General features: G+C 41.0%; 7 protein-coding genes and 2 pseudogenes across 8 annotated transcripts in view; 5 read left to right on the top strand and 4 right to left on the bottom strand.

Moving 5' to 3' along the window:
- Positions 1–7,740: 7,740 nt before the first annotated feature.
- On the bottom strand, positions 7,741–14,148 carry LOC121806196 (metal transporter Nramp2-like). Its single transcript, XM_042206155.1, has 4 exons — positions 13,409–14,148; positions 9,545–9,681; positions 8,774–9,426; positions 7,741–8,330 (listed from the first exon to the last, which is right to left on the bottom strand). Exons 1-4 carry the CDS (start codon positions 14,035–14,037, stop codon positions 8,106–8,108), a joined length of 1,644 nt encoding a protein of 547 aa, XP_042062089.1. The 5' UTR covers positions 14,038–14,148; the 3' UTR covers positions 7,741–8,105.
- Positions 14,149–32,987: 18,839 nt separating this feature from the next.
- Positions 32,988–35,273, top strand: LOC121806790 (G2/mitotic-specific cyclin C13-1-like). The gene is made up of 6 exons (XM_042206941.1): positions 32,988–33,570; positions 33,830–34,062; positions 34,144–34,330; positions 34,416–34,565; positions 34,656–34,790; positions 34,901–35,273. Exons 1-6 carry the CDS (start codon positions 33,247–33,249, stop codon positions 34,961–34,963), a joined length of 1,092 nt encoding a protein of 363 aa, XP_042062875.1. The 5' UTR covers positions 32,988–33,246; the 3' UTR covers positions 34,964–35,273.
- Positions 35,274–37,041: 1,768 nt separating this feature from the next.
- Positions 37,042–37,730, top strand: LOC121806891 (MFP1 attachment factor 1-like). The gene has a single exon (XM_042207061.1). The coding sequence runs from the start codon at positions 37,110–37,112 to the stop codon at positions 37,563–37,565; it is 456 nt and encodes a 151-aa protein (XP_042062995.1). The 5' UTR covers positions 37,042–37,109; the 3' UTR covers positions 37,566–37,730.
- A 19,383-nt stretch (positions 37,731–57,113) lies between these two features.
- Positions 57,114–59,390, bottom strand: LOC121807797 (subtilisin-like protease SBT3). The gene has a single exon (XM_042208125.1). It carries the CDS (start codon positions 59,388–59,390, stop codon positions 57,114–57,116), a length of 2,277 nt encoding a protein of 758 aa, XP_042064059.1.
- Positions 59,391–62,372: 2,982 nt separating this feature from the next.
- On the bottom strand, positions 62,373–68,154 carry LOC121807798 (E3 ubiquitin-protein ligase MBR2-like). 2 transcript variants are annotated; one of them, XM_042208127.1, is made up of 7 exons: positions 67,822–68,154; positions 67,690–67,732; positions 64,703–66,441; positions 63,426–63,476; positions 63,185–63,283; positions 62,958–63,098; positions 62,373–62,846 (listed from the first exon to the last, which is right to left on the bottom strand). In XM_042208127.1, the coding sequence occupies exons 3-7, from the start codon at positions 66,356–66,358 to the stop codon at positions 62,715–62,717; spliced, it is 2,079 nt and encodes a 692-aa protein (XP_042064061.1). In that variant the 5' UTR covers positions 66,359–66,441; positions 67,690–67,732; positions 67,822–68,154; the 3' UTR covers positions 62,373–62,714. The 2 variants fall into 2 exon arrangements, with proteins under 2 accessions (XP_042064061.1, XP_042064060.1); XM_042208126.1 differs by having other exon boundaries at positions 63,426–63,479.
- Positions 68,155–78,075: 9,921 nt separating this feature from the next.
- Positions 78,076–94,276, bottom strand: LOC121809149 (subtilisin-like protease SBT3). The gene is made up of 3 exons (XM_042209690.1): positions 93,369–94,276; positions 80,963–82,325; positions 78,076–78,468 (listed from the first exon to the last, which is right to left on the bottom strand). The coding sequence occupies exons 1-3, from the start codon at positions 94,274–94,276 to the stop codon at positions 78,076–78,078; spliced, it is 2,664 nt and encodes an 887-aa protein (XP_042065624.1).
- Positions 94,277–120,564: 26,288 nt separating this feature from the next.
- Positions 120,565–123,451, top strand: LOC121809150 (annotated as a pseudogene).
- Positions 123,452–133,894: 10,443 nt separating this feature from the next.
- Positions 133,895–142,855, top strand: LOC121807133 (annotated as a pseudogene).
- Positions 142,856–143,763: 908 nt separating this feature from the next.
- Positions 143,764–144,179, top strand: part of LOC121807181 (ribosome biogenesis protein BRX1 homolog 1-like) — a 2,999-nt gene continuing 2,583 nt past the window's right edge. Inside the window, exon 1 of the mRNA XM_042207388.1 lies at positions 143,764–144,089. Coding sequence (XP_042063322.1) covers positions 143,893–144,089 — 197 coding nt within the window. The 5' untranslated portion in view covers positions 143,764–143,892. The remainder of the gene's footprint in view (positions 144,090–144,179) is intronic.

Consider the following 144,179-nt stretch of genomic DNA (forward strand, 5'->3'; position numbering starts at 1 on the left):
TCATATGTGATTAAGTGGAGTGAGTGAGAGGTTTTAGTCACATATAACTGCTCAGTGAAGCTCATGATTATTGATAAGAGTGGAAAACTTAGCATGGAATCATACTTTCATCGTGTAATAGTTTTCACCTCTGCAATGAAGTATATATAACGCTGGTATGACAAGATTGTAGCAGTGAATTGTTCTTGCATTTCGTTTGGGCTGTTGAACAAAATGGTTATGATGCATGAGTTGAATGATGCATGTGTCTTTAATCCAATTATTCCTGTATAGATAGATAGCTTTGGTTTAGGTCTTTATTGGAATTTAGTTACATGCAGACTGCAGACGGCGATGCTCTTTAGGGTGTCCACTATAAGGCGGACACCCCAATAGCCTCACCTCAGTTTTTGTCCATAGCCCCAGTTTTTTTGTCTATAGCTCCAAAATTTTGTTTCCGCCACTATGGTGGACACTCCTAATAGCCCCCAAATTTTATAATAAATTTTTATTTTAAAATGTTTTTAGTTTCAATCAAGTATAATTAAAATCACTGCAATGTAAATAATTAGAAAACGAGGTAATTGGGCCGAATATTCGTTGTATTGCAAAATGGTAAAATTATACAACGAATATTTAAAATAGAGAGTAAAAGTGTAGATAGTGAATGGAGGGATTGTGTGAAAATAGTGAAAAAATAGGTGGTGGAGAGTGGTATTTATAGAGGTGATTAAAAAAAAATGAAAAATTCGACCGAGGACCGCCGGCGCGCTGATCTCTGGCCACTATGGCCGGTGCGTCCTCGCCCTCGTTTCGCCTATCCGTCGTCCGCCGCCTACCGCCCCCCATTTCCTCGTCCGCCCCGGGGGCGGACATCTCCTTCACTATAAACCGCCCCGGGACCGCCCCCGCCGGGGCTATAGGCGCGGCGGTCCCATAGTGGATGCTCTTATGCTTTTACATGAAATTGCTGATCTGCAACTCTTGAAACTTGTGCTGCTATCCCAGCCTTAAGATCCGATCCTCCTTGAGGCAGGAGAAATGTTCCTCTGACGACATTGGGATCTGATTTTCTGGCTCATCGGAAGAATATCCCAATGGGAGGCCATACTTAGATCTTATCTTCAACATCCAATCATGGTAAAATCCAGTAGCCTAAGAGAGGAAAGTCTTAAACTGAGTTCAGATCTTTGTAAGTCGATCAGGTACATCACGCAGTGTGCCTTTACCATTTTGGGGTGCAGATGATCCTGCCGAAGCCGCTGTAGCAAAGAGGGCCCTTAGCTCATCAATCCTCCTATAATGCAATTGCCATAGAGCATATTCTATATCATGTTGTTCAGAAAAAAAAAGCATGGTCTTCAAGGAGAATTGCTTCATAATTTTCACGCATATTCTGCCATGTGTTAGGTATTTTTTGTCCTTTCATCGAATGCATGTGGTGTGAATTGTTCGATTGTGTACTTTCATGGGTCTCATCTTATGCTTTGCTCTACGGATGATCGTTTTAATACATATTGATTATTGATTTTGTGCATTGCAAATTGATTTTGTTTCTTATTTTATTGTAGTTTTAGGTGAGGCGGGCAGCTTTAAAAATGACAAATGAGTTATTTTACCTATAAGTTCTGTTGAAGAGGGACAATTGTGAAGAATTGAAGGGTTTAGTTCATAATGATGTGATTGATTTTAATTTTAGAGTTAATGTAGTGTATAAATAAGTTTTTAAAATGTCCATTGTGTTTAATTCTTTACTGTGATAGATTTTTATCTTCCTACTCCATGATTTAATGTTTAAACATTATATTATGTGATTTGTTTCAAATTTATTATGCTTCAATGTTGATTTGTACAGATTTTTTTTCTCATATTACTAAAATTGTTATTCATATTGTTCATTGTTAATATTGATTCTAATTTTATTTAATTAATTTAAAATTAAAAATTAATATTTTAAAAATATATTAATATGTGCAGTAGAACTCAACTGATTTTTTCTTACTTTTCTTAAAAAATATTCCAGCAACATATATTCCATTTCATATTTAAGGAAAAACACTTTAACAAAGTAAAATGTTGTTGTTTTATTTTTAAAATAATAAATAATAATTATTCATTTGCCATTTTAGTCACAATTTATTGGATAGATAGTGGAGAAAAGACTGCAACTAGTTGTATCTGTTAATTGTTGCGCCTATCACGTCCCTCGTTTATATAGTACTAGTACTATTTCATAGCCGCTTACTTGATTTTAAAATATACTCCTATGTGTATGAATATTCGAATATATTCAATTATGAGTTGCTAACTCATCCTATCATCTCAATTAAAAAGATACTGTGGTCTAATTTTACTCTACATGACTTTTTCTTTTTGATCGTTTGAATTTTTTAAGTTGGCTCTCTTCATTTTTTGTCTTAGTGTTATCTCTTTGTTAGTTTTGGATATTCTTTGGTTTCTCATTATTGCTTCTTCTACTGATGAAGTTTTGCTAATTTGGATAGCCTTTATACTTAGACTTACTGCTTCAATCAATAGGTGCAAGCAAGCCCATTTAAGATATATTTGTCGCCCACGGTTCATCATTGATTGTTTGGGCCATTTAAGGCATTCGTTCAAATATTAGTATGCATTTATGCCTTATTAGATTGTGGACTGTTTCCTTTCATGTATAGGAGTATTTCATTATTGAAAATTGATAATAAATAAACAGAGGCTTATTTTTGTTGACAAACCAAAATAATATGTGCCTATTTTTCATGGACAAATTATGTTGATAGTTTTATAACCTTCCAACTTTTTAAATTCATGTTAAAATATTAACGAATTTTAATTAACTCTAGTTTTGCATTTTTATAAGGGATATTGGTCTTTAAAATCATGAACTTTGCCTAAAATTTAGTATTTTCCATAAACTTTGAAATTGATATATGATATCACAAACTTTGTATTTTGTTTTGTATTTCAACTCACTCAAATAAGATATTTTCATTAAAATCTTATTTTACGTAGCCAACCGTGATACGTTTTATGATATTTTAAACCACTTTTTAAGTTCATGACATGTGGGGTAAAAAAGTCATGTTGAAAACCACGTTGATTTAATTGTTTCAAGTATGATAAAAAGCCTCGTAAGTTAGTCAAATATAGTAATAGACATGCCGTAGAAAATACCAAACAAAGAGCAAAGTTTATGATATTATATACTAATTTTAAAGTTCGTGGGAAATACCAAATTTTAGGCAAAGTTTATGATTTTAGGGACCAATTTCCCTTTTTATATTGCTGCAATAACAACTCCACTACTTGATTCGTATCAAAATAGACATACCAATCTAAATTTTCTTCAGTGGCGTTCGGTTTAATGAATAAGATAATAGTAAGATATAATATGGGTTAAGTAAAAATGATATTTGTATAAAATTAAATTAGATATAGAGATAAATGTAAGATGGATAATTGAACTTAATAAGAAATAATAATAGTCATCACCTCTAGTCACAAGTAAACATGACAATTTAATACCCCCAACTCGTGTTTAACTGTTTTGTTCGTGTTATGTTTCTTCGAATGAAAACTTAAGTGAGGATGTATAAAGTAAAACTCTATGTTTTAGTACATTTTTCAATTGTATTGAATTTAATGTGAAATTTAATGCGTACATTAAATTTGATAAACAGTCAGCAATGTTTGAATGTAGTAATAAACTTCCCGAAGGTTTTGAAGATGAAATTACTCCAAATGATGTATTTGTCCAAATCATGGGAAAAGACAAACCTGGTCATGTGACGATAATGGATCAAGGAGTGTGCCCCACAGATGTATGGAATGGAACACCTAGAAGCACATCGAACTTTTTACTAACAGAATATAAAGAAAAATTTTCACGACTAGAAGCAATGTTGCAACACAACAAAGACCTCTTCATGTTTCGCAAGTAGACACAAGGCGAGATGTGACAAGGGTGTTAAATTGTTATGTTTACTCATGACTAGAGGTCATTAATATAACATGGCAATTGAACACCCCTATTACCTTTCCCTTCTTGTTTGATGCCAAATCTCATCTCCTCATTTTCCAATAGTGACACACTCCCCGCAGCTATGGTCCGAATGTGTGACCATGTTAAGATCTTCTTAATGTTACAGTATATTTATGCTATAAATTCTTTTAGTCATTGTAGTTCTAGATGTGAAACATGTAAATCATTATAAAAATTATACTGTTAAAATACATAATACTTTACTATAGTATGCTAAATAAAAAGATTGACTCAATTTTTTATTATAGAGAAACCTTAATAACTAAAATACCTACTATATATGAAGTCTTCGTGTTCAAGAAACATAACATGAATTCCTTTCCTACTATCATCTAGAAGAAGATTTCTACACCAAAACTCATTTTTAAGGCATGGTTGGAGATGCTATTAGAAATCATTTATAACTGCATTAATTGTATATACTAGTAAAGCTTGAGATCATTTCATCAAAGGGCTAAAACAAAATTACTTCAAACCTGATCGCATTGCATATTAAAATTCAATTGAAACCTATATTATGTTAAGTGATTAAAATGATAGGAGCAACAAAAACTAATTATCATAGAAATTTTGATAAAAAAATTAGTAATAAGCTAGGATTTTTGTTGAGATTTAGGATAAAGAGAAGATGATGAGGTGTTGACCTGAGAGAGGAGAGAAAGCAGTATAGTAGAGTGGCAGCACGACAAGATGTGGAGAATGACTGAGCAGTCGGTGAGGTGATGAAGAGAGGCAGAGTGGGTTAAGCCTAGTTTAGCGGCTTCTGTTTGGGAGATTATCACGTAATTAAATGTATGTAACTTTCACAATTTACAATGAAAAAGCCTGCAAATTTAGAATTATATGAATAGACGACTGAATCAAATCATGTAGTAATAAAACTAATGAATTTAAATCTTATCTAAATTTAGGTTTAATATTCAGGAGTGAGAGTGCATATACAAATCTATAGCCAAATTAGGCGTTTAAATCAATTACCAAACCTTTTTTAGTAACATACTACCTCCGTGCACTAAAAATAGACTAAGTTGTAAATGACACGGATTTTAACGCATAATTGTTAAAGTAAGAGAGATGGGGAAAAAAGTGGTGGAAGTAGTGTTAGTTGATTGTGGGGTATACATTATTGGTAGTATTTAATTAATTTAAAATTTTCATATTTAGAAAGTGGTCTAATTTTGGTAGAAGACCAAAATGGTAAAACTAGTCTATTACTTTGTAAGTATTTCATAATCTTTTGTAATCACGCAAAAACTTTAACAATTTAAACATATGAAGTTGGTATTCTAATCTTATTGTAGAAAAACAATTGACTATGAAACCGTACATTTTTGTTGATCTTCCACCATGAAATATGAAAAAAAAAAGTTATGCAACTGTATATTTTTTACCTGAACTATTAATCAAGATTGGGAATAAACCCCACAACAAACCGTTATTCCACCCATTGCTATCGCCTCTGCGCGCGGCTCTGCCTTCGCCCAACACCCTATCTCCGCCGCCGCTCCTCCACCGTCGGTAACGATCGCCTTCCCTGTGTTATCCAAACATCTCCTCTAAGCTTATGGAGAAAGAGGTGAAATTACTCATTCGCGATTGGATTGGTGTGTTGAGATCGTTTTTGTTGTGTTTGTCAGTATATATGTTAAAATGATTGAGAGGAATGGGGTTCAATTCGGAAAATTGAGTCTAATCTCATGTTTCGTTTTGATTTAGTGAGATGATGAATTAGGTTCAATTCGTAAAATCAGGTTCAATCAAGTGCCTTTCCCTGTTTCATTAGGACTGCTGATTTCTCCTCCTCGCATCTCCCGTCAGTTTACGTTGAATCCAAAACAAATAAAAAATGATGATTTGATGTAGGGCATGCTTTTTACATATATATCTATTTTTGGGAATACTTCTATAAATTCGATGTCATGCTTTAATTGTTTGATGTGCAGTTTTTATTTAAGTTCATAACTTGTATACTAATACAGTAATCTGCTTCCTGGATATTTCTCTGGCTCTCATTGTGTTCGGTAGTTGTTAGACTTAATGTTGGCTCTCATTGCAAGTTGCACCGTAGAAATGTTAGGGAAAATATATTCATGTTGCAAAAAATCCTAAGTTGACAATTTTTAAATTTTAGAATTATAGAATCAATCATCTTTCCATTAAGTATTCCGAGTAAAAATTCCATGGTCCATTCATACCAAATTGGCATAGTGAGTCGGTATACCCAGGGCCGGATTTACATGGGACAAAAGAGGGGCAATTGCCCCGCCTCATGTTTTCCATCTCATGTATTTATATACCTATTTTAAATTAATTTCTTTTAATCTTCTACTAAATGTCCCTCTTCAAGATTTTAAAATTCCCTCTTATGTAAATTTGTCCCCTTTCCTACAAATTTCTAGCTCCGCCCCTGGGTATACCTTACCAATAATTCATTGACAAATGGAAATAAAAAATGACCCACAACATCAATTAAATACCAATTCAATAAAAATAATTGCACAAAATAGACTTATATTAAGCATGGAAATTGAGATTATAGTGATACTATTATTTATGGAAATTATCATCACAGAATATTAGAATAGGCGTGCAATATATATGCACCTTTTAGTGTAATACTTGATATTTTACACATAAAAAATTTAATCATACTATATTATATTACTTTTCATGCCAAAAAAAATTATATTAAAACTCCTTGATAGTACTTTTTTGAGGTTTTATGAACAATACCTTTTTTTTCTTGTTTTGTATTTATATATATATATACAAAATTGTACACAAATAAAAATTATGACTATAACTTATAATTTCTTAGCATATTAAGAAATCATTTTATAATTTAAATTATTTTCTTATTATCATGTAAAAAATTCATGAAAATTTTAAAATAAGAAAATAAAAAATCAAATTGAAAAATATAATTATTTTAAATGGAACAGCTTGATGATTATCGAAAAGTTTAGTTACATCAAACTATTACTGCGATCAAAGAGTTATAATATGATTTTTTTTTCTTGGCATGAAAAATAATGTAATATGATTATTTTTTTTATGTGTAAAATATTTAGTACTACATACATTAATAAGTCAATATACATATATATCGTAATTATATTGCACGCCTATTTTATGATGGTATTTTCCAATTTAATAGTAGTATTAATGCCACTTTTCATGATTAAACATGTCTATTTTGTGTAATTAGATTTATTGAATTGATGTTTATTTTATATGGCATGTGGAACCCTTTTTATTTTCATTTGTCAATAAATTATCGGTGAGGTACACCAACTCACTATGTCAACTTAGTATGGATGGACCATGAAATTTTTACTCATTAGTATTACTAGTTAATTCGATGTTCAAATTCCACTTTTAAAAGTCACAGAATTCTATTTCAGCAGTGTTAATTTGGAAATTGATTTGGGTGTTCGTATTTTAAGTTAATTTGGAAATTGATTTCGGTTCTTTTGCATTTTTTTTAATTAAAACTTTTTATGTTCTTTTCTTCTCTTTCTCTTATCATCTTAAATGCCTTTTGGTAATCTTTGATATATATATTTTTTGGGATGGGAGATAAATAACTGATCAATATGAAATAATAATTTTTTTTAAAAATTTCATCACATTCGAATTTTTTCGAAACTTAATTTGACTAGAAGCTTCTTAAATATGATTAGAACTCTTCTAAGGTACTACTATAAAAGTAAACAAACGCACACTAAAACTCTTTTTTATTTTTATTCTTGATTTTTGAATAAAAATGAACTAAGTTACATACACTGCAAGATTATCTAAGAACAAATGAATATTGGTGAAATTATGATTACAACACGATTGATCTACCGTTAGCTGCAGCATATACAAATATGCCCTTTTCCCTATTCTCTCTTAGATGGATCAACAGAAAATCATCACTTTTGTTCTGCTCTAAATTATTCCAATGATCATATACATATACATATACGGATGGTGCAAAACTTCAGCATTTGGGATTTTGACCAAATCCGGACTGAGTTAGAGAGATACCGTTTCATAAAAGAACCCTCTCGCCGTTGGTTCCACTTAAAGAAGTATTGGCTCAGTTACCACAACATGTAGAAGTATTGGGAATGAATCGGCTTAGCCAGTTAGATAGCTCACAGTCGCTACGTGAAATGAGATATACCACGAAAGCAATGTACGCTGCAGTGCCAGTTGAGACGAGGGATCCAATCAACAAACCACTGACTTCGGAGAGGAAAAAGTGGAGCAAAAGGTATCCATTGATCACCATCACTAGCCCAGCCACCGTCCACGCGGCCCTCTACAGTGCAACAACATCAGTGTATTAGTTACTTACCTAACTTTAGAATTAAGGAGACATGCATTTCAACAACCAAGAAACTAGCATTTAAGCAGTTAAGTCAATACAACATTGTACTGTTCAATACTTGCCACATTAAATAAGCCTCCAAGGGTCGCTTTTCACACAATAAGAATGTCATGTTTTGTTAACTGTATGCAATATTTTTCTATAGAAAAGCACGATATCTCATTAAAAGCATATTTTCGAAAGGCATGTCGATGAGTTACACCGAATGCAATAATATTCTACAGAAAAACACGATATCTCATTAAAAGAATTTTTTCAAAAGCAATGTCGAGGAGTTACTTTTAGCTTAGACGATTGGAGAATATACTATCCAAGGCCAACTAAAATCCAATAGTTGCAATTGAATTAGGGTGGTAAAGGATTTTTCGACTTACCCCAAGTAAAGGTCCAATCTTGAATGCTCCCATAAGCTGTTCCTTAGACACCAAGGTGAGAAGAGGGATGAGGGCAAAGGGTATCTGTATAGACTGTAGCACATTGAGCCACTCATTCAGTATATCTAGGGATGATTCTGATTTGTTAAAAACCAATGCCACTATTATAGTTGGTACAATAGCACAACTTCGAGTGATCAAGGCCCTTAGTGACTTCTTTAGACGGAGATTGAGAAAACCTCCCATTATGAATTGTCCAGCATATGTCCCAGTTATTGTACTACTCGTCCCAGCCGCCAATAACCCAATGCCCCATATGTAGAGGATTGGAAAAAGACCACCACCATACTTCTCCTCTAGATACTGTCCTGCATTTACTAGGCCTATATATTCTGCCTGTTTGCTTCCACTGAAACCCTTAGCAAACACGGTTGTCACACATAAGTTGATCAAGAAGGAGACGAAGAGGGCAGCTGAGGACTCGATAGAGTAATAGATGAGCGCCTCTTGGACCTGATCCTTCTTGTCCGGGTCAATTTTCCTTGATTGTACGAGAGCAGAGTGCAAAAACACATTGTGAGGCATTATCACACAGCCCACAACTCCCACAGCCTGCCGGATAGTTCTTGAACTAAGACGTGGAACCAAAAGACCTGTTAAGAGCACAATTATTCAGTTTGACCAAGTCATTCCCTTAAATTGTTTTTATTTTCTATGAGATAAATTTCCCATTTCAAATTTGAGCAATGAGATCATGATAGAGCTTCTAACCTACTATAAGCTCCTTTCTGCTAGGCTTAGCATCAGCAAACATCCAAGCAAATGATAGGCCCATAGTTGAGATAAGAACTGCAAACACAGCTTCCAACTTCCTCACTCCATAGTTTTCAAGAAGTAAAAATATAAAGCTGTAAAGCAATTTCAGACAAAAAAAATATCAGTCACCAACTCATCACCTAGCAGACAAACAGATAGACGTGTACAGCACTAAATCTAACACCCTTTCGAGCCAAATATTGCTTTTCCCAAGAAAAGAACATTTCTAGCCTAGAATAAATGGAAAAGGTTGGATCTTTCTCTTTCTCAGCAACCAATTTATTAGGCATAAAGGTAATATCCTAGGCGTGAAGATAACAATTTCGACTTTAAAAGTACCATTATGCAGAAATGAATACGATTTCCACCCGAATCTAAAGTTAGTGACGTTAGAGCACCCGCAACGCATCTCGCGGGTGTCTCTTATCTCGTCCCTCCGAGACGTGACGGACGCGGGACGCGTTGCAGCGTCCCGTCTCGTCACCATCCCGCCGAGACGACGGTCTCGCCACGCGCCCGCGCGACGTGGCGCGCGCAAGCGCCACGCGTGACGCCCACTCGCCAGCCCGGGAGTGGGCTTCGTCACGCTGACTCAATAAATCATTTTTTTAAAAATCGAATTTAATAAAAAAATAAAAAATCAACCGGTAATATTACCGTTTTCGACCATTTTTTCTTTTTTAATTTTTATTTTTTTACTCTATAAATACTTTTATTTCATCCTCATTACACAAACAAACACATATCTATTCTTCCCAAATCATCTCTATTTCCTCTCCAATTTTAATCTAACCTCTCCAATTTTCATCACAAAATGTCTGGCGGTGGCGGCTCTGGCGGGTTTGACATCAATCAGTTTGGCCAATGGGGGCATGTACGATGTATTGGGTGGTTCGGGTTCCGGTTCGTCGACGCCGGGCACCCAAGGCTCGTCGACGCCGGCAGGCAATGGCGGATCCAGGAATAAAATGCCGTGGGGTCGAAAGAAATAATAAAATATACTAATATATATACTTATAAAGACACATTATAAATGAAATATCTCTATTTTATATGTACTTCTACGATATTATGAAACTGTCAAAATTAGTTGCGAAAATATCTTCTAGTTGCTGTTGTTTTTGTTCGCCATTAGCATTAGAAGAGTTGATGGAAACTCGAGATTTTTAAAAAAATGAATACTCTATCCGTCCCATAATATGAGTCACATTTGATGTAGACATGAGTTTTAAGAAATGTAAAGAATAGTGGGTAGGAAAAGTGAGTGGAACATGAGGCCCGCTTTTTTATATTGATTTTTTATAATAATATGTGAGTGAAGTGAGTTAGTGGAATGTGAGACCTATTTACCATTTATGACAAAAGTGAAATGTGACTCTTATTGTATGACAGACCGAAATGACAAAATATGACTTTTACTGTGGGACGAATGGAGTATCTATTAATCTAAAATAGAAGGTAACTAAAATCAATAACTAAAAGTAAAAGATAGATATTACTCCATCCGTCCCATAAAAATAAATACATTTTCATTTTGGAATGTCACATAAAATTATCTCCTTTTATAGTATTTCATAACTTCCTTTTCTAGTAGATGAGCCACATTCTCCACTAACAATACTATAATTACTTTTTCTTTCCATTTATCTCTTATTTTAACAATTGTACATTAATTTCCATTTCATTCTAAATATTCATATTTTTATCGGACGGAAGGAATATCTATTAAAATTAGGTTAAAATTTATCGGTTACTACGATAATAAAATAAATTAATTAATAAAACATGACTACAAGATGTTCAATAAACTATACTCCTATAATATAATGCACCGAATCTTTTTTTGCACAGCCTATGCTCTACGCCTCAAACCCTTAATTTGAATTAAAATTAATTTAGATTACGAGCAATCTTAGTTGTAATTTGTAAAGAAAGTATTAACCATTATAATAGAGATAAATTATTTATGAAGAAAGTATTCACTGCATGTTTTAATTAAAATAAATGAAAAGGCCCAAACCTAAACCCACGCATAAAAGATTTAGCAGTAGAGGAAATAACAATGAAGGTGCAAAAGCTGCGCGCAACTTGAAGATGAATCATGGGGCAGAGTTCCGAACGCCGTGGGGTCGGGGGCCGTTGGGAGGAGTATTCCGGCAGTTCACCAGGGATGGCGGTGGGGTCGGCCGACCCCACTCGACCCCAACCTCCATCCGCCGCTGCCGGCAGGGTACCAACCACCCCATTTTGATGTGGATGCATACGTTCGTCCCTCCGCCCCGAGGTATTCGCAGGGATTATTCCAAATTAGGGAGGATTATCCGGATGAACCCACTCCGGAAGGAGGACGAGGCGATGGAAGCTCCAGGGCATTCGACGCCGTGGAGGAAGAGGCGGAGGCGGCCGAGGAGGAGGAGGATGTAGGCCGGCATCCGTACAGCCGCAAGGACACGATGGATGTGTACAACACCTGGATCAGCGTCTCGTACGATCCCATCGTCGGGAATCAACAAATCCGGAAATGCTTCTGGGAAAAGGTCACCGAGGCCTACAACGAGATTAAGCCGAAGGGGTCCTGCCGCCGCACATTGAAGATGCTCCGCGCTCACTTTGACCGAAGAGAGGTCAAAAAATTCAGCGGCATCTACAAGACTGAAGCGACTCAATACCAAAGCGGAGCCACGGGAGCCGACATTCTGAGATAGGCTTTGCGAGTCTATTTCGACGACATCGGCAAAGAATTCAAATATGTCGATGTTTGGGAGGTCGTCAAAGACGAGGCAAGGTGGGCCGGCGGTGTCCAGTCCAGCACGGGCTCGACCTCGAAGCGCAAGAAGCACACGGCGGGTGGCCAATACTCGTCTAGTGGGGGCGGTTCAGGTAGCGCCGCACAAGAGGTTGCCTCGCAGGAGGTTAAGAGCACGGCAGACGATGCAGGGGGTCCTCCCGTGGGCGCCGTCGGCCGCAAGGGACTAGGCGGCTAGAGGGAAGAGGGGCCGAGGCGAATCAAGCCAGACGGGCTCCCAAGGGCCGCCCTCCTCCTTAATGTTCATGTACTTTACCGCCACGATGGCGAACACTTCCCGCATGATGCCTGCCCAATTTCAAGCCCATCATGCCGGCATTGTGTATCTGGCGGGACAACTTGGTATTCCGCCTCCACCGCCTCCGGGGATGATTCGCCGACGGAGTAGTTTTTATAATTTCTATAAAATTGTATTTTAAATTATGTCTTTTTTTATTTATTTTGCCACGATATTAATTATGTATTTTTTTTAGGATTTTAAGTTGTAATTTTTATTTTATTTAACGAAGTGTGTTTTTATTAATTGAATTTGTCGGAAATAAAAATAAAAAATGAAATTGAATGAATAGTTAAGGGATGAGATGGTTAAGAGACGAATAAGAGAATGAGTGTTGCAGGTTCTGTCTCTTAGTTAAGAGATGGAGCGAAAAGTGTAGTCGGCCTATGAATAGTTAAGAGAAGAGACGAGACGGTTAAGAGACGGATAAGAGACAGCGTTGCGGATGGCCTTAGAAGCATGAAAAAACATATGGTGGTTTCCACATAAGACAAACTAGCTTAACAGACACTTGGCTGAAAGAGCAAAAAATACCAAAAATCGAAGTAAAAATTATATTCTACAGTTACAAGTTAAAATAGTAAAACCAACATTTCTACCTTCACACAAAATTCGTTTTTTTTACCATATGATTTTTTCCAGCTTCAATCTCCTATGCTCTCTCTAATTCGATTTTTCGGCACACAAGTAAAAACTTTTAAAATATCGATAAAATCACTGCAGAAAGAGAAATTACCAATCAGCAGCAGTAATTAGAACACCAGCCCAGAGAGGAAGAAACCCTCGGCTCAAAATCTGAATAGCGATGGCGCTTCCGATCACCTCCTGAATATCAGCCCCAATCAGAGCCACCTCCGCCATGAACCACAGCACAATCCTCGCCCAATCCGGATACTCATCGCGGCAGAGCTCCGCCAAGTGCTGCCCGGTGGCAACCCCTAATCTCGCCGACAGCAGCTGAATCAGCAGCCCCATCGCCGTCGCCCACATCAGCAGCCACAGCAGGGAGTATCCCGCAATAGCGCCGGCCTGAAGATCCCCCTCGAGATTCCCGGGATCTAGAAATGCGATGCTCATGAGGAACCCCGGACCGGTGAACATCCACAGCTTCTTCCATGAGAACGGCGGCGCCCCCGAGTAATTGGGGGTATCCAATTCGAAATCGGCGATCAGGATCTTCTGCCGCGCATCGTACGCCGCTTCCTCGTCTTCGTCGACCTCGGATTGAATCGGAGCGGCGTCGGATTTCGGCGAGGCGGATAGGGGCAGTAATCGGCGGGATTCATTCTCGTCTGCTTGCAGCAGCTGCGCTTCTGATTGGGAATTCCTAGGTGCATGGTTGTCTGGTGGGGTGGTTGAGTTCATTGGACTCTCCGAATTGCGGCCGAGCTTATCTATTTGGTTGGAGGCAGTGGTGCCTATGGTGGCAGGCGGTGGCGCGTGAGAGAGAAATCTGATTCGGTGAAGGCGAGTGGCGAAGCTACTGAATTTATAGATTAGTATGACAGCATCGGGGACAGTATCGTCATTTCGGGGACAGTATCGTCATTTCGTATATATGCCATTGCCCTTTTCTGGGTTAGGGCACCCACAATGGGGCGCTCGATGGCACGCATAGGACGATGCCTCCATTGTGGGTGCTCGCCATAGGGCGCGCCCTATGCCCACGCCCTAAGCTTCGGGCATGGAAGAAGCGCGGACGATAGCCTATCGTCCGCGGCATCGGGCACCATTGTGGGCTCGGCGGACGATGACACGCGTTTTTGAATTTTTTTTCGAATTTTGTCTATTTAAACCTCGTTTCTCATTCACTTGTTCATACGAACATCTCGCATCTCTCATCTCTCACATACCAAAATGAACCACGACGACGACATTAGTTCTAGTTCCTCGGAGTCAGGTAGTCCGACCTCGGAAGCCTTAGATGTAGGCGTTGAAGAGGCCATGGCGGAATGCTTAGTCGAAATGCAGCGCGAGGAGGCGGCGGCGGAGCAGATCCACAGGCCTATTCGATGTCGGACGGTTGTCCGACGCGACAATGCGGGCGCGGCAGCTCACCAACGTCAGATTGCAGACTATTTTGTCGAGCAACCACGGTGGGGACCGATCGTTTTTCACCGCCGGTTTAGAATGTCGCGTTACCTTTATCTCAGCATTGTCCGGACTTTGTCGTCACGTGATGAATACATGACGTATCGGGAAGATGGCGTCGGCAGACCCGGCCTTACACCGTTGCAAAAGTGCACGGTTGCACTCCGTCAGTTGGCCTACGGCACCACAGCGGACATTTTCGACGAGTACCTCCACTTCGGGGAGACAACAGGCCGTGAGTGCCTGAAGAGATTTTGTAGGGGAGTTGTGGAGACCTACGACGACACATATTTGCGCAGGCCGACTGCCGTTGATTGCCAGGGCCTGATGAAGATGCACGAGACGGCGCACGGCTTTCCTGGGATGCTAGGGAGCATCGACTGTATGCACTGGGAGTGGAAGAATTGTCCGACGGCGTGGAGAGGCCAATTCACTAGTGGATACAAGGGCAGCCACCCGACGATGATCCTCGAAGCCGTCGCTGACCATCGGCTCTGGATCTAGCATGCTTACTTCGGCATGGCCGGGTCGAACAACGACATTAACGTCCTTAACTCATCCACCATCTTCACCGAGCAATGCAATGGCAACGGCTCGACCATCGAGTTCACTGCCAACAGGCGCCAATACCACATGGGGTACTACTTGGCCGATGGCATATACCCACGGTGGCCTGTTTTTGTGAAGACGATCTGCTGTCCAATTGGTGAGAAGAGGGTTTATTTGCGCAAAAGCAAGAGCCGGCACGGAAGGATGTCGAGCGGGCATTTGGTGTGCTCCAAGCACGGTGGGCAATTGTGAAAGGGCCGGCTCATCTCTGGTTCAAGGAAGTCATCACCGATGTCATGTATGCGTGCATAATCATGCACAACATGATAGTCGAGCATGAAGGTGGGACCATCACCGACTGGAACGATGATGAATGTGTATCTAGCTCGTCCAGCACAGCGACCAAGCCCCCGCTAGAGTATTACCGACGGGCTTCAATGAGGTTCTATCTAGACTGGCCTCAATACGCAACCAACAAGACCATGCCCAGCTCATGAACGACATGATTGAAGAAGTGTGGGCCCGTAACCGCCATAGCTGAGTTTGCGCATTTTTTTAATTCGTATTGTAATGTATTAATTTTTATAAATGAAATGAAGTTTTTCCCAATTTTTGTAGTTATTTAAATATTCAAATAAAAGAAAATGCATAGGGTGTGCCTTAGGGCGCTACACTGCAGGTGGGAGGGTATGAGGATAAAAATGATGACGTGGCGGTGCATAGGGCGCGCTTAAGGGCGCCCCATTGCTAATGTTCTTAATGCTAAATCCAGTTGTTGTGATTCACTTTCTTGATTTTGGCATTTTAACCATTCCAAATATTTTTATTTATGCGAATGCAAATTATTGTTTATACTTAAAAAATAGTTTGAATGTCTAATCTATACTAGTTAAAAGTGGCAGTTGGCAGAAGTTATTATAATACCCTTTTGGACGGGAAATGAGAAACTGCTGTGTATTTTTATTTTATTTTATTTTATTATTCTTGCTATTTCTTTGTCACTATTATATTAAAGTAGTTTAGAAAACAAGTTTTCTCCACATGTGAAATTGTGAAAATGAGACAATAAAGAAGAAATCTTTTTTCCCAATGCTCGAATGGAGTGAATTTTCTATAATATAATTCCCAGGTATGCAAGAAAATATAATCACATTTTTATGTATTATGATTCTGTAAGTAAGAAATAATGATGATGAATCCATTTAATTATTTGTATTGGTATCTTTATTTCATAGATCTTATCCCATGCTATTGAAATCCTTATTCAACTAATATCACCATTTTCTGTAAATTAAAATGCAAAGGTAAAGAGAAGATAATCAGATCACAAATTAGAAAATGAAAAATAGGATAGAGAGAAAGAGAAATCCTTATAAACACGTTTATGGGGTGAGAGATGGAGATAGAGAGAGAGAGAGAGAGAGAGAGTGAACGAGATGATGATAGAGATAGAGACACAGATTGTGTGTGAGAGAGAGATTAATAAATACACCAATCTTTCTTGCTAAGCAATTTTCTAAAGTAATAAATCTGTTTCCAATGCAATTTATACATGAAAAAAGTAAATAATCTGTTAGTATTGATGTATATATATTTTTAAGAAATTAGAGTATGTAAATATAGGGAGAAACAGTTCAATAAATAATGGAAATTATACATTAAGGCTGTAGCGTACCATATCTGCAAATAAGATTTGATTGTATTTTTGATATATATACATACCCAGTTTTAGAATAACTAAATAAAAGAAGCTTGCTTGATTTATGGTTTGAAACAGATTGGGATAAATGATATGTATCTCATCAAGTATAGGAATTAATGGCACCATGTTGATAACTAACCCCTACTGTACATTTTTTTGTAGAGAGTAGTGAAATAATTATCATGTAAATTTATGTAATTACTTGAAAAGTTTGTCTGCCCTGAATCTCCTTATAATATTTGTTGATTTATGCTTTATGCATGAATTGTTTCTATTCCTTAAATGAATTCATAACATGTGCATAAAAATGGAGATATTAGTTTTTCAACTATGTATAATAGAAATTCTTTAATTGTACAGTGCACACTTTGGAATATGCAATGAATACAAATTCTATCCTTCTCCTACTATAGTTAGATCTATTGTAGTGTAAATTTTATTGGAAAACACATTAACCAGAGAGAGAATAGGAATACAATAGTGATATTGGAACTAAAATGAGTAATTGGTAATCTGATATGGAAGGGGTATCAAGATACTTATTGGACTGTTTCTAAACTAATATTATTTATGAAGTAGGTTACCTTATAATATGCATTGTTTTGGATTTCTTCTAGTCTTTATAGACTTGAAGAGTTTGTTAAGGAAGAATCTCTTCTCAGAACTTTTGTAGTCTCTCTGTATGTATCAGACTACGTGAAACTTTTTGTCTCTCTCCAAAATCTCTTGGAGAGGGTGGCTGGCGGCTACTTTTTAGGGTTATAAATGAATCCCTTTTTCATTCCTGTAAAATTGGATTAGTTTAAATAGAGAAATATCAATCAGCAAGGTCATTTATTGGGCTTGGCAAATGGGCCATTCATTTAATAACTTTTACTGTTTTATTCGTTTTCCAATGCACTACTGCCACTCTTTTATATTCCTTAATATTAATTCGGCTAATTTAAAACCTAATATTTGTAATGCATTCTTAACACTCTTTTATTGTTTTCATACTTATTTAATACTTACTAAAATATTATTTGAGCTATATTTTAACCGAGATATGTGAAAGGTTCACCTAATCATTCTGTTTTTTTGGGAATATGTTTTGGTGTACATGTGTGCAGTGTAGGCTGGTTTCCCTCCTCTATAAATACGTTTATTCACTCATTTTACAAATCAGTTTAGCTTCACTCTCTTAAGAACTTATATCCAACTCCAATCATAGTGATTAGCTCGATTTTTGGTAGATCTATATTTCTTTCATTCTTATAAAATCAGTAGTCTAAATGTTTAATCTCTGAATGTCTTACCATTATGCTTAAAGATCTTCTTGGACTCCCTTTCTTTTGACTGTTATTTCTCCATTTGTGGCCTTATTTCTGCACATGTAAACATTCTATAGTTATTGGTTGTTGTACAAGATCAGTGGACTAACTGTTTCTGTTAGTATTGTTTTCATTGCTGTAATCTACATTCTTACACTTTTTGTGAAAGATCTTTGGCCTCCCTTTTCTTTCAATGTTGTCTCCTCTGTTGTTGGATCGTTTCTGCACTTATGTAGAGTTTGTAGTAATTTTCTACTGTACAAAATCAGTAGACTAAGTGTTTCTAATAGAGTTGTTTAAATTGCAATAATATACTGTCTTACCATTTGGTAGAAGATCTTCTTGGCGTCACTTTTCTTACACTAGTATATCCTATGTTGCTGCATTTTTTTATACATATATGGAGTTTTTAGTTATTGATTTCTCTATAAACTCAGTAGACTATTAGAATGTGTATTCCATATTTGGTTGCAGTAATGTACATTCTTACCAGGTTTGTAAAAAGTCTTCTTGATCTCCATTCTCTGTCACTAATGTCTCCCCCTTTTCTCAAGAATTGGCTTTGTCTATACCTCTTAGTTACAACTTACCTGCAGAGCAATGTAACATTATAATTATTATTTGCAACTAATTGATGTCTATGTTGTAGTGTAGTTTTAAAAGACACTTATTTGCTCCAAGTTGTAAGCACAGATAATGCTTATAGGATTGACATTACATGTTATTTTATCTTCTTGACCTTCCTTTATGTCACTGCTGTCTCCCCTCTCTGTCACTGAAATGGATTTGTATATACTTCTCTGTAATGTATGAATGCCTGCAAGGCAATAACCAATTCAACTATTAAAGTCAATAACCAATTCAACTATTAAAGTCAGGTGTGTTCATTTGTATCAAGGTTTACCAAAGGAGAAGAATGACAATAGTTTGGAGTGTGTTTTACATGATTCAAAGGTAGATACTATTTGGTAAATCTCCCTGCTATCTTTGTCTATAAATAGTTACTACAATTGATTAGAAGTTTTTATTGTTTGAGTCATCTGTTTTGTTTTTTTGTTTTCAGGGGACTAGAATTTAAGCCACTTTTTCAAATGGTTTGCTCCAGAATCTTGGTTCTAATCTTAAAGAAGGAGGAGTTTTTGGTATAAAAAACTTCTTTGTCAGGCCTAACTCTCTCAGAAATAAAACTACTAATCATCAATTTAGACTTTTGATGAATGTGAAGATAGAGATGGTTGAGGTGAATGATAATAGGTTTTTTGAGAGAAATGTATGATTTCAAGCCCTTCAGTGAAATTTCACAGTTTGAACTAGTGGATGATTCATCCTTCTTTGGTATGCTTTTTGCTGGCCTCTAATTGACTTTTCTTATCTATTATCTTTCCTAATGTTCTGCATATATTGAAAGTGATTTTTTGTCAATCTTAATGTATTACTTTTAGATGTTATTGGTGTGATAACTCTTAATGTATTACTTTTAGATGTTATTGGTGTGATAACTGGCCCTGGAAGAGTGATTGCTCAGTCCAAGTATAGGTTAATTGAGATTGAAATATTTGATGAGAAGTAAGTTCAGTAATATATTTTGAATCATGCTTTATGTTATGTTTAGTTGAACTGATTCTGTATCATTTATTTCATCCATAATAAGTTGTTTTGCATAATATGAGATTCAAATGTGGACTTATATCTGGATCGGCTCAAAAAAAGTGAAGCGATCATTCCAATAGTTATTGTTCAGTTTTGCAAGTGCAATTTTTTAGAGGTTATTTATTTTTAAAGAGTTATATCATTGTCTAGATATTGGGTGGTTACCTTTTATTTTTTGATAAATAACATGTTGTTTATTTATTAGGTGAAATTCGGGTTTCTACTCACTTTCAAGCCTCCAAAGTTGTCATAAATGCTGATGTTGAAGAAGTCAAACAGTTTAGAAAGAGGTAGCTACTTTTGAGGATTGGATTTTTAAATCTACTGTTTTGATATTCTTTATCTTTAAGGACTGGATTTATTACTTATCAAATATGATTTTACTTGGTTTAGGATAAAAGATGATATCAGATTTGTTAACCTTGCTCCTGTTAATCAACAGGGACAGAGGATTGGAGAGGAATTTGATGATTTCCAGTTGAAGTCCCTTGAGGATTTGTCCTGCTTAGAGGTATTGAATGATTATTAGATTTTTAAGCTCAATATTGATTTCTCTTCTTGAATTTTATTTTTATAATTTAAACAGTTTCTTTCTAGATGTGATATACAGGAAGGGTCATTTTGGGTTTTTGGATACATGAGCTACTCATCATGTATGTTGCAACCTATCTCTTTTTAGCTCTTCATCACCTATCCAGAATGCTTCTGTCAGATTACCTAATGGTGCAACAACTTCTATCTCTCACATAGGAACAATGTGTTTGAGCCCCTCTATAACTCTTCACTATGTTCTCTATGTTCCTTCATTCACTTTTAATCTCATATATGATAGTTCCTTGACAAATTCCTTGTCTTGTAATGTCATTTTCACACCTGATTCTCTTGAAATTCAGGAAGCTTCTCAGGCAACTGTGATTGGGAGGGGTAGTCGATTGGGAAACTTGTACACACTCAATCTGGATTCTAAGCCTAACCTTCACAAAGGTGCTTCCACTTGTACTAGTAACCCCATATCTGATTCTCTTAGTATCAATTCAATTGTTAGTATAGATACCTAGCATATGAGGCTTGGCCATTTATCTTTCAACAGGTTGAAATCTATGTCTGATATTCTTTCTTTCAGCAATAAAAATCATTCCTTATGTGAAATCTGTCCTTTATCTAAACAGCAACACCTTTCATTCAATAAATCAGACTCTATTGCCTTTGAGATATTTGATCTCATACATTGTGATGTTTGGGGACCTTTCAATCCCAGCACTAACCAGGGATACAAGTATTTCCTTACTATTGTTGATGATTGTTCACGTTTTGTGTGGACTTTTCTGATGCAAAATAAATCAGATGTGCATTATATCCTAAACCATTTTTTCAACACCATTCTCACTCAATTTTCCAGAAAAATCAAAGCCATAAGAACTGACAATGCACCAGATTTCAACCTCCCTTCTTTATATACTTCCTTTGGAACCATTATACAACATTCTTGTGATGAAACCCCACAACAAAATGCACGGGTTGAAAGAAAACATAAACATCTCCTAAATGTTGCCAGAAGCCTCTTGTTTCAATCTCATTTACATATACAGTATTGGGGAGATTGTACCCTAAATGCCTCAAATCTCATAAACAGAACCCCCTTTTATGTACTACTAGAAAATATCACACCTTTTCAAGCCCTCTTTCAAAAGGTTCCCTCATACACACACCTAAGAGTGATTGGATGCATGTGCTATGCTTCAACTTTGTACAGAGGTAAGACAGAGATAAGTTCTCACCTAGAGCCACTAAATATGTTCTTCTAGGCTATCATTCTGATTACAGAGGATATAAATTACTTGAAGTGGATTCCAAGCAAGAAATCATAACAAGACATGTTGTCTTTCATGAAGATGTCTTTCCCTTATCTCATCTCACAATATCTGATTTTCCAGAAAATTCTCAGATAAATTTCCCATCCTCTGACACTACAAATAACACCAAAACACCAATCTCTCTTCTTCTCCTCCACTGAATTCACCATCATCAAATAATCAGCCTAGCTCAACAATCACAAAAGCAGACAGATCCACAAAACAGCCAGCACACTTAACAGATTTTGTGTGCAATCATGTCTCTCCTTCATCTCTCTATCCAATCTCAGCTCATTTTTACCTCTCAAAACTCACTCCTGAATACCTAAAGTATGTTGTCCTCATGTCTGCCATCTATGAGCCCACTACCTACAAACAAGCCGCACCTATAAAAGAGTGGCAGTTGGCAATGCAAGAAGAGCTTTTTGCTTTTGTGAGGACTGAAGTATAATGTTTATGCTTCAGTGGAGAGATATAAGGCCAGATTAGTAGCCAAAGGCTTCACACAACTTGAGGGAATTGATTTTCTAGATACTTTCTCTCTAGTTGCTAAGCTTACAGCAGTAAAGATGATGCTTGCTTTGGCTGCAATCAAGGGCTGGTCTTTAACTCATTTAGATATCAATAATGCTTTTTTTTATGGAGATTTAGAAGAAGATATCTACATGACTCTACCACCGGGTCTTGAAGTAGATAGGCTGACTGTTGAAGGGGCTACTCCTGAGTCAACATTGGTTTGTAAGTTGAAGAAATCACTCTATGGTATGAAGCAAGCTTCAAGACAGTGGTATCTGAAATTATCAGAAGTTCTCAAAGGCTTTAGATTACACCAGTCAGCATCTGATCATTCATTTTTCTATAAATCTGATGGTGCTGCTGGATTCTTTGGAATAGTGGTCTATGTAGACGATATCTTGGTTGCTACTACAGTTCCAGAGATGACTAATGACTTCAAGAAGTTTCTGACACAACACTTCAAGTTCAAAGACCTTGGTGATCCAAAATATTTTCTTGGACTTGAAGTAGCTAGAAATAAGAAAGGGATCCAGATTTCACAGAGAAAATATACCATGGATTTGCTAAAGGATACATGCTTTATGGGTAGTAAACCATCAGCAATTCCCATGGATCCTCTGAAGAAGTTGTAACTGGATTCAGGAACACTATTGGAAGATGCTTCCAAGTATACAAGATTAATTGGAAGACTTCTCTATCTCTGCATCACCAGACCAGATATTACTTTTGCAGTTCACAAATTTTATGTACATTTCAAAACCATGCATTGAACACTGGCAAGCTGCTGAGAAGGTTCTGAAATACCTGAAAGCAAGCCCATGTCATGGTCTATTTTACTCCAGCAGCAGCAAGCCAAATCTGAGTATATTATCAGATGCAGATTGGGCTGCCTGGCCTGGTACAAGAAAATCTATGACAGGATATTGCCTCTTCATTGGAACTTCATGATCTCTTGGAAAGCTATAAGAAGCATAACACAATCTCTAGATCATCTGCAGAGGCAGAATATAGAGCTATGGCTCAAGCTACTTGTGAAATAGTCTGGGCGGGCTGTGGCCATACTTGGTGATTTTGGAGTAATAGTAGAAAAGGTTGTTCCTTTATATTGTGATAATCAACTAGCCATCTATATATGCTCCAACCCAGTTTTCTATGAGAGAACAAAGCATATAGAAATTGATTGTCACACAGTTAGAAATATTTGAATGGAGTGATTAAGCCTCTGCACATACGGAATAACCTACAATTGGCTGATATCTTCACCAAGCCACTATGAGAAAGTGCTTGCTAGAATATCTTAGACAAGGTGAACTTCAATAGCATATACAGTCCATCTTGACGGGGCATGTTGAAGGAAATGAATCGTGTGCATGCATGAGAGTGAGGAAGCAATGAGGTGGAGTCTAGTCATCTACACGTCAGCTCTTAGTCAGCATAAGCGTGAAAGGGAAATGAGTTAGTTGGAAAGTTAGTTAGGAAGATATTTTTCATCTTAGCTTGAGCCATCTCATATAAATAGCTCTCGTTCCTTAATGATGTTTCATATCTTCGTAATTTTCTATTTTGAGTAAATAAAAGTTCCTCCTTTCAATGGAGTTTCCATTATGAATTTCTACACACATCATCAACTCCTACCATGAGATTATCATCCTCTTCTTCCTTCTTCCTTCCTGTTCTCTTCCTTCTCCAACAATTTCTCACAAACTAACACAGTACAGTACTAGCAAAATTCTTAGCCGATAAATCCATGTGAAATGGACTCTTATATGGAATGTAAATCAAATACTTATAGTTCCGTAGTTGGATACGTACATTCTTTTAATCACCGAATGTAATACTCAATCCGTCTTTAAAAAATTATCAAACTTGTAAATGATACGAATTTTAATGTGTAATTGGCAAAATAAAAAAAAAGATAAAAAAGTACTCTCTCCGTCCCTTTGTAGTAGAGGCATTTTTTTCGGCACGGAATTTAAGAAAAAATTGTGTTAAGTGAATTAAAGTAAATGAATAATAAAGTACAAAAGGGAAAAGGTAAAGAGATGAAGAGAAATAAAGTAAGTGAAAGTAAAGTAAGAGAGAAGAAAAGTTGTTGTTTTTTTTCCAAAAAAGGAAACAATTCAGCTACAATTGAACAACCCAAAAGGTAATACGACTCAGCTACAGAGGGACGGGGGAGTACAAAAGAGATATAAGGAAAAGTTAGTGAAAGTAGTATCACTGGATTGTGAGGTTTACATTATTAGTGAAGTGAATTGATTAAAAAAAATTTATATTTAGAACTAATCTAATTTTTTAGAACGGTACAATATGTTAAAACTATCTACGGTACTATTTCTTGAGGAAGGAGAGTATACAGAAACTAAAGTAGGAGAAATAATACACCCTCTGTCCCACAATAATTGTCACACTTGGTGGTGGCACGAGTTTTAAGAAATGTAAAGAAAAGTTGTTTGAAAAAGTTAGTGGAATGTGCGACCCATTTTTTAATATTGGTTTTATAATAAAATGTGAGTGAAGTGAGTTAGTGGAATGTGAGATATACTTATCATTTATACTATAAATGAAGTGTGATAATTATTGTAGGACCGACCAAAATAGAAAAGAGTGATAATTATTGTGGGACAGAGGTAGTACTTTATAATAAAAAGTTAAAGAGATTAAATATTTATTTTTATAATAATAGATTAACTTAAAATGAAATACTACTATCTATGGTATATTTGTGGTGAAAATATGTTTCTTTTCATCGTGTCAATGACTGAAATTGTGTAAGCAGTAATTTGCAAAGGTCAAAAAGCAATTAGACAGTTAAGCATCCGCAGCGGTGCTCGCGCCGACGGACGGCGTCCGTGCCGCTGGCGCGGCACCGCCCTGCTCGCCGTTGCACTCTTGCCGCTGGCACGGCGCAGCTCGATGCATCTAGCACGTCCATGCCAGCGAGCAGCTGACGTGGCGTTTTTTGATTGGCCAACGGCAATGCCGTTGGCAATTTCATTTTTTCTTTTTTTAAAAAAAATTGAAAATAATATCAAAAATTTTTTAAAAAATATTTTCAGATTCCAAAAAATATGGTCGTTTTATTACTGTATTTTTGAATTTCTTTATTTTTGTTTAATTTTTTTATTCTCAAAATCATCTATAAATACACATTCATCATCCATTTTTCACATCAATTCATCTCTCATTCATATTTTTCATCCAACTCATCTACGTCTTCCTCTCTCACTCAATCCCTCTCTAAAAATGGATCTCATCGATATCATTGCTGAAACGGAGCGCGAAGAACAAGAATACTATTAACAATATCGTGCCGCCTATGAAGCCTATATCCCCGCCACTACCCCCACCCCTCCTCCTCGACCAACTAGATCAATTCGCCGCTACATCCCTGGTGACCGGGGGGGAGCCAACGAAAGGCTCGTTGCCGACTATTTTTCCGACCAGTCGCGGTTTCCGGAGGATTACTCCCGGCGCCATTTTCGCATGTCAAAACGGTTGTTTATGCGTATTATCAACACATTGTCCGCCCGTGTTGAATACTTTCAATCAACTAGGGACACAACCGGTAGGCAAAGTCTTTCGGCGTTGCAGAAGTGTACTTGTGCCATCCAACAACTTGCTACTGGGCAAACGGCTGACCTCTTCGACGAGTATTTGCATGTGGGTGAGTCAACTGGAATCCTATGCCTAAAAATTTTTGCGACGGCGTTCGTTCTGCTTTCGGTAAGGAATTCCTTCGGGCACCCAACATCGATGATTGTTAACGGTTGCTTAATCTTCAAGAAACAGTCCACGATTTTCCCGGTATGCTTGGCAGCATTGACTGCATGCATTGGAAGTGGAAGAATTACCCGACTGCTTGGAGGGGGCAATACTTATGCGGCCACAAAGGCGGCGGCCAAACACTTATCCTTGAAGCGGTCGCTGACTACCGCCTATGAATTTGGCATGCATATTTCGGTGTTTCCGGATCCAACAACGACTTGAACGTGTTCTATTCTTTACCACTCTTCAATGATGTTTTGAATGGTGAAGCACCGGCGATCGACTTCACCGTTTATGGAAATGCATACCACATGGGTTACTATCTCACCAATGGTATCTACCCAAGGTGGTCGACTTTCGTGAAGACGTTCAGCAATCCGCATGACCCGAGACGGGTTCTTTTTGCGCAGCGTCAAGAGTCTGCTTGGAAAGACGTCGAAAGAGCTTTTGGGGTCCTTCAACGCCGATTCAACATTGTGAAGGCCCCGTCTCGGCTGTGGTACGTTAACAATATCACCGACATCATGTACACGTGTATTATCTTACACAACATGATTATAGCTGACGAAGGACCGAGGGCGGCCAACTTTTACGACGAGGATGAAGCTGGAAGCTCAACGCGAGGTCTCCCCCACGCCGAGGTGTGCATACGACGTGGGCAAGAGGATCGAAACAAGACACACAATGCGCGATACCCGAACCCACACTGAGCTACAAGAAGACCTAATCAATCACATTTGGGCGAAATTTGGCCACGAGTAGTGGTTTTTTTAATTTTATGAATTTAATTATGTAATTTTAAATTTTTAGGATTTTAATTATGTAATTTTTAATTTTTAGGATTTGAATTATGTAATTTTTAATTTTTTAGTAATTTGTAATAATATTCCGAGTCTTTTTAATGCATTCTAATATTGTGGAAATGTTTTTATTTAAATTGAATAATAGAATGGTGGGACCCTTGAGCAGGTCCTTGCGGAAGAGCATGTATGTGGGTGTTGTGCTCTTGCCTAAGAGCACGAAGTAAAAAGTAATAAAAGTGAGTTCGGGCCCACATCCGTGCTCTTTGGCAAGAGCACGGATGGGGATGCTCTAATCTACTTTCATCATCAATTCAGAACTCGAATAGTCTCACAAGCGCAAAATAGTACTCTCTCCGTCCTTCAATAATTGTCCACTTTAATTTTGTCACGAGTTTTAAGAAATATAAAGAAAAATTGATTGAATAAGTTAGTTGAATATAAGTCTCACTTTTATATAATAGTTTAATAATAATAAAATGTAAGTGGAATGAGTTAGTGAAATTAACGTGAGACCTATTACTATTATTGTAAAAAATGAAATTGGACAATTAATGGGGGACGGACGAAAATGGTAAAAATGGACAATTAATTTGAGACGTTGGGAGTAATAATTTTTGTTTTTGTTTTTTCTGTAAAACTATTTGTCTAGTGAAGAACAAATAGTAAGAAGGGAGGCCAAATAGAGATAATGGTGAAAAGGGATTTTGACTTTGGACTTTGAATACACGACATATGATGATGTATTTTATTAAATAATGCATGCAAATCATTTCTTTTAAATTAAGTAAGACCATCCACAATAGGAATAGCCCAGCAATAGCCCAGCCATAGTCTAGCCACTACCACATCATCAGCACTAAAAATCCTCCTGCCATATCATCAAAACAAACAAATAGCTCAGCAATAGCCCAGCCATAGCCTAGCCACATAATATCCACATCACTATTAACGAATATATACAAAATGAAATAATTACCAATCACACAATATACGAAATTTAATTTACGAGACATATACGGGAAAAGTTTAATAATAATATTAAAATTTTTAAAAGTACAATAATTTAAAAAATACATTAATTTAAAAAAAATACAATAATAAAAAGGAGTGTCAATTCACTCCTCGTCTCCGTCGTCGCCGCGTATATATAGTGTTTCGGAAAAAAAAATGACGAGCAAAGCGCGTATATATAGTGTTTCGGGGAAAAAAATTTTAATTTCGCGCTAGGCGGTGCGCTGGGCGATCCGGGCACTGCAATAGCGCCGAGCGGACCGCCCAGCGCCACGCGACCGCCCAGCGCTGCGCTCGGCTGGGCGACTGCAATAGACCGCCCAGCGCCGGCGCTCGGCTGGGCGGCATTGTGGATGGTCAATTTTAGGAATTTAATTTATGGAGTAATTTTTTGTATATAACAGTGTAGTTTTCATATTTATATTACTAATTGTAAAAGTTTAAATTATGTACATTTTTAAAATTTTAATCATATAAGTATTGAAGTTTTATTTATCAACTTTTAGTTTATGAATATCATAATATAAATACAAATAATTATAAAATTGGAGATTAATAAAAAATAAAAATAAAAGCGCACTTGAATTCCATCAATTAAATTTTTTTACTTCTTATTTACAAATAAATTAGTAATCCAGTCTCCCACTTTAAATGAAACATTTCTTATTCGACACGAGATTTTATATAGTGTTATTTTGTGAGTTAAATATAGAAAAAATAAAGTAAAAGAAGGAAAGTTAGAGAGAGTGATAATATTTCTATTTTAATAAATGTGTCATTTAGAGTGAAACGTCCAAAAAAAGAAAATGTATAACTTAAAATGAGATGGAGAGGGTAGTATAAATGAAAGTACTTCCTCCGTTCGCGAATAGGGTCCATCCATGAATAGGAGTCCTAGTTCAAAATTATTATAAATAGAAAAGAGATTCACATTCCACTCAATGACGGACCCTATAAAAACCAAACTCGTGGGGTCGAAAAATAATTAATAATAGTATATAATATAATATTAAGTAATTGTTATATATATATTAATACAATTTAAATATTGCATTATTTTATTAAGCACGATAATTAATTTATGCCAGTATCCATATTTTTGAAAATATAAAAAAGCACATCATACAATAATTTAACTGTTTAGGCCGTTATTAAATTTTTTATATTTCATCCTTTTTTATTATTATTATTTTTTTCTAACTATGTTTTGTTAACTTCTAAGTATACTATTTATTTTATTTGTAATTTTACAAATATTATTGTTATTTAACTGCACATAAAAATAAGAGTATAATCAAATCAAACTAAAAATCATAGTGAATGACAATTATTTTTGATATTTTACACGTTTTGAATTTAGTATTACTAGTATTTACGTCTACACTTAAATAAGGGCATCACTAACCCCGTCCCCATTTCCGGCCTCAAGTCCCCTCCACGTCATCATTCCTCTACAGTTGCGGCTCAGGCCCCAACTGTTGTAACCCTGCAGGCCGCAACTCGGGCCGCAACTAATAAATGACACTATTCACAACTCCAACCTATTTAACTCGAAAACGCAATTCGTTGAACAATTGAAACCGGGAAAATGCATTGTTCATTCGAAATTAACATTACATTACTAGACGAAGCAAATTTAAAATACAAGAAACCCGGGCCACGACTACTACTTCTTCATTTGGGCGCGAAGGTAGGCGATCATCTCACGGTGCAACTCGAGCTCCTCGTCCGACATCTTCGATGTATCCCTCGCTGTCAACTCCGTCAGCTGGCTCATCCGCCATGAAATATTCATCTCCGACAAAGTGTCGGACATCTTATCCAGAGACGGATTGGTCGGCGGTGGCACCATAGCGGAGTTGCTCGCAGCTGCCTTCCCCTTTGCTTTCCTCTTGGCCGCCTTTGTTCCTGTCGGGCGGCTCTGAATGCTAGGAGAGGAGTAGAAGACATCGTCGTCCGTCACGTTGAGGTCGATCGCCGGACCTCCTTCGCTCGAAGAGTAGTTTCCGGAGGCGGAAACTTTGGTTCTCTTCGCCGCCCCAGTTGCCGCTGGCTCAGCACCGCTGGTGTACTTCGGGCTCTTCTCGACAAGCTTCCAAACTTCGAAGTACTTGAAGGTCTTCTTCCCGTCAGTGAAGAACGCTTCCTTTGCCTTCTCGACGAGGTCCGCCTCGCTGTGCCCGCTCGGCCACATACGGACTACGTTGGCCCACTTTCCGTTCCACTTGCTCATATCCGCCTGGACCCGGCCCCAATGCTTGCGCAGCTTCACGTAGCTACGCTCGCTCGAACTCGTCGGTGTTGACCGGCGATGTAATGTTGCCGTTGCTACCGACTCCCGGACTAGGCTGTGTCTGCGATGGTTGCGATGACGGTATGTACCAATTGTTCGAGTTAACGAACTCCTCCATCTCACGTTGATCGCTGTTGAACCAATCCATTGACGCCGAAAATACAAAGGGTATAATAGAGTATTGAAATGGAACGCGGGATTGAAATGGATGGAACGCAAGCTCGTATTTATAGACATCGAATTAAAAAAAAAATTGGATTTGCGTCCCGGCCCGAAGACCGTGTAACGCTGGGCCGGGACGCGGGACTTGCGGCCCGTCACCGTGCAACCCCGTCCCGGGCCGGGACGCGGGACGCTCCCCAGGCCGGTCACGCGTCACTGGGATGGGCCTGAGCCGTGCCGCCCTTCCGTGTAATGCATGGGACGGGCCGGGACTCGCGAGATGCGGCCCGGCCCCTTGCGTTACGCATGCTCTAAATAAAATATTGCCATATTAAATAAAATTCCCTAGGTTTACTAAAACAAAATTACAGCTTTGCGCCGCTTCTTCTCCATCATCGTCTTTTCCAAACTTCTACAATTTTTCCTCTTTTTCAATTTTCTCATGAAGCTTTTTATGTTTTATTCTATTTCTCTTCCTCATTTCTCTTCCATTGAGACGAAGCAGCCATAGCGTGGGGTCGGAGCCGGAGCAGCGCTGCGTCGATGACTGATTTTGGGAGGTTCTCGGAGGTATTCACGGACCGGCGGTGGGGTCGGCCGACTCCACCCGGGTCCATCGTTGATTCCATTAACTCATTCTATTCCTATATCATTTAAAATTAATATATACAGATATGACTCATATTTTACTAATTTTCTTTCACTCACTTTTTTTAATATTGTTTAAAACTCCATTAAAAGAAATAAGACACATATTTATATTTAGGGCACTCGCAATGGGGTGCCCGATGGCATGCCCTATGGCGTCCATCGTCCTCGGGCGCGGACGATGCCCCCAATGTGGGTGTCCGCCATTGTCCGTCCCCTTCGTCCGCGGCCGATCCATAGGGCGCGCCCTATGTCGCGGACGATGACGCGAACGATAGGCCATCGGGCGCCCCATTGCGGGATCGGCGGACGATGGCACGCGTTTTCGATTTTTTGTATAAATACCCCTACCACACCTTCATTTCTAACGTTTCATTTCACGATTTCACTCTCGAAACTCGAATTTTTATTATTACTACGAAATGGATTCAAGTCCCAAGAGTCCGATGTTTGGGGAGGCTCGTTGGCCGGGTACAGAACCGGATGAATATCGACCGTTCGACGACAACATGCAGTACGATCCCGAATTCAGCACGGAATCGTTGCGTTTTTTTAATTTAGTTGGCATTACATTTTTAAAACATTTACATTAATTAACAAAACAATAATATAACATTTAAATTAATAACATATAGGGCGCCCCATTGCAGGTGAGGGTAGGAGGATAAAACTGATGACGTGACGCGCCATAGGGCACTCCTTAGGGCGCCCCGTTGCTAATGACCTTATAGATGGGGAGAATTTGACGAGTGACAACTTGTAACGGATCCATTATTGGAGTTCCATTACTTGAAATATAAAATTAAGAAAGTGAAATCCAATTAAATATTCCCACACTCCGATTATTCAAATATTTAGATCATGACTTTATAGGAAAGTAATCAACACAACCGGGAAAACTAAGAAAAATTTCGGAATAAGGGGTTAAATTCGCTGAACTTTCGTAATTGGACATTCAATTCGCTGACCTTTCGTAATTTACGATCGAGGCATGTGTATTCTTCAGAATAAGGGATTTGTGATATTTTATGTTATTTATGTTCATTTTTAATATTATTTCTCTCTAACCATTTATCAATTGCCTAAATTACCTCCTTCAAATTTTTACCTAAATTCTACTTCATAAAAAATTCAGCGACCTAAATTCTACTTCATAAAAAAGGATTCAGCTCAGTTTCTGTCCCAAATCACCCGCCTTTTTTATTCCAAACCTGCCTCCACCCTTCTCTTCTCCCCTACACGGCGCCTCCACTCTTCACTGCCTTCATCGCCTCTTTTCCTCACTCCAGACCAGTTTCCATCCTCTTTCATGGGTGCCTCCACTGTTCGCCGCCTCTACCTTTCTCTTCCCTCTCTTTAACACAAAATAGTTGTGAATTCATTGTTTTTTTGGAAGAAATCGTGGAAGAAGAGCTTGGTAGTTGCTCTTCTATATGAACATGTTTGTTTTTGATTTCTTAGAAAAAAATAATCATGAGTAAATAAATGTTTCTTGATTGCATATGATTAAAAATTAGCCACTTTTTGAACACAATTATTAGTTAAAAGTGATTGATAAATGTTCTTGAACACAATTATTAGTTAAAGTGATTAAGGAATTGTTCACGTAAATATATGGAAAAGAAGAAAAAAAAAGTTGAACAAATCCTATTTAGAAAGTGACGGCTGGATCTCTAATTATAAAGTAGAATTTAGGTAAAAATTTGAAGGGGTAATTTAGACAATTGATAAATGGTTAGAGGGAAATAATATTAAAAATTAATATAAATAAGATAAAATATCACAAATCCCTCTTTCCGAAGAATACGCATGTGTTTGTCCCAAATTACGAAAGGTCAGCAAATTGAATGTCTAATTACGAAAGGTCAGCGAATTTAACCTCTTATTCCGAAATTTCTCGAAAAGGTGGAAACCTCATAATTCTCTCCCCTCCCAATTTCAAAACATTTTACGCCTCTCTCAAAATTCCCCCTCTCCCCCCTAAATCTCCAAATCCCCAAATTTCAACTTTTCAGTCAAGATTTCTTCACAAGAGCGCCCCCGCTCGCTCTAACCAAATTCAAACCTCCGCATCAATGGCGGCATTCCCATTTCCAGCTTATATACTCATTCCTATTTGCTATTTCTCACCAACAACATCTCACCTCCCATTATTCTCTTGAGCTCTCTCTCTCCCCTCTCTAGTTTTTCCTCGCCCCTCCATTTCCGGCATCCTGCAATGGCGGACCAAGGAAACACCAGGAGGGTCACGCGCTTGGCTGCGAGGAAAAGAGCTGCCGACGATACAATGGTCTCCGAGAATAGCAAGAAGAAGAGGGTTGTGTTGGGTGAGATTCAGAATGTCTTGTCTTCTCGAGATCAGAATATTCGTGCTGTGAATGATAGGCCGAAAGGCAAAGCCCGGAGGAATTTGAAGCTAGGGGAAGCTAAGGAGGCGAAGACTGAGACCGATCCCGCCATTGATTTGGACGGGAAATCTGATGATCCGCAGATGTGTGGAGCTTACGCTTCCGATATCTATGAATATCTTCACAGTATGGAGGTTAGTGTTGATTAATTAGTTTGTATTTGTTCAATTTTAGCTGTGTAATTGAGAAATGTTAATATGAATCTGGTTCGTGTTCTTCTATATTTATCTGTCAATGTGATTAAGGATTTAGGGCTTTCTGCGCCATTGATATGAGAAATGAGTTAGCACTTAATTTTTAGGGCTGATTTGTTTGATGAAGTGATTAATTCCATAGATCTGTTGAAATCAATTTCAATATTGTGGCTTTAAGCTAATATGATGTTTGATTCAGATGGAGGCTAAGAGAAGACCGTTGTCGGATTACCTGGAGAAAATTCAGAAAGACTTAACTGCAAACATGAGAGGGGTTTTGATTGATTGGTTGGTTGAGGTGGCTGAGGAGTACAAGCTTCTACCGGATACATTGTATCTTACTGTTTCCTACATTGATAGATTCTTGTCGTGCAATGCTCTTAACAGACAAAAGCTTCAGCTGCTCGGCGTTTCCTCAATGCTCATTGCCTCGTAAGTGGCATAATGTTGCTCTTGATGCAGATCTATGTTTTTCAAGTAGCAAATATTGAATGTGTTATTGCATCGCTTCAGGAAATATGAAGAGATTAGTCCTCCACATGTGGATGACTTTTGTTACATAACAGATAATACATACTCGAAGGAAGATGTAGTGAAAATGGAGGCTGATGTGCTTAAGTCCCTCCGGTTTGAAATGGGAAATCCCACAGTGAAGGCATTTCTCAGAAAATTCACCAGAATCTGTCAAGAACATAATGATGTAAGCTTCAATGTGTTTTTCTATTTACCAATATAGATTCATTTTTGTAGATAAGTGATTCTAACGTATGCTTAATCTTTTGCAGACATTGAATTTGCAAATAGAGTTCTTGGCTTACTATATAGCAGAGTTGAGTTTGCTGGATTATGGATGTGTAAAGTTCTTGCCTTCTATGGTGGCTGCATCAGTCATGTTCCTAGCAAGGTTTACGCTTCGTCCAGAACAAAATCCATGGGTATGAACAAACAACACATTTTAGAGTTCTTAAACTGATCTGATCGATCTGATCATTCTCTAAGCTAATTGTGTAATTCTGTTTCTACAGAATGTGGAACTAGAATCTAGTTCAGGATACAAAGCTGCGGATCTTAAAGAATGTGTTACCATCCTTCATGATCTGCAATTGAGCAAACGAGGGGGCTCTTTGGTTGCCATAAGGGAGAAATACAATCATCACAAGGTTTGTACATCTAATCAGTCACCAGTCTCATCAGTATGTGTTTTTTTGGGTTGGAAGCTACTTATTATTCATATGGTAGTCTAACTCTGCAAATTGCCTTCTCTTAACAGTTCAAATGTGTGTCGGCGTTGCCCTCGCCTGCAGAAATCCCAGAGTCCTTTTTCCACCAGTAAAAAAGCTTACCACAAGTCTTGGAGCCTTGAACATCAAGGAAGTGTACATAAAAGCCATAGAATTTTCATCAGTGATCAGTTTTGTATTTAGTGAAATTAGTGACAGTGCTAACAAGGTAGGCTTCACCATGTTCTCTTCTCAGTAGAAGTATGGAGCTTTTTTTGTTGCTCTGCATAGGATTTTTGATCTAGGCTTGGTATATTGGAAAGATGTAAGACTTTGTCTCTTGAATTCGTATTGATATTTCTTGGGAAGATCTTGTATTCAATTTTTTTGTAATTATTATTTTCAATAAAGAATAGACTGAGACTTGAGAGCAGTAGTAGCTGCAGATTCAGAAAATGGAATGTTTTCAATTTTAAATAGTTAAATAAGCAAAAAACATCTCCACACATTGTTCAATGATTCAATCGATTTCAAATTTATGTACTTTCGTGACGAAACATAGCTTATTTGACAGTACTAGTAAAATATTTTCCCATGACTAGAGATCAAGTGTTTCATGTGTTTTTACAAATAGTAGGATATCGTATACCATCGGTCTTTTGGAATATTGTCAAGTTTTTCCATTTTATTCGTCCGTGAAAAATTATCCACTTTCCTTTTATTCTACTTTTAGTAAATGGACCTCACTTTCTATTAATTTTTTACACTCACATTCTATTATAAAATTAATATATAAATATGGGACCATCGTTCCACTAACTTTTTCAACTCACTTTTCTTCATAGTTCTTAAAACCTGTACCGAGTCAAACTTGAACAATATTTTATGGATGGAGGGAGTATTGTAACGGGCTTGGTAATGATTATGTCTTTGGATCAAAATCTTATACTCATGTTTGGAATTGCTGTCTTCTCAGAATTTTCTTAGGGCTCGTTTGATACGTTGGTTGGGTTATGCACAGATTAGATATATAAGTTATTGGGCCTATTTCCCTACTCTAAAAGTTAAAGAAATAAACAAATAAACTATTACTCCTATTCCGTACTCTTCCTACACGTACACAGCCATTCCACTCCTATTTTCTCTCTCTTTGTGTCATCTTCTACAATTCACAAAACAGAAACAATCCCAACCCCCATCTCTTTTTCCTAAACTTTTGTATTATCATTCTCAAAACTCTCTCTCTATGTGACAAAGACTTCCACCTCTCTCTCTCTAGTTCTCAAATTGGGAAAACAAAGCCAGGCAGCTCCATCTCTCTCATTCTGCTGTCTCCGTTCACACACCGCATTTGTCACTCTCACGCGGGGCGTCCGTTTGGAGTCCCGAGAAGAAGGTGCGGAAGAAGGAGGAGATCGGGTGGCGCGACTTGTCGGCGGCGGAGGAGGCGGAGGACGAGGAGGATGAGGTGGAGGAAGGATCGTCGTCGGAGATCACGCAGTCGACGCGGACAACGACGTTGTCGACCTGGGGAACAAGCGAGTGGAACCGCCTCGAAACGACGCAGCATCGCCCCAAGTGCTTGACGTCTCCGATTATATTGAAGATCAATAGGATGAGCGAGTCCGGCAACCGATCGAAGTCGCCCACCGCTCGGGGGTGGATTTTCCGGCTCAGATCTGCTCCAATCGAACCCATGGTTATCGGAAACAATCAGAGATCCTCCGCAGCCGTAATACCCCCAAAAATTTGGCGGAAAATACACGAGAATCGGAAGGTAATGGCGATGGAGGAATTAGGGTGGGAAATTTGGCGGAAAATACACGAGGGGGTTAGTCGGAGGAATTAGGGTGGGAGATTAAGCAGGTGGGTGGAATTTGGGGGAAGTGAGAGAAAGAGGAGGAGGAAGAAGAGAATGGCGATGGCGAGCTGTTTTTGTGTGTGTTGTGCGTGTTGGGCTTTTGAAAAAAACAAGGCCCATTATAGTTTTATATCAAACACATGAAATATTCAGATATATATCCATATTTGGGCTTATCTTAACATAACCATAGTATCAAACAAGCCCTAATACTATATCAAAATAAAAGCCCAAAATCCCATTTTTATTCAAAAAATGATTTACTAGTTTACATTTTTTTACATATTTTATTATTATCGGAGCATTTATTACTGGAGTAAAAAGCTTATATTATGTGAGACAAAATTGAATCCCCAAATCAAAATCAAGATCTTCCGCCCTCAGCAGCCCCCATCGCAATGGCCGAAACCGAGCAATCGCCGCCCAATGCCACCACCGCCGACAAATACTCCAACGTTTCCTTCAGCATCTGGCCACCTACTGACCGCACGCGCGAGGCCGTCAAGAACCGCCTCATTGAGACCCTCTCATCCCCATCCATTCTCTCCAAGCGCTACGGCACCGTTTCGCGCGACGAAGCGGTCGAAGCCGCCAAGCTCATCGAGCAGGAGGCCTTCGAGGTCGCCGAGAAAGCGGCTTCCACTGATGACGACGGGATCGAGATTTTGCAGGTCTATTCGAAGGAAATTAGCAAGCGGATGCTTGAAACTGTGAAGGCCAGATCTGGAGAGTCGGCGGCCGCTCCGGAGACCGCAACGGAGACCGACGAGCCGCACAAGGCGGAGGAGGAGGATGCAGGGTCAACCGCGCCGCCGCAGAGTGAGAAAACCGAGTCTGTTGCCGATGATGAATGAGTAATCGAAATATTGTTAATTTTTCGCTTTGATCTATATTTTCTAATTTTGCTAGTGATATCATGCCGATGTATTTTTATGTTGAGATTGGGGATCTACTTGGTATTGCTGTTATGTGGATGCTTTGTGCTTAAATATATTACTATTAGGTTATTTAGCTCTTTATCACAATTGCCTCTTGATTTTTTATTTTGTGCTTTAATTTAAACTAGCATTTCCATAGTTTGCTAGAAATCTGTTGAAGTGATGATGCTAATTGTTGATAATTGATAGTGTAATGGGCTGCAACTTGTCTTGTGTAGCTCTTAGTTTGAGTACGAATTTGTTTAATCATTGCATATAGCTGTAAAGATTGCTTCTTTGGCATTGTAGGCCATGGCATTAGGCATTAGCGGTGCATCATTATTCACCTCATTGGTGCCCGTCACTTGTGCATTTGCAGTGAATAAGTTCCATATGTATATGGAGGCCCCCTGATATCATGTTGAACCTGTATTATACTAAGTCTTGTGAGGAGTGATCTGCCCGTTTATCTTATCCGTTGGATGGATTGGCTGTCAAACCCATCCATCCAAAAACTTCATCTTGTTATACATTGTAGTTAGCTAGTCTAAGTTGATTGTCACATCTGAGTTACGATGCAGGGTGATACTTGCATTTGCATTTGGTCTTAGTTCATGTTTGAGTACGCATTAAGTTGGGTCGATTGTTAACTTTAAACTGAGGTAGTCGGCTGTGGTTCAGGTAGACTAGTGACTTGTATTTAGAACCTTACTGTTGTCATTGTGACTCTAGCGAGTCAATTGCCTTTATTAGAGCAAGAAGTGTTATACTTTCTTCTTTATTTGCCAAGCTGAAAACAGGATTCTAAGCCTTCACTTAAACTTTGCTCCTTTCACAGCAAGACTATCATAGGGAGCCATATCATATTTTAGGATAGTGTTGAGCTCTTAAGTAACGGGCATAGTTTAGATGATTCAGAAGTGAGGTGGATTGATGCATAACCTGCATTTGGCCAGGACTTAAAAATTGCATAGAAGAATGAGAAATAGTGAATATTGTTGTGAGTGTAAACTGTAAAGTCGAATGTGATCGCCTCCCAGTCTTGGTTGACAGGCCGAGTGTATGGATTTAGTTATATTTATTGTGTCTATGAAAGGTGAGACGGGCACAGTGCACAGATTGACAGCAGGGTTTAAGAGAGATCACATGTTAGGTGTTTAGATGATCAATCTTGACTGTGATATAGAATCCAAAAGATATGTCGTACTAGCACAACTTAAGTGCCTCTTTCTTACTAACTTAGAAGGTGGTTTTCTTGTGGGCCTGTGGCCATCTTCTGTTGAAGAGTGGTGTTATAGCGTAGAGTGCAATTGAAGAAGTTAACTACTGTTTACTTTTTTTTGCTGGGGTTACATAATCTACGGCCACAAATTATCTGAGTTCTTTTTTAATTGAATTGAATTGAATTGAATTGAATTGAATTGAATTGAATTTTAGTGTAGTATCTTTAAAGTAACTTTAGCTATCAATGATTAGGTCGTAGCCCACCTCCAAGATTTTCGTAAATGGGCTTTGGCCACCAGCAACGCGTCGGTAGCTCGTAACCCGTCACGCCGGGACGAGATGGCGGCGAGACGCGTTGCAGCGTCCCGTCTCGTCCCCAGCCCGCTGAGCGTCCCGTCCCGCTGAGACAAATGGCGAGCCGTCTCGCCACGCGCCCGCGCGACGTGGCGCTCTCCGGCGCCATGCGTGACGCCTACTCGCCGGCCCGCTACTTGGCATCGTCACGCTGACGCAATAAATCATTTTTTTTTAAAATTCAAATTAAAAAAAAAATCAAAATACAGTAATATTACCGTTTTTTCTGATTTTTATTTTATTTTTTTTACCCTATAAATACTCCTAATTCATCCACATTTCACACACAAATACACATCTATTCTTCCCAAATCATCTCCATTTCCTCTCCAATTTTCATCTAACCTCTCATTACAAAATGTTTGGCGACGGAAACTCTGGCGGTGGCGGCTCCGGCAGGTTTGACATCAACGCGTTCGGCGACTGGGGGGCATGTACAATGTCCTGGGTGGTGGTTTCGGTTCATCGACGCCGGGCACCCAGGGTTCGTCGACGCCGGAGGTACTAACCACCCCATTTTGATGTGGATGCATACGCTCGTCCCTCCGCCCCGAGGTATTCGCAGGGATTATCCTAGATTCGGGATGATTATTCCGTTGAACCCACTCCGGAAGGAGGCTGAGGCGGTGGAGGAGGCCGAGGCGGTGGAAGCTCCAGGGCGGAGGCGGAGGCGGACGAGAAGGAGGATCTAGGCTGGCATCCGTACAGCCACAAGGAAACGTTGGTTGTGTACAACGCCTGGATCGTACGATCCCATCGTCGGGAATCAACAATCCCAGAAGTGCTTCTGGGAAAAGGTCACCGAGGCCTACCACGAGATTAAGCCGAAGGGGTCCCGCCGCCGCACATTTAAGATGCTCCGCGCTCACTTTGATTGACTCGACAGAGAGGTCAAAAAATTCTGCGCCATCTACAAGAGTGAAGCGACTCATTACTAAAGCGGAGCCACGGGAGCCGACATTCTGAGGTCGGCTTTGCGAGTCTACTTCGACGACACCGCCAAACAATTCAAACATGTCGATGTTTGGGAGGTCGTTAAAGACGAGGAAAAGTGGGCCGACGGTGTCTAGTCCAGCTCTGGCTCGACCTCGAAGCGCACGAAGCACACGGTGGGTGGCCAATACTCGTCTAGTGAGGGCGGTTCGGGCAGCGCCGCACAAGAGTTTGCCTCGCAGGAGGTTGAGGGCACGACAGACGATGCCAGAGGTCCTCACGTGGGCGCCGTCGGCCGCAAGGGAGAAATGCGGCGAATGCGGCTAGAGGGAGGAGGGGCCGAGCCGAATCAAGCCAGGCGGGCTCGGGGGCACCCTCGAACTTCCTAATGTCCATGTACATGACCGCCACAATGGCGGACACTTCCCGCATGACGCCTCCCCAATACCAAGCCTATCTTGCCGGAATTGAGTTTATGACAAGACAACTTGGTACTCCGCCTCCAGGTGGCTTCAGTGCACCTCCACCGCCTTCGGGGGATGATTCGCCGGCGGAGTAGTTTTTTTATTTTCTATAAAATTGTATTTTAAATTATGTAATTTTTATTTTTTAGGATTTTAATTATGTGTTTTTTTTTGGTTTTTTTTGAATTTTAAGTTGTATTTTTATTTTATGTTGTAATTTTATTTTATTTAATGAAGTGTGTTTTTTATTAATTGAATTTGTTGGAAATAAAAATAAAAATGAAAATGAATGAATAGTAATTTAAGAGATGGTTAAGAGACGGATAAGAGATGGAGGGTTGCAGTTTCTGTCCCTTAGTTAAGAGATGGAGTAAAAAATACAGTGGGGCCTAAGAATAGTAATTTAAGTGACGGTTAAGGGACGGATATGATACAGCGTTGCAGATGGCCCAAGAGGAGAAATAGTAGATAAAACTACTTTTTTTTAGTACCTAAACTTTGCTATATTATCATTTACAGTCTTTAATTTTAAAAAATATCAACCCACATGAAGTTTGATGAATAAAATTTTGTACTTTTTGACTTTTTTTGCACAAAATGCATTTCTACCACTAAGAGCCATTTTTGTCAAATTTCTTTACTATTTATCCTCCATTTCCTCTCTCCTCTTTAGATAATATAATCTGAAAAAAAATCATATTACATGTTGTTTATTAATTTAGATAAATATATTAGTATATTACATATGGTACATATAAATAAAGAAGGGAGATGAGCTATAAAGTAAATACATTTGAAAATAGTAATTGCTGAAGGGCATTTTTGTCCAATAAAAAGTCCCAAAAATTGCAAAACACCTTCCAGGTTCTACTAAGATTAGATTAAAGTTTAGATATGTGTAGCGATATTTTTAAAGAATAGGGGCCACAAATAATATTATACTAATAAAAATCCATGGCCTAAAAATATACTGAGTATATAAAAGACGAATAAAAGTTGTGCTTTGGAGACGCCTTTAACTTGCAAACAGAAACAAAAAAAACTTATGAACAGAGAAAAGAAATTTTGAAAAAATAAAACGGTATAATACAAAAAGAACCGATGGTGTTCCATCTCTATAGGTAATTGGTACACTCACAGCACCATGTGGCACCAATTGAGAGCACACGGAACACATCTCATGGGTGTCTCTTATCTCGTTCCTCTGAGACGAGACGGACGCGGGACGCGTTGCAGCGTCCCGTCTCGTTACCATCCCGCCGAGACGCCCGTCCTACAGAGACAGATGGCGAGCCGTCTCGCCACGCGTGACGCCCACTCGCCGGCCCGCGAGTGGGCTTCGTCATGCTGACACAATAAATCATTTTTTTAAAAAAATTCGAATTTAATAAAAAATAAAAAATCAAATGGTAATATTACCGTTTTTGACCGTTTTTTTTCTTTTTTATTATTTTTTTACTCTATAAATACTTCTATTTCATCCTCATTACACACATAAACACACATCTATTCTTCCCAAATCATCTCCATTTCCTCGCCAATTTTCATCACAAAATGTCCGGCGACGGAAACTCTGGCGGTGGCGGCTCTGGCGGGTTTGACATCAACGCGTTTGGTGACTGGGGGGCATGTACAATGTATTGGGCGGTTCGGGTTCCGGTTCGTCGACGCCGGCGGGGTACCAACCACCCCATTTTGATGTGGATGCATACACTCGTTCGTCCCTCCGCCCTGAGGTATTCGCAGGGATTATCCCAATTAGGGAGGATTATCCGGATGAACCCACTCCGGAAGGAGGACGAGGCGGTGGAAGCTCCAGGGCATTCAACGCCGTGGAGAAAGAGGCGGAGGTGGCCGAGGAGGAGGAGGAGGATGTAGGCCGGCATCCGTACAGCCGCAAGGACACGATGGCTGTGTACAACGCCTGGATCAGCGTCTCGTACGATCCCATCGTCGGGAATCAACAAACCCAGAAGTGCTTCAGGGAAAAGGTCACCGAGGCCTACAACGAGATTAAGCCGAAGGGGTCCCGCCGCCGCACATTGAAGATGCTCCGCGCTCACTTTGACCCAGTCGACAGAGAGGTCAAAAAAATCTGCGGCATCTACAAGACTGAAGTGGCTCATTACTAAAGCGGAGCCACGGGAGCCGACATTCTGAGATCGGCTTTGCGAGTCTATGTCAACGACACCGGCAAAGAATTCAAACATGTAGATATTTGGGAGGTTGTCAAAGACGAGGCAAGGTGGGCCGGCGGTGTCCAGTCCAGCACGGGCTCGACCTCGAAGCGCACGAAGCACACGGCGGGTGGCCAATACTCGTCTATTGGGGGCGGTTCAGGCAGCGCCGCACAAGAGGTTGCCTCGCAGGAGGTTGAGGGCACGGCGGACTATGAGGGGGGTCATCCCGTGAGCGCCGTCGGCCGCTATAGAGAGGAGGGCCCTAGGCGAATCAAGCCAGGCGGGCTCCCAAGGGCCGCCATCCTCCTTAATGTCCATGTACTTCACCGCCACGATGGCGGACACTTCCCTCATGACGCCTGCCCAATTTCAAGCCCATCATGCCGGCATTGTGTATCTGGCGGGACAACTTGGTATTCCGCCTCCGGGGGGATGATTCGCCGGCGGAGTAGTTTTTATAATTTCTATAAAATTGTATTTTAAATTATGTCTTTTTTTTATTTATTTTGCCACGAATTTAATTATGTATTTTTTTAGGATTTTAAGTTGTAATTTTTATTTTATTTAATGAAGTGTGTTTTTATTAATTGAATTTGTTGGAAATAAAAAAAAATGAAATTGAATGAATAGTTAAGGGATGAGATGATTAAGAGACGGATAAGAGATGGAGGGTTGCAGGTTCTACCTCTTAGTTAAGAGATGAAGTGAAAAGTACAGTGGGACCCATGAATAGTTAAGAGATGAGACGGTTAAGAGACGGATAAGAGACAGCGTTGCAGATGGCCTTATATTATTCAAGGTTCTTGTACTTTAATTTTTTTTCGATTTCCCTTAAACTCCCCTTGCATGTCACTCACTGCAGAACGAGCTAGACCCTCCACATTGTAGATGCTCCGAGGTGGGGATAAATACATAATTCATACAAAATGTATCACCTTTGTTTCATATTATTTGAAGTTGACATAAATCATACAAAAAGTTTATTTAGTGTTTCAATTTAGTATATTCCGTTATATGTGTTTAAACAACGTTAACTCTTTGTCTATATGAAGTACAAAATGTTTCATCATTGTTTTATGTTGGTACAAAAGGTTTTTTGATTGTTTCATATTGATACAAACTTTCTTATCATTATTTCATGGTTTATACGCCATATAAGTAAAAAGTTAACACCGTTTAAACACATAACGAAATGTACTAAATTGAAACACGAAAGAAACTTTTTGTATAATTTATGTCAACTTCAAACTTTTTGTACTAATATGAAACAAAGATGACACATTTTGTATGAGTTTTGTATTTACCCCTCTGAGGCGTGTTTACTTTTTTCCTTGTTCTTATACTACTATTTCTTGTTTTTTTCTTTTTCTTTCTTTAACCATAGTTTTGGGATTCTCAATTTTATACACAAATTTATTCATCTAATTAATAATTTTATTTTATTAAAATACATATCTTAAAAAAATTAGCGTTGTGAGATTAGAGACCACAAAATAGTTAAAAGTGAGTAGCAACGTAGTGGGGAAATATTTAATATAGTGAAAAATAAGATGGTTGGTAATTGGTAGTGTGACACAAATGAGGTAGCATTACACCTAAGCAAGTAAGTATCGATTATATTGGACGAATGCACCAGTATTTTCTAATAGAAATTATTTAGATTAATCTCTCAAACTTTGTCCTTTATTTGGCAAAAAAAATGAAGAATTTTTTTTAAAAAAAGATACAGATTTGACTGTCTTGTAGAAAAACTGGCACCAGAAAACATGCTTGGGAATAAACTTTCTCCGTATGGCTGACATTAATTTTGAATTTATTCTCAGCAATATACTGTGAATATAAAATAAGGTTGGTCCAAAATCCTCGGTTACAAAATATTGGTATAGCATCAAAAGTTTGACTTATTAGAATTGTTTACTAATTTGTTAGGTACTTTTATTTCCTCTTCTAACGGCTGAGCCGACAATTGATCGCTTCCTTTCCCTTTACAGTATCCGCAGTGGTGCTCGCGCCGACGGACGGCGTCCGTGCCCCTGGCGGGCACCGCCCTGCTCGCCGCTGCACTCTTGTCGCTAGCATGACGCTGTTCGATGCATTGAGCACGTCCGTACCAGCGAGCAGCTGGCGTGACGTTTCCTGATTGGCCAACGGCAATGCCGTTGGCAATTTTTTTAAAAAAATGGATTTTAATTAAAAATCTGAATAAATATAAAAAATATTTTCCCACCTCCCAAAAAAGTATATCCGTTTTCTCCCCACTTTTAATTTATTTTTCAATTTTTCCCCCCAAAATCCACATTTTCATCTATTAATACCTCCACTTCCACACAAACAATTTTCCCCCCACTTCCACACAAACAATTAATTTATTTTTCAATTTTTCCCCCCAAAATCCATATTTTCATCTATTAATACCCCCACTTCCACTTTCACACCACACTACACAATTCTCATCTAAATTCTCTCATCTTCTCTTATCAATTCTCAATCTTTCACTCTTACTTACAAAAAAAAATGTCTGGCTCCGGCGATCACCCCTCCGACTCCCGCGGTTGGAACCACGAATGGTTCGGCTCACAACCATTTCCTAGTCCGGAAATGCAATTTTCGACCCCTCCTCAAACCCAAGGTTCTCAAGTTCCGGGTGGCTACCGGCCTTACCCGGTGGACGACCAAGATGCCCCCGATGGGCGATACGGGTGGGCACCCGAACCCAGATCGGGAGGGAGCGGTGGCGGCGGCTCTCAAACTCCTCCTCTTCCTACTCCTACTCCTACTCCTCGAGGTGTACGCACCCCGTACACTCCGGCGGAGATGGATCAATTATTCAAAGCCTATTTGATTATCTCCGAAGATCCGGAGATATGCACGAACCAAAGCAGGGATAGGTTTTGGTGGCGCGTCGCCGGTACAATGAAAACCGCCCGGCTGGAACCATCGAGCGCAATGAGAGTATGGTGCGCAATACCATATTCATAGCCAACGAAGAAATCCAAAAGTTCGAGGGGTATTACTTCCAGGAAGAGCGGTCTGCGGAGAGCGGTAGGAGCGAGCTCGACATCATCAGTGCCGCCTTGGCGACCTACGAATCCATAAATTACAAACCGTTCAAGTACCTCAGTGCTTGGCAGGAGGTGCGTGTGTATCCGAAGTATATGGGAGGCGTATCATCCTCCTCCAGCAAACGGTCGAGGTCGGTATCCCTATCCGAAGCTGGCGAGGATGAGGTGGCTAGCCAGCTCGCCGGAGCTAATTTGGGTAGCCCCGACGCCGGCCCGAGTAGTTCCCAACGCCGACCGCAAGGAAGGAAGAAGGCGACGACCAACCGCCGTCGCGCTGCGACTCCATTCGCCCCTGCCCCCGCTCCCTTTGTGCCACCTCAACCCCCGCCAACTCATTGTGGACCCTTTTGGCCCAACTCTATTTGGCCAATAGGTTAAATATGACCCCCAGGCAACTTGATTCACATTTGGCAATGATATGGGGTCTCCGAAGAACATTGAGGATAGGGCCAGAGGAATAGTCTTCCACGTGGGTGTATTTTAGCCTTTAATTATGTATTTTTTATTTTTTAAGATTTTAATTATATAATTTTAATTTTTTAGTATTTTAATTATGTAATTTTTAATTTTTTTATAATTTGTAATAGTATTCCGGATATTTTTAATGCATTTTAATATTATGAAAATGTTTTTATTTAAATTGAATTATAGAATGGTGGGACCCTTGAGCATGTCCTTGCGGAAGAGTATGGATGTGGGTGTTGTGCTCTTGCCTAAGAGCAGGGAGTAAAAAAGTAATAAAAGTGGGTCCGGGCCCACATCCATGCTCTTTGGCAAGAGCACGGATGGAAATGCTCTTATTTTTTGCCATGAATTTTGAGAGATTGGTTAACAAATGGGTGGCACAAGCAAATTCAAAGATTTTAAACTATTTTAGGATTGTTTACTTAACAATCACGACCAACAATGATTTTGAAGCAAATGTGGTAAATTAGGAGAGAAAATATAATTGAACTATTTAAAAGTGAATAAGTAGGAAATGGAGAAAAATCGATGAATTATATTGGTAAAAAGTAAAATGTATATTTGGGTAAAGTATTGTGAAAATTTACTAAATATAGAACAATAATCACCAGTATAATTTTCGTGAATAAATTAGTAGTGTGAAAGAAACGATGGTTTCTGATGGAGTAGATTGATTTGATAGTAGTTAATTCTGTTTTATTCTTTAGACAATTGTATATGATCATAATTCATAAACGTCAACTCATTTTGTAGTATGATTCGTCATTCATACTTACTATATGGGTACACGTATAAATAGATAGATTTTATTATAGTTTTACAAGAAAGTTAGATTCAAAATTGTTGGAATTGAAGCTCAATTTGTATCGAACAAGCGAATTGATGAACAAGAATGAGAATCGAAGAAAAGGAATTGTTATTGTTGAGAGAGAATTCTCGAGAAACTTTTCAAAACAGAATGAAGGCTAATACACAACAAACTAACTAACAAAAGCTATTTAAGTCTAACGGCTAGTTAGATCAACGGTCACGACTTAATCCTAAAACTAATGGGCAGATCCGACGGCTCCTGAAGCTTAAGCTCAAGCAAGCTCAAATTCTTCACTTCTTCGATCCAAATCAAAAGCATGACTACAGCACTTGAGTTATCATACTCACAAATCTCCACCTTGATCATTCAAGTCGCTGCCAGTCCATTTTGCACAAACTTACAAGGTGCATACATAATTCAAGCTTGCTTCTTGGCAGTGGCTTCGTAAGCATGTCTGCTGGGTTTTCTGCCGTGTTCACCTTGAATATCCTCACCTCACCTTCTTCTATCTTCTCACGAATGAAGTGCAAACGAACGTCTATGTGTTTGCTTCTTTCGTGATACACATGATGCTTAGCCAAACATAAGGCACTGCTATTGTCACAGCCAATAGACACCACATCTTGAACTATGTTGAAATCTTGCAAGATCCCCTTGAGCCAGGAACCTTCTTTCACGGCTGCTGCAAGAGCCATAAACTCTGCCTCTGTAGTGGATAAAGCAACCACTGCTTGAAGGCTATTCTTCCAACTTATGGCAGATCCATATAGTGTGAATACATAGCCTGATTGTGATCTTCTTGTGTCTATATTCCCTGCAAAATCAGAATCCGACCACCCCATCAAAGCTTCACCTTCATACCTCTTTGCTCCATCAAACAAGATCCCAACATTTGTGGCTCCCTTTAGATATTTCATTAACCACTTCAGAGCTGACCAGTGATCTTTGCCATGATTGGCCATAAACCTACTGGTTGTTGACACAGCTTGAGCTATGTCTGGTCTCGTACTTATCATAGCATACATGGTGCTACCAATCATACTAGCATAGGGAATTCTCTGCATCTCAGCCATATCAGCTTCAGACTTCGGCCTTTGATCCACTGAGAGCTTGAAGTGCTGTCCCATAGGTACTGCAACTGCCTTTACATTGTGCAGGTTGAACTTTTTGAGCATTTTGGAGACATAGTCTGATTGAGACAGCCAAATTCTTTTCTTCTTCCTATCTCTGATTATTGTCATCCCCAGAATCCTCCTCGCTTGCCCCAAATCCTTCATCTCATACACTGCCCTCAGGTCATCTTTCACCTTTTGGATCTCTTGCTTACAACTCCCAGCCAAGAGCATGTCATCAACGTACAATAATAAGTAGGCCACTGCAGCTCCACCTACACGCTTAATGTAAACACATTCATCATATTTTGAGCTCACAAAACCAGTTCTTATCATGTGTTCATCAAACTTCCTATGCCATTGCCGGCTTGCTTGCTTCAAGCCATACAAACTCTTTTTAAGTAAACACACCTTGCCCTTGTCCTTTGGCCTAACAAAGCCTTCCGGCTGAGCCATATATATTGTTTCCTTTAGATCACCATGCAAGAATGCGGTCTTGACATCAAGTTGCTCAAGATCCCAGTCCCTTCTTGCAACAATAGCCAGCAACAATCTGATGGATGTGTGCTTCACCACAGGACTAAAAACCTCATCAAAGTCTACTCCATGTTCCTGTGTAAAACCTCTTGCCACTAGCCTTGCTTTGAATCTCACACCATCTTCCTCAGCAGCCTCAATTTTCTTCTTAAAAACCCACTTGCAACTGACAACTCTTCTTCCATCCGGCCTTTCCACCAAGATCCAAGTTCCATTCTTTAACAAGGATTCAATTTCCTCAATCATTGCTTACATCCACTTCTCACAATCTTTACTCTGAATTGCTTCATTGTAGGAACTTGGTTCAGAGTATCCAATCTCTTCAGCCACAATTAGAGCATAAAACAGAAACTCAGCATCTGAGTACTTGGCTGGTGGTTTGATGGTTCTTCTGGATCTATCTCTAGCAAGATTCCAGTTTCTCAAGTTCCCTGGCTCAGTCTGCTGAACACCTTGCTCATCTGATGACAACTCAGGCAAATCAGGCAGATCAGAGGGCATCTCAGGTGAATGATCAGAGGGCATCTCAGGTGAATCACTTGGCTCCACCTCAACTGCTGTAGTAGTATCAGTCACAACAGAAGCGTGTTTTCTTCTTGAAAGGCAGCTCATTTTCCCAGAAGATCACATCTCTACTAATGATTATTCTTGCATTCCCAGGCTCTATACACCAAAGCCTATAGCCCTTGACCCCAGGCTGATATCCTAGCATAATGCATTTCAATACTCGAGGCTCCAGCTTCCCTTGCTTCACATGAGCAAAAGCCTTGCAGCCAAACGTTCTCAGACCAGAGTATTCACCATAACCCCCATACCATCTGAAATCTGGGGTATCACCACCAATACTAGATGAAGGACACTTATTTATAAGTTTGACAGCAGTAGAAGCTGCCTCTGCCCAGAACTTCTTCTCTAAACCAGCAGCAAGAAGCATACACCTAACCCTTTCCAATATTGTTCTATTAGCCCTCTCAGCCTCCCCATTTTGTTGGGGGTTCATAGGCACTGTTCGATGTCTTTTCATGCCCTTAGATTTACAGAAGTTATCAAAATCTTTTTACAAGAACTCAAGTCCATTATCAGTCCTTAAGCACTTCAAGAACATCCCCTTTTCTGCCTCAACCTCAGCACACCATTCAGTAAATCTCTTGAATGCCTCTGATTTTTCTTTTAACACATATAACCACATCTTCCTAGAGTAGTCATCAATAACACTCATATAGTATTTCCCTCCCCCAATAGATTTTTCTTGAGAAGGTCCCCACAAATCACTATGTGCATAGTCTAAGGGATTTGTGGAAGTGTGGTTACCTTTTGGATATGGCAACTTCTTGGCCTTGCCTAGTATGCACTCCTCACAAGAAGTTGCCTCCTCTTTATCATTGCAATGTAGGACTCCTTTTCTGATAAGCTCCTTCACACTGCCAACTGCTGGATGACCGAGCCGGTTGTGCCACTGGCTCAAGCCGATGGATGTAATGTTGCAGGCCTCTGCACACCCTTTACTGCATATTCTTGCTGACAAATAATAGAGACTACCTCTCCTCTCTGCTCTCATGAGCACCTTACCAGCCTTGCAGACCTCCATCTTTCCATCCACACAGCCAAAAGAGCATCCTCTTCTCTCCAAGAAACCAAGCGATATCAAATTCCGCTTTACATCTGGAATGTATCTGACTCCAGTAAGCATCATCACAATCCCCTTATCCCCTCCTAGCTTCACTGAGCCTTTACATTTTATGGGACACACCTGATTGTTTCCAAGGATGACTGATCCAGTGGCTTCTTGAATATCTTCAAACCAGTCCAAATTCGGGCACATATGAAAACTGCAGCCTGAGTCCATGATCCATGAACCAATGACCTCATTCTCTACAACATTCAGGACCTCATGGACCTCATCATCTTCCACAGCCTCTGCCGAATTAACAGCCTTCCCTTCAATCTCTTGCTTTCTCTTCCAAGCAAAGCAATCTTTCTTCACATGGCCGGGTTTTTTGCACCAAAAACATGAACGGGTCTCCTTTTGGCCATTTGACCCACCTTTGAAGTAATCTTGAGGTTTCTTGAACGCCTTTTTACCCTTGAATTTCTTGATATTTAGACTCTCCGCACTCTGATCAGCCGGCTTCAATTCACCTCTTTGAAGCTCCTTTGCCCTCAATGCAGTCTGAACTTCCAAGAGAGTAATTGTTCTATCCCGTCCATATAAAAAGGCGTCGCGAAACTGATCAAAAGAATGCGGCAGAGCTTTGAGGAGCAGGATAGCCTTATCCTCATCGCCTATCGAGACATCAATGTTTTCAAGGTCGTCAACCGCCTTGTTGAAGTCTTCAAGCTGCCCCAAGATCCCATTTCCTTCCAAGAACTTGTAAGAGTACAGACGCTGCTTCATAAACAGTCTGTTGGCAAGAGATTTCGTCAGGTAAAGATCTTCCAATCTTGTCAAGATGCCGGCCGCGGTCTTCTCTTTCGCAACCTCCCGAAGAACCTTATCACCAAGGCTCAACACGATCGCACTATGCGCCTTTGATTCAATCTCAGCCTTCTTAGCAGCCGTCTTCTCGTCCACGGCCGCTTTCCCCTTATCACCTTCTTCTTCAACCGACAAAGCCGATGCCAAGCCCTGTTGAATCAGCATCGCTCTCATCTTCATTCTCCACAAGGCAAAATCATTTTTGCCTGTAAATTTCTCTGCCTCGAATCTGGAGGCCATCGTCTTCGTGAATCCGCTTCCAATCACAAAATCAATCGCTGCTCAAGAAGATTTGCGCTTCCCACAGACGGCGCCAATTGTTGGAATTGAAGCTCAATTTGTATCGAACAAGCGAATTGATGAACAAGAATGAGAATCGAAGAAAAAGGAATTGTTATTGCTGAGAGAGAATTCTCGAGAAACTTTTCAAAACAGAATGAATGCTAATACACAACAAACTAACTAACAAAAGCTATTTAAGTCTAACGGCTAGTTAGATCAACGGTCACGACTTAATCCTAAAACTAATGGGCAGATCCGACGGCTCCTGAAGCTTAAGCTCAAGCAAGCTCAAATTCTTCACTTCTTCGATCCAAATCAAAAGCATGACTACAGCACTTGAGTTATCATACTCACAAAAATAAATAATTCTCGACTCATTTTATATTAGATAGTAAACAATTCTTGAATTTTATACTTCATCTACCATGATCGACTTGACTTATTTTTATAATTTCATTGACATACTCCGAGTATTTATTTAGAAGAAAGCTATCGTATAAACTATAAAGTGTGAGGCTCACATGTTTAATATTGTAGTCCATATATAAAGTAATTGCAATAAAAAAAATCAAACCAATTTAAGTCTTGAAGCAATACAAACCTGGCCAAGAAGACGAAGAAAATTTATAAGTATTCTAATAAGAAACTGATTTTTTGTGAAAAAAAAGTAAATTAAAAAACTGGAAAGAAAGAAGCTAAAACCGTCCAAAAAGCATGTGGTTTTGAACATGAATCTAAACCGCAATTTTCTTTGCGGATCTAATTTTTATGGAACCAAAACTAACAATTCTTAACCGTTGGCATCCCTACTATTTGCAAGGGAATAATTATGCTTTTAATGATATCGTTCACAATTAACAGTCTATTTTTCTATTTCGATCGTTATTTTTTTACGCTCTCTTCTATTTTTTCTCCACCTTTTATTTATCCACTTCAGTTAGCCAAATATTTTGTTTTTCTCTCTATTTATTTACTACTCCCTCCATCCTTCATTAATTAACATTGGTTGACTTAGCACGAATTTAAAAAAATATAGTGAAAATGGGTAAAAAAAATTACTGGAATATAGGGTTTATTACCAAAAGTAGTATTTCATCCGTCCTCAAAGAATATGTATTTGAGTTCGACAAGGATTTTAATGCAAAATTGTTAAAGTAAGAGAGAGACAGAGAAAAAAAATAATTAAAGTATTGTTAGTGTCGAATGCGTCCAACCTCATTAGAGATAAAAGAGTTTCCAAAATTGGAAAGTGCATATACTTGTGAGACGGACTAAAAAGAAAAGAGTACATATTATGTGAGACGGGGGGAGTAAAAAGTAAGGGTACCAATTAATTGGGGACGAACGAAAAAAGAAATTGGTGTCAATTAATGGGAGAAGGGGGAGTACATCCGTCTATAAAAAATAGACAAAGTTGTAAATGATGCGGGGTTTAAAGTCCAATTGGTAAAGTAAAAGAGATGGAAAGAAAATGTGGCAGAATTAGTGTTAGTGTATTGCAGGGTTTAATTTTGCTGAATGACAAAAATAGTAAAATTAGTGTAATTTTCTTTTGGATGAAGTAGTTATATTTTATAATATCATGAAAATTTGTGTACTTCATTATAAAGAAACGTTCGGTTTAAATATGTAGTGTGTTTAGTTCATGAGATTCAATATCATAACTCAATCCTAGATGGATAATCATGAGATAATTAGTCATAGCCAACCCCCTATGACTAAAATAATCCCACAACTCATTTGTAGATTATATCTATGTACTCCATCCGTCCGCGAATAAGAGTCATATTTTTTCATTTCGGTCCGTCCGCGAATAGGAGTCCCGGTTCATAAGAGCATCTGCAACGGTGAGTACAAACTCTCTGTCCATCCTTGCAGCTGGCAAGGACACGCTTGTCCGCCGCTGCGCTCTTGCCACTGGCACGGACGTGCTCTTAGCTAAGAGCACGTCCGTGCCAGCGAGCAGGGCGACGTGGCGTGTTTCTATTGGTCGTTGACATTTTCTTTTTTTCTTTTTTTTTAAAATCGAAAATAATACCAAAAATAAAAAAAATTTGGATTCCCAAAAATATAGCCGTTTTATTACCGTTTTTTTGAAGTTTTTTTAAAAACATTTAATCCCAAAACCATCTGTAAATACACACATTCGTCACTCATTTGGACGAAATTCGGTCACTTATGAATTTAATTATGTAAATTTTATTTTTTAGGATTTTAATTACGTGCTTTTTAAATTTTAGGATTTTAATTATGTAATTTTTATTTTATTTGTAATTTGTAATATTATTCCGGATATTTTTAATGCATTTTAATTTTGTGGAAATGTTTTTATTCAAATTGAATAATAGAATGGTGGGGCCCTTGTGCTCGTCCTTGTGGAAGAGCACGGTTGTGGGTGTTGTGCTCTTGCCTAAAGAGCAGGCAGAAAAAGTGGGGTCGGGGCCCACAACCGTGCTCGTTGGCAAGAGCACGGTTGTGGATGCTCTAATTACCATAAATGGTAAAGAGGTCCCACAATCTACTAACTCATTCCACTCACACATTATTTAAAACTAATGTATACAAGTGAGATCCCTATTCTACTAACTTTCTTCCACCCACTTTTCTTAACATTTCTTAAAACTCGTGCCGGAAATAAATGACACTCCTATTCGTGGACGGAAGGAGTATTATTTTATCTTGGAAACCAAACACGATGATAGTTGACTGAAATAATATGGAGTACTAGTACTCCCTCCGTCCCGGACTACTTGCACTTATTTCATTTCTGGGCGTCCCAAGTTATTTGCACTCTCTCCATTTTTAGTAAAAATTATCACCTACAGCCGCAATTGTTGACTTTGCTATACACTCATTCCTTAATCTCCGTGCCAAAAAGGAAATGTGTGAGTAGTACGGGACGGAGGGAGTATCATATAAGAGGTGGTAAAGCAAAAGAATGGATAATTAAAGAATAGCAGCATTGTATTGTCTGAAGAAATATGACATGCTCAACACGCTTTTCTTCAAAGTCCAACGGCGCGTGTGAATGCATCGTGCTCATCAACGGCTGTGGTTAACATAGAAAGAAAAACGTGTGCACCGCGCAACCAGCAGATCCCTCACTCTGAGGTTGTAAAACTGCAGATTCTATTCTTTTTAATTGATTACTAAATATGGCATAATCTTCGTCAAACTTACCTGTAAATACTAAAGTCTACTACTTAATTACTCCTACAATTGTCAATTTGGAACACCTAAAAAGGTGGACTTACCTTGTTGTTCTGGAGTTGATATCCGGACATGTTCAACTTCATTCTTAACCCTTTTCCCATGTGTGTTTGGACTTGAAATTCAATCATCCATCTAATCATAACTTCAAATTGATTGAACTTTGAAGGCTATTGGAGTCCATCATTTGGGTTAATTGTCATCATTTGAATTTAAAAGTCATTTGTTACTTTATCTATAGTTAAATTATTAAAAATATACATAATCAAAGAAATTTTAGAAAATATCACTGATTAAATCTACATTCTCCCAAATCTTTGAAAATGGTACCAAAGATCTTCCTACCAACAAACTATAGCCTAATCTTATAAACATACACAGCAAAGTCAAAATGCACATTCAAACCAATACATTCACATTTCACATAGTCTCACTAAATTTTCCACCTCGTAGAAAAGGGAAGTTGTAGCGGCGGTAGGCCCCACTCCAAAGGCCTCCACCGTCCCTTCACAAAATGAAAAAAAAAACACTATAAATAAACGCATTCCACACTTGATATTCATCAAACTACCTCAACAAAAATTCCTAGCTCCAAATAATGGAAAATAGTAGATCATCAATATTCATGCTCATCGCAACAGTGTTATTGATCATGAGCTTGCAGTCTTCTCCCGCTGACTGCCGAAGCCTCCGGCTAGCCACGGCTGCAGCAGTTGGTGGCGGAAAGGAAGGAGCAAGAAACACAGTCAGCATGGAAACATCATCACTAATCTCTTCAGAATATTCAAGAAGATCGATTGATAATCGCATATCAGTGAGAGGTTTGATGATCATTTTGGCCTCAGGCCCCAGCAAGAGAGGCCCTGGCCATTAGAAATATTGTTCATAGGATTTTTTAAACTTTTTTTTACTGGTTAAGTTTAGACCAGATTCAGAGATTATTTGTTCAAAATCATGTTGTTGTAGGTTGGCATATACTTGTATTAACTCTCTGTACATTGGATTGTTAGCCAAGAAGTTGTGGTAATATTTTAATCCATTTTTCCATGTTTTAATTAGTATGAGATTACTACTGCATAGCTTTTAGTTTGATTGGTTTTGCACCTTGGTGAGTTGGTATATGTCTACTAAAATGTATTAAAAAAAATCGACTAGGTTTAGGGCCTAAAATTTGGATAGATTTGAAAAATGAATAAAAGATAAAAATTAACAAAAAAGATTCGGTAAGGGCTTATAAATCTTGCTCTCTACATGTGTCCTACAGTTATAACGTCATCTACTATAAAATAAATGTCCCTTCGAAGTTCGAACAAAACAGAGAGATACCAAATGGTACAATCTTTTACAGAGACGTAGGGTTGAATTAAAGCCCAAAATAAAAATATAAAGTTATAATGTAATTGGTGATGCGAATATGAACGAATGATTATTTTGCTGCTGAAAAATTAGAACCTCTTGATAAATGGAAAATAAGGATCGATTGGTGCAGGGGCGAATGTATAAACTTTTTTTGGGTATATGATTAGATTATCGCAAAATCACTTTTTAACATTTTCTTTTTAGTTTGTTCTTCCCTCTGGATCAATTTTTTATAAGGAAGTTTATCTGTTAATAATTTTTAATGCAATTTCAGCACTTCTTAATCCTCCAGTCTAGCAATTCGGTCAGTAATCACATGAATTTAGTAAGGTCTGTATCACACGTGTGTCACATATCATCACGATCTACATTTGACGGAATATATTTTGAGCTTGGCATTGTTTGAATTAATGATGTGATGATAGTGATACGATGTTAAATCTGTCAATATCAATGTTTGAAACCTCGTTATTAATTGTGTCCATTCCTTTTACTGTGGGATTGTGCATTAAAGCTACCCTCTCCTGCCTTTATGGAAAAATATAAGTTGTTGAATTGAATTTTTCTCACAAACATGTCAATGGAACTTCTATCAATATCATGTTAAAGATAGTGCATATGTATTTTGTTCCAAGTATCTGGTCCAGCATTTCATTTTAAAGGTCCCAATTATCGTCTCATTACCAATACTACCTAATTTTATTTGAATAGTAATACTTCATCCACGATTAATTGATATGAGTTGATTCGTCTTAGTTACATAACTCATTTTCTAATCTAATTCATTCTTGCTTTACGAGTGTATTAACATTTTATTAATTGAGTTGCGTTTGATGTTTTTTAGTTTTTATATTTTCGAGAATAAGTATAGAAAGCTTAAATAAGAATCTTCGATTTTATTTGATGTAATAATAAAATTTCATTCATAAATAAGACTAGAAGAAAGCCCTTGAATCTTGATCACCAAAGACCATCGAATCTCTAGCCTATATAAGCAAGCCGTCTGCAAATTGAAATCACCAAACCGGAATCATCGGCGCCACCACAATCGGACTCCTCACACCGTGCCCTCCACTTTCCTCTTCCCAAATTATCGACCCAAACTCCACCACTCCACTCGTGTTTCCCGCATATGCAACCCTCAGCGAATAGCTCTGCTTCTCATATTTCTTCCCAAATTGAAGAGTATTCGGCGTCACCGTCACCGCCGCACCGCTCGGCGCATTCACTCTCACCTTGTATGACGTCGTTTCTCCCCCCACATTCGTCACCGTCCGGTTAAACTCCCGAACCACACCGTACTTGGTGTTGTTTTGGTACAAGGCTATGAACGATGGATAGTTCAAGTCTGAGCTCGGGTCGGTGCAGGTGTAAGCGGATCGGGTTATGGTCCAGATCTGGTTCTTCGTGTAGTTCATCGAGCAGAGGAGATTCACATAGTCTTGCGGCGTGGCGTCGTATACAAGACCCGGGTCGGCAGCCCTGTTCGGGTCGACCTGACCCGACCCCATAGCTAGTGGAGTGGCAATCTCGTAGTTGAAAAACGAGTCCTTAATGTTCTCCCGCGTGTTGTCGAGATGGTCGGCCGTGGTCATCATGGCCGACCGGATGGCCGCTGGGCTCCACTCGGGGTGGGCCCCTTTCAGAAGGGCCGCCACCCCCGAGGCGTGCGGGCACGCCATGGACGTGCCCGACGCCAGAATAAAATCACTCGTTAGGCCAATGTTGGACCCGATGATAGTCGTCATTGTGTTCGGGATCCACGACGCGAGCACTAGCGAACCCGGCGCCATCACGTCTGGCTTCAGAATGCCCGGGTGGCTCGGCGCCGGGCCGCGCGAGGTGTACGACGCCACGGTCGGAGCTGGTTTTGCCCCGACCAGCGTCTGCTGGAAGTTGATGGTGGCGGACGCGCTGCCATTACGTTTGGTGACGTAGTTTAGAAGTGTTTCGGCGTTTTTGGTGGAGACGACGACGCCGGGGTATGGGAAGTCGGTGAACTCGAGTACCTCTGGGTCGTCGGAGATGTAGATTGCGGCGGCGACGCTTGAGGTGGAGATGAATTGCATTTGGTTGAAAACAGAGCCGTTCTCGCATATGACTATGGCGTAACCAACTGTTGACAGAGCCGCTGTTGAATTGCAAGAAGATATATTCTTCTTATAAATGAGGGGCAAATCTTTCACAAGAGCCGGCGCCGGAAAAGTCGTCCAGCCGGAGATTTTCTCCCCGTTTCCCAAAGTCAAACCTCCAGCGAAGAAACGGTCAATGGACCCTGCCGCGACGGTCAACACCCACGGAATCCCATTATGCAAAGTCCCTAAATTACCTTCGTTCCCGGCCGATGACGAGACTAATACGCCCTTCTCCATAGCTCCGAAAGAAGCTATGGCGATCGGGTCCTCGTACAACGGGACATCATCGAATCCCATTGAGATCGAAATGACATCGACTCTGTCAGCGACGGCCTGATCCATACCGGCAAGAACGTCGGAGGCATACCGCCCTTCGTCCCATATGACCTTGTACATTGCCACGTGTGCGCGAGGGGCAATGCCCCTCGCTGTCCCCGAGGCGTACCCGAAAAAGGAGGCGCCTCCGACATAGTTTCCCGCGGCAGTGGAGGACGTGTGGGTACCGTGCCCCGCCGTGTCCCTGCCGGAGTTCATGCTGATGGTGACATTTGGGTTCGCGGCGATGACGCCCTTGTTGAAGTATCTGACTCCGATGAGCTTCTTGTTGCATAGTGACGAGTTGAATTCTTGACCGGCCTCGCATGTGCCTTTCCACCTCGAGGGTATTTCCGACATTCCGTCATCCTTGTAGCTAGGGCTCTCGGGCCAGACGCCGGTGTCGATGACACCAATGATCACGTCCTTTCCGTAGTCAGAGGCCGGCCATAGGCCGGCATAGGGATTTAGAGAAAGGAACTCGAACGTGTGGGTGGTGTCAACCGTGACGCTTCTGTCAGGGAAGGCGGAGACAAAGCCTGGGGTTTTCTTCAGGGCTTCGACTTCGTTTTTGGACATCACTGCGCTGAATCCGTGGAAGACGTTGTCGTAAGTGTAGAGTAGGTTAAGTGGCTTGTGGTGATGGTCGAAGGAGTTCGTGGTGGTTGGTTTGAGGGAACTAAGGGTGAAAGAATACCAATGGTTGTGTGTTGGGAAAACTTTAGGCATCAAGGATTTGTCCATGTGGACAATGTAGCTTGATCTTTCTCCTAAGACCAACTTAGCATGGTAACAAAATAATGTGAAAAGAAATAGGAAAGGGAGGTGTTTGATTAGCTCCATGTTTATCTATTTCTTGATGTGTTTAGGAGGTGAGAGTGTTATGTCCTTATATATATATGTACATAAGGATTAGTGTCATGAAAGTATGATTAGTGAAGTTGAAGAAATTTAGTTATAAAACTAGACGCCCTAAGACGGCCTTTGTGCTTTTGTTATTTGGGGCCTTCTATACTGTTTGAGTTGGGGTGGTCTACGGTGGAAACTAGGTCAATTATTTTATTAATTACTTAATTAATTCAAACAAGTTTTCATAACTTCGTCTTATTAATTAAATACTTACTTAAATTCTAGTAGCATTTTCATCTCTATGGCAGTTGCTGTTTGGCGTAGACTGGACCTTTTCTATTAGATAACAACTCGGATTAAGTTCCGATTCATAACTATGGTGTTTATACCTACTAAGACCATTAGCAGTGGCGCGTCACGTCATCAGTTTTATCCTCCTAACCCCCACCAGCTGCAGTGGGCCGCCCTATAGCGCGTCACGTCATCAGTTTTTTATCTGAATATTTAAATAACTACAAAAATTAAGATAAAACTTCATTTCATTTATAAAAATTAATACATTACAATACGAATTAAAAAAAATACGCAAACTCAGCGATGATGGTTACGGGCCCACACTTCTTCAACCATGTCGTTCATGAGCTGACCATGATCTTGTTGGTTGCGCATTGAGGCCTGTCTAGCTAGAACCTCATCGAAGCCCGAAGGCAATCCTCTAGCGGGGGGCTCGGTCGTCGTCCTGGACGAGCTAGATGCATCGTCATCATCGTTCCACTCAGTGATGCTCCCACCTTCATGCTCGAGTATCATGTTGTGCATGATAATGCACGCATACATGACATCCGAGATGACTTCCTTGAACCAGAAACGAGCCGGCCCTTTCACAATTGCCCACCGCGCTTGGAGCACACCAAATGCCCGCTCGACATCCTTCCTCGCCGACTCCTGCTTGTGCGCAAATAAAACCCTCTTCTCACCAATTGGGCAGCTGATCGTCTTCACAAAAACAGGTCACCGTGAGTAGATTCCATCGGCCAAGTAGTACCCCATGTGGTATTGGCGCCTGTTGGCAGTGAACTCGATAACCGGGCCGTTGCCGTTACATTGCTCGGTGAAGAGGGTGGATGAGTTGAGGATGTTAATGTCGTTGTTCGACCCGGCTACGCCGAAGTAAGCATGCCAGATCCAGAGCCGATAGTCAGCGACGGCTTTGAGGATCATCATCGGGTGGCTGCCCTTGTAACCACTAGTGAATTGGCCTCTTCAACGGCTGCATCTAAGGCTTCAGATGTCGAAGTACTTAACTCCGATGAACTAGAACTATTGGTGTCGTCGCTGTGGTTCATTTTGGTATGCGAGAGAGGTAGATTCGTGAGAGATGAGCGAAATGAGAGAGGCGATATGTTCGTATGAAAAGTGAACGAGAAACGAGGTTTAAATAGAAAAATAAAAAACGCGTGTCATCGTCCTCGACCATCGTCCGCCGATCCCACAGTGGGGCGGACGATAGGCCATCGTCCGCGCCATACGCCGTGGACGATGTATCGGGCGTGAGCATCGGGCGCGCCCTATGGCCGGCACCCACAATGGTGCCATCGTCCGCGTCCGAGGACGATGGACGCCATCGGGCGCCCCATTGTGGGTGCTCTAATCATAAAATATAGACTAAAGTTTAAATTTGGTTTCTCCTATATATAAACAGTTTGGTAGGAAAAATAAATAAATAAAATATTATAAAAACATACGTATTTTAAATCATTTTTGGTCATACAACTCTAAAATAAATGAGTTACGTTATTAACTCTACTAAACTGATTAGTGTGCTATTTTTGATATAAATAATGTGTTTTGGTCCATATTTAATAATTTTGCTAAAAATTAATTGTCAATCATATTTTGATCTAATTGATGAGTTACATCTAGACCAAAACATAGTGAAAATCTTAAAAGAGGCCCGTTGGGAATTCATATCCAAATCATGCCATTTTTTTTTATTTCTGGAATTTTAACTCCCTTAAACAGTTTTTCATTTCCTCAATATTTTTATTCCTTGAAGACATTTCACTATGGATTCAAGAATACATTACAAAGTTTTCCAAAAACCGAGTATTTGATTAAATATTTATATTATCTCGACTCTTTACTTTTAATAGTTACATCCAAGAGGAAGGATTTGTGTTCATAGTCTGCTCTGCATTAGTGCCATTGCCGGCTTTATATTTGAGATTTGTCAAACCAAACTATTTTTATTCAATAGTAGTATTTTATTTTGTAGACTTGTCTTTGTGTAATTGTCCCCTTCCGTTTAAAGCATGAGTAGTTTAATCGTCTTAAATAGATGATAATTAAGAGATATCAATTGTTAAGATTGGAGAAATTTCCATTGCAGTCACTTCTTTAACAGCAAATAGTGGATGTGTGCAAGTTTGAGTTTATTCAGACACGATTTTAAAAGTTTCAGTACTATTATAGGCAAGACACTAAAACTTAACACTAAAAGAAGAGGATGAGAAAGATGGTGAAGACTATTTTATATAATTAATAATGTTGGAGTGTGAAACCTAAAGTATGCCAGATGGTAGTATTTGAGAGAATGAGAAAGAAAGATAGACGACGAAGACTATTTTATTTATATAATAATGTTGCCTGTTGGAGTGTGAAACCTAAATATAGCAAATGCCATAGATGGTAGCATTGTTTATATACGTGAACTCAATGGCGTGTAACTCGCTGGTAATATATTTATTACTAAAATCTATATTTCTAAAAATCTATGTCAAAAAATGAAATTTATTATGAATATCAAATTAGACATTTTATTGTAAACAAACGGAGTGCGATTATTTTCAGATCACTTGGGTATCGATTACTATGTACTGTAGTAAAATTTGTCCAAATAATCTGTTTTATCTGATATATTTAAATTAGTAACGACCAACACAGCATTCAAACATGAATGGTAAAAGCCAAGACAAATAAGAATGGTTGAAAAACAAACTATAAAATAAAATCACATCAAATGATCAAATAAAAACAGTTAATTTCCATAATCTAATGTTTAATTCCACTAAGGCTCGACTTTCATTCAAAAATAAAATAAATGTAATCTGATCCTCCGCATAAAGAGGGCATGATAAATTTCTTTCCTTTCTTTTTTTTGCTTCCTTGAATCTATGTGGATGGAGTCAAGTGAAGAGGCATACCAGAAGCATAATCCACAAGGTCCTCTTTTTTTTAACCTTCAAATGGCTCAAAGATAAAGAAAAAACCGTGTTGACGATCAGGTAGACGAGATGGCAGCATTTGCTTGCCTTCGTTTCACGTCGACAGTCCCTCCGTCTTGCATATGGGGCATAAGTTCTTCTGCATGAGCCATTGTTTCACACAGTCTCTGTGAAAATCATGCCCGCATTCCAACGTGCCAAGATCTTCCCCGTCATTGTACTCCTCCTGCATCAAGTAACGTAGAGTCTCAATCAAGCGTGGATGCAGAAAAAAACCTGGGAGGGGCTTAAGCAGTTATAGTTGAATCATTTCAAGTGGAAGGAAAGAGGTTAGTACTCGACAGATACTGCACGGCTCTGTCTCAGCCTGCTCTGCTCGTCTTTCAGTATATTTACGTTGCTTCAAACGAGCCATTATTGTTTCTTCAGTCAATCCAGTGGATACATTTCCGATGCGCTCCTCCAAGGCCAGAAGCTCCTGGGATTTGAAACAAACAATTGTGTTTTTGACAAAAAAAAAGAAAATTCTGAGTGAAGTGTAAAAATGAACGTGACACGCCTCACCTCATAAGACATATTGTCGACATCCAGTCTCATGTCCCGGTGACGGTCGTGTATATCACCCATCCCGAAGAAGACCGAGTGATCAAGAAGCATCATATCCTAGCAAACGAGCATAGAAGATATTAAGTTTGGAAATTTCAACTGCATTTTTCTCATATTACAGCCTTGTTGTGGGAAACACGACCAGTGAATTTTTTGGACCTCGAATTGAGAAATACAAACAAAGAGGAGAATAACTAACCTCGAGTCTTAAGCCCTCTCCCCTTCGCATGAGATCCAAGACATGGCGAATCTGCTAAAAATCGAAATTTAAACTACTAACTGCATTTTGCAACATGATATTTTCATATACTTCTCTTGAAATGTTCATTAGCATAAAATGCAGAAGTAGCAAAAACCTTACGAGAAAGATGAATCAAATGAGTGATCATAATCTAGAAACATCCACTCGACCAAGATAAAGCACAGCATAAGTAACATATAATAAGCACATTGTATATTATCAATATCAATGTTATCAGAAAAGAACTAGGTCCAACTAGTATTAGACTGTCAAAGAGTATGAGCTTTCATACTTTTCATTTGCTATACTCACACTTTATTAATTCTTATGCAACTTTTCACCAAGTCTAGATAGTTTGTTTGTCTAATGTGTAGCGCTAGAACAGCGTAAAAAAGATTGGGGTTTATTGTACTTGGGAACATTTTAATGGTGGTATTGCGGGTGCCATTGTAATTGCAACATTTAAATGTCATGTAAAAATTACAATCTAGGATAAAGCTTGTGTGCAGTTAGATTTATCATACATATATGAGACAACCATGAGGTGTGAAATAAACTCACACAATTAGTAGTGAGTTAAGATACATTTTACTCTCAAGAATGATCAATTTTTTTAATTCTCAATGGAGGTGCAAAATTTGTTTGTAAATATTTCAATTTTATATACTCCATTACAAATGAATACGTAGTAATGGAACTTCAATCCACAAAAGCAAGATGTAATCTACGTCGCATATTCTCTAGTGCCTTGCACAGTCATCTAGCTATACCATTGCGATCGAATAGTTACTTTCAAGAAAACTAGCAAAATGAAACTATTCTGTCATAAACTTACACTAGTAATTGAAAAAAATTAATTATAGTGTATTAATATATATACATAAGTTAATGATATGGGAAGGGTACTCGTTGGGTAAACAAGACCTATTACCCCAACCTCTAACCAATTGGCTTTAAGAATTTCTTCTGTGTCCCAAACCTAATTAGTTCGCCCAAACACACTTCAAGTAGGCCTACGACATGCTTTACTCGTACCCATATACATCACTAACCATGATAGCAAATCAGATATCATACCCAAGTCAGATATAATTGAGTACATAGCACAACTACATGCAGCATGAGTAAAATGAAAAAACATCATGGGAGGCTGTGACATGATTCATGCACGACTATTCACACTTGACAATTGCATAATAAGAATGAGAATACAGATATTTAACACATAAATGTACCTCGGACATCGCACTGCCTCTTCCTTCACTATCATTAGCCATGCTCCGAAGCGAATGAGGTGAAGCAAAAGGACTATCTAGGTGTCTCTCCAACAATGCTGACCTTGTGTTTGATCCAGATGGAAGCCCTGTTTCTTGTGACGTACCGGGCGCTGTGCTACTTTGACCTCCAGGCTCGGTACCTGCTGCAGATAATAGAGATCTTCGAACAATTTCAGATAATCTACGAGGATGTTGTGGATAGCTCCTATGAGACCAAGTAGGTGAAGGTAAAGACAAATTAATCCCTGAAGTGGAGCCTGCCCGAGAAGGAGGTGCGGCATTCCCAGCAGCGTAGTTAACCCCACTGGATAAGTTCCAGTTTGGAGGTTGTTGAGACGAACCCCCCATCTCACTAAGGGGAATAAACATAGGATGCTCTGAAATGCTTCTGGGAATATTTGAAATAGATTCTTCGTAAAGCATAGGATCCCTCTCCCTTTCTAGAGATATACCAGCAGAAGATGAATTGTTCGTTCTTGAGCTAGAGGCACTCCATCTAGAATGAGGATTTCGACGAACAGAATGAATATGCTGGAGAATTGATTGACCATGACGACTTTCATTCTCCACAGGAGGGTTTGGGTTTAAGTCGAGCAGACGATTTCGAAGAAATACCCTTGATGAATGCCTTGAAGAGGAAGGCGCATTTGCTTCTCTTGGTAATGGGGCACCAGGTGCGTGACCCAATTGATGAATGTTACTGAAGCGCAAGCGTAAGTTTCTGCGAGAACTTCCAGCAGTTTCTCTAGCATTTGTAGGCAAAGGATTTGAGGAAACAGCTTCTCCAACTTCAAGCCGAATCCTTGAGTTTCGGTGCTCTGACACATTGCTGATGACAGGGTTATTTGTCGGTGGAGTTGACATACCTATAGTACTAGCAGAAATCTGAGGAGGGGCAGACGCTACAGCATGCCGCTGACTTCTTTCGGCATGTTCGAAACAATTTGAACTTCCTGCTCCAGAAGACTGTCCAACTTGTACATCAAGGGCTTTTCTCTTGCAAGATAAACGTCGACCATCCAAAGAACGACACCCGGGAGACATACCAAGAGCATCAGAGGAGCTACCAGTAGATGGCATTTTCTCATTCGATGATCCAACAGATATGTGTCTATTGGGATGCTCAATTTCCTGAAAGTCGCCATCATCTTGGCCTCCAAACTCCGAACACATGTTAAGGTCCTGAGTGATAGAATCAGGTGCAGCAATCTGCAAAAGGGAGATGTTTGATGTCTGATTGTCTTGCCCATTGCCAACAACATTATCCACTGGAGCAATATTAGATGATTCAAACTGACAATCATCCAAGTCGAGAGCAGCTCGAGAGGGGACACTCCATCTGTGCTCTCTTTTTCGCTCGCTACAATCAGATTGAGATTGTGCAGCACCAGAACTAGTTTCACCTGAACTCCACTGACTGTGCCCTATATGATGCGAATACTGAGTGTTGGTCTCACTTGATGGAATTTTGTACTCTGGTAGCCGAGCTTCTGCAGAAGTCTGCATATTATTCCAAGGCACTTGGGAATCTATGCCGGCATCAGTTGACGTAGAACCATGATCAAAACTTAGATTTTCGGGCAATGTACTAACAGAATTCCTTTGCCCTTGCATTAGGGCTCCCAATGAGTATATCCAAATAATCAAAAACAGATGTATGGACGACTGATTATCTAGAACTTCTGTTCTCAGAGAACCTGCAAGAATAAACACAAAAGGAGAGTACCATGTAAGTGCTTGAGAAATTTGCAGAAGCAAGATGTGCCTTGTAGCATAGTAAAATGAAAGAGCTAAAAAACAAATAAATCAGAAAAACAAGAAAGGGTTAACTGAAATTAGAAATAACATTGCTCAATCAAATAGCAGTATATCACCACCGGTACAAGTATTGAGATCTCCCATTAAGATGTTTATGGGTTTTCTGCTGAATACTAGGTTCTTTTTATGTTAAATAGCTGGCATGGTTTTCACCATGTTTAGGTAGCGACTAGAAGCTCATTTTTAAGATGACTTTTCACATATCGACGTTTTCACAACTGACCAATGCCAGAAGGTCACAAAATTTACTTAGCTTTATCTTATGCTTCCGAGGATCTTTATTTAAACATGCACCAACATCATATTCTGAGCAATGTGAAACCAGAGATATCAACAAGAATTTCCATTAAACATCATAAGATAAAGGGAAGAGCGATAAATGAAACAATATGCTAGCTAGCATAGGATTCAAAGAAGATTACTAGCTGAAGTGAAAAATGATATAGCCCCAAAATACAAATTCAGATTCTAACTTATGCAACAATATGAAATACAAAAGCTATGAGCACCAAGATATGAAGCCAAAAGTTAGAAATGATTTTTTAAAAACCTCACCAACTTAACACTAATGTAAAAGCAAAGAAAGTGAGCTAGAAGCATGACCAACCAAACAGCAACATTGAGCTATAGTTGTTCAAAGAAAAAGAGGAAACAAAACACACAAACACTCAAAGACGAATACAGAGTTTTGGAGGATTTCACTCTTTTATCACCAGTTTTAGCTGATGGTAAATCTACTAGTGTGAGGACAAGACACACTATTATGTTAGACAAATGAATAGGAACATGATATTAAACACTGTTGAGATTAATTAAAGACTCAATTTGCATCGAATGAATCCTCAACCAACCAGATATACATAGACCATCTTCTAAGAGCATAAACCAGAAATTAAGAAAGATTCTAAAGCAGTACTTATAAGTTATTCATAATTTCCTCAAGAAACAGACAGAAAAGATGCTAAACCCGTCCGTTTTTTTGCAAAATCAACCAAATAAAAGGGTGAATCCCATAAACCAAGAAAAAAAAACAGACTAAAAAAGACTCAATTTTTAACCAAGAAGAAACTAGTTTACATAGGATCAATCAAAGATCAAACAAGGATGAGAGAATCTGGCAATTTTACCAGTCAGAGAGAAGCAGATGAGGCCGTAGATCTATAGCGATACCTGAACAAAGCCAAAAACAATCATCAAATCAATGTTCCTCTAAATTAGCAAGCTTTTAATAGATGATTAAAAAATTCCATAGTCACCACCTCTCCCCTCCTTAGACAAAGCAGAAATGGCTGAGATGTGAACACAAACCTCAACTCAGACACAATATATAATCAAGAAAAGAAAAAAGGAGAATTCTGAAATAGACAGAGAGAGAGGGGGGTGGGGAATGAAACTGTTGGGTGGTGTGGTGTGAAAAATGAGAGATGGGTGGAGGGATTAATGAGGGCAGTAATCTTTAAGCTTTATTTTACTCAAAAACACCCCACCAATAAGCCCACAGCCATAGGGCCACAGGCGACATAATTTGAACACAAACCAACAGTGCCTAAATAAATGCAATCAACGAGCTAATTCCTCTCTCTCACGCTCGCAGCAGTTTCCATAGATGGGATGGAATACGAAATTAGAGTAAAGTGAAACAAGAAAACAGAATAATCAAAAGGGGAAAAAGATTAATAAAGATTGCAATTTTAGGGAAAATCGGGTTTATGGGGCACTTTACACTAAAGATTACGTAAATGTACCCATTTTGTTATCTATTCCAAAAATGGGAAAAACGCCAACCACATTGGCGTTTCTATTAGTAAAAACGTCAACCTCATTGGCGTTTATCTTCGCGTCGTATTGGAGGTGTATTTTCGCCAAATACAGCGACGGGAAAAAACGCCAATGAAGTTGGCGTGTATACCAGGTAAAACGCCAATGTAGTTGGCGTGTTTAATTAATAAAAACGCCACTGAGGTTGGCGTGTTATGCTTAAAAACGCCAATTTGAGCGGCGTGTTTCTGTTGAACCATATCCTTATCAGATCTCCCCCAACATCGCGACCCTAAACACTTTCCCTCCCCAAAACGCGAAAACCCTTCCCAAACGCATAAAAACCTTTCGCTCGGGTCGACCCGGTGGTGGATTTAAGCGTGGATATTTTGAATTTGGCTAATTCTTTCAACCATTAGTCCTTCTAATCAGATAGTATATCAAATTTTAGACTCATTCTTCTAAACATTAGTCTACCAATATTTGATTGATTGTTGTGATAATATATATTGTAGTGTAATTAATATAATAGTTTGACCAATTATTATGGGTACACTAATATTTTGATGGATTATTATGATAGTATATATTTTAATGGAAATATTTTGACCAATTGTTATGCTATTATATGTTATAGTATATTTTATGGATTGTTATGATAATACATATTGTAGTGTATTTAATAGAATTATTTTGTCAATTTTTTGGCTGACTCTACATAATGATGAATGTAAAAATAATACATATTTATTTGTGTTTTACATTATTGCAGATAGTATGACGTGGTGTGTCAATTTATATTGGGGTGGAAAGATAATTCCCGGAGCAGTTATTTCGTATGATCCTCCTTTTGTTCAGAATGTCCGCTTTCGGCGTAGAAAAAACGAGCAACGAAAAAACTAACTTAAAAACGCCAATGGCGTTGGCGTTTTTAAATAACACGCCAACGGCAATGGCGTCTTATTAAAAACGCCTCAGCCGCCTGCTCGGCACCTCAGCCGCCTGCTCGGCACCTCGGCCGCTGGCTCGGCATCTCGGCCGCCTGCTCGGCACCTCGGCCGCTGGCTCGGCACCTCGGCCGCTGGCTCGGCATCTCGGCCGCCTGCTCGGGAATGGCGTTTTTAAATAACACGCCAACGGGAATGGCGTTTTTAAATAACACGCCAACGGGAATGGCGTCTTATTAAAAACGCCAACGGGAATGGCGTGTTTGTTCAGAATGTCCGCATTCGTCGTAGACAAAACGGGCAAAAATATAAACTAACTTAAAAACGCCAATAGCATTGGCGTTTTTCACAAAGACTTACATTCACAAAAACGCCAATATCTCTTTATTTGCCTGTTTTCATTTTCATTTCTACTAGGAAATAATAATTCAGACATCCAAATACTTAATCATAAAGACTTAAAATCAATGAGTTCAAATCAAATGAAAAAACATCAATATCAAATTACAGTAATATCAAGAGTTCAAATTAGTTCAATCGTCACGACGTTTCCGCATAAACAGACGCCGTATCCCCTTCCCAATAGTAGATGTAGATCTAGGGATCCTTGAGGGAGGAGTATCTTGAACAACAGCGTTCTCAAGATCCTCCTGCACAGACGACCGCGGTGGAGAAGCGGGGACATCACTGAGGCCAATATCTTCTCCGGTACCACCGGTATGGCTAATAGAATGACGGCCTCGAAGTGCAGAGCTCGGTGGAGGTGGGTCCTCAAAATCGTCATCGGAGTCGTGTACGAACTGAGATGACGACTCTCCGCGGACGGTTTTCTGCTTGGTTCGTCGTTTTGCCTTTTGCCTTATGGGTACGTCCACGTCCATTGCAGAGCGCTGCGAAGGAGGGTAGTCCATCAGCTGAGGCTCCCCGGATATCTGCAGTCCTTCTTCAACCATCCTCGAAATGGTTTCCATATCCGGACAGAAATGTCCTGTCGCAGCTCGACCACTTAGATAGTGACGTATTTTGTGAAGCGTCTCCACCTACAATTTTTCAAAGTTAAGTACATATCATAATATGAATTTGAATAAGTAATCAGGGTTTAGTTAAGTATGAATAATGTACCGTAAAGTTATGAGAAGATGCGGTTTCGTGGAATCCCTCTTCAGCATGCACGCCGGGTTTGGTTAAATACACCACAGTGATCTGGCGAAACCAATTCATATATTCTTCCGTTGCAACAGGCTCAGTACTGTCCTCCAGATCAGTCCATATCGTAAAGTGTCTGTTGTCCCACTCCTGTATATAATTGGCGTGCCATTGAACCCAATTCCGACCAGCTTTTCCACGGCGATCCTGTTTCAAAAAATCAGAACCGTGGAACCGGGGGAGATCCGGGATATACGGTTGGACAATCCCGAATTGGCGCAACACTCGGTGTGGCAGGTGTGGCTCAGCCAGATTCCAACAAATAAGCGTTGTGATCGACATCCATATAGGACGACCGGCATCACAACTTTCCGGCAACTCCCGGTGGAGATAAGGCCTCCAAATAAACTACATGTGATACAAATTTTTCAAAATAATTTCCATAAAAACAAAAAACAAAAAACCAAAAACATTTTATAAATATATGAAGTACCTGATTAGGATGCATCATGGAGAACTGATCTCGGAAATTTTCAACACAATGTCCGGGTGCTTTTACATATGACGCCGGGCCATTCCATCTAAAAAATTTAAATTATAAGCGAAGAACACGAAAATTGATGAACATTAAGTTTAAAAACGCAATTAATGAACAACTTACGCGCTTGCACATGGTAGATAGTCTGTATGCACGGGATCTAGCATCCTCGGTCTAATATTTGGGATTCTCTCCCAAGCCCAAAGTTGTAATAGAGTTAAGGCTCCCCCTACATCCGTCCTCTGACCAACGGCCGCTTCACACAAATTGTGGTACAAGCAAGCAAGCGTCGCCCCACCCCAGCTATATGTAGAACACCGTTCTATATCCATGAAAAAGTGTAGGTAGAAGAACGGAATTTTATTTCCGGTGGCGTTGGGGATCATCAGACCACCAAGTAATAGCAGACAATAGATACGAGCCCGCTGAGCATATATGTAGTGTTCGTGGTCATTAGACAGCTCAATCCTCAATTGGCGCGATAAGCTCGTCTGCTTAAAAGCCATTTCCTTCAACTCGGATGCTTCCGGTATGAATCTTAGAAAATCCATACACCTGTCCGTCCAATATCCCGCGTCCGTCGGGGGGATGTAAGTTGTCAGAGCCTCTCCATCAACTTTCAGGCCCCATAAGACCTCCACGTCTTCCAGTGTCACAGTCGCTTCACCGACTGGAAAGTGAAACGTGTGAGTCTCTGGCCTCCAACGTTCAATCAGAGCTGTGATAAGATGGTGGTCAATTTCTTTTGGTTTACCACACCTTAACATACCCCCAAACCCCATCTGGTCCACTATTGTCAAGACATGTTGCTGGATGGGAACATCCCAAATTTTTCCTTCAAATCGTCGGCAGCGTACATCTTCGGATGGAACTCCTGCCCATATGTTGTTAGAGACGTGTTGTCTCTGAAAATATAATACAGATGGATCCGCAGGACCACATGCAAGCCGACGACGAGAGGTTGAAGATGATGCCATAATTTACCTACATAATTCAAATTCAACAATAACCAACCATAACATTTAATCCAATTTCATAAACCAAATTCAACAATAACCAACCATAAACCATTTCAATAATTAGATACAATTTAATCCAATATCACAAAATTGAACACCAACATCAAATAAGCAAGTTACACAACATTGCACATTCAAAATCATAAACCAATTCACCTACACAAAATTAACAATTTCAATTAACAATTCGCCCAACCTACCAATTTCAATTTTGCCTAACCTAAACAAATTTAACAATCTAAACTAATCAACCAAAACCCACATAAATCAAAACAATTTGCCCAATTTTTTAGCTATAAAAACCCTAGGGTTTAGGCTTATAATCAAATTTATACACAAATTAACTTAAACCCAACACAATCCAACATAATAATCAACAATAATATCATTCAACCAATCCAAAATGCATAATATTTCTACTCAATTCACAACCCATTACAAACCCTAGCTATCCACCAATTACTATAATTATGTAAAAGGTAAGCATACTAACCGAATAAAATAGATGAATTTGGGGGAGAATAGCACCGATTGATGAATGTAGGCCGAAATCACGGAGAGAAGGCGCGCAGCTGGAGAAATCGCGAAGGCTGTGTGTTGTGAGGTTTTCGCGATTTGGGGGAGGAACGCCTGGTATATCAGTCTGATTAAACACGCCACTCAGAATGGCGTTTTTCATGATTAAGTAAATACGCCACTCCGGTTGGCGTCTTTTACAAAACGTCAATATGTTCGGCGTTTCAACAAAGAAAACACGCCATTTACAAATGCGTTTTTTTATTTATACACGCCAACCAAGTTGGCGTGTTTAATCGTAATTACAATCCGAGAGCATACACCCAAAATACGGCACAAGTATAAAACGCCATCATCGTTGGCGTATTTACCTTAAAACACGCCAATGACGTTGGCGTATTTACTAATAAAAACGCCAATGTGGTTGGCGTTTTTCCCATTTGTGGAATAGATAACAAAATGGGTACATTTACGTAATATTTAGTGTAAACTCCCCCACAAACCCGATTTTCCCGCAATTTTACGGTGGTGTAGTAATAATGGGGTCTATGTTTTGTGAAATCAAGCTCACAAAATGACCTGTGTCAGCTGCCTGTTTGTTCAAAGACCGAGACCGCGCCGAATGCAAATGGCACATGATTTTTGGGTGTCTTTTTTATTTATGGTTTTCGAATTCCTCACGCCAAGCACCTCTCTCTTTCTCCCGCATTGGATTCATCACATGCTTGATGGATCTTTCCTTCTCTCACTTGTAAATGAGATGGCCACTTGCTTGGAATATTAAGCCAAATCCTTGACTACAGATTAATGAATCCAAAATAGCTATTAAGTCTTTCCATATTTTTATCAGCATTGATAGTATTTCCTTTGCTACATTAAATGGCTAAAATTACTTAGTATTTCTATATCTTTCATATTAGTTAGGATCAATTTTTCTCAAAATTTGATCCTCCAATTAATCCTACGGCGTGATTTTTTGTTATGGAATAAAATTTTGATGATATCATCATAGTTACTTTGAATACTAATAGTTGATGATCGAGACAACTTGTTTAAGAGAAATATGTTAGAATCTACTCCCTCCGTCCCCCGTCAATTGACATTGTTTGATTTGGCACGAATTTTAAAAATATAATGGAAATAATTTAGTGAAATGTGAGTCTTACTTTTATATATTAATTTTATAATAAAATATATGTTGAATGAATTAGTAGAATGTAGGGTCCATTAACAAAAGTCGGGAATAAAATATAAGTGTGCCAATTAATTGGGGATGAACGGAAAATGAAATTAGTGCCAATTAGTGGGGGACGGAGGGGTTAGCTCAGACAATATAGTTTGATTGGGTCGTACAAGTGAAGAAAGTTTTCTTAAATGAAATAATCTACATTCCCAGTAGATGATCGCAGTATATTCATTTTCTCAACATCGATTCTCATTATTGAATGAGAAATAATGAATTGCAGTTTGCCACATTAATATGAATTAATGAGATATTAACGTGTTTGAAATGCTAAATTATTACTTGTAATAATTATGTGTGTAAAATCAATGATTTAAAGACCGCCAATAAAGAATGCTTCACTCGAACGATTTTTAGAACACAATCGATGCAGCAAGAATTGAGGCAAGAAACAGAAAAACACAATGAGTTTACGTGGTTCGGCTCTTTCGAACCTACGTCCACAGGAGAATCACGAATCACTTTTATTCACTTTACTGAATTGCAAAATACAATGAACAAATCGAACACTCAAACAAGAAGCTATACACTCAAGAATCAATGGCTCACTTTTCTCTATGAACTCACGGATCAAGAACAAACTCTCACCCTCACTAATTCCTCACAAAGATGGTGTATCTCTCTTCTCAGATGTGTCGATGTAGTTATTGTCTATCAACACTTAGCTCCAACCTCTTTTATATTAGCTCAACCGAGCTCAACCGCTCTTCACAACCGAAATAGCCGTTGTAACTGATTTTCAAACTTATGCTTCATATTTTGCAATACAGTCCCTGATCTTCTTTGGCCATTCATTTAAGTATCCACACTTAACAAATCTCCACCTTGGATCTTGAATGAATAACACCCGGTCATCTTTTCCAACCTTGCAAACCTCAGTACATGACCAACTTCACTAGCTCCAAGCAATGCTTTAGTTTGGAACTAGGAATAGTTTTAGTCAACATGTCTGCAGCATTCTCTTCAGTGGAAACCTTTTCAATCCTCACCTTTCCTTTGTTCACCTCATCTCTGATAAAGTGTAACTTCACATCCACATGCTTAAATCTCTCATGGAATGTTTGATGCTTGGACAAACATATTGCACTATTACTGTCACACATGATTGTCACTGCAGATTGATGTATTCCAAATTCTGATAGTATGCCCTTCAACCAGAAACTCTCCTTCACTGCCTCTGCCATAGCAGCTATATACTCAGCCTCTGTTGTGGAAAGTGCTACTACTGACTGCAAATTTGATTTCCAACTCACAGCCGAACCATAGAGACAAAACACATATCTTGACTGGGATTTTCTTGTGTCTTGACTCACTGCAAAGTCTGAGTCACAATATCCCATTATATCTTCATTATCAAACTTCTGACCACCATCAAATAGAATGCCATAATCAGATGTGCCTCTGAGATACTTCAATATCCACTTCAAACTATGCCAATGTTCCATCCCAAGATCTGCCATGAATCTGCTAGTTACACTGATAGCATGACTGATATCCGGCCTTGAGCAAACCATTGTATACATGATGCTACCAACAATACTAGCATAGGGTATCTTAAGCATCTCCTTTCTCTGCTCATCTGTCTTTGGACACTGATCATATGACAATTTAAATTGTTGTGACAGTGGTATTGTCACTGTTTTGCTGTTGTTCATCTGGAATCTTTCCCGAAGCTTGTTGATGTATTCCTTCTGAGTGAGCCATAATTTCTTTTCTTTCCTATTTCTGATGATGTCCATGCCTAGGATCCTTTTAGCATCCCCTAAATCCTTCATATCAAACTCTGATTCTAGCTCATTCTTGATATCTTGAACCTCTGGCATTGTTGCTGCTGCAATCAGCGTATCATCTACATAGGGTAATAAATAGGCAATGGCTATCCCCTTGCTTTTCTTAATGAAGACACAACTGTCATATAGGGACTTCTCAAAACCCACTATCTGCATGAACTCATCAAATCTGATGTACCACTGTTTGGAGCTTTGTCTCAATCCATACAAGCTTATTTTGAGCTGACAAACTTTATCTTCTTCTCCCTTCTTCACAAAGCCCTCTGGCTGTTCCATATATATTCTTTCTTCAAATTCTTCATTCAAGAAGGCTGTCTTCACATCCATCTGTTGAAGCTCTCAATCCTTGTGAGCAACAATGGCAAACAAGATCCTTGTGGAGCTGTGTTTGACCACATGAGAGAAGATTTCATTATAGTCTATCCCTTCTCTTTGTGTGAACCCTTTAGCTACCAACCTTACCTTGTATCTCACCTCATTATTTTTGAAAGCCTTTATTTTCTTCTTATACACTCATTTGCAGCCTATGCATTTCTGATGCTTTGGTCTCAAAACCAGTATCTAGGTGTGATTCTTATAGAGTGAGTCAATTTCCTCTTGCATTGCTCTAAGCCATCTGTCTTTCTCAGGACTCCTCATTGCTTCTTTATAAATTGAGGGCTCATGATACTCAATCTCTTCTGCAACTGTAAGTGCATAGTAGAGCATGTCATAATTACTGTATCTTGAAAGGAGCTTGATATGCCTTTTTGGCTTGTCCCTTGCTATAATATGGCTTTTTCACCTCTCAGTTGCCTCTCCTGTCTGAGCAATATCTGGAGTCTCCTCATCAGATGCTTCAACACAAGCATCCTTTTGTTTAGGTCCAGTGAGCTCCACCTCAAAATGGGTAGTATATGATCTTTGTTGCAGGTATGGCATTTCATCTTCTCTAAATACCACATCCCTACTAATCACCACCTGTCCCATGCCTTTTTCTGTACACCATAGCCTATAGCCCTTCACCCGTCTCTGATATCCCAGCATAACACATTTGAGGGCTCTGGGATCCAGCTTAGTTCTTTTAGCATGTGCATATGCTCTGCAGTTAGTTTTGTGTAGTCTCATGCCGATGCCGATCCATACTACCTCATATCTGGTGTATCATTACCAATAGAACTAGATGGGCATTTATTGATAAGCACCACAGTTGTTGCAGCAGCCTCCGCCCAGAAATGCTTAGGCATGCATGATGCAATGAGACCTTAACCTCTCCAAGATCGTCATGTTAGCTCTCTCAGTCACTCCATTCTGTTAGTGGTTTGTGAGGAGCAGTTCTATGTCTCTTGATCCCCTTACTTTTGCAGAAACCATCAAATTTAGATGAGAGAAATTATAGGCCATTGTCTGTCCTAAGACATTTCAGAACATCACCCTTCTCATTCTCAACTTCAACACACCATTCCTGAAACTTAGTGAAGGCCTCAGACTTCTCCTTCATCACATAGAGCTAAATCTTCCAAGGGTAGTCGTTTATTATAGAAAGAAAATACCTGCCTCCACCTATGCACTGAATTGGTGATGGTCCCCAGATATCAGCATGTGCATACTCCAGTGGCCTTGTTGAAGTGTGTCTGCCAGTAGCATATGGCAGTTTCTTGTTCTTTCCAAGTATACACTCTTCACAGGATCTGAGCTCCCCTTCATCTGATTCTCCTTCAAGAGCTATCAGACCTTTCTTGGCAAGTTCCTTCAATCCACCATATCCCAGATGGCCAAGTGTATGATTCCAATCAATTAGTTTCAATCTTTCTACTGCATTTATCTGATCGGCATCAAGAGCCTTGGCTCTGAGATAATACAAATTGTTGACTCTCTCAGCCACCATTAGAATGTTAGTGCCCTTCAAAACCCTCATGAAACCAGCAGCTAGAATGGAAGTGAAACCCTTTCTCTCAAGCATTCCAAGAGATATCAGAATTCTCTTGATGGATGGGATATATCTGACTTCTGAAAGGATTTTCTGAGATCCATCTTCCATAAGCATTCTCACACATCCTATGCCTTTTACCTGGCATACCTGATTGTTTCCTAACAACACAGAACCAGTGGCATCTTGAAGGTCCATGAGCCATCTTTCTTGGATGTCATGTGAAAGCTGCAACCAGAGTCGACCACCCAGACATCTGGTGCCTCATCCTCAGTCACATTCATAACCTGAGGAACCTCTACTTCTTGAGTAACATCAGCAGTATCATGAGCATTATCTCCCTCAACTTGCTTTCTTTTCCAAGAGTGACAATTCTTCTTTATATGCTCAGGTTTCTTGCAATAGTGACAAGACCTGGTTTCCTTATCATCTCCAGATCTTTCTTTGAATGGCTTTAACTTCTTCTGGAATTTCTTTTTCCCAACTTTCTCTGGATCATGTTTGATGTTCAGACTTTCACTGGCTGGATCAGTGACTTTCTCAGCCACCTTCTGGAACTCTTTCATTTTGAGTGCAGAATGCACCTCTTCATAAGTGACTTTTGAATCTCTCCCAAGCAGTATTGCATCTTTGAATTGCTCGAAGCTTTAAGGCAAAGAATTGAGGAGCATGAGTGCCTTATCCTCGTCCTTAATCACCTCTTCTATATTCTCAAGATCATCCACACACTTGGCAAACTCCTCAAGGTGTTCTCCAATATTTCTTGACTCTGAAAACTTGAATGTGAACAGCTTCTGCTTGAGCAAGAGCCTGTTGGTGGGAGATTTAGTCATATACAATGACTCTAGCTTGGCCCATACACCAGCCGCGGTTTCTTCCTTTGAAACCTCTCTCAACACCCTATCACTGAGGCTTAGGATCAGGGTGCTGTAGGCTCGATCATGAAGTTCTTGAGCCTTAACATCACCCTTTTCTTCATCTGCATCGCCCTTGCTCTTCAACACATCCCATAGACCCTGCTGCTTAATAACGGCCTTCATCTTCAAGCATCATATACCAAAATCATGTTTGCCCGTGAACTTCTCCATATCAAATTTCACAGTTGTCATCTCGTGGAATTACTCTTTCCCACAGACGACGCCAATTTGTAAATCAATGATTCAAAGACTACCAATGAAGAATGCTTCACTCGAACGATTTGTTGAACACAATCGATGCAGCAAGAATTGAGGCAAGAAACAGAAAAACACAATGAGTTTACGTGGTTCGGCTCTTTCGAACCTACGTCCACGGGAGAATCACGAATCACTTTTATTCACTCTACTGAATTGCAAAATACAATGAACAAATCGAACACTCAAACAAGAAGCTATACACTCAAGAATCAATGGCCCACTTTTCTCTATGAACTCACATATCAAGAACAAACTCTCACCCTCACTAATTCCTCACAAAGATAGTGTATCTCTCTTCTCATATGTGTTGATGCAGTTATTGTCTATCAACACTTAGCTCCAGCCTCTTTTAAATCAGCTCAACCGCTCTTCACAACCGAAATAGCCGTTGTAACCGATTTCAAACTTCTGCTTCATATTTTGCAATCCAGTCCCTGATCTTCTTTGGCCATTCATTTAAGTATCCACACTTAACAATGTGCGCAAGTGATGGGTTTGTAATTTGTAAATCCTACTCACACACACGCTTAACTATCGCCTACCTCACTGCGACCGTGTGTTGCGAGTTGGGCTCGGTGTCTTGGATCTTGGACTTGGAGTTTGGATCTTGGACCTTGGTCTTTGCATTGTTCTTTGGGTATGGTCGACTGGGGCTTTGTTCGGGCCCCAATGTAATCTTTTTGGACAACGAAAATGCACCAAATGGCTCATATTTGCGCACATAGTAGTCCATGCACGTTTTTTGAACGAACAACGGTGTTAGACATGTCTAGATACATCAAGTCATATTCACACTTTGCAAGCGTCCAACACATATTTGTGAATGACGCTTGAAACGTCGTAATTTCATGCCATTACGCGCCAATCGTGGCAAACTCGACTTTACTTCAAGTCCAAATGATCCCCAATCAACTTATACGCAAATATTTTGAATATCAAGTATGTAGAATTGAATATGACTATATGAGTATATGTTAATGCACTCTAATTATCCGCCAACTAAATCAATTTAGGGCATTTACAATATGAATATCTACTCATATTTTCAACTTAAATGAAATGTAGTTTACCCTTCACAACAACAATCAATTGATACCACGTAACAAATGAAGAAATAATATAAAAACTAGTAGTAACATTTAATAGAAGAATAATTTAAGATGCAATGTTCAGAATTATTGGGTTGATTATTTTTTATTATTACATTTTTAAACTTGAATTAGTTTATTAAAATGTTAGGCCGCTTCAGTATTTCTTGATTCACATACTGTCTTTGGTACCTTAATGAATAGAGCTCAGAAAAAACTCCAACATGAAAAAGATCAAGCTTGTATACCAGCATTATCAATGTGTCTACTTTAAAGATTTTACAGTAACATATCGTGCAATCATGATTTACAAATCAATGTAGTACTCCCTCCGTTCCTTGTTAATAGAGGCATTTCTTTTCGGCACGGAGTTTAAGAATAGTGTGTTAAATGGATGGTGAAAAAAGTAAGAGAGAGTAAAGTAAGAGAGATGAAGAGAGAATAAAGTAAAAAGAAGAATTACTTTTTGCTAAAAATAAAAATGACTCAATTAACTTGGAACTTCCCAAAATAGAAAAATGACTCTATTAACATGGAACGGAGGGAGTAACACTTAACATTAGAGAAATGTAACAGATTTTTAGTTAATCCACAAGAGTCCCAAGAACTGGTCGGATGCAGGTATCCGCATTGAATATTCAGAATATCTACAAGTCTCAACAGATTGGGTTATCAATATTGGGTATTTGAGATACCCGCAAAACAAATCGGGTCGGGTCGGGTCGGGTCGGGTCGGGTCGGGTCGGGTGCGGATACCAAAAAACCCAATTAGACTACTCGCTAGGGGAGTAAGTACTGATTTTGGTTTGGTGGGCCCAATTAAACCTATCTTGTTCAGTTAGATAATGTACTACTAGTACTAGTATTTCACTACTATCTACAAGCCGATTGAGATAAAAGGAAATTGGCCCTTATATAATACTCCCTCCGTCCCGGGCTACTCGCTCATTTCCTTTTCGGCTCGGAGATTAAGGAATGAGTGTATAGGAAAGTCAAAAATGACGGCTGTAGGTGAAATTTTTTACTAAAAATGGAAAGAGTGCAAGTAACTTGGGACGCCCAAAAAGGAAATAAGTGCGAGTAGTGCGGGACGGAACGAGGGAGTACTACGATAAACATATAAAATCAGTACATAAGAAGAGAGAGAAGGAAATATATCGTCCAAACTCTCTCAACTAACTTATTAGAAAACCACAGAAAAGAGAAAGGCAATGTTACAAAAACTAGACGTAATTATCAACTCCGCCGGAAATGACAATCGGACTTCTTACAGTATACTTGCCGGTCTCCTCGGTCCACGTCAGCGACCCATGTCTGACCCCCGTCTCAATATCTCCTATATACCGAATGCTCAACGAATAGCTCTGCTTCTCATATTTATTCCCGAAAACCAGAGTCGTCGGCGTTACCGTCACCGTCGAATTCTCCGGTTTCTCAAGTTTCATTCTATACGTGGCCGCACCACTACCAACATTCGTCAAAGTCCGCTTGAACCTTTTAGTCAACGTCACTCCTCTCTGGTCGAAGTTATACAGCGCTATGAACGAAGGGTAGTTCAGATCCGGCGACGGCCTCGAGCAATTGTAGCTCGACCTTATGATCCCCCGAATCTGCTCGCGAGTGAAGTTCATCGAGCAGACTAGGTCTACAAGATCTTGAGGCGTGTGGTCGTAGACAAGACCTGGATCAAGCGCCCGGTTCGGATCTACCTGACCCGACCCAATCCCCAGTGGGGAAGCTATACTAGGAGTGGCGAAGCCCGCCTGCTTGATTGGCTGTTTTGTCGCATCCAGATGATTAGCAGTTGTCATCATCGCCGACTGTATAGCTGCCGGGCTCCACTCTGGGTGCGCGGCCTTTAAAAGGGCCGCGACCCCGGAGATGTGAGGGGCGGCCATCGATGTGCCGGACACTAGAGCGTAATCCGTTGATAGGAAGAAATTGTCTCCAACTTGTGGACCAGGGCCGATAGGACTGTACGCGGCTAAAATTAGCACTCCCGGCGCCATAATGTCGGGCTTCAGGATCTCCTGGTAGGTCTGGGAGGGGCCTCTGGATGAGGATCCGGATAGGGCTGGAGCTGCCACGCCCCGTGGCAGATTTGGCCCGGTTATTGTTTGCTGGAAATCTATAGTTGCAGTTGGTGAACCACTGGTGGTTGCGTACTCGATCAATTCTACGGCTTGTTCTCGGCTGATCACGGTCCCCGGGAAAGGAAAATACGTTGATCTCAGTAGGCTCGTATCTTCTGAAATTATGACAGCTGCTGCAACGTTTGAGTTGGAACCGATCAGATAGTGCATTGTGAAAAAGAAACTTTCAGTTCCTTCAGTGATAGTTTGGTCATCGTCACTAACACTGCAGACGACGATTCGGCGTAGATTCGACTGTGACAGTACTTCAGTAGAGTTGCAGACAGAGAGGGTGTGGTTATAGATGAGAGGCAAGTTGATGACAGAGGCCCTTAGCGGAAACATGGTAAATCCGGTGATGGTTTTGCCGTTTCCGAGTGTGATCGTCCCTGCAAACCATCGGTCAATGGTCCCAGATGCCACCACAAACTCCCAAGGGATCCCGTTTCTAATTGTGGCGATGCTGTAGCCTGTGTTTCCTGCGTGATGGATCCGCGAATTTCTGATGTTAGTAAATGCTGGTAGAGAATGAAGATTACGACACAAAGAATTTACGTGGTTCGATTTACTGAAGTAAATCTACGTCCACGGGAAGAAGGGAGGGCAAGATTGTATTGCTTGATCTGGGATTACAGCTTACAACACAGACTTGCTATATGGTATTTTATCTCTAGAGAGCTTAACCTTTTTCTATCTGATCTAAGTCCTATTTATACATCGAACTAGGGTCGTGGTTTGCAGCCCCACTAACAAGATCGTGGGTGAGCAATAACTGCTCAATAACTGCTTCATACCACTAAATAGATCGTGGGTATAGTGGAGGTCGTGGAGGCCTTTCATGAGTCCACTAACTCCTAGTTCGGTCGAATGCTGAGACCGAACTGCTGGACTTTACCGATCAACTCTTGCCGATCTGAGAGGAGAGCTTGACTGGTCGGCTTTTACCGAGCTGTAGGCTGAGTCCGAACTCTTTGGTCGTGCCGAACTTTACCGAGCTATAGGCTGAGTCCGAACTCTTTGGTCGTGCCGAACTCTTTGGTGCCGAACAGATACTCTTTCTTGGGCTCTAGGCTGATGGGCCGTCACTGTTATTGGGCTTGCCATTAGGGTTTAGTTCGTACCCCATCACTACCCCCCCCGAAAAGCGAAGTGAATCACTTCGGCGAAGCGAGACACTTCGGCATTTTGATAAAGGTACGGGGGAGGCTGACGTCAGGGGACGTGCCTTGCGCGTGACTGCATTAAATGCGACAGTAAAATCCGGCCGTTGAATCCTAAAAAGGTGGGATTCGAAACGGTGCGACGATTTTGAAATCTTCGCCGAATCTGATAAATATGCTCTTTCTTCCTCATTTGAACACTTTTGCTGTTGCGTCTTCTATACTCTCTCTTTCTCGAGAAATTTTCTTCCGCTTTCAAGAGCTTCTTCAGACTTTCTTCACCTTCAAAAAGTAAGAAAAATGGCTTCTATTTCTTCTTCGGAGTCGGGTAGCGGTAGGAAAGGGGGCAAGGGGTCTTCTAGCCGGAAAGAGTCCGGGGAGAAGACCGTAGAGTATTTCCATAGTATTTTGAGTAAGGATACTGTGATATCCCTACCCGAAAAATACTTTTTTCCTGGGGGGAGGGCGGTGGTACCTGACGGTGATCATAGGGCTGACTCCCCGCCGGAGGGTTACGCCACCGTGTACGAGGCCTGCTTAGAATGCGGGCTTCGTTTCCCCCTCCCTTCTGCCTTTATAGATTTACTAGATTTTTTTCAGCTTCCTTTAGGCCAGGTGACTCCGAACTCTTGGAGGCACTTGTCGGCCTTCGCTGCCGAACTCCGTAGGTTAGGAAGGGATTTGTCTTTGAAGGCGATCCTTAAATTCTTTCAATTTAAGAGGAAGGGGTCTTGGTTTTACTTGATCCCTGTACAGCCCTTTAGGGCCTTTTGTAAAACGAAGTGGCCGAAGTGGCAAAACCGCTTCTTCTATTATAATAGGACCGCGGCTCCTAGTTTTCCCTGGAGAGGGCCGAAGTCCGTTATCCGTCATCCTCGGCCTGAACCGTTGGACGAGCTCGATGGCGAGCTCAACAAGATTCCCATAGTTAGGAAACAATACACGGAGTCTGAGCTCGTCAAGGGCGACGTCGTGTTCGACATCTCGTCTTCGGACGAAGAGGCCGAGGGTGAGGATTTCTCTTTATCTTTATGCTCTATTGCTTTAACGAAGAAAATCTGACTTTGCTTTCTTGCTTTTTGGCAGTGTACATGCTGAATAAGGCTGTCCGAAAGTCCTCCGAGCTTGTGGAGCCGGAGAGGCAGAGAGCCCCTCGCTCGGCGTCTGAAGCCGAGAAGAATCCGAAGAGGCAAAAAACCTCTTCTTCGGATCCGAAAGTGCCGGAGTCGTGTTCGGCTAAAGGGAAGGGGAAATTTCATGAGTCCCCAAGAGTGCCGGGGAAAGACCTGGTCATCTCCGAGGTGGTTGCAGACATCCCGGAACACGTCCCTGAGCCTTTTCAATGGCCGACGAATTTTGTGGAGGTAAGCTTTCTGACTTGGCTTCTTTTCCACATTTTTTGATGGCCATTCTGTTGAGTTTTTTTCTTGTTCATCTTCAGAGAGCCAAGCTCGTCTCCGTGGAGCTCTCCAAAGCATCCCACGACTACGAGGAGATGCAGAAGGAGTTGCATCTTGCTCGTAGTCTGGCCGAACAGGCTGAGGCCAAATTTGAGAGGGCCCGAGCTGCTAGGATCTCGGCTCAGGATGAAGCCCGGTCAGCCAAAAACCAGCTCATCATCCTGCAAGAGCAGACGAAGCACCGGGAGGCTCAGAAGGAGGCTGCCGCCGTGGCTGCCCAGGGGGAGGCTCTCCGTGTTTACACGGAGAAACTCTTATTGAGCAGCCAGTTCTCGGCCTTTGTCGGTAGTCTGGTAAGGCTAATTACCGATAAGGGCGAGCAGGGGGCCGACGTCGTGCTGCCTCTGTACAGCCGTGAGATAGCAGCTCGGCTTCAGAATCTGCCGCTCCTTGAGGAGCTCGCTTCATCCTCGGTCCTGCTTTCTGCAGACCGAGTCCGGAGTTGTCGAGCTGATCGGGACGAGAACCTGGAGGCTATCTTTGCCTCCGTGGGACCCGTTTCACCCGCTTCGACTTACAACGGAGAGGGTGAGGCCGAGTCGCTGGAGCTGGAGGCCGAAGTCGAGCGGGCCGGGCATCCGGAGAAGGAAGCCGATCAGGAGGCGGAGGCGAGGCCGGCAGGATGCGAGGCCGAGGCTGAGGTAGCTCAGGAGAAAGAAGCTGAACCAGACCAAGGAGCCGGAGACGAAGCTGGCGGAGTATGATTTCGTCTCCCTTCTCTTAGTCTAGTTTCTTCCTTGTAAAATGGCCTTGAAGCCCTCCTAGTGTAAAAATTTTCCTTGTGAATGAAAAATTCTCCACACTTGTCTTCGTATAGCTTTTCGTACTCGCCTTTATTCCTGTTGTACTTTACTATCTGCTCGGTACAGCTGCCGAACTAATATAGCTGCTTTGTACTCAAGGAGATGGGGATACTTCACTGGAAACGGCTGTACTCTTCGGCTTTGGACGAAGTTGAGAAAAGAGCTGTAGCCGATCAGACGAAGAATGACGAGCTTCTGGCTCGTTTAGTGAAGCTGGAGGCCGATAATAAGGACTTAGAGTCCGATAAGAAGGATCTGGAGGCCGAGCTGAATACGACCATTGCTGAGAGGACTGCGTACGAGGATTACATCCGTGTGCGCGGGGGAGTGACCATATCAGATGTTCAGAGTCGAGTTGACGAACTGTGGGAGGAATATCATGTACTCCGGAGGAACAATGCGCTGGAGAGCTCGGCTTGCCAACAAGTTGTGAAATCATTGCGGCGCTGGGCTTCTCGGTACAACATTGTTCTTTCTCGGCGCCCCTCCATAGAAAGATTCCTTCGGCATATCGTGCCAACAGATGCTCGCACTCCAGATCAAACCTCTGGTTCCCTTGTTCAAAATCCTACTCCCAGTCAACAACGAACTCCGGAACAGCCGGAAACGTCAAGACGAGAACGGGCTCAGGAGCAACCGGAATCGTCAAGACAGGGACGGACTGAAATTCGCCGAGGAGTTGTGACTATGAGCGAGCAAGATCAGCAGATGCTTATTGCAGAGACTCTTCATCGCCGAGGTGTTAGGACTTCTCGGGCTCGGGGAAGAGGCGTTGGGTCGAGGATAGCATCTCGTCGACCTGCTTATTCTTCATCTGCTCGGAACAACCGAACTCGGCTTCCAGAGGATTTTGCAGATAGGTGGCTTAACTTCAGCAACCCTGGACAGTAGAATAATCCTTTGTAATAGCGTAACGCCATTTTGTAGGGTAGCGGAGTTGTATGCCGAACAAGATTTGAAAAATGAAATTTTGTTTTCGCTTCTAACACTGTATTTACAGCTTAGCGAAAAAATTTCATCGTACTTGTCCTCGGTCTTATGAAGTAAACTTCTTTGACCGGACTTGGTCCTTGGTCTGATGAAATAAACATCTTTGACCGGACTCATCTTTGGTCTGATGAAATAAACATCTTTGACCGGACTCGTCTTTGGTCTGATGAAATAAACATCTTTGACCGGATTCGTCTTTGGTCTGATGAAGTAAACATCTTTGACCGGACTCGTCTTTGGTCTGATGAAATAAACATCTTTGACCGGACTTGTCTTTGGTCTGATGAAATAAACATCTTTGACCGAACTTGGTTTGTGTTCTAATTTGGCGATTTTTGTCGCCGGGATCGAACTTTCCCTTGTCCTAATTCGGCGAGTTTTATCGCGTGGATCGGACTTTCCCAGTTAACCGAAGTGGTCCTATGCAGTAAACCTCTTTGACTAGACGTGGTCGTCCCCGGTCTTATGAGGTAAACTTCTTTGACCGAACTTGGTCGTCCTAATTCGGCGAGGTTTATCGCGTGGATCGGACTTTCCCTTATTGCAGTTCGTTCCAGACGAAGTGCTTATTTCTTAAGCCGAATTGTGGTCTTGTATCTTCCTGAGAAGCTTGGACTCACAATCGTTGGCTTATTGCAGTTCGTTTCAGACGAAGTGCTTGTTAAGCTGAATTGCGGTCTTGTATCCTCCTTGGAAGCTTGGACTCACAATCGTTGGCTTATTGCAGTTCGTTTCAGACGGACTGCTTGTTAAGCTGAATTGTGGTCTTATATCCTCCTTAGAAGCTTGGACTCACAATAGTCTTTAATAATCGATCTAAAAAGGGGATCAGTCTTTAAAGAACGATATACCTTGGTACCATTTGTAAGAGACGACAAGCACATAGAGACAAAACACATAGAGAAAAAATGAAAAAGATGAAAGAAAAAAACTTTAAACTTTTTATAAAACGACAAGTAAAAGGTACAAGTAAAAACAAACAAATAAAAACATGTACCCCTATGACCGAACTAGACACAAGACAGACTGACCGGACTTTGTCTCTTACAAGTGGAACTTCTTGAGGTTGGAGATGTGCCATGTTCGGGGTACTTGTTCTCCTGACATGTGGGTCAATTTATAAGACCCTTTGCCGAGGACTTCTGCCACCCGATACGGACCCTCCCATGTGGGTTCGAGTTTGCCCAGCTTTTCTGCTCGGCTTACTTCGTTGTTTCTCAAGATGAGATCTCCCACTTGAAATTGAAGCTTTTTCACCCTTTGGTTATAATACCGGGCTACTTGCTCCTTATACTTGGCTGCTTTTATGCACGCCAATTCTCTTCTTTCTTCGGCGAGATCTAGTTCTGCTCTCAGTCCGTCGTCATTCATTTCTGAGGAGAAATTTAGAGTTCGGGGACTGGGTACGCCGATCTCCACCGGAATTACGGCTTCAGTGCCGTACACCAGACTATACGGAGTTTCACCGTTGGAGGTTTTGGGCGTAGTTCGGTAGGACCATAGGACTTGAGGGAGATTTTCTACCCATTGTCCTTTGGCTTGTTCTAACCGAGCTTTTAACCCTTTCACCAGAATCCGGTTCGTTACTTCCGTTTGTCCGTTTGCTTGGGGATGGGAGACCGAAGTGAACCGCTGTTGAATGTTCAGCTCTTGGCACCAATTCTTGAACGTCTTGTCGGTGAACTGAGTCCCATTATCCGAGATGAGGATGTGGGGTATGCCAAATCGGCACACTATGTTCTTCCAGACGAAGTCCAATGCCTTTGAGCTCGTTATCGTAGCTAATGGTTCAGCCTCCACCCACTTCGTGAAGTAGTCCACGGCAACGATAAGGAATTTCATTTGCCGAGGAGCTTGAGGAAGTGGTCCCACTATGTCTATGCCCCATTGCATGAAAGGCCAAGGGCTTTGCATAGTGTATAGATCGGTCTGCGGCATCCTTGGGACATTTGCATGAATTTGGCACTTCGTACACTTCTTGACGAGCTGCACTGCCTCTTGTACCATGGTTGGCCAATAATATCCCCATCTCAGAACTTTTTTAGCTAAAGCTCTGGCTCCGATGTGGCTACCGCACGATCCTTCATGAACTTCTCTGAGGATGTAGTCCGTCTCTTCTGGTCCTACGCACCGCAATAACGGCTGGAGGTAAGACTTTCTAAAGAGGACTCCTTCATGAAGTTCGTACCGAAGTGCTCGGCACGTGATCTTCCGAGCTTCTCTCTTATCCTCGGGCAATTGTCCTTGATCCAGATACTGCAAGATCGGCGTCATCCAGTTCGGCGAGCTGGATACTGAATGTACCTCGGCTTCATCAATGCTTCGATGCATTAATTCTTCCGCCTTTGAGCTCGGATCTGAGGCCAACTTACTTAAGGTATCTGCTCGGCTATTTTCCGCTCTGGGAATGCGGATTATCCGAAAATAGGAGAAACTTCGGCTGATGCTTTGCGCTTTGTCCAAATACTTCTTCATTCTCTCGTCACGAGCTTCACTTGTACCCAACATGTGATTTACTATGACTTGTGAATCACAATGGACTTTGAGAGATTTGACGAGCAGACTTTGCGCTAACTGGAGTCCGGCCAGGAGGGCTTCGTACTCGGCTTCATTATTAGTAGTGGGGAATAGGAACCGAAGTGAGTAGGCTACCTCGTGTCCGTCGGGAGCGACAAGTAGAATACCAGCTCCACTTCCCATCTTGTTTGAAGCTCCATCTACGAATCCGCTCCAGCAGTCCGGCGGCTCTACTTCGGATTCCAAGGGCTGTGCTAGTTCGGCATTGGCAGAATTCTTCTGTTCGGCAATAACAGGAATTGCTTGATCGAACTTTGCTTCCGCAAGAAAATCTGCCAAGGCTTGTCCCTTGATGGCTTTCCGAGGTAGATATTCAATTGTGTGCTCTCCCAACTCTATAGCCCACTTGGCGATTCTGCCTGATGCTTCTGGTTTGGTCAACACTTGCCGAAGTGGCAGATCAGTTAAGACGCATACCTTGTGAGCATAGAAGTATGGCCGCAGTCTCCTTGCTGCATTTACTAATGCCAGAGCAATCTTTTCCAGTGGTTGATACCTGGTTTCTGGACCTCTTAATGCTCGGCTTGTAAAATAGATGGGAAGCTGCTTTAGGCCTTCTTCTCGTACAAGCACCGCGCTGATGGTTTGATCCGATGCCGCTAAGTATAAGAATATTACTTCGGCTTCGGTTGGAGCAGAGAGAATAGGAAGCTCGGCTAGATAACTTTTGAGCTCGTCAAAGGCCTTTTTCTGCTCGGCTCCCCACTCGAACTTTGGTGCCTTTTTCAACACCTTGAAGAACGGCAGTTGCTTTTCGGCTGCTTGGGAAAGGAATCGATTCAGTGCGGCTAGACATCCGGTTAGCCTTTGCACGTCATGTATGGACTTCGGCATTGCCATGTTCTGAACGATTTGAACTTTTGAGGGGTTTGCCTTGAGTCCGTCCTTCGAAACCCAACAACCCAGAAACTTTCCCGAATCTACCAAAAAGGTACACTTTTGGGGATTAAGTTTGAGGTTGGCTTTCTTGAGCACGTTGAGAGTGGACTTGAGGTTGTGCTCGTACTCCGAAGTGCTTTTGCTTTTGACGACTATATCGTCAACATACACTTCGACCTCCTTTCCAATCAGGTGCCGAAAAAGCTTGTCTACCATCCTTTGATAAGTGGCTCCGGCATTCTTTAAACCGAATGGCATCTTTTTATAAGCGAAAATGCCGAAATCAGTAATGAAGGCCGTTTTTGAAGCGTCAATCTCATCCATTAAAACTTGATGGTATCCTTTGTACAGATCAAGAAAACAAAAAATTTCAAAGCCTATCAAAGCTTCTACTTTTTTATCTATGTTCGGAAGGGGATAGCAATCTTTGGGACAGTGCTTATTTAGATCGGTGAAATCTATGCACATCCGCCATCCTCCTTCCTTTTTCTTGATCATGACAGGATTGGCCACCCACGAAGGATACTTCACTTCGAATAACACATCCGCCTTCAATAATTGACGGACTTCGTCATGGATGACTTGACTTCGTTCTGCCGCAAAGAGTCTTTGCTTCTGTTTTATCGGCCGGACTGAAGGATCAATATTTAACCGATGAGTGATTACCTCGGGGGGCACTCCGGTCATGTCCAACGGAGACCATGCAAAGACGTCTTTATACTCCTTGAGGAGCTGGATGGTTTTTTCCCGAAGTAGGGGCGTTCCTGCGAAGCCGATCTTAACCGTTCTGGATGGATCGTCTTCGTACAGCTGAACTGTCATCGAGTTCGGCTCCGGTATGACTTCGGTCATCGCCTCTGACTCCGGCTGCTGTGATTGCTATGCTTGGTGGTGCCGATCTGACTGCTCGGCACTTCTAAGCGCAATTTGCAGACATTCCTTTGCTCTCTTTTGGTCACCTCGGATGACCGCTATCCCTCCTTTAGTAGGGATCTTGATGGTGAGGTGATAAGTGGAGCAAACGGCCCGAACTGTGTTGAGCCAATCTCTTCCCAGGATGATGTTGTACGGGGACCGAGCTTTCACCACGAAAAACTCAATCATCGTACTGGAGCTGGTAGGCGCTTTCCCCACCGTGATCGGAAGGCTGATAATACCTTCTGGGCAGGTGTCCTCCTGGGCGAAGCTCTTTAGGGGAAGCGGAGCCGGACTGAGCCGAGCTGGGTCCACTTCTAGTTTGTCAAAGCACTCTTTAAAAAGAATGCTAACCGACGCTCCTGTATCCACAAACACCCTGTGGATCAGCTTGTTTGCCACTCCGGCTTGGATGACAATGGCGTCTTGGTGAGGAGAGATAGCCGGGACGGGATCAGCAGCCGAGAACGTAATCACTTCGTCCTGCTTCAGCCTTTTATGCGTTGGCTCCTCTCGATTGGAGCCTCTGCGTTCTGACTTTAGGGACGACTTGGTCTTCCCGGCAGGGAGCGCGTCAATAGTCTGGATTACTCCATCATATTGCGGCTCGTCATCGTCTTCGGGATCCGGCTGCCTTTTCGGATCCTGAGGAGCGCAGTTCGTACCACTCTGCTTTTTATTCTTCTTTGGCTGCTTGCTTCGGTATTTTTTCAATGTCCCTGCCTTCACAAGAACATCGATACCTGCAGCCAAGTTTCTGCACTCCTCAGTATCGTGACCGTGGTCTTGATGGTAGGAGCAGTAGCTATCCTGTGGTCGACGCGCGGCTGATTTCGTCATCCGCTTTGGCTTTTCGAATAGGTCAGAGTGCAGTTCGAAAATTTCCGCTCTCGGCTTGTTCAGCGGTACGAACTGAGCGGGCGGCTTCTCGGGATTGAGACGAGGTCCCAATCTGTCTTGCACCGGAGCCCTTTGAATTCTTTCAAATGGAGTCCGGCGAGGATGCCCCTGATCGCTATGATCGGGCTTCCTTCTGTCTCCTCGGGTCGATGAGCTGTCTAACGACCGTTTGCGACGGTCTGCCTCATCGGCCCGGGAGTACTGGTCCGCAATGTCCCACATTTCCTGAGCTGTCTGCGGACCGCACTCAACGAGCTTCCTGTAGAGAGCTCCGGGCAGGATTCCATTTTGGAATGCCGAGATGACAAGCAGATCGTTGAGATCGTCTACTTGCAGGCATTCCTTGTGGAATCTTGTCATAAAGTCGCTGATTTTTTCGTCGCGACCTTGACGAATGGAAAGCAGCTGAGCCGAAGTGATTCGGGCTTCCGCTTTCTGAAAAAACCTCCTGTGGAAGGCATCCATTAGATCTCGGTAAGATCTGATGCTGCCCTGGGGGAGGCTATCGAACCACCTTCTCGCGTTCCCGATGAGCAGCTCGGGAAACAGCTTGCACATGTGGACCTCGTTGAGACCCTGGTTCGCCATGTTATATTGATAGCGCCCCAAGAAATCGTGAGGGTCCACAAGCCCGTCGTAAGTCATCGACGGAGTTCGGTAGTTCTGTGGTAGGGGAGTTCGGGTGATGTCGTCCGAGAACGGAGTCTTCAGTGCTCCGTACACGGCGAATCCGATATCTCGTCGGTATGGAGGAGATTGAGTTCTCCTGTGATTCCGGTACCGAGGAGGAACTGGAACATGTGGGGGACGGGGATTCTTTCTCCTGGGAGATGCGACACTACTGCGGTAGTGACTTTCTTGTGCGGAGGGAGAAGGAGAATCCGCCGTTTTCGTCTCCGGCTGCTTTTGGCTTTTTCGCAGGAAGGTTAAGAATTCCTCCTGCTTCGCCTCCAAAAACTGCTTGACAGCCTCATTCAAATCGGGCTGCTGGGAAGACTCAGTGGGACGATTTTTGGAGCGGCTTGTTCCTTCGCCATGAGAACTGGTGGTGGATTTATCCCTAGGCTGTTTTCCAGACCTGTGGGATGGATTGGCTTCCTCCTGGTTCTCACGGGCAGGAATACGGGTACTCTGCGATCTGGTATGCATTTTTTGGGTGGAAAAAATGGATCAAAAATTCGCTTTATCACAAATTTTGTTCTCTGTTCCCACAGACGGCGCCAGTGATGGATCCGCGAATTTCTGATGTTAGTAAATGCTGGTAGAGAATGAAAACTACGACACAAAGAATTTACGTGGTTCGATTTACTGAAGTAAATCTACGTCCACGGGAAGAAGGGAGGGCAAGATTGTATTGCTTGATCTGGGATTACAGCTTACAACACAGACTTGCTATATGGTATTTTATCTCTAGAGAGCTTAACCTTTTTCTATCTGATCTAAGTCCTATTTATACATCGAACTAGGATCGTGGTTTGCAGCCCCACTAACAAGATCGTGGGTGAGCAATAACTGCTCAATAACTGCTTCGTACCACTAAATAGATCGTGGGTATAGTGGAGGTCGTGGAGGCCTTTCATGAGTCCACTAACTCCTAGTTCGGTCGAATGCTGAGACCGAACTGCTGGACTTTACCGATCAGCTCTTGCCGATCTGAGAGGAGAGCTTGACTGGTCGGCTTTTACCGAGCTGTAGGCTGAGTCCGAACTCTTTGGTCGTGCCGAACTTTACCGAGCTATAGGCTGAGTCCGAACTCTTTGGTCGTGCCGAACTCTTTGGTGCCGAACAGATACTCTTTCTTGGGCTCTGGGCTGATGGGCCGTCACTGTTATTGGGCTTGCCATTAGGGTTTAGTTCGTACCCCATCACTGCGGATTTACAAACGACGATCCCCTTTTCCCTGGCACCGAAGGTAGCTGTTGCGATTGGATTGTCAAACAGACTGGCTGCTTCGTATCGTAAGGATATGGATATTATATGAACACCATCTGCGACGGCCTGGTCGATGCAGGCTAATGTGTCGGCATCATTGCTTCCGGTCTTGTATGCTGCAATCCTAGCTCTTGGGGCAACTCCCCTTGCAGTTCCAGGGGCATATCCGAAGTAGGAGACATTGTTCACAAAATTCCCGGCAGCTATGGACGCGACATGGGTGCCGTGGCCATTGGTGTCCCTAGCTGAAATAAAGAATCTCTCTGGATCTTCTGCCCGAGATGCTGCATCGAAAAATCTGGCTCCGATGAGTTTCTTGTTGCATAGTGATGAATTGAAATCTGGTCCTTGTTGGCAGATTCCCTTCCACCCGGGAGGGATTTCCGTCATCCCGTCATCGTTGAAGCTCGGGCTCTCTGGCCAGATGCCGCTGTCGATGATGCCGATGATCACATCCTTTCCGTAGTGGGAAGCAGGCCAGAGTCCGGTGGCGGTGCTGAGGCCGAGGAAATTGACGGAATGTGTGGTGTCAAAAGTGACAGCTTTGCTTACGGAGGCGGAAACAAACCCTTCAGACTTCTTTAGAGCCTGCAATTCGTCTGTGGACAATACAGCGCTGAATCCATGGAAGGCGTGGTCGTAGGTGTAGAGGAGCTTCGCCTCTGCTGAAGTGGCAGATTTGAGGAGGGAAGAATACCAGTAATGGTGAGTGGAGAAGGCCTTGGGCATGGAGGGTTTATCCATGTGGATAATGTAGGTGGATCTTTTCGATGAAGCATGATTCGTCCATAGAAGAAATGAGAAGAGAATCAAACAAACTGAGAAAGGAAACTGCATTTTTGGGAGCTCTAACAGAGTACTATGAAACAGATGAATGGATTATATAGATCTTTGTAATATCTTATCCACATTGCATATAAATATTAACTATTTGTTAATGTGTAATTCAAATAATGTATGATGCAATCTAGCCAAAAAATATCTTCATTTCAAAGAGAAATTTCCATACGATGCTTTTGTTAGTATTATACGATGCCTTTGTTAGTAGTATTAAAGATTATACAAAATCATTTTTTATAGAAATTAAGACTTTTCAACAATTGCAAGGATAAGAAGATTGAATAAAAGGCATTCATGAAAATTCTTGAAGACCACCTTCCCAACTGATAAATGAAAAATCTCTTTCTATGCCATTGATCTGGTTCTGGAGTTCATTTAGCTCTAGGGACGGGCCAAAGAATAAATGTTGTTAGAAACTTCAATGTAAAATATTCTATTTAATATGTATATTTTATATGTTATCATATAAAATACAATCAAAATTATAAAAAATGCATAAAATGTTAATACATAAACTTGTTTTTTTACTGATTCAATAATTGGTTACTTAAAGGAGATGAACAACCACTTTAATATTGTATTTTTTTTACGAATCGTTCCATCTTCTATTAATACTAACTCAATTTTATTAATAATTTAAACTTTTGGAGGGTAAATTTAGTTTACATCATGTCATTGACATACATAGGATTGGAAAAGTCTCCAACACAATAAATTATTACAAAAATAGAGTTTTGCGATTTTAGTTTGGAATAAAAAAAATACTCCCCTACTTGTGCCATTTTTTTTCACAAGTTTTAAAAAAAAATACCCCTCTCTCTCCTATAATAGATGTCAAATTTCATTTTTAGTTTGTTCCATAATAGATGTCACATTTATTTATTTTTAAATAGTTCTCTCTCACAATAATATATAGTATATATATTTTTTCTCTCTACTTAACACACAACAATATCTCTTAAAATCTCGTCATTACCCAAGTATGATATCTATTATGAAACGGATGAAGTAATAAATAGTACACTATTTTCACTCTGCAATTAATATACAAAACACGCATCTAAAAGGACGGAAGGAAGGTGTCTCAATGATATAACTTTGGATGGTGGGAGTTTGGTCCACCCCTTAAATCACTTTATCTTCCTGTATTTTTATGATTGGTTTCTCTCGATCTTCCTATCATATCCTGCCTTTTGTTGGAAAGTCTTAATATATAAATATATACTTTCTCTATTTCAAAGAAGATGATCCATTTCTTGAGCTGCATAAGATTTCGTGCAATCTTATTTTATATGTTAAATAGAGAAAATAAAGTAAGAAAGGAGAAATAAAGTAGAGATAAATATATTTTTATTTTTAGTAATATAGTCCATTTTTATTGGGACTAATTAAAAAGAAAAAATGGATTATTTACAATGAGACGTAGGGAACAACTAACAAAGGCACTAATATTTTAAAGTAGAATAGGAAAAGTCTCCAACACAATAAATTACTACAAAAATGAGTGTTGCGATACTGAATTCGAAAAGAAAAGAATAAATAATAAAAAAATTTGAACTTATTGATTAATTGTTTGCTGACGAAAAAGAAAAACTTACTAAATTCTTAACCCTCTCAACTTAAAACATAAATTTGCATTTTAGTTTAGAATAAAAAAAATACTCCCCTACCTGAGTATTACTTTTTGCACTCGTTTTAAAAAAATTACTTCTTCTCTCTTATAATATATGTCACACTTTCATTTTTAATTTGTTCCACAATTGATCTCACATTTCTGTTGGGGTCGTGTTGCCGCCGATCTCACACGCACGCGATCGAAAAATAAAACACACAAAGGTGTAACGTGGTTCGGTGATGAATCACCTACGTCCACGGAGAAGATGACCGGAATTTTATTGACGGAACTCTCAATACAAGAACTTCACACACACAATCTATCACTCTAAGCAAACGCTAGCTAGTGCAAGAATTCTCTTCCAATTGTGTGCGTAATCTGTGTTCTGCGTCTCTCTCTCTCTCTGATTACAATCGAGCTGTAAGTATATATGGGAGTCAAGAAGAAAAACAAACTAACTAATTTGTTTCTATAAACAGTTACAACCGCTAAACACCAACGGCTAGTTTCAGCTCGGCAGCTCAAACCGAGCTCAAGACCGCACTCCCTTCTCGGCGCTCAAACCGAGCTCAAGACCGCACTCCCTTCTCGGCTCAAAACCGAACTCCCTTCTCGGCTAGTTCTAGCTCAAAGCCGAGCTTCCTTCTTGATCCCTGCCCCGAGCTTCAACGGCTCTGTCACTTGACTGAATCAGTGAACTGCAAGGACACACCTTCACAAATCTCCACCTTGTCCTTGCAAGTCTCCATCAACATCTAAATTCCCTTCTCAAAACCTGTTTCATACCTCAGCACTCCACAACCTCAACCAACTTCAAACAATGCTTGAACTTTGAAGCCGGTAGAGATTTTGTCAACATATCTGATGCATTTTCTTCAGTAGGAACCTTTACCACATCAATCCTTCCATCCTGAATTTCATCTCTAATGAAGTTCCTCCTCACATCAATGTGCTTGGACCTCTCATGGAACATTTGATGTTTTGCTAAACATATAGCCGAGTTGCTGTCACAGTTAATCTTCACTGCTCCCAGCTTCATTCCTAAATCTTCCAAGATTCCTTGCAACCATTTCCCTTCCTTTGCAGCCTCAGTCAGAGAAATATACTCAGCTTCGGTTGTGGACAGTGCAACCACAGACTGCAAATTTGATTTCCAGCTAATTGCTGTGCCATATAGTGTGAAGATGTAACCACTCTGAGACTTTCTGTTGTCTAAGTTAGCCGCATAATCCGAGTCACAGAATCCTTCTAGGACTTCCCTCTCCTCAGACCAAACTCCACCACCAAACTTCAAGCCAACCATGACAGACCCTTTCAGGTATTTCAGAATCCACTTTAGTGCTGCCCAGTGATCCCTACCTGGATCAGCCATATATCTGCTTGCAACGCTTATGGCATGAGCCACATCCGGCCTTGTACATATCATCAAGTACATCACACTTCCCACTATATTTGCATAGGGTATCCTGCTCATCTCTTCTCTATCTTCAGCTGTCTTTGGCATCTGTTCTTTACTGAGTTTGAAGCAGCTAGCCAATGGAGTGGATACTGACTTTTCACTCTTTACCTGGTATTTTTCTACCACCTTTCTGATATAATCAGCCTGAACCAATTTCAGTTCTTTCTTTTTTCTGTTCCTGACAATATCCATACCCAAGATTCTCTTGGCTTCCCCAAGATCTTTCATATCAAATCTCTGCTTCAACTCATCCTTCACAGACAGCAGCTCACTCTTGCTTGATCCTGCCAGCAGAATATCATCCACATACAGCAGTAGATAGGCCAGTATTAGATTTCCACTTCTCTTGACATACACGCAGCTATCAAAACTGGATCTCTCAAATGCCATCAATTCCATCTGCTCATGAAACTTCTTGTTCCACTGCCGGCTGCTTTGCTTGAGCCCATATAGGCTTTTCTTTAACAGGCAAACTTTCTTTTCTTCTCCCGGCTTCTCAAAACCCTTAGGCTGCATCATATAGATCGTCTCCTCTAGATCTCCATGCAAAAATGCTGTCTTCACATCAAGTTGATGCAGCTCCCAGTTGAAATGAGCAGTCATGGCCAATAAGATCCGAATAGAAGTGTGCTTCACCACTGGAGAGAACACCTCTGTGTAGTCAATACCCTCTACTTGTGTGAATCCTCTAGCAACCAGCCTTGCCTTAAACCGTATACTTTCAACTTCCCCCACCTCTACTTTCTTCTTAAACAGCCATTTGCAACTGATCAGCTTCTGAGTCCCTGGATCAGTCACCAAAATCCAAGTCCCATTTCTCAGCAAGGACTCTATTTCTTCTTCCATGGCCTTGATCCATTTCTGACTTTCCTTGCAACTCATGGCTTCTTCATAGGTTGAGGGTTCTGAAAACATGAGTACTTCTGCTACACATAGAGCAAAGAAGCTCATGTCATAATCTGAGAATCTGCTAGGTAGGCCTGCATTTCTTCTTGGATTTCTTCTGGCCCCTTGAGCCGCAGCAGCTTGCTGCACTGGTGACTCCTGCTCACCTGTGTTCTGAGTATGTTGAGAACTAGTTGCTCCACCTTCTTCTTGATTTTCTGTGATCACAACATCCTCATCAGTGTCTGTTCCAGCAGATTCTCCACCAAACTCAAGGTTTTGCATATCAGAGCTACTGCCACCACCAGAGGGCTTCCCATCATCTTTAAATGGCATCTCCTCTTCATTGAATGTCACATCTCTGCTCACAATGATATTTCTGCCTTCTCTATCCAAATTCCACAATCTGTATCCTTTCACCCCATCTTGGTATCCCAACAACACACATTTCTTTGCCCTTGGCTCCAATTTACTCTGCTTAATGTGTGCATAAGCAGCACACCCAAACACCTTCAAGGCTGAGTAGTCACCTAGGCTTCCATACCATCTTTGATCTGGGGTCTCATTGGATATAGCAGATGATGGACACTTATTGATCAGATTAGCTGCAGTAGAGACAGCCTCTGCCCAGAATCTCTTTGGCATTCCAGAGTAGAATAGCATGCACCTCACCCTTTCTAGCAATGTCCTATTCATTCTTTCTGCCAGCCCGTTCTGTTGAGGATTTCTTGGCACGGTCCTATGCCTTCTTATCCCTTTCACTTTACAGAAACTATCAAACTCCGCAGACAGAAACTCCATGCCATTATCAGTCCTTAGATATTTAAGCACTGAGCCCTTTTCATTCTCATATCTAGCATGCCATTCTCTAAATTTTTCAAAAGCTTGGGACTTCTCTCTTAGAATGTAAATCCACACTTTTCTTGAGTAATCATCTATGATGGAGATGAAATACTTGCCTCCACCTATGGATTCAGTTTGGGATGGCCCCCACAAGTCACTGTGGGCATACACAAATGGGGCTGATGAAGTGTGTTTCCCACCAGAAAATGGCAGCTTCTTTGCCTTTCCTAGAATGCAAGATTCACATTTCTTTAGGCTGTCTGATGCACTTAACTTCATCACTCCTCGTTTGGCCAGCTCTCTTATGCCTTTCTCACCCACATGTCCAAGCCTGGCATGCCATAGATACAGGTCTTCTGTCTGGGCAAGATTCACAGCATCAACCACGGTTTCACCCAGCAAATAGTATAGGCTGTTCTTTCTCTGAGCCTCCATCACAATTCTGGTGCCTTTTGTTACTGTGAGGATCCCATCACCAGAGTTGAATCTGCACCCTTTTGACTCTAGCATTCCAAGAGATATTAAATTTCTCTTGATTTGAGGAATGAATCTGACTTCTGTGAGAGTCTTCATACTCCCATCCTTCATCCTCAATCTGATGTTCCCAATGCCCTTGACATTGCACACTTGATCATTTCCTAGCATCACTGATCCTTCCCAAGCTGATAATTCTTGGAACCAAGATTTGTGTGAGCAAATGTGGAAGGAGCAACCTGAATCCATGATCCAGCATTCCTCAATCTTGGCCCCTGAGTGGATATTCAAAGCTTCATTATCTTCAACATCCTGAGCCAGATCAGCAGTCTCTATGTTCCCAGCCTTTTCTCGCTCTTGTTTCTTCTTCCAAGCAAAGCAATGCTTCTTTAAATGGCCCGGTTTCTTACAGTAGTGACAGCTTCTCTTCTCCTTCCATACTCCACCTTCTTCCTTCTTCTGGAACTTCTTCTTGGAACCCTTTTTATTCTGATTATTTTTCACATGCAGACTCTCAGCTACTGGATCAGTTTGTTTGTTATCAGCCTTCTGAGATTCCTTCATCTTTAATGCAGAATGAATCTCTTCATAGGTGACCTTGGTTTCTCTTCCAAGAAGCACTGCATCCTTGAAGTGCTCATAACTTTTAGGCAGGGAATTGAGCAACATCAATGCCTTATCTTCATCTTTAATGACCTCATCGATATTCTCAAGATCATCTATGCATTTCCCAAACTCCTCAAGCTGTTCAGAAATGCTCTTTCCATCCGAAAACTTGAAAGCAAGAAGCCTTTGCTTCAAATGTAACCGGTTCGCCAGAGACTTGGTCATATACAATGACTCAAGTTTCCCCCATACTCCTGCAGCCGTCTCCTCCTTGGAAACTTCCCTTAGCACCCTGTCCGTGAGGTTCAAGATCAGGGTGCTATAAGCCTTATACTGCATATCTTGAAGCCTTTGCTTCTCCTTGTCATCAGTATCAGGTTTGCCTTCTTTAGCGTCACCTTCATTCTTCAAGATATCCCATAGGCCTTGCTGCATCAAGATGGCCTTCATCTTCAGTCTCCACAGCCCAAAATCGTTTCTCCCGGTGAACTTTTCCACCTCGAACTTGGCTGTAGACATTTCTCAAAACGAGCGGTGGGCAATCGCCAAGATCAGCTTATACAACGGAAACTCTAGACACGAACTCACCCAGAAACCAATCAATCGGCAAATCGTGGAAGTCTTCCCACAGACGGCGCCACTTGTTGGGGTCGTGTTGCCGCCGATCTCACACGCACGCGATCGAAAAATAAAACACACAAAGGTGTAACGTGGTTCGGTGATGAATCACCTACGTCCACGGAGAAGATGACCGGAATTTCATTGACGGAACTCTCAATACAAGAACTTCACACACACAATCTATCACTCTAAGCAAACGCTAGCTAGTGCAAGAATTCTCTTCCAATTGTGTGCGTAATCTGTGTTCTGTGTCTCTCTCTCTCTCTGATTACAATCGAGCTGTAAGTATATATGGGAGTCAAGAAGAAAAACAAACTAACTAATTTGTTTCTATAAACAGTTACAACCGCTAAACACCAACGGCTAGTTTCAGCTCGGCAGCTCAAACCGAGCTCAAGACCGCACTCCCTTCTCGGCGCTCAAACCGAGCTCAAGACCGCACTCCCTTCTCGGCTCAAAACCGAACTCCCTTCTCGGCTAGTTCTAGCTCAAAGCCGAGCTTCCTTCTTGATCCCTGCCCCGAGCTTCAACGGCTCTGTCACTTGACTGAATCAGTGAACTGCAAGGACACACCTTCACAATTTCCTTTTTCTAAAATAATTCTTCTCACATTAATATATGGTACTCCCTCCGTCCCATTACAAGTGATGAATTTCTTTTGGACACGAGAATTAAGAAAAAAAATATATTTTGAGTTAAAATGAAGAGAGTAAAGTATGAGAGATGAAAAAGTAAGAGAAATAAAAAGAGAATAAAGGAAGAAATCTATACATATATAAAAGTTGAGTTTTGAGGGCATTTTGGGAATTAAAAATTTTGGTTTGGGATTATAATGTGCCATTATAAATATTTAAATGAATATTAAAACTATATGATTAAAGGATCTCTAAATGTGTGATTAAGGTTAAAAACGCGTGACTAAAGGGCCTCTAAATTAATTTGCAGTTACATCATATGAAAGGTCAAAAAAATTTTGCGCTACCAATTATTTGTTTAAATAACTCCATAATAATTGGCATTAGGATAACTGCAAATAATTAAGATTGAGAAGAATGTCAAAAGGTATTACATTTTCTATTAATTTGGATTCCTTTAATCAAATGCATGTCTACATTGTGTATCATCGTCTCTCGATTAATGATTTTTAATTTAATATGTAGATTGTATTCTCTATGTTTATGATTTGATATATTTTTATATTGAAGATCTTCATATTTCTTTGCAATATCATGTAACCTATATTTTTGCAGCAACATGGCCTGCCGCAAGACAACGAAAGAAGAGATTAGAAGAGGAAAAGAGCAATATGTAAGTTCAACTAACATCATATCTTAACATTTTTTTTCTAACAAATCTGCACCACAATTGGAAACCAGAACATGTTGTTTGAACAAAATAGTACCTTTCGGGTGGAAGCGCTACTACTTCAGTTAGTGGCAGTGTTGGAGCAATAGAATTAACGTCAGTCTTCATTTGACGATCGTTTTGGAAAAATAGAATTAACATCGGTCTTGAAGTTTGCAGTGACAAAGGATTTGGAATTTGTAGAATAATATGAAAAGAGTATTTAGTGTACAGGTGGTGATGATGGTGGTGGCTAGAATTAATGTTTGTAAGTACTCCATATATACATTTTCATGTTTGATGGTACGAAAGTCCAAGATATTTCTATATTTTTTGTAAATAGTTTGGCCAATTAGAAAAATTACAATCCCATTCCTTCAATTTCTTACGCGTTGATACGTTTTTCTATTGCTATTACTTAATTGCATATGCTAAGTATATTAGAGTGTGAATAGTATTACTAATAATTTGTGAATTATTACTCTCGAGTGTATTGCCATTTGTTATAATTTTTTACTGAAATCTATTTTTAGTATTGGTTACTAATATTTTAAATATTTTATGTAAATATCTAGAAAATATATTTTTATGTTATTTTTATATGAAAGTCTTTCCTGACATAATGACATTTACCATATCCGCGAGTTATCAAAAATGATTCTCTTTGAAATACTGGTCTATATACGCGAGTTAAAAAAATGGATACTTATGGAAATGGATGCAACCAAATCGGCCACACAATCTTATGCATTAAATGCACAAAATGATAGCCATGTTGCGGTTGATGAAAGTTTTTTTAGCTGTAAATTACAGTTATAATATTAAACTGCCTTATTGAATTTTAATATTATATTTGTAATTATTAAATGAAAATAATATACAATGACATTCATGTAAATATAAAATGTTATTGTCTTTGCTCACCTTAATTTTTAAAATATATATGTAACTATTAGTTGCATTAGCACATCAATACACTTTGTATAGTAAAATTTAAATTCTATTAATGTATTGATATGTAAATGTTTATTATTCATAAAACAAACATAAGTATATTAATTTAGACTAACATCATATTAATAGCAATATGTGCGTTTTTTTTTTGCCAAATTCACGGATTAATTTAGACTTAACCCATATATAAAGGGGAGTTTTGGGGGCATTTATGGAATTATCATTTAAGCTTAAATATATAATTTAAATACTACAATCTAGACATTTAAGAATAAAAACTTTCTCACAAAGGTGCGTAGTGTGCCGCTACAAGCGGTCAAATTTAATTTAAAAAAAATGTGTTTTGTCTCTTCACTTCCACTTGAATAATTTGAAAGGTCACAAGATATAAAGGATATTTATTATTAATTTAATTTACAATAAATAATACTATACCATTGAGTTACTATCAAATCTTCTATAAATACCAATTCTATTAATCAAAAAAATACTATTTCAGTAAAGATGCTTTTGTCCGTCAAATCAGGTAGAGTATTATCTTTCTCTCCCAGCTATTTAATCTAATTTATGTTTTTAATTATGTTATTTTACTTTTGATGCTTATCTTATTTTAGTTTCTTATCTTTCCTTTTTATCACTGTATTTTATTTTATTCTATTCATTATATTATTGCAAACAATTAAAAAATATACGTGGGCAACTATTTTGCAAAATCTTCACTTATTTTTGCAGGTACACTTTTGCCTTGAAAAAACTTCAAAAGTAACCATTCTACACCAAGATATGAATCCACAAGCTGTTGGTTTGAAAAAATAGATATTATCATATGGGAAGACATAGTTTAGTTGGAGATTTGCGGCTATTCGGTTTTACCTTACTTAACTCGTAGAATTATCACATCACCGATTACTCAATATGCATGAGCAGACTGGTTTACCTCTCTTGCTTTCACTTTCTCAACAATCCAACAATCACATCATCTTTCCACAGTGCGACGAAAGTGTGGCCACACTATTCGCCCACGAGACCGGCCGACTAACAAGGACGGCTCCCGATCCCACCAGTGTACACAGCCTGATAGGGTTTGCGGCCCTACTCAGACCCTAATTCGTTTCACACAGCCCTATTTCTGAGATTATTGCTTCAATGGCCTTCCATTTCATTTTCCAAAATTTATTATACATTTATTCGTTACTCATTTCATACAAATACAATGGCGGAAATTATTGTCATTCATTTTCCAAAATTTGATAACATTTACGTAACGCTTAGTTTTTAATTTTTGGGAAATTAAAAGGTTTTAAATTTTTTAATAATAGGTGAAGAAAGTGAAAAAGTTTTGCGGAGTTATCTTCTATTTTTTGGACTATAAATATATGACATTTGGTAATTTATCCACTCACATTTTTTTTTCATCACATTTTTCACTCACTCCATATTTTCCAATACTCTTCATACTGTTTAACATGTAGTTATGATATTCTTTTTATTTTTTTCTATTATTAAAGTTTGTTTTAAAGTGATTAACAAAGTAAAATTGAACTGGGACGAAGGGAGAATTTTATTTATATTTGGCTCATTTGTTGGTCATGATGATTATATTTTAACGTTAAGGGTTTAGGATTAAGGTTTCAAGGTTTGAGTTTTTAGCGTATTAGGGTCACTATATTGCAATGTAATGAAGCTCGACTATGATAAAGTATAGTACTAATTTAAATGGATACAGAATACAACAAAGATTACACACAATTTTGTGACAATATTAGATTACACACAATTTTTATACTTCAAAATATAATTTTAAAACCGTTTTGAGGTTTGAAAAGCTATCGTCCAATTTTAAAACTTGCAATACCACCAATTTATTTTCTGAATCAAAACTTGATCTTGTGTTAATCAATTAACAATTTAAAACCGTATGATAAAAAAATATTTCGTCGTGCATCGCACGTGGGTTAAAACTAGTAGATAATAAAGTAAGAGATGGTTGAAGTTTTGTTTTTAGTTAAAAAATGAAATTGATCACTTGTGGCGAGACAACTCAAAATGAAAAGTATTTTATCTTCCTTTCTTTTTCCTTTTTCCTTTTTTTTCTTCTTTAGTTTCTTCTTCTTTCTTTTTTCTTCATTTTCTTCTTTCTTTTAGTATTTTATCTTCCTTTCTTCTTTCTTTTTTCTCCTTAGTTTATGTTTCCTCTTTTTTCTTTTCTCTTCTTTTTCTTCTTTCTTAATAGTGTTTTATACATACATCTAATTGCATTCATAATATAAATCAAGAACAAAATACCAAATTAAATTAATTATTTAAAGTAATTAAATCAATTGAATATTTTTTATTAAATTATTTTATACTCATTTTAGGGTTAAAACACCTAACTAAAAATATTCAACTCTTAATATCATTATGAATACAATTCAAAACTTTAAACTTTTATTAAGACTATATTGATTAGTTGTTAATTTAATATAAAATAATAATAATTATTATTATTATAACTATAATTATAATTAAGTATATTTAAATGATATTTAAAATATAAATTAATTACTAATTTATAACATCAATATAATAATATTAATATTGATTAATAATAATAGTATAAAGATTGAGGATAATGACAGAAGATATTATAATATCACTTTTGGTAGTAATTTTGTGTACGCCCAATATATCATTTATGACACAAATGAGAAAATATATTTGTTTAAATGACATTTTGGGGTGAAAATCACATCAGGTACCAAAAATGTGATTTATAGGTACAAAAACTGATATAAAATAAAGATCAGATACAATTTATGTGCGAAAGTGAAAGATCAGGTACCATTTATATAGTTCACTCTTTATTAAAAAGTCTTAACATGTAAACATGTACTCCCTGTCTCCCTCCATTTTAAGGAAGATGATCAATTTATTAGGCGGCATAAAATTTCATACAATTTTATTTTATGTGTTATGTGTTAAGTAGAGAAAGTAAAGTAAGAAATGAATAATAAAGTAGAGAAATATATTTTTATTTTTAGTAATGTACTATTTTGATTGAGACTAAAAAAAGAGTTATTTTGGATAGGACGGAGATGAGAACTAACAAAAGGCAGTAATATTTTAAAGTAGAATATTTGATCTTTGATTCTTTGTCGGTGGTTTATTAGTAAACAATCATTTTATGTGGATTGATAGAATTACACATATATAGATATAGTGAATGATGGACTTGCATTTTAATTTTCTTACGCTATTACATAAGTACTCACATTTCGGACATATAGAGGTTCAAGCATAGAGTGTTAAGTGGATAACGAACTGCACAACAACTGCTTCATAAATTTACTGATGGATCCGCGAATTTCTGATGGTGAAGAATGCTGGAAAATATAGATCACGACACAGAGAATTTACGTGGTTCGATTTACTGAAGTAAATCTACGTCCACGGGAAGAAAAGAGGGCAGAGTTGTATTGCTTGATCTGTTTTCTACAGCTTACAATACAGACTTGCTATATGATCTTTTATCTCTAGAGTTAGTAAATCCTGGTCTATCAGATCTAAGTTCTATTTATATATTGAACTGAGATCGTGGCTTGCATCACCACCCTAAGTCGTGGAGGTCATGGAGGTCATGAGATCCTGCATGGCCACTAACTAGGCAGTGGCTTACATCATCAGTAATTATGTCGTGGATGTCGTGGAGGTCGTGAGAGCCTGCATGGGTCCACCACTAGATAGATCGTGTAGTGGAGGTGGAAATCCTGCACGAGTCCACTATCTCCTAGTTCGGTCGAATACTGAGACCGAACTGCTGAATTATTGCCGAGCAGCTTTTGCCGATCTGAGAGTAGAGCTTGATGCCGACCTGAGAGCAGAGTTTGATTGGTTGGCTTTTACCGAGCTGTAGGCTGGGGCCGAACTCTTTGGTTGTGCCGAACTGAACTCTTTAGTCATACCGGACTGATACTCTTTAGTCATGCCGAACTGATACTCTTTCTTGGGCTTTAGGCTGATGGGCTTTACTGCTGTTGGGCTTGTTTAGTACGTACTCCATCACTACCCCCCCCGGAAAGCGAAGTGAATTACTTCGGCATTCTGGATAAAGGTACGGGGTAAGTTGATGTTTGTCCTCGGTCTTATGAAGTGAACTCTTCTTTGACCGGACTCGTTTTTGGTCTGATGAAATAAACATCTTTGACCGGACTCGTCTTTGGTCTGATGAAATAAACATCTTTGACCGGACTCGTCTTTGGTCTGATGAAATAAACATCTTTGACCGGACTCGTCTTTGGTCTGATGAAATAAACATCTTTGACCGGACTCGTCTTGTGTCCTAATTTGGCGAGTTTTATCGCTCGGATCGGACTTTCCGTTGTCCTAATTTGGGGATCGGACTTTCCCTTGTCCTAATTCGGCGAGTTTTATCGCGCGGATCGGACTTTCCCTTGTCCTAATTCAGGCAAGTTTTATCGCGAGAATCGGACTTTCGTTGCAGTTCGTTTCAGACGAAGTGCTTGATTCTTAAGCTGAATTGCGGTCTTGTATCCTCTTTAGAAGCTTTGACTCACAATCGTTGGCTTATTGCAGCTCGTTTCAGACGAACTGCTTGTTTAAGCTGAATTGTGGTCTTGTATCCTCGTTAGAAGCTTTGACTCACAATCGTTAGCTTGCAGCTCGTTTCAGACGAACTGCTTGTTTAAGCTGAATTGTGGTCTTGTATCCTCTTTAGAAGCTTTGACTCACACTCGTTAGCTTGCATATGTTCTAAGAAGGGGATCAGCCTTCGAAGAACAAGATACCTCAGTAACATTTGTAAGAGACGACACGCACAGAGACAGACAAAACACACAGACAAAACGCACATAGACAAAACGCACATAGACAAACAAAGACCAAGCAAACCAAAGAAAGCACATTGACCGAACAGGACTCAAGACTGACTGACCGGACTGTCTCTTACAAATGGAACTTCTTGAGGTTGGAAATGTGCCATGTTCGGGGTACCTGTTCTCCTGACATGTAAGCCAATTTGTAAGACCCTTTGCCGAGGACTTCTGACACCCGATACGGACCTTCCCATGTGGGTTCGAGCTTGCCCAGCTTTTCTGCTCGGCTTACTTCGTTGTTTCTCAAGACGAGATCTCCCACTTGAAATTGCAGCTTGTTCACCCTTTGGTTGTAATACCGGGCTACTTGCTCCTTGTACTTGGCTGCTTTTATGCATGCCAATTCTCTTCTTTCTTCGGCAAGATCTAGCTCGGCTCTCAGTCCGTCGTCATTCATTTCTGCTGAGAAATTTAGAGTTCGGGGACTGGGTATGCCGATCTCCACCGGAATCACGGCTTCAGTGCCGTACACAAGACTGTACGGAGTTTCACCATTGGAGGTTGTGGGTGTAGTTCGGTAGGACCATAGGACTTGAGGGAGATTTTCTACCCATTGTCCTTTGGCTTGTTCTAACCGAGCTTTTAACCCTTTCACCAGGATACGATTTGTTACCTCCGTTTGTCCGTTTGCTTGTGGATGAGAGACCGAAGTGAACCGCTGTTGAATATTCAGCTCTTGGCACCAATTCTTGAACGTCTTGTCGGTGAACTGAGTCCCGTTATCCGAGATGAGGATGTGGGGTATGCCAAATCGGCACACTATGTTCTTCCAGACGAAATCCAATGCCTTCGAGCTCGTTATCGTAGCTAATGGTTCAGCTTCCACCCACTTCGTAAAGTAGTCCACGGCAACGATAAGGAATTTCATTTGCCGAGGAGCTTGAGGAAGTGGTCCCACTATGTCTATGCCCCATTGCATGAAAGGCCAAGGGCTTTGCATAGTGTATAGATCGGTCTGCGGCATCTTTGGGACATTTGCATGAATTTGGCACTTCGTACACTTCTTGACGAGCTGCACTGCCTCTTGTACCATGGTTGGCCAATAATATCCCCATCTCAGAACTTTTTTAGCTAAAGCTCTGGCTCCGATGTGGCTACCGCACGATCCTTCATGAACTTCTCTGAGGATGTAGTCCGTCTCTTCTGGTCCTACGCACCGCAATAACGGCTGGAGGTAAGACTTTCTAAAGAGGACTCCTTCATGAAGTTCGTACCGAAGTGCTCGGCACGTGATCTTCCGAGCTTCTCTCTTATCCTCGGGCAATTGTCCTTGATCCAGATACTGCAAGATCGGCGTCATCCAGTTCGGCGAGCTGGATACTGAATGTACCTCGGCTTCATCAATGCTTCGATGCATTAATTCTTCCGCCTTTGAGCTCGGATCTGAGGCCAACTTACTTAAGGTATCTGCTCGGCTATTTTCCGCTCTGGGAATGCGGATTATCCGAAAATAGGAGAAACTTCGGCTGATGCTTTGCGCTTTGTCCAAATACTTCTTCATTCTCTCGTCACGAGCTTCACTTGTACCCAACATGTGATTTACTATGACTTGTGAATCACAATGGACTTTGAGAGATTTGACGAGCAGACTTTGCGCTAACTGGAGTCCGGCAAGGAGGGCTTCGTATTCGGCTTCGTTATTAGTGGTTGGGAATGAGAACCGAAGTGAATAGGTTACCTCGTGTCCATCGGGAGCGATAAGCAGAATACCAGCTCCACTTCCCGTTTTATTCGAAGCTCCATCTACGAATCCGCTCCAGCAGTCCGGCGGCTCTACTTCGGATTCCAAGGGCTGTGCTAGTTCGGTATTGGCAGAATTCTTCTGTTCGGCAATAACAGGAATTGCTTGATCGAACTTGGCCTCTGCAAGAAAATCTGCCAAGGCTTGTCCCTTGATGGCTTTCCGAGGTAGGTACTCGATTGAGTGTTCTCCCAGCTCTATGGCCCATTTGGCGATTCTGCCTGATGCTTCTGGCTTGGTCAAAACTTGCCGAAGAGGCAGATCGGTTAAGACGCATACCTTGTGAGCATAGAAGTATGGCCGCAGTCTCCTTGCTGCATTTACTAACGCCAGAGCAATTTTTTCCAGAGGTTGATACCTTGTTTCTGGACCTCTTAATGCTCGGCTTGTAAAGTAGATGGGAAACTGCTTTAGGCCTTCTTCTCGTACAAGCACCGCGCTAATGGTTTGATCGGATGCCGCTAAGTATAAGAAAATCACTTCGGCATCTGTTGGAGCAGAGAGAATTGGAAGCTCGGCTAAATAACTTCTGAGCTCGTCAAAAGCCTTTTTCTGCTCGGCTCCCCACTCAAACTTCGGTGCCTTTTTTAACACTTTGAAGAACGGCAGTTGCTTTTCGGCTGCTTGGGAAAGGAATCTATTCAGTGCGGCTAGACATCCAGTTAGTCTTTGCACATCGTGTATGGACTTCGGCATCGCCATGTTCTGAATAACCTGAACTTTTGAGGGATTTGCCTTGAGTCCGTCCTTTGAAACCCAACAACCCAGAAATTTTCCCGAATCTACCAAAAAAGTACATTTTTGGGGGTTGAGTTTGAGGTTGGCTTTTCGGAGCACGTCGAGAGTGGATTTGAGGTTGTCTTCGTACTCCGAAGTGCTTTTGCTTTTGACAACTATGTCGTCGACATACACTTCAACCTGTTTTCCGATTAGGTGCCGAAAAAGCTTGTCTACCATCCTTTGATAAGTGGCTCCGGCATTCTTTAAACCGAATGGCATCTTTTTATAAGCGAAAATGCCGAAATCGGTAATGAAAGCTGTTTTCGGAGCGTCACTCTCATCCATCAACACTTGGTGATATCCTTTGTATAAATCAAGAAAACAGAAAATTTCGAAGCCGATCAAAGCTTCTACTTTTTTATCTATATTCGGAAGGGGATAGCAATCTTTAGGACAGTGCTTGTTTAGATCGGTAAAATCTATGCACATCCGCCATCCTCCTCCTTTTTTCTTGATCATCACAGGATTGGCCACCCAAGAAGGATATTTCACCTCGAATAGTACATCCGCTTTTAGTAATTGGCGGACTTCGTCATGGATGATTTGGCTTCTTTCTGCCGCAAAGAGTCTTTGCTTCTGTTTTACTGGCCGGATTGAAGGATCAATATTTAACCGATGAGTGATTACCTCGGGGGGCACTCCGGTCATGTCCAACGAAGACCATGCAAAGACATCCTTGTACTCCTTGAGGAGCTGAATGGTCTTTTCCCGGAGTAGAGGCGTTCCTGTGAAGCCGATCTTGACCGTTCTGGATGGATCATCTTCGTATAACTGAACGGTCATTGAGTTCGGCTCTGAAGTGACTTCGGTCATCTCGCTTGCCTCTGACTCCGGTTGCTGTGATTGCTATGCTTGATGGTGCCGAACTGATTGCTCGGCACTTTTAAGCGCAATCTGCAGACATTCTTTTGCTCTCTTTTGATCACCTCGGATGACCGCTATCCCACCTTTAGTGGGGATCTTGATGGTGAGGTGATAAGTAGAGCAAACGGCCCGAACTGTGTTGAGCCAGTCTCTCCCTAGGATGATGTTGTACGGGGACCGAGCTTTCACCACAAAGAACTCGATCATCGTATTGGAGCTTGTAGGCGCTTTTCCCACCGTGATCGGAAGGCTGATAATACCTTCAGGGCGGGTGTCCTCCTGGGCGAAACTTTTCAGAGGAAGTGGAGCCGGACTGAGCCGAGCTGGATCCACTTCCATTTTATCGAAACATTCTTTAAAAAGAACACTGACTGACGCTCCTGTATCCACAAATACTCTGTGGATCAGTTTGTTTGCCACTCCGGCTTGAATGACAATAGCGTCTTGGTGAGGAGAGATGGCTGGGACGGGATCGGCATCTGAAAATGTAATCACTTCGTCTTTCTTCAGCCTTTTATGTGTCGGCTCCTCTTGATTGGAACCTCTGCGTTCTGCTTTTAGGGACGACTTAGTCTTCCCGGCAGGGAGAGCATCAATAGTCTGGATTACTCCATCATATTGCGGCTCGTCGTCGTCTTCGGGATCTTCATGCCTTTTCGGATCCTGAGGATTGCAGTTCGCACCTCTCTGCTTTTTGTTCTTTTTCGGCTGCTTGCTTTGGTATTTTTTTAACGTTCCTGTTTTCACAAGAACATCAATACCTGCAGCCAAATTTCGGCACTCCTCGGTATCGTGACCGTGGGCTTGATGGAAGGAGCAATATTGATCCTGAGGTCGCCGCGCGGCTGATTTCGTCATCCGCTTTGGTTTTTCGAACATATCGGAATGTAGTTCGAAAATTTCCGTTCTTGACTTGTTTAATGGTACGAACTGAGCGGGCGGCTTCTCAGGATTGAGACGTGGCCCCAATCTGCCTTGTACTGGTGCCCTTTGAATTCTTTCAAAAGGAGTTCGGCGAGGAAGCACCTGGCCGCTTTGATCGGGCTTCTTTTTCTCTTCTCGGGATGAGCTGTCTAAAGACCGTTTTCGACGGTCTGCCTCATCCGCACGGGAAAACTGGTCCGCAATGTCCCACATTTCTTGAGCTGTTTGCGGACCGCACTCCACGAGCTTTCTGTAGAGAGCTCCGGGCAGGATTCCATTTTGGAATGCCGAAATGACAAGTAGATCGTTAAGATCATCTACTTGTAGGCATTCCTTGTGGAATCTCGTCATGAAGTCGCTGATCTTTTCGTCGCGACCTTGACGTATAGAAAGCAGCTGAGCCGAAGTGATCCGGGCTTCCGCTTTCTGAAAGAACCTCCTATGGAAAGCATCCATTAGATCTCGGTAGGATCTAATGCTGCCTTGAGGAAGGCTGTCGAACCACCTTCTGGCGTTCCCGATGAGCAGCTCGGGGAACAGCTTGCACATATGGACCTCATTGAGACCCTGGTTCGCCATATTATATTGATAGCATCCCAAGAAGTCATGAGGATCCACTAGCCCGTCATAAGTCATTGACGGTGTCCGGTAGTTCCGCGGCAAAGGAGTTCGGGTGATATCGTCCGAGAACGGAGTCTTTAATGCTCCGTACATGGCGAACCCGACATCTCTTCGGTACGGAGGAGATGGAGTTCTCCTGTGGTTCCGGTACCGAGGAGGAACAGGAACATGTCGGGGTTGAGGATTCTTTCTCCTGGAAGACACGTCACTACTGCGGTAGTGACTTTCATGTCTGGATGAGGAGGGAGAATCCGCCGTTGTCTTCTCCGGCTGTTGGCTCTTCTGCAGGAAGGTTAAGAACTCCTCCTGCTTCTCGGCCAAGAACAGCTTGACAGCTTCATTTAAATCGGGCTGCTGGGAAGACTCGGTGCGATCTCTCCTGGAGTGGCTTGTTCCTTCTTCGTGAGAACTGGAGACAGATTTCTCACGAGGCTGCTTTCCAGGCCTATGGGCTGCTGGATTAGCTTCCTCATGGTTATCACGGACGGAGGCACGGGTGTTATGTGATCTGGTATGCATTTTTTTTTTGTTTAGTGGTGGAAAAAGGATCAAAAATTCGCTTTATCACAGATTTGGTTCTCTGGTTTCCCACAGACGGCGCCAGTGATGGATCCGCGAATTTCTGATGGTGAAGAATGCTGGAAAATATAGATCACGACACAGAGAATTTACGTGGTTCGATTTACTGAAGTAAATCTACGTCCACGGGAAGAAAAGAGGGCAGAGTTGTATTGCTTGATCTGTTTTCTACAGCTTACAATACAGACTTGCTATATGATCTTTTATCTCTAGAGTTAGTAAATCCTGGTCTATCAGATCTAAGTTCTATTTATATATTGAACTGAGATCGTGGCTTGCATCACCACCCTAAGTCGTGGAGGTCATGGAGGTCATGAGATCCTGCATGGCCACTAACTAGGCAGTGGCTTACATCATCAGTAATTATGTCGTGGATGTCGTGGAGGTCGTGAGAGCCTGCATGGGTCCACCACTAGATAGATCGTGTAGTGGAGGTGGAAATCCTGCACGAGTCCACTATCTCCTAGTTCGGTCGAATACTGAGACCGAACTGCTGAATTATTGCCGAGCAGTTTTTGCCGATCTGAGAGTAGAGCTTGATGCCGACCTGAGAGCAGAGTTTGATTGGTTGGCTTTTACCGAGCTGTAGGCTGGGGCCGAACTCTTTGGTTGTGCCGAACTGAACTCTTTAGTCATACCGGACTGATACTCTTTAGTCATGCCGAACTGATACTCTTTCTTGGGCTTTAGGCTGATGGGCTTTACTGCTGTTGGGCTTGTTTAGTACGTACTCCATCATTTACAGAGGATAATAGGTGTGGCACACACCCTGTTCGAACGAATGACTCAAAAAGCACAACTGAATTTAAAGGGAAACGGCGCCTCTTGCCGATGTAGTACACTTGAAAACATCCTTCTCCTCTTCCTCTCCAACTCAACTCGAGGGTATTTAAACTATAAATCTAAAAACTCATTGCTAACTAACTACTAAAATAAATAGTAGAGTAGGTTTAACAAATTAAATTTAACTAAAAGATAACAATTTTACTTAGTGGCGGAGCCAGAGATTTCATAATGGGGGGTCCAAAATTAAACTTCAAAAAAAATTACATAAATTAAATTATAAGGTTCAAAATGTAAAAGTCAAATGCAATCACATCATAACATTTGTTTTCTATTCTTCATCTTCTGAAACCGCTGCATAATAGTTTCATTGGTAACTTTAACAAACACATCATTTTCGATGTAAGGAACTAAGCAATCATTCAATAGTTGGTCTCCCATGCTATTACGTAGAGAAGTCTTGATGATCTTCATTGCTGAAAAGGCTCTTTCTACTGATGCAGTGGCAACTGGTAAGATCAATGACAACTTAACTAATGAATAAACCATTGGAAAAACTTCATGTTTCCTTGTAGAAACCATCTTTTCAGCAAGACCACGAATTCCTGATATTTGTGAAAACTTTTCATCTATGCGCACATCGAAAATAACGATCCATATACCTACAAAAATAGTCAACACTGATTAAGTTCAAAATATTGGATATTTTCTGTATGCAAAACTACTAACACACACATCAAATAAAGAATTGGAGTTATAAAATTCCAACTACAGAACCACCGTAGTCCGTAGCCATTGAATTACATAAGCTATCTTCTTTCTCCCCCTTTGAATTATTATTGCAGCCAAACAAAAAAACAACCTATGTAGAAAAAATAATTGAATTATATTTGAGTTTTGAATATACCTAGTTCTAGTTTACCAGATTTCAGACTTGGAACGGCAGAATGAATACGCTAAATTCAGACTTGGATTGGAACGGCAGAATGAATACGCTAAATTAAGAGGCACAATTCATATATATTTTGCTGAAACCTATCTCTAATATTATATTTATTATAAATTATAATTATTGTGAAATTACTAAAATACCCCTAAGTTTTTTAAAAATTAGTGGGGGACCATGGCCCCCCTGGCCCCACCCTCCCTCCGCCCCTGATTTTACTCAATCTTGTTCAGCTTCAGCTCTGAGTCTCGACTGCCCCAAGTCTTGGTCAACGTTTGTAGACCTCAATCCGTGATGTTATGATGGGTAAACATAAAAAAATATTAAAAACCACTTGTCATTTTGCAACATTCAGCCTTAAAAACCAATAGCAGATAGGTAGATTTGGAATCAAAAGCGGACAATTCGGTAAAGTGAAATGGGGCCAAGGATTTAATATTAACAAATAATTTCATATTGATGTACAGTGTGGATAAGATAATAGAATAATCTTATATTATACCATTCCTGTATTTCATATGTTAGAGCACCAATCCAAAAAATGCAGTTTCCTTTCTCAGTTTGATAATAGAATAATCTTATATTATACCATTCCTGTATTTCATATGTTAGAGCACCAATCCAAAAAATGCAGTTTCCTTTCTCAGTTTGTTTGATTCTTGTTATGAAGATTGGTTAAGGAAGCAATGCATGTGCATGGGAACTAAGTGTGGAATGCACGACATCAAAGCAAGAGGATCAAAATTTGAAAGTTAGTTAACTAACTGCTACTAGCCGTTGGAGCTTCTTGTGATTTTCGGTTGTAACCATTTCTTGAGTGAAATCTCATTCACTCTTTTAGTTATTGGTTAGTATAAATAGAGTAGTTAACTCATTGTAGAAAAAACACATTGTAATCACTTCTTGATTCCAACTCAATAAAGATTGAAAAACAATTCTCTAAAAGATATCTCTCTTCTTCCCTCAACACTTGTTCTTGTTTTATTATTGATCGGTTATCTCATTGCATTATTCATCAATTGGCGCCGTCTGTGGGAAAGGCGATTGATCGATCAAGGTTATTGCAATGGCAGCAAGGCTCGAGGCAGGGAAGTTCTCAGGGAAGAATGATTATGGCTTATGGAAGATGAAGATGAGGACGGTTCTGGTGCAGCAAGGCCTAGTTGGTGTTCTGACTTCGATTGAATCAGATGGGAAAGGAAAGGCTCCTGCACTAGACGAGAAAGCTCAAGCAAAGTTCGATGAGGTGCAGTTAAAAGCTCATAGTGCTGTCATTTTATGTCTTGGAGACAAAGTGCTACGTGAAGTGCAAGGAGAGACAACTGCATCTGGCATCTTGAAGAGGCTTGATGATGTTTACCTGGCCAAGTGTTTGGCTAACCGCTTGTATATGAAAAGAAGACTTTATTCATATAGTTTTTCTGAGAATAAGTCGATTGTGGAGCAGCTGGAGAACTTTTGCAAATCAGTTGATGATCTTGAGGCAGTTGATGTTAAGATCAATGATGAAGACAAGGCTATCTTGGTTCTCAATGCCTTGCCTAGCTCCTATGATCAGTTGAGAGATGTCATTCTTTATGGGAGAGACAAGGCTATCACCTACAATGAGGTTCATGCTGCACGCATGGCTAAAGAATTGTAAAAGGGTAGTCCAAGAATGCCTGATTCTCAGCCTGAGTCACTAAACATTAAGAAGTGGAACATGAAGAAGTTCAAGAAGAAGGCTGAGGAGTCAAAGCATGAAGGCTATGGGGTGAAAGAAACTAGGTCTTGCCACTGGTGCAAGAAGCCAGGGCATTTGAAAAAGGATTGTTTTGGCTGGAAAAAGAAGCTGGCCTCAGAAAGTAAGTCCTATACAAATATAATCAGCAGTGTTGGTGAAGATACTGCTGAGGTTATGAATGTGATGGACATAATTGAGAAGGGCTCATGGATAATGGACAAGGCTGCTCATTCCATATATGTCCAAATGTGGACTGGTTTCATGATCTAGTTGAATGTGATGGATCAGTCTTGCTGGGAAATAACAAAGCCTGTAGCATCAAAGGAATAGGCAGCATAAAGCTGAGATTGAATGATGGATCAGTCAAGATTCTTTCTGAGGTGAGATATATCTCAGAGGTTAAAAGGAATCTTGTGTCTCTTGGTACTCTTGAAAGGAAGGGATACTGTTTTATTTCTAGAAATGGAGAAATGAAAGTTTGCAAGGGACAACATGTGAAGATGGTGGCTCATAGAGCAGGCTGCTTGTATTATCTGCATGCTGCTGTCATTACTGGTGAGTCCCATATTGCTGTCATGAATAATTTGAAAAGCTGGCATCTCAAGTTAGGACATCCGGCTGAGGGCACCTTGAAAGCAATGATCAAGAAAAAGGTGATTGAAGTAAGCAGTCAGGATAAAATGGAGAAATGTGAAGATTGCTTGCTAGGAAAGACAAAGAAGCTTTCATTTCCAGCAGGTAATCATACTTCTTCACCACTTGATTGTATTCATTCAGATCTTTGGGGTCCATCTCAAGTTAAAAGCCTTGGTGGAGGAAAGTATTACATGTCCATCATAGATGACTTTTCAAGGAAAGTATGGGTGTTCATATTGAAAGAAAAATCTGAGGCATTTGGCATTTTCAAGAACTGGTGTACAGAGATGGAAAAAGAAAAGAGAATGTCTCCTAAAGTGTTCAGGACAGACAATGGCCTAGAGTACTTGTCTAAAGAGTTTGATGCTTTTTGCAAGGATAAGGGGATAAGAAGACACAGAACTGTTCCAGCTAACCCCCAACAGAATGGAGTTATAGAGAGAATGGACCGCACTCTCCTTGAAAGGGCCATGTGTCTTCTATCTTCTTCTGGTGCAGGCAAGGAATTTTGGGCAGAAGCAGTCAGTACTGCAGCTTACTTGATCAATAAATACCCTTCCTCAGGCATCAAAGGTTCAATACCAGATGAGAGATGGTATGAATCAAAGTCAGATTACTCTAGACTGAAGCCTTTTGGGTGCAAGGCATTTGCACACTTGAAGCAAGGGAAATTAAATGCAAGAGCATTGCAGTGTGTTATGCTTGGGTATCAGAGAGGTGTGAAAGGGATATAGGCTATGGTGCATTGAGCCTGGCAAGGAAAACGTGGTGATAAGCAGAGATGTTATTTTTCTTGAAGACAACATGCCTCTTCTGTTGAACAAGACCTCCAAGGAAGCTACTGATCTTGATGCTCCTTGGACTCAAGTTGGAGCAAGCCCTTTATCAGACAGTGAGCATAGAGAATAATGAAGCAGGTGGAGTACAAGAAAGTCAAGAAAGTGAGACTGAGAATTTGCAGCATCAACAAGGCAACACACAAGATTATCAGATAGCAAGGGACAAGCCAAGAAGAGCTAATGTGAGAGCATCATCTAGATTCAATTATGAGATGCTCTACTATGCTCTACATGTGGCTGAACAATTGGAGACTGCTGAGCCTAGTTCCTATACTGAAGCTGTGAATGAACCAGAAAAGGATCAATCGATTCAAGCTATGAAAGAAGAGGTTGAGTCTCTGATAAGCAACAAGACCTGGATCTTGGTTGAGAAGGCTGAATTCAGAAAGATTATTAGATGCAAATGGGTATTCAAAAAGAAATTAGAATCAGCAGTTGCAGAGAAAGTCAAATTTTAATGAGGTCTACTCTCCAGTTGTGAAGCATAACTCCATTCGAATCCTTTTGGCAGTAGCAGCAAAAAAGGATTGGGAGCTTGAGCAATTGGATGTTAAGACAACATTTCTAAATGGGGATCTTGAGGAAACGATTTATATGGCTCAGCCACAAGGTTCTGAGGTCCCTGGCTCTAAACAAAAGGTGTGTATGCTTAAGAAAAGTATATATGGCCTTAAGCAAAACAGTAGGGAGTGGTACTTGAAGTTTGGAGAAAGTTTGTCAAATCTGGGCTTCACTAGATCACTCTATGATAGTTGTGTGTTTGTTAAGAGGCAGAAAAACAAGGCACGTATCTATCTCCTCTTGTATGTGGATGATATGCTGATATCAGGGCCAGACAAGGAAGGAATCAGAAGAATAAAAGAGTAGCTCAAGTCAGATTTTGAGATGAAGGATCTTGGCAATGCAAGAAGGATCCTTGGAATGGATATAATCAGAGATAGGAGGAAAAGGAAGTTGTGGCTGTTCCAAACTGATTATATTCTGAAAACCCTGAAGAAATTCAGAGTTGACAATATGAGAAGCACAACAACACCAATGGTTATGCATTTCAAGCTGTTAAGAGATCAGAAAGCTAAAATTGATGAAGAGGGTAAGGAAATGCAATTGGTTCCATACTCTAACATTGTGGGCAGTTTAATGTACTTAATGATATGTACAAGACGTGATATAGCACATGCTATAAGCACAACAAGCAGATATATGGCAGATTTTGGCAGACAACACTGGAGTGCTCTAAAATGGACACTGAGATATCTGGGAGGTGCAGATAAGATAGCCATATTGTTCACTGATGAAGGTGGAGCTGAATAAGAGCCTTTGGTAGGCTACTGTGACTCAGACTATGCTGCAAATATTGACACAAGAAGGTCACAGACTGGTTATATTTTCACATTGTTTGGATCAGCTATATGTTGGAAGTCAAGTCTGCAAAATGTGGTAGCTTTATCATCAGCTGAAGCTGAGTATATGTCCTTGACTTCAGCAGTGAAAGAGGGCAAATGGATACTTGGGCTTGTGGCTGGATTTGGAGTGCAACAGAAGGCTGTGGCAGTGCATTGTGATAACAATGGAGCATTGTGTCTTGCAAGGCATCAAATGTTTCATGAGCGTAATAAACACATTGATGTGAGGCTGCATTTCATAAGGGATGAGGTGGAGAGCGGCATGGTAAAGGTGATTAAGATTGATACGGCTCACAACCCTGCTGATATACTCACTAAACCCCTAAGTAGGGAGAAGTTTGAGTGTTGCTGCAAATTGGTAGGATTGTGTGCAGTAAGCTTCTGAGCGTTGCTTCATTATCCAAGGTGGAGATTGTTATGAAGATTGGTTAAGGAAGCAATGCATGTGCATGGGAACTAAGTGTGGAATGCAAAACACCAGATCAAGAGAATCAAGATTTGAAAGTTAGTTAACTAACGGCTACTAGCCGTTGGAGCTTCTTGTGATTTTCGGTTGTAACCGTTTTTTGAGTAAAATCTCATTCACTCTTTTAGTTCTTGGTTAGTATAAATAGAGTAGTTAACTCATTGTAGAAAAAACACATTGTAATCACTTCTTGATTCCAACTCAATAAAGATTGAAAAACAATTCTCTAAAAGATATCTCTCTTCTTCCTTCAACACTTGTTCTTGTTTTATTATTGATCGGTTATCTCATTGCATTATTCATCAATTCTCTTCTCATTTCTTCTATGGACCAATCACGCTTCATCGAAAAGATCCAACTACATTATCCATATGGATAAACCCTCCATGCCCAAGGCCTTCTCTACTCACCATTACTGGTATTCTTCTCTCCTCAATTCTGCCACTTCAGCAGAGGCGAAGCTCATCTACACCTACGACCACGCCTTCCATGGATTCAACACTGTATTGTCCACAGACGAATTGCGGGCTCTAAAGAAGTCTGAAGGGATGGTTTCCGCCTCCGTAAGCAAAGCTGTCACTTTTGACACCACACATTCCGTCAATTTCCTCGGCCTCAGCACCGCCACCGGTCTCTGCCCTGCTCCCCACTACGGAAAGGATGTGATCATCGGCATCATTGACGACGGCATCTGGCCAGAGAGCCCGAGCTTCAACGATGACCGGATGACCGAAATCCCTCCCGGGTGGAAGGGAATCTGCCAACAAGGACCAGATTTCAATTCACCACTATGCAACAAGAAACTCATCGGAGCCCGATTTTTTGATGCAGCATCTCGGGTAGAAGATCCAGAGAGATTCTTTATTTCTCCTAGGGACACCAGTGGCCACGGCACCCATGTCGCGTCCATAGCTGCCGGGAATTTTGTGAACAACGTTTCCCACTTCGGATACGCCCCCGAAACTGCAAGGGGAGTTGCCCCAAGAGCTAGGATTGCAGCATACAAGACCGGAAGCAATGATACCGAAACATTAGCCTGCATCGACCAGGCCGTCGCAGATGGTGTTCATATAATATCCATATCCTTACGATATGAAGCAGCCAGTCTGTTTTACAATCCAATCGCAACAGCTACCTTCGGTGCCAGGGAAAAGGGGATCGTCGTTTGTAAATCCGCGGGAAACACAGGCTACAACATCGCCACAATTAGAAACGGGATCCCTTGGGAGTTTGTGGTGGCATCTGGGACCATTGACCGATGGTTTGCAGGGACGATCACACTCGGAAACGGCAAAACCATCACCGGATTTACCATGTTTCCGCTAAGGGCCTCTGTCATCAACTTGTCTCTCATCTTTAACCAAACACTCTCTGTCTGCAACTCTACTGAAGTACTGTCACAGTCGAATCTACGCCGAATCGTCGTCTGCACTGTTAGTGATGATGACCAAACTATCACTGAATGAACTGAAAGTTTCTTTTTCACAATGCACTATCTGATCGGTTCTAACTCAAACGTTGCAGCAGCTGTCATAATTTCATAAGATACGAGCCTACTCAGACCAACGTATTTTCCTTTCCCGGGGACCGTGATCAGCCGAGAACAAGCCGTAGAATTGATCGAGTACGCAACCACCAGTGCTTCACCAACTGCAACTATAGATTTCCAGCAAACAATAACCGGGCCAAATCTGCCACGGGGCGTGGCAGCTCCAGCCCTATCCGGATCCTCATCCAGAGGCCCCTCCCAGACCTACCAGGAGATCCTGAAGCCCGACATTATGGTGCTGGGAGTGCTAATTTTAGCCGCGTACAGTCCTATCTGCCCTGGTCCACAAGTTGGAGATAATTTCTTCCTATCAACAGATTACGCTCTAGTGTCCGGCACATCGATGGCCGCCCCTCACATCTCTGGGGTTGCGGCCCTTTTAAAGGCCGCGCACCCGGAGTGGAGCCCGGTTGCTATATAGTCCGCGATGATGACAACTGCTAATCATCTCGACGCGACAAAACAGCCAATCAAGCAGGCGGGCTTTAACCCCCATAGTGTTGCTTCCCCACTGGGGATTGGGTCGGGTCAGGTGGATCTAAACCGGGCGCTTGATCCAGGTCTATTCTATGACCACACGCCACAAGATCTTGTAGACCTAGTCTGCTCGATGAACTTCACTCTCGAGCAGATTCGGGGGATCATAAGGTCGAGCTACAATTGCTCGAGTCCGTCACCGGATCTGAACTACCCTTTATTCATAGCGCTGTATAACTTCGACCAGAGTGGAGTGACGTTGACTAAAAGGTTCAAGCGGACTTTGACGAATGTTGGTAGTGGTGCGGCCACGTATAGAATGAAACTTGAGAAACCGGAGAATTCGACGGTGACGGTAACGCCGACGACTCTGGTTTTCGGGAAGAAATATGAGAAGCAGAGCTATTCGTTGAGCATTCGGTATATAGAAGATACTGAGACGGGGGTCAGACATGGGTCGCTGACGTGGATTGAGGAGACCGGCAAGTATGTTGTTAGAAGTCCGATTGTCATTTCTGGCGGAGTTGATAATTACGGCTAATTTTTGCAACATTGCTTTCTCTTTTCTGTGGTTGTGTTACGCACTCGACGGATGCACGCATATTAGGGGAGCCTACTGATGGAGATATGCCCGAGCCTCCCCTGATCCAACCTTCGACGTCAACCGAAAGCTTAGAGGATGCGATAAGCATTGCGGATGCACGCATAGGAGGGGAGCTTACTAATGGAGAAAGCTTAGAGGATGCGGCAAGCATTGGAGAATTGGAGGATCAATCGAGGGATGTCAACAGCAAGGACTCGGAGAGGAAATTGAGGCCGAGAAGGGAAATCAAAGCACCGGGACGCTACCGAGACTTCGTCACCAAGTAGCGACCCAGCTGCTCGACGAAAGGCCTCAATGAGTCGGCCAGAAGTTTCTTTTGTTATTTTTGGTTATTTTTCTTTTATTGTTATTTTAATTCCTTATTTCGAATTGTTATTGGGTCGAGCGTTTTATAAGCTCCGTCGGGTTTTCTTTGTTGGTTCTTTCCCGACCTATAGGATTAGGTCGAACCAACCCTAGGGTTTAGTCTTATAAATAGGGCTAATTCTTTAATTCTAGGATCATCAATAAAGAATTATTTTGCCCACAATATTTGTGCAATACGTTATTGAACTTGCTTGCTACCGACGGAAGGACTTCCGCGTCAGCCTTCGTTTGATAGCTGCCGATCCCCGACGTTGGGACGCCGGAACAGGTGTTGTTCAAATCGTTGGACGGAGATTCTTCGTTAAGAGTGGTGCACTCTTAACAGGTTGCCTGCTGATATGTGATTTCAATTATATGAGTGAGGTGTGAAATTATGTAATAATTGTTGAGGCTGATGCGCTTCTCTCTTTTCAGCAATAATGGAGCATTTGGTTGGTTCTGCAATTTTAAAATCCGTCAGAAAACGAATAAAGTTTAACATGATTCGCAATTTTCTTAAGGCGAAATATCTAGGACGCCTACACATAGTATATTGTTGATATGGTGTATGCACATGATACATCTCAAGTGAATAATGTGGCCGTGTGCCTGAGTAGAAGTTAAATGTGTGGCTAAACTGATGAAGATTCAAAATAAGAAGATTTTGATGGAGATACTCAATTACTAAATAATCAAGAATAAGTAATGTCACTTCTAATGCGATTTCATTTATAACAGGAGAGTAACTTTAGGACTATTCTCTAAAAAAACCATATTAATAATATTCAGAAACTTACACTAATTTTACCAAGGCATCACTTATTAGCTTCCATAAATATTAATGCTTCAAGTGTCAACTTGTGTGACGACCATAGTTAGTATGGTCTGAAATGATCACTTATTAACCTCCATTGTTCAGATTTTTGAGTCTGTGGTGGTTTTGGAGTTGGAAATAGAAGAAGGTTGATAGGGATTTAGAGGTGGAGGCTTAGGAGTTAGCCGTTAGAATAATCACTAACTTAGTCACTCCAAATTCCACGTTATAATTAACCAATCATATATACTACGGGCTCGTTTAACTTCAACTTAATTAATTTCTAGGAGGTATTTTTTTTCAAAAATCCTTACCGGACACTAATTATTAGAAAATTCTTCACACAATCTTTTAATTAAGTTGTTTTTTTCTTAAACTTTTATCGTTATAAAATTTGATTTTCAAAGTATTACAAATATAAACATAATTTATTATCATCACATTAGAAATCATTTCACTCAAATCAAAATTTGCGTGACAATTGAAAATAAACATTAACTTTTATGAATTTACAGGCTGGTTTGTATAGTTACACATAATTTTATTAAATTTTATAATTTCTAACCATTTGTCTCAACTTTAATAATTAAATATTAATGATCAAATTTATCCGGCTTTAATAATATTTTAAATTTTACTTTAATTGAACTTTATTAGTTTTAACATATAGTAATTGTACCAATTCAGCCTATATTTTTCCACCTTACCAATTATTTCTAAAAACTATTACTCCAATATTTTTGCATTCAACTTATTATTAGAAGGAAAATATTAGATCTTCCTACATATCATGTCACGATTTCACCACTGAAGTGGAACCAATATTAGAAATTGATATAAATTGAAAAGTTGAGATATGGAATAATTTGTAAGTTTAAAACATTGGAATATGATTGATAAAATTATTAGAGTTTATAAATAAATTTGATTAGTTTTTCAAAGGTTGAAAAAAATACAGTATATAATAAAACCACTAAAGATGAGCAGAATGAATAGATCCAATAATTAATGCTTAATTAAAAAAAGCGGTTTGTTTTGTGAATGTGATCAAGCTAGTGTCCCATAAACAATGTCTCAGTATGCCTTTTTTTGCTCGGGAAACACAAAATAAGGGGATAATTGAATAAATTATTGGGCAAAAATGTGAAGATGGTAATATTCGAAGCTTGTGGATTGAATGGGAATAAATAAAGTGTTGGTGCGTGTAAACATAACAAGGGAAGTATAAAGTAAAATAGGGAGTAGTAATCCTACTAATTAAGTAAACGAGTTGAGAAGAATACCATTCTCATTCTCATTCTCATTCTCATTCTCATTCTCCTTCTCCTTCTCCGTATATGAATGAGAAGGAAAAGGAGGAGGTGGTTGTTGATCATTCCGCCCATGTTCATCCACTCATTCTGACCAAATCATCTAGTAGCATTGATGGAAATGACCATTGTTGTTTTGGGTGTGAGAAGTACATCTTCTCCGGAGAGACGATCTACAGATGCCGTGCACGAAGGATGCGCAGAAATGCCGGCAGAGATCACCTTCTCCTTGCACCCTCGTCCAAAGACCCAAAGGTCCGGATACTCATGTGCCATCTGTTTAGAATTGGGTACTACTGCAGTAGCTCATACACCGATGGAACTCCTATTTCTGCACCCTTTGTCAATACTGCATCGCGGAGTTACCTGCCACCCTCGACCGCCGCCACCTCCACGGCCACCCGCTCTCCCGGGCTTATCGTCTACGATTTCAAGTGTGATGTCTGCCTCAAGGAGTTGCTCCCTCGATATTGGGTCTATCATTGTGGGATTTGTAGATATGTTGCCCATATCAACTGCGCCATCTCAACACCTCCTTTTGTCATGTAAGATCCTATATACTATTAAAATTCAAATCTCACTGTCATATGTTTTGTTATTGAGTCAAAAAAGGTGTAATGCTATATAATTAGCCATCTAGAACTAAGTTTTTGAGATTATTTTAGTTGTAGGGACACTGACTGATAAAACAGGTTTTCGGAATAGGTTTAATTCTCTCATTCACTTCATTAATCGATATACATTATACATGCCTCTTTATAGGCTTGAGAACACATCCATATGGTAAGATTATTCCTCTAAACCTAATTCTCTATACAAGGTAAGAATCAAAAAGAAAATCAATCACTAATTCCCTAACTTATTGTGATTGCAGGAAATCAGCACTTGATTCTCGAGATCTTCTCTTCCAACACTCCCCCTCAAGTTAAGTAATGGGATCACCAATGCTTAACTTGTCCAATACACTTCGAAACGAGTGCGAACTCACCGCTTTTGTTAAGATATCCGCCAATTGATCCTCTGACTTGACATAGGGCAACTCCAACACCTTTGCATTGATTGCGTCTTTTATGAAGTGTCTATCTACCTCCACGTGTTTGGTTCGATCATGTTGAACCGGATTATCTGAGATGCTAATAGCAGCCTTGTTATCACACAGTAATCGACATGGTTGGGTAGACTTGAGATCCAGTTCGGTCATGAGTTTCCTAAGCCATAGTACTTCTGTCAGTCCACTCTTAATGCCTCGAAATTCGGCCTCAGCGCTCGATAAGGCTACCACCTTTTGCTTCTTACTCCGCCATGTCACCAAGTTGCCCCCTACAAAGGTGAAGTATCCCGCGGTTGATTTCCTGTCATTTGGGTTTCCTGCCCAGTCTGCATCTGTATAACCATGTATTTCTAGATGTTCGTGATTCTTGAACAGTACTCCATGTCCCGGTGTGCCCTTCAAGTATCGTACTATCCTCAATACTGCCTCCCAGTGTTCTTCTTGTGGTGCATGCATAAACTGACTCACAACTCCAACGGCATAGGCCAAGTCTGGTCTAGTGTGGGACAAATATATGAGTTTCCCAACCAATCGTTGATACTTCCCTCGGTCAGCAAGTTTGGCTCCCTCCTTAATCTGTAGTCCATGATTTTGAATCATTGGAGTGTCAGCTGGCTTACAATCTATCATCCCGGTTTCAGCTAAGATATCAAGAACGTACTTTCTTTGGTTGATGAAAATTCCCTGTTTGGATCAGAACACCTCTATTCCTAAGAAGTATTTCAAGTTGCCAAGATCCTTCATCTCAAACTCCTTGGATAGGTTCTTCTTTAGCTGGCCTATCTCTTCTTCATCATCACCCGTGATAATCATATCATCGACATAAATAATGAGGCATGTAATCTTACCTTCCCGCTTCTTTAAGAACAAGGTGTGATCAGAGTTGCTTTGATGGTAATCGTACTTCTTCATCACGTCAGTAAACCTTCCGAACCACGCCCTCGGAGACTGTTTGAGGCCGTATAACGTCTTCTTGAGTTTGCAGACGTCTCCATCCTGGAAGTCTCTAGAAAAACCTGGTGGGGGAACCATATAGACAGGTTTGGACAATTCTCCATGTAAGAACGCATTAGTCACGTCAAACTGGTGTAGAGGCCAATTACGAGTAGCTGCTATCGAGAATAACACCCTTACGGTGTTGATCTTGGCGACTGTGAGAAAGTTTCTGCATAGTCGACACCGTAAGTCTGGGTATACCCTTTTGCCACCAGTCTTGCCTTATACCGGTCAATGGACCCATCTGGTCTTCTTTTGATCGTAAACACCCACCTGCACCCCACAGTAGATGCTCCTTTTGGCAGTTCACTGACTTCCCAGGTTTTGTTCTTCAGTAGGGCATTCATTTCAACTATCATCGCGTCTCTCCAATGTTTTACCTGCATTGCCTCCTCGGCTCTATAAGGAATCTCCTCTTCCTCGTAGAGAGCGGCTTCAAATGCTCTAGCCATCTTGGTCAGATTTCCTTTCACAAAATTTGCCACTGCATACTGGCTTCTTTTTCCAATCTTTTCTGGTGAGTATCTCTTTGGTGGTATTCCACGAGTACTCCGTGGTGGGAGTATATATCGGCCTGTTGTTTCATCCAGGGCTGAATCTCCTATTTCTGCATCAGTAGGACCAGCACTAGGAACATTTTCTAGAGGAGAGCTAGGAATTACCTCATTTGCCTCGGATATCGGTTGAGGAGAGACACTTGGAGGCGGTTCGGGTGTGTTCGAGACCTGCTCGGCGACAGTGCTAACTCCCTCTATTGGGTCCTCATTAGAAAGATTTGACTCGGGCACACACCAGCTTAGGTAGTCTATCGTGTTGTGTGACTCACTCTCCCTCTGACTACTAAGATGGGTGTGGTAATAGAACTCAGTTTCTAGAAAGTTGCAATTCATTGTGGTAACTACCCGTTTTGTGGTTGGGTCGAAGCACCTATATCCCTTTTGGTTAATCCCGTACCCCACAAAGACGCATTTAGTAGCACAAGGTGAGAGCTTGGTTCTTTCATGTTTTGGGACATGGACATAAACAGTACATCCAAAGACTTTGGGTTGGAGGTTAAGGTGTTCGGGTATCTTGGCCAGTTTGGATAAGGTATCGAGAGGGGTTCTTTTGTTCAGAATTTTGGTAGGTAGTCGGTTTATTAGGTAAATGGAGGTGGCTACAGCTTCGGGCCAGAAGTGGTTAGGAACTTTAGATTCAAGCATCAAGGCTCGGGTGATTTCAAGAATAGTTCGGTTTTTTCGTTCTGCTACCCCATTTTGTTCTGGGGTGTAAGGACATGAGGTCTGATGAATTAGGCCTTTCTGGGTAAAGAAATTTGTCATTTTTTGGTTCACGAATTCCCTCCCATTGTCGGATCGAAGGGTTTTGATTGTGGTCTGGAATTAGGTTTGGATAAGGTTAAAAAAGAGAATGAATTTGTCAACTACTTCGGATTTGTGTTTCAAAAAATATATCCAAGTCATCCTAGTGCAATCATCTACAAATATCACAAAATATCTAAAATTATTCCCCCCAATAATTGGTGCAGGCCCCCAAACATCAGCATGGACAAGGGAAAAAACAGAATTCATACGAGTATTTGTAGGTTTAAACGATTGTCTGTGGCTCTTGGCCAAAACACAAGTTTCACATGAAAAGTCTTTTGGAATAGAGAGTTTAGGAAAAAGCAATCTAAAATAACCAGGGGAGGGGTGTCCAAGCCGTTGGTGCCAAAGCCAAATTTCTCTTTTTGTGGACCCTTGAGCCAGCATCGCACTGCCATGTTGAGCTATCTCGTCCACGTAGTATAGTCCTTGGCTCTCAGTGCCACGCCCAAGTATCTTCCTCGTCCGAATATCCTGCAAAATACAGAAGTCGGGGTGCATTAGCAACTTGCAGTTCAATTCCTTCGTTACATGACTTATAGACATCAATCTCTGGGATAGAGTAGGAACATAAAGGCAGTTTGACAATCTCAAGGTTGGGGATATTTCAATAGTGCCCGCCCCAGCCACAGTAATTAATTCCCCACTCGCAGTCTGTATATAGGTCTTAGTAATATTACTAAAACTAACAAAATCATCCTTATTGGGAGTCATGGTGTCGGTGGCTCCACAATCAAATATCCAACCCTTTCTGTCACCCTCACTTCCCCGTTTCACAGTAAATGCAGCGGAAATATGGTCCAAAGGCTCAAATCGATTTCTAAGTGTAATAGGACTAGACTGCTCAATTTTCAGATAATCTGGGGGTTTTTCACAATAACTCATAATCTGGGGATCATATTGTAATTTATCACAAGTATATAGGCCATCATGCAATTTTCGGGGGTCATGCTGGAATTTCGGAGGAACTGGGGGTTCACTTTGCAAATATGAAGATTCTCGGGGATCATGCAGAAATTTTCGGGGGTCATGCAGATATTTCACAATCAATGGGGGTTCACTTTGTAAATTTCTAATGGAATCGGGTATTGAATTGAAATTAGGGTTAGGGCATTCAAACCCTAACCCTTTACCTCCTTGACTCGCAGCGCCGCCTCCCCCATTCCGATTCCATGTCTTTCCGGCGAAATTGCCGGTGCCAATCACCCCGTTCCCGCCTCCGCTGGGGACCTCCGTCTCTTCCTTTTGTTTTCCTCGACCGATTATCGTGTCCCGATTTCCGGTCGTTGTCCTGGTCGCCTCGTTTCCACCTGATACGTCGGCTGCCATTTTTGCTTTCGCCACTTGCCGTTCCTCCCACCATTCGGGATATCCGTGCAACTGGAAGCACGTTTCTCGAGTATGTTTTTGCATCCCACAGTGGGAGCACCAAAGTTTGGACTTGTCCGTCGGTTTGTTCCCCGGGCGGTGTGCGGTGGTGGTATGGCGCGGTGGTCCGCTCCGGTAGGCTTGTCGCTGCCCTTGCGCTGCTAATCCGTGTCCGATTCCCTGTGGGTCTCCGCCTTGGGTGTCGGTTTTTGGGGATTCCGGTGGCCCCAATCGCCGTCGGGCCGCCTCCCTTTTAACCCACCCGTAGGCAGTCTCCAGTGGGGGAGGGGATACCTCCTTGAGGATGTCTCTCCGGACTCCCTCGTGTTCCATTGAGTCCTGCTAGAAATCGGAGTAACCGTCTGGTATTGGAGTAGATTCGGAACTGATTGACTCCCTTTTCGCAGCAGTCGATTGGTTGTTTCTGACACCGGTCGATATTGGTCCACATCCCGTGGATCTTGCGGTAGTAAGTCTCCAGATCCATAGTACCATGTTTAATCGTGTTTGCTTGATCTTCCAGGTCGTATATGAGGTAGAGATCGGCCTCGCTTTCGTATGTGGTGGCTAGGCTATCCCATATAGCCTTGGCCGATTGATGGTGGGCAAAGTCTGCAATAATATCGTTTTCGATATTATCTATTATCCACGAGAAGACGATTAAATCCGTCTCCTCCCAATCGTCATATTCCTTGCTTCCCGGAATTGGTGGAGCCGGTTTGCCGGTTATGTGGGAGTAGCCTCCTCTGCTCCCTATTGCAACCTTCATTAATCTCGACCAAAGTGGGTAATTTCCTCCATTGAGTTTGAACACAACTGTTACGTTCTTACTCGCTCGTATTTTGCTACTTGTTGATTCTAGTTCTGTCGGTTTAATTGGTTTCTCTTCGTCTGACATATTGGATAATGATTCGAATAGGTTTGCTCACTGGTTTTTGTGTTGATTGGCTGAGATTTTGGTATTGGTTTGAATTTGGCTTGCTCACTTGGTTTTTTTGTTGTTGATTGGCCGAGATTGGTATCAATGGGCAGTGATGAATAAACACTCTGAGCCCTAATCTAAATCCTGCTCTGAAGCCATGATAAAACAGGTTTTCGGAATAGGTTTAATTCTCTCATTCACTTCATTAATCGATATACATTATACATGCCTCTTTATAGGCTTGAGAACACATCCATATGGTAAGATTATTCCTCTAAACCTAATTCTCTATACAAGGTAAGAATCAAAAAGAAAATCAATCACTAATTCCCTAACTTATTGTGATTGCAGGAAATCAGCACTTGATTCTCGAGATCTTCTCTTCCAACACTGACTATGACTCATTATTATCATATTACTATTGTTCAATCATGAGATATAATTCTTCAAACGGTCTATTTGCCCCATTTTTATAATCTGTTTCCGAACATTAATTTTTTTCCCTAGGAGCAATATCAACGTGGATGAAAATGTCACTGTGTTTCCAATAAAAGATGCAGCGGAAAGCTTATTGGACCTTTTGTTGCAAAATTAGGAGCAACGACTATCTCTCATGATAATGAGATCATCAAAGGCAACTTCAAGCTTCATAATCCAAACCATTTGTTACGCCTAATCTCATCATCATTGCATGATCCGGAAGAAAACGACCGTGTCGTCGATGATGATGATGATGAAGATGCTGATCTTAACTATGGACTGAAAGGAAAATTGGTATGTGATGGATGCACCACACCAATTTCATCGTCAAATAAGCTCTATATAAGTTGTGGTGAATGCAAATACTTTCTCCACTTAAGTTGCTTCCAATTACCACAGGAGCTCCCCCCTCATCCACTCCACATAAGACCTCATCACATCCTATCCTTTGAAGCATCTCCCAAACTATCCAACTTTGTTCGTTGCAAAATCTGTCTTTTTTATACAAACGGTCTCTTCTATCAGTGCAAATCGTGCAACTACATAGTAGATATAAAGTGCGCCTCTCTACCCAACACCATAAAACATGTAGCTCACCCACACCATCATCTCAACTTGGTCGCTCCAGAGATGAAGATGGAATATAGCTCTTTTCACGACTGCAGAGTGTGCGGTGGTAATACATATGCTCAAGCCTACTACAACTGTGATGTCTGCCAAATCAGATTGCACTGTAAGTGTGCCATGTTGCCGCCACAAGTGAGTATCGTAGATGGGATAAGCACGTGTTGCCGCTAACATACAATGCTAGCATTAACCACCCTAGTGGCTTCTACTGCGAATTATGTGAACAAGAGATGCATCCCAGAAGCTGGATGTATCATTGTTCAGAATGCGATGTTTCCATCCATCCCATGTGCTTGCCGACAACGTCGGGCATGTATCGGAACATCAAGTTTGGACAGCGATATAATGTACGGGCACTTCACCACCACCCTGTCGCACATCAACTAACCAATAGGTTGCGTTGCAGCATCTGTGGAAAAAGAAAGGTACATGGTACTCGTGGATTTCAGTGTGTTTCACACAAATGTGACTTCTTCATGTGTCCAAACCGCTGTGGTTAAGATCACTAAGTTAATTGAGGATGCATGGATGCGGAACATTCCATACTTCAACGGCTTGTATTAAAGAATTGCATGGCAGTACTATTTTTTTTCTCTGCTTTGTGTTAATATCCATCTTTGTTGTATAATATCCAATGTGTAATTTGAAGTTTTTATTACGGATTAATGCGATTTGCTAGATATAAAATACATTAAATTTATAGAATTACAACTGATATGAACATAAGTTAATATTATTTCCACTTGAATGTCATTATCAGTTTCATAAAATATTCATGATTCTCAAATTTTAGAACATACTCTATATTTTTCTTATATAAATCTTAAATCCACAATATTGCCACAATCATCCAAGAATGTAACAGAAGATCTGAATTATGTGTCTTAACCATTATAACCATTCGTGTTTCTAAATATACCACCAACACTTCAAAAAACGTCCTTATTATTGGTGTCCCACCTAAAATTTGATGACGCAAATGGCGCAAATAATTTGTATTAATTGAAGTATGTTTTCTTTTGCGTTCTAAGTTATTGTTATTTTTTTAAAAAAATTAACGTAAGTGATTATGTCTTGGATTTTGTATTCTTAAAAATAATATTTTTTGTAGTGATGTTACTATCCAAAAACTTTCCTGCTCTAATTAAAATACTTCATTACTTGACGATTTTGTTTTGATGTCTGACCACACAATAGTAGTAGCCTAAGCATATAATGACATTATCATAGTCAGAGAGTAAACAGATATGTAATGCGATTTTAAATATGAAGCCATCACAATTTGACTATTTTATAGTACACCATTAATTCAAATCCCAGAAAAACTAGCATAGTTGATTTATAAAGGTGAGAGGCGGCTTCTCGATGCCTCGATAAATACCAAACGGTTCCACCGACTTTAAATTTTCTGCCTGCCAAGTGGGTGTTTGGATAGGCTACTATTTTAAAGATTTCAATCATATCTTATTGTCTACCTTATTTTTTCTCAACTTTATACTTAATCACTAAATATACCTTGTTCTGTGTAGTGGATAGTACATAATAATTGAGCAAAAAAGAAGAAAAATAATAAGCCGCCAGCCCTGCCAAGTTGGGGTTGGAATCGAATAGGCTACTATTATACTAGTACTAGTATATAAAAGATAACATTCATATCTTATTTTTATAAAGTTAGTTAAATAGAACATTGGTATATGAGTAAAGACTGATATAGCAATCACATTCCAAATGGAGCTTCATACTGCAACAGTGGCTCTGTTTCTGCTGCTATGCTTTCTCTTGACTAATGCAGCTTCATCACATAAAAGATCCACCTACATTGTCCACATGGATAAACCCTCCATGCCCAAACCATCCTCCTCTCACCATTTCTGGTATTCCTCCCTTCTCAAATCCACCAATCCCAGTCTAAAGCTTCTATACATTTACGACCACGCTTTCCATGGATTCAGCGTCTCCATTTCCCAAACTGAACTCCAACCACTAAAGCACTCCCCAGGATTCGTGTCGGCTTACCCCGACTCCGATGTCACCCCGGACACCACCCACACCCCTGACTTCCTCTCCCTCAACTCAGCCTCCGGTCTCTGGCCGACTTCACACTACGGCAAAGACGTCATAATCGGAGTTATCGACTCCGGAATCTGGCCCGAGAGCCCCAGCTTCAGCGATCGTGGGATAACTACTCAAGTCCCTGCTAAATGGAAGGGAGTCTGTGACGGCGGCGTAGGATTCAATTCTTCGCTCTGCAACAGCAAAATCCTCGGAGCTAGATACTTCAATCAAGGCTGGAAAGTTTCGGGCACACTGCGAGGGACGACGACGGCCACGGCAGCCACGTCTCGTCCATTGCAGCCGGAAACTTCGTGGAGGGCGTCTCCTTCTTCGGGTATGCCCCCGGGACCACGAGAGGGATGGCGCCGCGGGCCAGGCTGGCCGTGTACAAGGCCATCTGGGGCGGCAGCAGCGTCTCCTCGGATGTACTCGCGGCGTTGGACCAGGCTGTGGCGGATGGAGTCGATATACTCTCGATTTCTTTGGGTGTTTTAGAAATTAATTTGTATGAGAGCCCTCTTTCAATAGCTAGCTTCGGAGCGAGAGAGAAGGGAATCGTGGTTTGTATATCGGCTGGAAATCGAGGCCCGGTGTTAAATGGCTAAGAAGAAGAAGGATTTTGGTAAAAGGCTTGATTATTTTCGTCAACAATATGACACCCTTATATAGGGCATTATAAAGCTTGTGCTACAAGTATTCTTGGGCACCAAGCTAATATATTCTTGGGCACCAAGCTCATGTATTTCTTAGCCTCCAAGCTAATGTATTTCTTAGCCTCCAAGCTAATACAAAGCTTATCCTACAAGCTTATACCTTTCTTTTTCTAACACTCCCCCTCAAATTGAGTAGTGGGATCCCCGATACTCAATTTGTCAAGAACTCCTTCAAGACTCCTTGAGCTAACTGCCTTGGTCAGTATATCTGCTAGTTGATCTTCATAACGTACAAAAGGGAATTCGACCACTCCTTCTTCAATTTTTTCCTTGATGAAGTGTCTATCCACCTCAACATGCTTTGTTCGGTCATGTTGGACTGGATTCTCTGAAATGCTTATGGCGGCTTTGTTGTCGCAGTATAACTGACTCTTACTTGGAATATAATCAATCTCTGTCATCAATTTCTTCAACCACATGATCTCGGTCAGACCACTCTTAATTCCTCTGAATTCTGCCTCTGCACTAGACAAGGCTACCACCTTCTGCTTCTTACTCTTCCACGTTACCAAGTTTCCTCCAACGAATGTAAAGTAGCCTGAAGTCGACCTTCTATCCACTGGATTACCTGCCCAATCTGCATCAGTATACCCATGGATGTCTAAGTCTCCATTTTTCTTAAACACTATTCCGTGTCCGACGGTTCCCTTCAAATATCGAACTATTCTTAGTGCAGCTTCTAAGTGTTCGGCCTGGGGTTGATGCATAAATTGACTTACAACCCCTACAGCATAAGCGATGTCAGGTCTAGTGTGAGATAAATAGATGAGTCTCCCAACTAGTCGCTGATATTGCCCTCGATCTGCGGCCTCAGCTCCATCTTGTATCTTCAAGCCATGGTTTTGTACAATTGGGGTCTCGGCTGGCTTACACTCTAGTAGGCCGGTCTCTGCTAAGATGTCCAAGATGTACTTCTTCTGTCTCAAGAATATCCCCCGTGGTGAGCGAAGGACTTCAATTCCCAAGAAGTACTTGAGATCACCTAAATCCTTCATCTCAAATTCTTTGAAAAGCTTCTCCTTCAAATTCTCAATTTCCTTTGCATCATCACCTGTAATAATCATGTCATCAACGTACACTATTAAACAGGTAGTCTTTCCCTCGTGTCTTTTCAGGAACAGTGTATGATCTGAATTGCTTTGCCTGTATCCATAGCTCTTCATTGCGTCTGCAAATCTACCAAACCAGACTCTCGGTGACTGCTTTAGCCCATACAGAGTCTTCCTCAATCGGCATCCTTCACCTGCCTTGAACTCATCAGAGAAGCCTGGTGGCGCCTCCATATATATTTCCTTTTTCAACTCCCCATGAAGAAAGGCGTTAGTGACGTCGAACTGGTACAGTGGCCAATCTCGATTGGCGGCAATGGAAAGTAGTACTCGGACTGTATCCATCTTAGCTACAGGAGAGAACGTTTCTGAGTAGTCTATTCCATAAGTCTGAGTGTACCCTTTAGCCACCAGTCGAGCTTTATACCGCTCGATACTTCCATCCGGTCTCCGCTTAATGGTGAACACCCATCTGCACCCAACTGGTTTCTTTCCTTCGGGGAGTATACACTTGTCTCAGGTGTGGTTACGCATTAAAGCATCTATCTCCTTTTTCATAGCTTCTCTCCAATGCTTGTTCCTCATCGCTTCATCGGCTGACTGTGGGATTTCCTCCTCGTCGTAGAGTGCTTCCTCGAACGCCTGAGCCATCTCAGTCAGGTGCCCTTTTGCCAAGTTAGCAATAGAGTATCTTGCCTTTCTGTTGATTCTTTCTGGACTGTACCTCTTTGGTGGTACTCCCCTGTTTGCCCTTGGAGGTAGTATATATCTCCCAGTGTCAGGATCGACTCCCTCAACTTCATCCATTTCAACTTCTTTAGGTTGATCACTATTCTCCCCCTGAGTCTCATCCACTACACTAGTTCCAGTAATCTCATTGACAGGGGCAAGAGTACTTACATTCGATATCAGGAGCGGAGAGTCACTACTAGGACTTGTGTCACCTGCCGCTTCAGTCTGCACCACGTCAGAGACTTGTCCAGCGGAGTTGCGTACTGCTTCCTCTGGTAGGTCCACTTCTGGTACACTTGGCATTGACACCCAGCTTAGTGGGTCACTATTAGGTGTCCTAATATCACCCTCCCCCTGACCGCTAAGGTGGGTATAGAAGTACTCTGATTCAAGAAAGTCACAATTCATGGTCGTGTACATACGATTAGATTTAGGATCAAAGCATCTATAACCCTTTTGGTTCACCCCGTAACCCACAAATACACATTTAATAGCGCATGGGGATAATTTTGTTCGTTCATGTTTTGGTATATGGACAAAGACGGAGCAGCCAAAGATCCGAGGTTTTAGGGAAAGATGTTGAGGAATGGTCGTGTATAGGGCTAGGGTATCGACTGGCGTTTGAAACTTTAGGATATGGGTAGGTAGCCGATTTAGAAGGTAAGCGGAAGTGGCGAGGGCTTCAGGCCAGAAGGTCTTTGGGACTTGTGATTCAATGAGTATGGCACGGGTCATTTCTAGTAGGATTCTGTTTTTCCTTTCGGCTACCCCATTTTGTTCTGGAGTGTGGGCACAGGTGGTTTGGTGTATCATTCCCTTTTCTAGGATGAACTGTTTCATTTTGGAATTGACAAACTCCCCCCATTATCAGATCGAAGGGTTTTGATGGGTTTTTGGTATTGTGTTTGGACAAGATTATAGAGTGGACAAAGTTTTCGAAAACTTCAGATTTATGCTTCATAAAGTATACCCAAGTCATACGGGTACAATCTTCAACAAAGATAAGAAAGTATCTAAAGCCTTGTCCCCCAACTACTGGTGCGGGCTCCCAAACATCAGAATGTATTAAATCAAAAATAGATTTAGTACGAGAATTACTCAACGGATAGGGGTTTCTATGGCTTTTAGCTAAAACACAAGTTTCACAATGCATGCTCGATTTTGAAGTGATATTAGGAAATAACATTTTTAAATAACCCGGAGAAGGATGTCCTAGGCGTCGGTGCCAAAGCCAAGCTTCCCTATCAGCAGACCCGTGAGTTAGCATGGCAGCTCCTTTTTGGGCTATCTCATCCACGTAGTACAGCCCGTTACTTTCAGTGCCACGTCCAATAATCTCTCCGGTCCTGATATCCTGCAGTAGACAGAAATTCGGTTGCATTAGCAGTGTGCAATTTAATTCCCGAGTCACATGACTGATTGACAGTAGTTTATGGGAAAGTGAGGGAACATGCAAACAATTAGATAATTCTAAAGTTGGAGAAATCTTCACAGTCCCTGCCCCCTTTACAACCGTAAAATCCCCACTAGCAGTCTGAATATGAGATAGGTGAGGCTTGTGAGTTTTAGAAATATCTGACTCATCATAAGTCATCGTGTCAGTGGCCCCGCAATCAAAAATCCACCTATTGATTTTTCCAATACCTGCAGACATAGCACATGCTGTCCCAAAATTTTCTAGGACTTGAAACCTATTTTTACATTCAATGGGGGTTGATTTATAGCTTTCGAGCATGTTGGGGTTTATTTTAGAATTTTGGAATTTTATTGGGGCCAAATCAAACATATTTTCATCATGAGGTATATTTTGTAAAGGTAAGGAAGGCCGAGGGTTAGGTTGCAAACCTAACCCTAATACCGCGTTACCTCCCGCCGTCTCCCTCATTTCCTCTTCGTCGGATTTGGTTCCTCCAGCGGCGAACTGCGCGATTCCGGCTGTTCTCGGTGGTGCGCCGATCAACTGCTCGTTACCCCGGGTATGAGTAGTCGTGTCACGGCTGCCCTCGGTGGCGGTGAGGGTTGTGATTCCTCCATCCGTTCCAACAGCCGCGGCGGCGTGGCCTTTGCTCCACGGTGGCCGAGTAGCCGCCGATTTGTGCTTGAACTCCCACCATTCCGGATACCCTACCAATTCAAAGCATTGCTCTCTTGTGTGCTTGCGTTTTCCACAATTGGTACAAACCAATTTGGATCTATCATCATCCGTTCTTCGCTCCTCGGATGTCCGTTGGTTCCATCCCCCATTTCCGCTACTGCCACCACGGGGTGGGGCGGTGGAGTGATTTGGCCTCCTCGCCGTGAATAGCCCTGCTCCGATTCCGTCTCCTGGGGGTTTTCCGTCTGTAGGACGGAGAATTTCCGATCGGGCATCTTCCCGCTTCGCTATGTTGTACGCTTGCTCGGCTGAGGGAAGTGGTTCCATTTTTAACACCTCTCTCTTTACGATTTCATACTTTTCATACTTTAAGAAACTGATACAGTCTGTTTTGTTCAGTTTCTTCATTGTGGATCTGTATATCATCTGGGCATTTCATCCGGTTGGGCCTCTTTTGGTCAATTGCTGTCCAGATCTCATTGAGATCGTTCCACACTTCCTCCAGTGTGGTGTTCCCCTGTTTTAGAGTGCTTGCCCTACGGTGTAGATCGTATATCTGTAACGAATCTCCACCGCTTTTGTATGTTACGGCCAGGCTGTCCCATATGTGCTTCGCCGTCGGTTGTTGAGCCACTCGGCTGACCAATTTGGTCTCGATATTTTGAACTAGCCACGTAAATACACAATGGTCGGCTTCCTGCCATTGTGTAAACGTTGGATTTGTTCTTGCTGGTAGGGATGGGACTCCAGTGATGTGAGATACCATCCCCCTTCCGCTAATCGCATTGTGCATCAGGATGGACCATACCGGATAGTTCTCTCCGTTGAGTTTAAACCCTACTGTCAAGGGTTGAGAATCGGTCTTGTATATTGGTTTTTCTGGTTTGTCGGGATTTTCTGGTGGTTGGTTTTGCATGAGGCTTTTTCGCATGAAATTTGAAAAGAGACGTGCAAACTCATCCGCTTCGGATGAGTTCGGGTCGCCGGTGATCACCTTTTCAGTTTCTGACATTTCTGCCTTTTACAGGTTCTTGGCCAAGAGGTTGGGAGAGGTTTAAGAGCGATGATGAGATTGATTCTGAGCTCCAAGAATCGTTGCTGGCTCTGATGCCATGTTAAATGGCTAAGAAGAAGAAGGATTTTGGTAAAAGGCTTGATTATTTTCGTCAACAATATGACACCCTTATATAGGGCATTATAAAGCTTGTGCTACAAGTATTCTTGGGCACTAAGCTAATATATTCTTGGGCACCAAGCTCATGTATTTCTTAGCCTCCAAGCTAATGTATTTCTTAGCCTCCAAGCTAATACAAAGCTTATCCTACAAGCTTATACCTTTCTTTTTCTAACACCCGGGTTCTCGGACGATCCGATCGGGGAATCCCCTGGGCGGTGATCGTCGCATCAGGAACCGTTGATCGTTGGTTCGCTGGGAATTTGACTTTAGGAAATGGGAAAACAATCACCGATGGACCACATTCCCGGCTAGGGCGATTGTCCGGAACCTGACTCTCGTCTACAACCAGAGCTAATCCGGTTGCACTGCCGCTGAGCTAGCGGAGGCGCCGGAAAATAGCATCATTGTCTGTAATATCACCACCGGAGACTTATCCGATTCCAATGTGAAAGCGGTTATAGTGATAACCGAAGAGACCTCCATTTTCCGATTCAACGCGTTTCCTCACCCTGGAGTCGTGATCACGGCAGCACAAGGACGTCAAGTGGCGGATTACGCGCTGAGCAGCGACAACCCGACAGCGAGCATCAATTTCAAACAAACGATTCTTGGGAAAGAGCCGAGAGCCGCACCAGCTCTCTCAAGCGACTCGTCGAGAGGCCCGGGGCTAAACTACGAGGGCATCCTGAAGCCCGACTTGATGGCGCCGGGAGTATTGATCTTAGCAGCCTTTCGTCCTCAGCTCATGGCCGCAAGTATCGGTAGAAATATCGACCTCGCAACTGACTACAACCTCCTGGCGGGCACGTCAATGGCGTGCCCACATATCTCAGGGGTCGCGGCGCTTCTCAAAGCCGCGCACCCTGAGTGGAGCCCCGCAATGATACAATCCGCTATGATGACCACCGCCAATCCTCTGGATAACGCCAACCAACCCATTCGGGCACATGATGGCTCAGTCGCCACACCGTTTGGTATCGGGTCGGGTCATGTTTGTTCGGATCGTCGACTGCAACATTAGTTTGATATTGTCCACTTTGGGTCAAGCCCGCACGGATTTGTTTTTGGGTCACTCCCAAAAGGCCTCAAACTAATTGGGGTTGGACTGGACAAGAATTATATACACCTTCCAACTTCTCTCACTCATCCGATGTGGGATAGGTTTGTATTCCAACAAACCTCCCCTGGACAAGAATTATATACACCTTCCAACTTCTCTCACTCATCCGATGTGGGATAGGAATTATATACCCCTTCCAACTTCTCTCACTCATCCGATGTGGGATAGGTTTGTAACCCAACAAACCTCCCCTCAAACCGAGACCACATCGGGAACGCAGTCGACACAAACATGGGTCGTTCCAACCCTGGCCCCTGGGTCATCCTGGGCCCGACTCTAACCCGAGTCCTTCAGGGCCCGACCCTAACCGGGGCTCATCCAGGCACAACCCATAGCCACCTGGGCTCTGATACCACTTGTTAGGATCGTCGACTGCAACATTAGTTTGATATTGTCCGCTTTGGGTCAAGCCCACACGGATTTGTTTTTGGGTCACTCCCAAAAGGCCTCAAACTAATTGGGGTTGGACAGGAATTATATACACCTTCCAACTTCTCTCACTCATCCGATGTGGGATAGGTTTGTATCCCAACAATGTTGACCCGAACAGAGCGCTTGACCCGGGCCTTGTTTATGACGCTTCCTTGCAAGACCTTGTGAATCTAGTTTGTTCCATGAACTTCACTCGCAACCAAACTCAAACGATCATAAGGTCGAGCTACAATTGTTCGAATCCGTCCTCGGACCTCAATTATCCGTCGTTCGTGGCTTTGATTCGTGCAGCTGACAAACACAGATTTTGCATGTTTTTAAGGACTAGATTTGACTTGTTTTAAATGTCAATCATGCAAATTATGTTCTTAAATTGCATATGTTATACATTTGGTATTTTTGACGTGTTTGTTGATAAATGATAGAAAAAGATAGAAAAAGGTGAAAAAAAGCCAAAGTGCAGCAGCCTCTGTTCGAGCCCATTCTGGAAGCGATTTTGAAGTCCAATCAGTGCTTACTATATGTCATTCTCTTCGTCTTCGAAAGAGCTTCGCGTGGATATCTCGCATGTCTCAATCGGAGTTCTGTGGAGAAAGTTATGACAATTCTACGAACATTGCGCAGTGCAGTCAAAGCTGGCGGGAATTTAGGCGGAAATTCACGGAAGAAAAGAAATTATTATATTGTGAAGCCAAATCTCTCCTATTTCTTGTAGGGCACGAAATTTATCAAAAATAAACCTTTTTCCAGCCTATAAATACCTCTAAACCTAATTCACAATCTTCATCTCAGAGCCTCCAATCCTTCTCACTCTCTACACTTCTTCCATTCCATATTCCACCCTTAAATTCATCCATCTTCCATTGGAGCGGAGCTCTGCAGATCCAGGCAAGAAAAGACTGAAGATTGAAGATTCAACCTTGGGTTTATCAATTTCTTTCATGTCTTATACTTTAATTTTTGTTTTTACTACTTGTCTATGAGTAGTTAAACATCATTTCAATTGAAAGGTTTCAGCAGCGGAGATCAGGAGGACGTTAACTCGGAGGTTCCGTCGAAGCGTGACTAATGTAGGCGATGCCGCCACGTATAGAGTTATGGTGGAGGCGCCGGTGAACACAACAGTCGTAGTTCGGCCTCAAACTCTGGTTTTTAAGAAGAAATACGAGATCAAGAGCTATTCTCTCACGATTCGATACAACGCTGACATAAGGATTCAACATAGGGAAGGTGCAGTGATTTGGATCGACCAAGCAGGCAAGTACCGAGTGAGAAGTCCGATTATGGTCGCTGCCGCCGCCGACAACTTCGAATAATGTCACAATAGTTACAAGTCCAATCAGAGCGTCCACTATAATGTGGACGCGGCTATAGCCGCGTTTGGGGCGGAAGCGGGGCGGCTTATAGTGGGAAGGGTGTCCGCCGCGGGGGTGGACGCGGCGGGTGGGGGGAGGGGCGGCGGACGCGCGATCGCCGACTCCGGGGCGAGGACGCGGCTGAGGGTGGCTGGAGAGAGAAGGAGTGGGGCTATAGCCGCGGCTGACGCGGCGGCGCAGCGGTTCGATTCGGGGGCGGCGGTGGGAGGGGGCTGTCCGCCCCCTATAGTGGACACTCTCATGGTCTATTTTAATCGGCAATGATGTTATAAGATTTTAAAATAATTCAGAGGAAGATAAAGTAAAATATTCCCAAAAAAGAAAGCTTTGTATCTAATTTTCTCATGCACGAGAAATTCCAGTGAATATCGGTCTTTCTGTTTTTTTAGAGTTAAATAGTTTTCTTTTAAATTATAACTCACATATACTCCCTCGATCCCGTGAACGTCTGCGAATATGAGTCTCATTTTTCCATTTAAGTCCACCGTAAATAGAAGTCTGAGTCATTTTCATTATAAATGGTAATACAGTTTCACATTCCACTAACTCATTCCATTTACATTTCATTTAAAACTAATATATAATACATATTTCACTAATTTTTTCTATCACTTTTCTTACCATTTATTAAAACTCTTATTTGTTCATATTTTTTCAAATTCATATCGCCAAAATGATACTCGTAATAGCTAGTGAAAGGAGTACATCATTAATTGATGAGAAAACTTCTTACCAAAGAAAATTGCATTTCATTCTGTGCAAAACTAATTTGGGCCAATTTTATACTAATAATTTGTAGCCCATCAAAGAGCCCAAACCAGACGTAAACTCGCATCGCTCAAATTGACAAAATCCCTCTTTCCAACAGGGTTTAGGGTTTAACCTCAGCTGCATTCACCTCCTTCAATCTCTAGCCGTTTTGGCATCTGAAATTTCACAATATTTGTGCTTTGTTCTCAGAGTTCAATTGAGCCGGAATGGCGAAGAAGCGAAAGCACAGCGAAACCAAGGCGGCAGAGAATGAGAACAAGGAAGAAACCACGCCGGAACGGCCGAAAAGAACTCTTTTTGGATTTAAAACCAGTCCTGAAGATGTAAAGGAGAATGATTCTACCCCTTTTTTCCGGAACAAAGAGAAAGTTTTGGTTACTTGTTCTCGCCGCATTAGTTTCAGGTTTAGTTCCTATAATTATATGCAGTATTTGATGATTTGAGCTTGTTAGACCTGCATGAGTTGCCACCATTTTTCTCTTTTTGATTACTC

Source organism: Salvia splendens, chromosome 6 (assembly GCF_004379255.2).
Source record: "Salvia splendens isolate huo1 chromosome 6, SspV2, whole genome shotgun sequence".
NCBI lineage: Eukaryota > Viridiplantae > Streptophyta > Magnoliopsida > Lamiales > Lamiaceae > Salvia > Salvia splendens.

Coding starts and splice junctions, on each gene's coding strand:
- LOC121806196 (XM_042206155.1), bottom strand. CDS start 14,037: ATGAACTCAACCACCCCACCAGACAACCATGCACCTAGGAATTCCCAA. Junction 9,427..9,544: donor CAGAAAGGAGCTTATAGTAG/GTTAGAAGCTCT, acceptor TGCTCTTAACAG/GTCTTTTGGTTCCACGTCTT. Junction 8,331..8,773: donor AGATTGGACCTTTACTTGGG/GTAAGTCGAAAA, acceptor GTTGCACTGTAG/AGGGCCGCGTGGACGGTGGC.
- LOC121806790 (XM_042206941.1), top strand. CDS start 33,247: ATGGCGGACCAAGGAAACACCAGGAGGGTCACGCGCTTGGCTGCGAGG. Junction 34,331..34,415: donor TCTGTCAAGAACATAATGAT/GTAAGCTTCAAT, acceptor AATCTTTTGCAG/ACATTGAATTTGCAAATAGA. Junction 34,566..34,655: donor GTCCAGAACAAAATCCATGG/GTATGAACAAAC, acceptor CTGTTTCTACAG/AATGTGGAACTAGAATCTAG.
- LOC121806891 (XM_042207061.1), top strand. CDS start 37,110: ATGGCCGAAACCGAGCAATCGCCGCCCAATGCCACCACCGCCGACAAA.
- LOC121807797 (XM_042208125.1), bottom strand. CDS start 59,390: ATGGAGCTAATCAAACACCTCCCTTTCCTATTTCTTTTCACATTATTT.
- LOC121807798 (XM_042208126.1), bottom strand. CDS start 66,358: ATGCAAGGGCAAAGGAATTCTGTTAGTACATTGCCCGAAAATCTAAGT. Junction 63,284..63,425: donor GAGAGGGCTTAAGACTCGAG/GTTAGTTATTCT, acceptor CTCGTTTGCTAG/GATATGATGCTTCTTGATCA. Junction 63,099..63,184: donor TCGACAATATGTCTTATGAG/GTGAGGCGTGTC, acceptor TTCAAATCCCAG/GAGCTTCTGGCCTTGGAGGA.
- LOC121809149 (XM_042209690.1), bottom strand. CDS start 94,276: ATGCAGTTTCCTTTCTCAGTTTGTTTGATTCTCTTCTCATTTCTTCTA. Junction 82,326..93,368: donor TGTAAATCCGCAGTGATGGG/GTACGAACTAAA, acceptor TACTAACATCAG/AAATTCGCGGATCCATCACG. Junction 78,469..80,962: donor AGGAGACCGGCAAGTATACT/GTAAGAAGTCCG, acceptor TGATGCTTGAAG/ATGAAGGCCGTTATTAAGCA.